Source organism: Rattus norvegicus, chromosome 4 (assembly GCF_036323735.1).
Source record: "Rattus norvegicus strain BN/NHsdMcwi chromosome 4, GRCr8, whole genome shotgun sequence".
In the NCBI taxonomy this organism is placed as follows: domain Eukaryota; kingdom Metazoa; phylum Chordata; class Mammalia; order Rodentia; family Muridae; genus Rattus; species Rattus norvegicus.
Genome location: NC_086022.1, coordinates 7,705,953 through 7,850,131, shown reverse-complemented (window position 1 = coordinate 7,850,131; position 144,179 = coordinate 7,705,953). Strand labels below are relative to the sequence as shown.

The following is a 144,179-nucleotide window of genomic DNA, read 5'->3' as shown; positions in this document are numbered from 1 at the left end:
ATAGAGGGCTAATATCCAAAATATATAAAGAACTCAAGGAAACAAAGAACTCAGTTAAAAAGAGGATACAGATCTAAACAGAGAACTCTCAGAAAAAACTCAAACAACTGAGGAACACTTAAAGAAATGTTCAATATCCATAGTCATCAGAGAAATGCAAATCAAAATTACTTCTGGATTCCATTTTACTCCATTCAGAATGGCTAAGAGCAATAACACAAGGGACAGCTCGTGCCATCGAGGGCGTGGTAAAAGGGGAGCGCTCCTCCGTTGCTGGCAGTAGTAAAAACTTGCACAGCCACTATGGAAATCAGTGTGGTGGCTCCTCAGGAGGAGATCCAGCTATTCCACTCTTTGGGATATACTCAGAGGGCGCTCCACCACACTACAAGGACGCTTGCCCAATGATGTCCATTGCTATCCTATTCTGATAGCCAGAAATTAGAAACAACCTAGATGCCCCTTGACTGAAGAATGGAGTACTACTCAGCTGTCATAAAATGAAATTCTCAGGCAAATGGATGGAACAAAAAAAAATCTGTCTGAGTAAGTAACTCAGACAGGAAAAGACAAATATGGTATGTATTTGTTTATATGAGGATATTAGCTGTTAAGTCATAGAACCACAGAGCTTAGGTAAAGAGTAAGAGGCTGGGGACCAGTGGACAGCAAGATCTCTCTAGGAAGAGAAATAGAATAAATGTAATGGACGGATGGTGTATGTGTTTGGGAGGATAGACTAGAATGACAGGATCAAGTAAAGGGGATAGTACAGGAGGAAATATGGAGAGAGACAGCTAAAATTCAGGGCATTTGAGGGGTAATATGGACACCTAATATGGTAGAAACTTCCTAAAATATAAACATATATGACAGTGATCTAACTGAAATCACCAAAGAATGAGGGAGACATAGTCTCAACAGGCCATATTTGGTCAACAATTGAAGTTTCCAGGATGAGAATTGGAGTGCATCTAATCGAGCTGTTGCTCAAAGAGGTCCCATGGGAATACCAAAACAACTCAGGCTGTTGCCAAGACTGCAGACTGCTTTCCACAAACTGACAGCCAGGCCCTACTGCTGAAGACAACAAGGTCCCTACATAGAGCCTCCACCCCTTTGTCCTACCATCTTGGAGACAGGAAGGTATCCTTCGTGCTGCCAAAAGAGAAACATAAACACCCAGTCAGCCACAAACCCTTTGATCTACAATGTCCTGCCTTCAAGATACATTAATACAATGATGTCACGAAGCTTGTGGGAGTCACCAGCTACCAAAACCCAACACTGGGTGACCAAGAATCAGAGACTAGATAGCCCAGGGACCTAGGATGAGACAAAATACATCTGTTCTAAAAGATAAATGTAGCAGTAAAATGACTCCTAATACCATCCTGCTATGCTCATCTCTAAGTGCCCTGCTCAGCCATCATCAGAGAAGCTTTGTCCTGAAGCAGATGGCAACAGAGACAGAGACCCACATTCAAACTTTATGCGGGAGAAAGAGTCTTTAGAACTGCACTGGCTGGTGTTGTGTGTCAGCTTGACACAAGCTGGAGTTATCACAGAGAAAGAAGCCTCCCCTGAGGAAAGGCCTCCATGAGACCCAGCTGTAAGGCATTTTCTCAACTAGTGATCAAGGGGGGAGGACCCAGCCCATTGTGGGTGGTGCCATCCCTGGGCTGGTGGTCTTGGGTTCTGTAAGAGAGCAAGCTGAGCAAGGCAGGGGAAGCAGCCAGTAAGAAACATCCCTCCATGGCCTCTGCATCAGCTCCTGCTCCCTGACCTGCTTGAGTTCCAGTCTTGACTTCCTTTAGTGATGAACAGCAACATGGAAATGTAAGCCGAATAAAGCTTTTCCTCCACAACTTGCTTCTTGGTCATGGTGTTTGTACAGGAATAGAAACCCTGACTAAGACAAAAACACAATCCGAAATGGAATGTCTCTGTCACATCTTTCCCCTCAGGGCTCAGGGAATACCATGAATAAGGAGTTTCCTTTGCCAATACATTAAGGGAATTCAGTGTTTTTTAAGGTTCCTGATGTGTGAACAAGTGGGCCTGTTTCTTGAGTCTTCTTTTGGGCTGTCTCTATCTATTTGTTGGTTTGGTCCAATTCTGATGTGTTAGCTTTTGTTTTATCTTATTACGTTTGATTATTATCCCAAGGAAGCCTATCTGCTATCTGGTGAGAGAGAAGGGGCTGGATCCAAGTGGTGGGTAGGGAGGAGTGGGAGGAGCAGAGGGAGGAAAACCCTAATCGAGATCTATTATGTGAGAAGAACATTATTTTCAATGAAAGGGGAAAGTTTTATAAATAGATAAATTGATAAATAAATAAAGCAAAGGAAAGGGTTGACCCCCTTCTGTCCTCCAGGGAGGATGTGCTTGGTTCCCAGGGGAGGCTCCGACAGACACAGTGTTTTGTGACCCAGTTGAATGTTCCCATGCGTGAGTGTAAAGAGCCTTCTGAGGAACACTTTCTCCATCATCAATGCAGTGACAAGGGTAAGCATTATTGATTCTGCTACTCATTGATTTGAAACACATAAATCTAACAAGAAAAATTGCTAGTTAGGAACATTTATTTATTCTGTATGTCTTTGGCAGGTAGTTTTGCCGTGGTATGTATGGAAATCAGAATCAATTTATAGGAATCAGTTCTCTCCTTCCAACATGTGGGTTCCAGGTTCAAACTCAGGCTGTCAGGTTTCCCACTCATTGAACCATCCCACTGCCTCCCAAGAAAGGGTTTCAGAGAAACATTGTTTGAAATCCTGAAGGTAAACTTCTCCCGAGAAGCAGTTGTTGAGTAGCCTAAGCCAGTACACTCTAATCTGAAGGCTGTGACATGGGCTCTTTGTCCTAACATGAAAAGAAGAGCCGAAATACATGCTTCAAATGCCTTTAGGTAGAGTGCCATCCCTGTTCCTCAGACAGCACCAGAATTTTGTAGCCCACAGAAACCCTGGGATCTCTGCACCCCCACAGGAGGGTGGCCAGCGAGGGCAAGCAGCAAACTGTTTCAAAATAACTGTTCATTGGGGCTGGGGATTTAGCTCAGTGGTAGAGTGCTTACCTAGGAAGCGCAAGGCCCTGGGTTCGGTCCCCAGCTCCGAAAAAAAGAACCAAAAAAAAAAAAATAACTGTTCACTTTGCACCAGCAGCTAGGTGGATAACTGGACAGTCCTCTAAAATGCCAAGCGAATCATGGGACACGCCTTCCTAACCCCAGCTAACTCCCAGCAAGAAGTCTCTTTTGAATAAGGAAACCAATGATATTAGTTGATGGTCCAGCTACATGACTCGGCCAGTAGGGGCGCTTCTTTCTTTTCTTTTCTTCCTTTCTCCCTTTCTTCCTTTCTTCCTTTCTTCCTTTCTTCCTTTCTTCCTTTCTTCCTTCCTTCCTTCCTTCCTTCCTTCCTTCCTTTCTTTCTTTCCTTCTTTCTTTCTTTCTTCTGTAATTTGAGACAGGATTGTTTTTCTTTGTAACCTCGACTGAGTAGAACCAGATTGGCCCCAAACTCACAGATATATGCCAGCCTTTGCCTGTGATTAAAGGCGTGTGCCACCACTGCCTGTCCTCTGACCGCTGAGGCATGGACACCCACACACTTATACTGTGCATACGTGTGTACGCACACTAGCGAATATAATGAAAACGTAGAAAACAAAGGTACAATATGAGAGAGGAGACGCTGAAAGCATCCGCCCAGCTCCGAGAATTCCATTCGCCCCAGTTTCCCCGGAGTTCACGCACTGACAGACATCTTTCCCTTCCAGGACTGCTATGAGTAGCTGGGGTGTTCAGGAGGTGATTAGTCATGAGGAAAGGACTCCAGAGAGGGCCCTTTTCCCAGCCACCATGTGAAGACAAGGCTAGAAGCAGCAGGAGGTATCTATCCCTATGAAGCAGGAGGTATCTATCCCTGCCAGATGCCACCACGATAGTCTCAGTGATCTTGCCAATCTTGGGTTTCCAGCCTCACTGCTTTCTTCTCCCCTTTTCATGGTTCTGAGATAGAACAGAAGGGCAGGAAAACTGAGGCAGGAAGAGGACATGGGAAGGGAAAGAGTCCCTCGCTGAGCCCACTGATGTCTACTCCTCTGGTCTACTCCTACTTCTTAGTGAGAATTCCAAGACTGAAGAGAACACTCAGTGCTAACAGTGAGTTAAGAGCTGAGCTCTTGCAGAGATCCTGAGTTCAATTCCCTGCAACCACATGGTGACTTACAACCATCTGTAATGGGATCTGATGCTCTCTTCTGGTGTGTAAAATAAAAAACATGTAAAATTTTACTCATGTAAAATAAATAAAAAACATAAAGTAAAATAAATAAATAAAATAAATACTCACATAATAATATGAATAAATAACATAAAACAAAACAAATGACAGAAGCACTGAAATGGTCCATGACTATTGCCAAGACAATTGAGATTCCCCCTTGAGGATCATGGCCCAGTCTTAGGTATGTCTCACTCTCTTTGAGTCTCCCTTGAGAATCTCATACCCACATTTGGATATATATATATATATATATATATATATATATATATATATATATATAGAGAGAGAGAGAGAGAGAGATGTAGATATAGAGATAGATAGATAGATAGATAGATAGATAGATAGATAGATAGATAGACAGACAGATAGATAGATAGATGTCTTATTCTTTCTCTTAACTTTTGGGTTTAAAATCTCTTCCTTAGAACTAGAGAGATGGCTCAGTGGTTAAGAGTATTGTCTGCTCTTCCAGAGGTCCTGAGTTCAATTTCCAGCAACCACATGGTGGCTCACAGCCATCTGTAATGGGATCTGATGCCCTCTTCTGGTGTGTCTGAAGACAGCTACAGTGTACTCATATACATTAAATAAATAAATCTTTTTTTCAAAATCTCTTCTTCAAGAAGCCCTTTACTAACTGGTTCCTTGAGCTACTCACACTCATGTTCCCTCTCGGCACTTTCCTGCTTTTAATAAAAACACCACCTCTGCTTCACATGTGCCAGTCTTCAAATCCTCCCTGTGCCTCATCCAAGAATCCCGAGTAGGCTTCAGTCACAGTGCCTAAAAGATTAAGGAACTACTTGGGGTCCTAATGGTGACAAGGGTGATGTGTGGAGCTGTGCCGGTGTCCCCTCACTGCTTACTGGCCCTCTGTCCCCTGGCTACTGACAATCTGAGTTGTGCTCCAGGTTGTTAGGGGTTGGGGCCCCTGTGCTTGGGTCCTAGGAGGAAGGACACATGCAAATGGTGGTTACTAGCTGGGTCTGATGGTACATCCTGAAATCCTGGCCTCTTGGGTGGCTGGGGATGGAGGGCAGAAAGTTCCAGTTCAAATTGACCTTGGATGATGTACTGAGACTGTGTCCCCAAACAAAACACAACAAAAGTCATGATCATTAAAAGACAAGAAAGAAAACTCAGTCAAAGCCTCAGGCTTAAGATTTGCAAGAGAGAGTTTTCTTCCTCTAGGACCTCTAGTTGCAAACTGAGGCTGTAAAGAGAGCCCGGGCCTGGGACCTCCTGGGATTCCCACACCCGTTCTACCACCAGGCCCACAGCTCTTTTATGTGCTCTAAAGCACTTTATCAGACTTTAAAGGTAGTCCGTTGCCTGCAGAGAAAAGGAATGCCTTTGCAGCATCGTTTTGTGGCTCTGTTCTTTCCTCTGAGCAGATCAATAAGCTACGGGGTGTTTAGGGAAACAGACTCTGTTCATTGTACCAGAGGGGCCTTAGGAAAGCAGTGGAACCACAAAGCTGTTCTGCACACCCTTTTGCATCCAAACACAAGGACACATTCATGACTTCGTGCCCTAGTTTGCTTTCGATTGCTGCGATAAAACACGGACTAAGAACAACATAGGGAAGTAAAGGGTTGTTTGGCATATATGTCCCAGTCATATACATCACTAAGGGAAGTCAGGGAAGGAGGCAGAAGGAGCTGATGCTGAAGAATTCCTTGGAGGAAGGCTGCTGCTCACTGCCTTGCTCCCCATGACTTACTCAGCTTGCTTTTTTATAGAATCCAGGACCACTAGACCAAGGGTAGCGCCACCCGCAGGGAACTGTGCACTTTCACATTAATCATCAATCAGGAAATTTGGACACCTTTTTCTCATTTGCAGTTCCTTCTTCTCAAATGACTCTAACTCGTGTCAAGTTGACATAAAACTAACCAGGATAGCTGAGATTCCTGCAATGAGATGACGCTTCCAAGGTTGGCATGGCTTTCTGTTTCTTCACAAGGCTCCCCTTCTCCAGGAGGTGGGGCACATTCTTTGTGCTGCACAAAGCAGATGAGATGGCACATCTTGAGCATCCTTGAGCGCCAACATGTCTTGTCCAGGCCACTGTGTTTCTTCAGCTTCATTCTCTGCCCCACATAAGCAGTAAGTACCACATGCAGCTGTAGCGTGAAGGGCCATGGAGGATCAAATGGAGAGGCAGAGGCTTTGGGAGACACAACATGTCTTTGCTGGGCCTTAGTAGGCTGCTTAGGTTAGCCGGGGGAGGGGGGAGGACACAGCAGTGCCGTGTGAAAACAGCTCCTTCTGCCATAGAAACTCCTAAACATCAAAAGCAACGTCAAAAGTGAATGCCAATCTCTTGCTGAGTCCATGGTTCTGAAGTTCACTGCAGTATGTATGTGCATATGTATATATGTATGCATGCATGTATGTATATTCATGTGCTTATAATGGAATTGTAGAAACTCTTGCCATCTATTCCCTGCCTCCATAAGAGTTCAAATAAACCAAAGTATGAATCACTAAAGCCCAATTTGAGACCAATTTCTTCATTGGGCTAGCGCATGACACATGAGTAAGGGGCCAGTAACTGCTAGACACTGCACCACCAGAAAGTCTCACCAGCTGCATAGAAAGCACACCCCGTCTCAGTCAACCTTCCCGCCTCTGTATAGTCTGGCAGCTCCTGGGAACAAAAAAGCCACATGCAGTTAGGTCAGAATTGCATGTAAATGGCAGGGAGTTAGAGCTTCGATCTCAGCAGAGGGTCTGGTGGTCCTTCCCTGACCCCTCTGAGAGATTGTCAACAGGGAACAAGCCCAGTCCGGAGGGTCTTCCACCAGTCAGTAAGCTGTCCTACTGACAGCAGTGGCTGTCACGGTCAGAGAATGTCCTGTCCTGAGCTGCTTTCTGTGGATGAAAGTTTCTGAAAAGAACTGCATCTCACACTGAACCTTCTCTACGGAATGAAGTGATTCAAACTTCAATGCTGTGGAGGGGATGTTGCAGGTTGAGATCCTGATTACAATTTACCCTGGGCTATCCTTAGCCCTCCTAATAGACAGTCCTCAACCATCTGTGTGTCTGACCTGACACCTTTGGGATGCAAGTGAAAGCTTTCAGAAAGTACCAAACACCACTGGCTTCTGTAAACCAAAGGCCAAGGATGCAGCTAATAGCATATGAGGCCATGCTGGAGCCTCCTCTGCTGCTTTAACCCGCCCACCTGGCTCACTCTTTCTGTCACTAGAAGAACTTCACTTAGCGGTCACCATGCTGGAACATGGGATTTAGTGTAACCTGAATCTGTTCCTAGACCATAGTCACCTGTAGTTAGCTCCAGAATAAACTGTCTCTTCCTCTTTGAGGTGAGGTGCTGTGTTTGCATTAACATTTCCCTTTAAAACACGCCTTTGATGGACTGAGAACTCGTACTGAGAGCAGTAGTCAGTCTCAGATTCACCATCCGGTTGGGAACACGGATGTCTGCACAGGTGTTCTTTCTCCATTGCAAATCATGGGCTGGTCCACAAACTTCTGCTCTGCCAGGCATGTTGTGGCTTGAATGGATTCGCCCTGCTCTAGGCCTTCCCAGTATAAAATCATTGGGAAATACTCTTCCGACGCAGACCGAAAAAAGAGGAACAGGCGCCTCTTACCACAATTGAAAAGGGGCCGAGACCTGGTCTTCGGCAGAAACAAACAAACCTCCTCTAGCTTGGCTTTCCCCTCATTCAATCCAAGCAAAATCTCCATGTATGAACCAAAGAGGACACAGGACGGCTGAGGTTTTGCATTTCAAAGTAGTTTTAAAATACCTGGAATGCACTGGAAAAATTCAAGTTAGGGAAATCCGGTCACCTGGGTTTCTCTTAAACAAAGAAAAAGCCGAGGAAGTGACCAGGAAACCAAAACACTCTAAAAACAACAACAACAACAACAAAATCCCCAACTTTGTTAAGACTATTAATCAAGGTTGCTGTTGCCGTTATTTTTCTTAAAACCACATTTTATTTATTTACTGTGGAGTTGGGGCACATGCATGTGCAAGCATTTGGAGGTCAGACTTCTTGTGGACTTCTCGACCTCCACTATATGGCAGACAAGCATCTTAACCTGATGAGTTACCTCTTAGGACCCTCTGTCACGTTTTCATCTTCAATTATCCACCTGGTAAGATTGGGTTTTGAAAATCTTGTATTGGGAGGATGATTAGACAGTTCTGCTCATAAAAGCTCTGGCCACCCAAACCTGGAAACTTGAGTTTGACTTCTGAAGGTTGTCTTTAGGAGAATTTATTAAATGGTCAATCCAAAAGGCAAGTATAACATGTTTTAAAAATATAGAACAGGTGGAGTATGGTGGCACATGTCCGTAATCTCAGCATTTGGGATGCTGAGGCAAGTGGATCATAAACTGAAGGACAACTCAAGCTACTAAACAAGATTCATCAGAAACAAGGTAAACCTGGTGAAACAGGCTCATCCCCCAAACCCAATTTCATTTCCATCCATATTCTCAAACTGGTTCTTGCTCCAGAGCATTTCGCATGCAGCGCCAAGGAGGGCCAGCAGGTGGCGCCATGAAGGCTCAAGCAGGCCAGCAACTAGAAGAGAAAGCCAAGTAAGGTGGTCAGTTCCTACCTCAATACTTACATCACGGATACCTATGAAAGGCAAACTGTGTTCTCCTGATCTTTTTCTATTTAAACATGTTTGACATTCCGTTTTTTATTAACATGTTCATATCTGAGACAATTCTTTGTACACCACCACACTGCCTCAGCATAGGGTATCAATCAGAGTAAGAAGACCCCGTAGAAACATTAGGTATGTCTTAATTGTCTTGGAAACTTGGCAGAGTAATTGAAGGACTCAAAGGTCAAAAAAATCTACTTTGTCTTTTTTCGATTTTCAGAAAACAGAAACCCAACAACACAAAGATTGATAGGAATACATTTCCTTGTCTCTCCTGCATGTTGTATTATGCAGTAGGGATGTCAAGCTGACAGGACTCTGTTATATGTCTTCTGTCTGACGAAGAACATGCCTTAGCATGCCTACTAATAGAGATGCTAACTTCTAAAGAAAAGGGATGACGGGAGAAACCACGGAAAAGACAAAGCCGGCACTGAGGACAGCATTTCTCCTGACTGGTAAGAACCAATCCCAAGACAAAGGTGATGCTGAAACAATTGTCCACACTGAGGGTTTGCAAAGACTCATGTGAGAGACCAAGAGAGTGAGGCAAGGTCCTAGAGCATTGCTGTTCATAGCATCGGGCTCACTACACCTTTTTAGACCCCACCTTAGGAACAAGTCTGAAATCCAGAGACAGGGGCAGTTTTTCACCTTGGCAGTGGTATGTAGCCTAGGTTGGCCAAACCCCCTCCCTTTGCCTCCTAAGTGCTGGGATAACATGTGTGAGCAGCAAGCCCAGTCAGCCCAGCTAGCCTAGCTGAGAAATATTTCTTTTAAGACAGGGTCTCACAATGTTCTCTCTCTCTCTCTCTCTCTCTCTCTCTCTCTCTCTCTCTCACACACACACACACACACACACACACACACACACACACACACATGACTGTCTCCTAAATAAGCAGTGGAATTGCTAAGCACATTATAAGATTGTAAACTTGGTGAGATGAAGCCTCTGTCTCTCCTTGGAGGTGAGTATCTAGGAGCACGCAGGCAAGCTGTCTCCAGGTGTGGGCTCAGAAGGGCACCATGCTGTTCTCTTACTTATCTAGGTGGGTTAGCTCTAGGCAATGCATATATTTGTTTCAGTAATAAGGAAAGCCACCAGGAAACTTCATTTAAGACTGGTTTACATAGTAAGGTTAGCCAGGACTACATAGTGAGACCCTGTCTGAAAAGAAAAAATATATATTACATCTGGGCTTGGTCGATTACACGCAATCCCAGCATTCAAGAGGCAGATGAAGGAAGATCTGCAGTTTAGCCAACCTGGGCTGCAGAGTGAGTTCAAGGTCAGTCTGAATTATAATGAGACCTGGCCTATGGGGTGGGTGGTGCTGGAGAGAGGGCTCAGGTTAAGCTCAGTATTTGTGCTTCCAGAGGACCTGACTTCTATTTCTGGCCCACATGGCAGTTCACAACCTTCTACTACTCCAATTCCAGGGGTTCCTGACACCCTCTCTGTCCTACAGGGGCACCAGACACTCACGTGGTACAGAGATATACACGAAGGTAAGACACCCATACACTTGGGATAAAGCATTAAAATTTATGAATGTTTGGCCCATGTGCTCATTGACTTTTGTCAACTCGACATAAGTTTAGACATATCTAGGAATAGGACCTTAATTGAGAAAATATCTCCATTAGACTGGACTGTAGGCAACTCTGTAGGCATTTTCCTGAGTGTTGATTTATGTGGAAGGGCCCAGCTCAATGGGGGTGATGCCACTCCTGGGCATATGGTCCCTGGTGGTACAAGAAAGCAGTCTGAGCAAGCTGTGGGGGAACAATCCTGTACGCAGTATCCGTCCATGGCATCTACTTTAGTCCCGCCTGGAGTTCCTGGCTCCCTCGGTGTCGGAGTAAGCATAACCTGAGAGTTATAAACCAGAAACTCCTTTCCTCCTCACGTTACTTTTGCTTATGGTGATTCATCTCCGCAATACAAACCCCAAGGAAGACAACCATGTAGTTATAACCAAGCAGTAAGAAGCAAGAGCAGAGCTAAATGCATAGAAGGAAGATGTGCACTTTATACGCATTATGAGTAAAATTAAATCGTTAAGGAAGGAGATTAGGGCACAGATTGCTGAGGCTCTGGGCAGTGACCTCTCTAGTTTGATGCGTTCCCTCCTAAATTCAGATGTTCAAATGGAACAGTCAACGTGGACGGATAGAGAGGTGAGCTTAGGTCTCAGGTTCTTCCCCTTGGGAATGGGACGGGGATTCTGATAAGTGCACCTTTGACTACCTCTGCCTTTCTCCCCAGAATGTGAGGGCAGAACACCCTCCCTCTCCCAGGGGTGCAGCCACACAGGACCACCTTGGAAGCAGTGTGGTCTTCATTAGATCCTGAACCTGCTGGTACCTTTATCTCCGACTTGCAGCTTCCAGTGCTATAAGAGATGAACCTCTGTTCTTTATATATTAGCCAGTCAATGGTACTTGGTTACAGTAGCACAGAGGGACCAAGATGAAGGTTAACTTTATTCTTTTCTCCATTTTATGTTTCTACAATGAACCTGCATTACCTTCAGTATCAGGAAACACTGCTTTTAATGAAGAAAAAAAAAACTAGGACTTATGGCATAATCAAAGCTAACTCAAAGTGGACTGGAGACTTAAATGTAAAATCTAAATTACAAAACTTGTAGAAGAAATCTTTGCTTTGCCTTTACCAATGATCTTGGCAGACTGAAAATGCAAGTTAAGTAGACATCATCTGAGCTACAGTCTTAGGCTCTTTTTGAAAGACAGGAGAAGCTGGCTGTGCTGGCACACACCTTTACCCCAGCACTTCAGAGCAAGAGGCAGGGGGATCTGGAGCTCAAGGCCAGCCTGATCTATAGAGAAAATTCCAGGACAGCCAAAGCTACAAAGAAAAACTGTCTTGAAAATACACACACAAAAGCACACACAGACATACACAGACACACAGACACACAGACACACAGACACATGGGAAGGGATGTGTCACTAACTGAAGAAAGTATTTTCAAAAAATAGCCTGAATCCACCATATTAGAAACATTCTCGAAACTTGATAAGAAAAGAAAATCCACCTGAAAAATGGACAAATGGTTTGGACAGATGTCACCAACACAGGTATGTGGAAGGCAGAGCAGAGAAAGACAGTGTCCTTAACTGCCATCAGGGAAAGGCCAGTTCAAGCGGCAGTGCAACACCAACCACTCCACATCTCTTTCGATTGCCTACGTCGGTTGTTGTTACTGGCCAATCTGAAAGTCCCATGTGCTGATAGGGATGGGGGCAATGGTACTTCTCATGAGCTATGGTGCCCGTGTGGGTAGCCTTCACTATGAAGACCAGCAAGCAGCTCCTTGTGGGTGAATCCAGTTTCTCATGTTACCCAGAAATGTCACTTCTAGGTGTCTCTGCTTGTCCGCTGGTCTGCTGGAGAGAAACAAAAACATAGCTATGTCTGAGAATGTTTATAACTCTTTCTCCCTCCCTCCCTCCCTCCCTCCCTTCCTTCTTTTTCCTCCTTCCCCCACTTTGGCCTTCTCTTTTTCAAAGACAGTGTTTCACAGTATATCCCACATTGGCCTTGAGTTCACTTTGTAGCTTGAGCTGTCCTCAAACTCAAGCCAATCCTGATTTAGCCTGCTGAGTGCTGAGGTGGCAGGCACATGCTTCTGTGCCTCTCTGTGTGTTTCCTTATCTTGCACAGCTGGGACCAGCCCCCGCCCACCACCGGGTGAGTAGATGAGGGCGCATAGTCCTCATTGCTGCCATGGAATTCTTCGTGGCAGCGAGAATACAGATCCACACCATAGTAGAGAAGAACCAGATGCACTGGGCTGAAGAAGACCATATCGGGCATGATTCCATTTGTAAGATGTTCTAGAACAGACAACACGAAGACAAAGAGGATCAGAAGGCATGGCCACTGGGGAAAAGGAAGTTATAAACTGGTCCAGGCCAGCTGAGGTGGGGCTGTATCCCTCCATGCTTTAACAGGACTTGGAGTGAAATTTCAATGAGACTGGATTCCTCCTTAATCTGAGCTTCATGGATGTTGTGAAGATGAAAGTATCCTGGAGATAGGGCAGACAGTTGTTCTGGATGCCACTGCACTGCCCTGGAGATGGGGCAGACAGTTGTTCTGGATGCTACTGCACTGCCCTGGAGATGGGGTAGACACTTGTTCTGGATGCTACTGCACTGCCCTGGAGATGGAGTAGACACTTGTTCTGGATGCTACTGCACTGCCCTGGAGATGGGGCAGACAGTTGTTCTGGATGCCACTGCACTGCCCTGGAGATGGGGTGCAGACAGTTGTTCTGGATGCCACTGCACTGCCCTGGAGATGGGGTGCAGACAGTTGTTCTGGATGCTACTGCACTGCCCTGGAGATGGGGTGCAGACAGTTGTTCTGGATGCTACTGCACTGCCCTGGAGATGGGGTAGACACTTGTTCTGGATGCTACTGCACTGCCCTGGAGATGGGGTGCAGACAGTTGTTCTGGATGCCACTGCACTGCCCTGGAGATGGGGTGCAGACAGTTGTTCTGGATGCTACTGCACTGCCCTGGAGATGGGGTGCAGACAGTTGTTCTGGATGCTACTGCACTGCCCTGGAGATGGGGTAGACACTTGTTCTGGATGCTACTGCACTGCCCTGGAGATGGGGTAGACAGTTGTTCTGGATGCTACTGCACTGCCCTGGAGATGGGGTAGACACTTGTTCTGGATGCTACTGCACTGCCCTGGAGATGGGGTGCAGACAGTTGTTCTGGATGCCACTGCACTGCCCTGGAGATGGGGTGCAGACAGTTGTTCTGGATGCTACTGCACTGCCCTGGAGATGGGGTGCAGACAGTTGTTCTGGATGCTACTGCACTGCCCCTGAGATGGGGTGTAGACATTTGTTCTGGATGCTACTGCACTGCCCTGGAGATGGGGTGTAGACATTTGTTCTGGATGCTACTGCACTGCCCTGGAGATGGGGTAGACAGTTGTTCTGGATGCTACTGCACTGCCCTGGAGATGGAGTAGACAGTTGTTCTGGATGCCACTGCACTGCCCTGGAGATGGGGTGCAGACAGTTGTTCTGGATGCTACTGCGCTGCCCCATTAGAACTGGCTGTCCCCCCTCCACAACACAGTTCCTTACCTGCTGTTGTAGGATTTACATGGGTGGAGCAGTTGCTGGCAAAGCCAGTTTGTCTGACACACCATGTGTTCCCTCCCAGCCTGACTCACTTCTTGTCAATCATCAGGAGGCTGGAAGGGAGGCCCTGCCTCATGCCCTTGGCCTGACTCATCTCTTGCTGTTTCTGCTATTGTTGTAAAATGAGGCACCTGGCATAGTTGTAGAAGTTGCATCTTCTTGTTAGAGACACTGGCCCAAATGACTGTGGACACAGTGCTGTGATTAAATGACACCAAGCACAAAGGACACTGGATCGGCTGGCAGGGATTTTCATTAGCCAAATCTATGACACTTTGAGCATAATAAACCCCAAGAAGATAAAAACTATAACCCACAGAATTGAAAAAAAGAAGCCATAGTTCCATGTTGACAAAAGGTAATAACAGGAGACAGGAATTACCGGGCAAGGGAAAACCCCTCACAGTAGCATCACAAGCCATGAACAGGATCACAGCTTTGGGCAGCGCTGTTTGGTGCTTGTTATAGAAACCGCAGTCAGGAATCTCTAAGGATAAGGAGCCTCCTTCAAGCCACCCTGTCAGAAGCAGGACATTCATGCAGTCGCAGTGGTTCACAGGTCTCTTCAGTGGTCCACAGGGTGTGTTACACAGGGAGTGAGAACCTCCAGGTGAGAACTGGGCTCATGTCTCCTCACCATGGAATCCAAGCCACCATCCCTACGATCGTGCACACCCGAACAGTGATCAGTGAGGACACATCCCCATCCTATGGTGGCATTACCAGCCTAAAACTAGACCAAGGCAGATGCATGGGGAAACATTCTGCCAAGTCCTCCTCTGCCAGTGTTCTTTGAAGGAGACAAGGACACAGACCACAGAGCTGAATGCCGGATCCATCTTAGCTTAAGTAAGATGTGTGGGCTTGACTTCAAAAGGCAGCTTGTGACCTTAAGCCAGGAAAACACATGAATTTTCCCATGTTGCTGTGTTCTCATTTTGTGACTCCTCCCCTCTTCCCTCTCCACTCCTCTTCTCCCTCCTCTTCTGGTTCCTCCTCCTCCTCCTCCTCTTCCCCCTTGTAATGTGGTTTTTCTACATGTCTTTGCTAGAAAAGTGTGTTGATGCTGTTTCTGCTACCAATGCTGCGAAAGTAGTGCTTTGTATCGTGTGTGTGTGTGTGTGTGTGTGTGTGTGTGTGTGTGTGTGTGTGTGTGTGTGTGGACACTCTGGGTAACACACTTGTATGGACAATGCTCATTCGATGTAGCCAAGTCACTCTCCATGGTGGCTTCTCTGCAGTGTTTCCAGCACCAGGAGCGTCCTCACTGCACCAGTTCAAGTCTCCTCTCTGACATATGAAACTCGACTGCTTTGACGTCTTCACAGTGTGGCTCAGCAGCTTCTCATATTGCAACCAGCCACTGAGTTTCCTCATCTGTAATCTGGGCATTTCTTTTGCCTATTTTCCTGTTGGCCTATTGGTGCGCTTTTTAATAAGAGGGCATGAGGAGTTGTAATATGCAGGGCACGGATCATTTGTTGAGTGTGCTGCAAATATCTTTTCTTGGCTCATGGCTTGTCTTTTCACATTAAAAAAACATATGTATATGTGTTTGTCTTTGTGTGAATATTAGGTGTCCACAGAAGCCAGAGGTGTCAGACCCCCGAGGGGCTGGAGTCACAGGTAGCTGAGAGCCACACAGCATTGGTTCCTTTGTGAGAACAGTATATGCTCTTGCCACCAGCCATTTCTCCAGCTTCATGCTTTTCTGCTTTAAATGTCTGCAGATACAGAGCAGTTTCTGTGTGTGCTTGTGTAGATTGTACGTGTGCACGTATAAGCCAGAGGGAAACCTTCAGGTTCTCCAGTATCGTTCCCCAGGAGCTATCCACCTCAATTTTTGAGACAGAGTTTCTCCCTGAGACATGAGACCCATTAAGTAGGCTAAACCAGCAAGACCCAGTGTCTGTCTGTGACTTTCTCCTCAGTGCAAGCACATGCTACCTTTTACGTTGGTTCCTTACACTTGCAAAGTAAGCACTTTACTGAGCGAGATGTCTTTCGAGCCCTCTACCTCCCATTAATTTATTCTATTGAGTTGTTGTTCATTTTTTAAAGAATATCATGTTGGCTGGCATCAAACTCACTCTGTAGCCAAGGATTTTCTTGAACTGCTGCTCTTCTCATCTTCAAGTAGAGTGTCAGGATTGCAGCTGTGAGCTATGGTGCCCATTTTATGCAGCACTGAGGGTGGCAACCAGGGCTTCATGCATGGTTCCAGCGCTCTCCAACTGCATGACATCCCTAGCTTCACCTTTGAATGGACACAAACAATTCCTCCATCACCCATCATTCTCTCTGCTGTTTCTGTTTGTTTGATTGGTTAGTTTTCATTGTTATTTTAAGTGTGACTTTCTTTCTGGGCATGGTGATACATACCCTTAATCCCAGCACTTGGGAGGCAGAGGCTGGTGAATCCCTGTGACTTTGAGGCCAGTCTGGTCTACATACTGAGTTTCAGGACACCCAGGGCTATATATATAGAGAGAGACCATTTCAAAAGAGTAAAATAAATAAATTAAAATTTCTTCCTTCCTTCCTTCTTCCTTCCTTCCTTGAAATAGGGCCTCACTGTGTATCATTGGCTCGATGGGAATTTGCTCTGTAGCTCAAGATGACCCCAAGCTTGCAATAGTCCTTTTGTCTTAGTCCCCCAAGTGCTATGCCATTACACTAAGTTATGTTGGTTTTTATTTATTATTTTGTGTGTGATTGGGCCACAGGCCCGGAAAACTTGCTCATGTGTTATCTTCCTCCACTTTGTAGGTCCAGGAGATAGAACTGAGGTTGTCAGTGTCGGTGGCCAATGCCTTTGCAAGCTGAGCCACTTCAATCCCCACACCTTGATTCAGAATAAGCCTTCCCTAGCCACTGAACTGATGCAATTCTACTAATAGGCAACTGTTTATCAAAACATAGATGTTTTCTCCCCGAGCTCCAAAGGTTGACAGTAGGCAGACTTTGATGAGTCCAATAATCCCTGCTCATTGTCTGAAAAGCTGCACTGGCTCTTTGAACAGCAAGGCAATTTCATAATTGTTCTTCAGCTCCTGTCCTGGCAGTTTCTGTTTGTCAGCCATGAGAACTTCAGTCTGAAAATATTCAACAGGAAACTCCATATGTCAGCATTCCTATATTTTAAACTGCACACCATTCTTAAGTGACAGAATCTCTTGGGACAAGACATTCCTTGTCTAACACATCTGAGCACTGTACCTACAGTCTGTCACTCACTTAGCCATGTCAGTTGAAGGTTGGCTGCCACACTGATGCCTGTGTTCAACTCACCCTTATCTTAATAATAGCCTGAGGTGGAAACTTTTATTCAGCATATCCTTATAATTGTCTCATTTTGTCATTAGTTATTGGTGGCCATCTCTTGTTTTGTTGTTTTTGTTTGTTTGTTTTTGAGTGTTGATTTATTACTAAAGGTCTGAGTTTGGAGCTAGAGGAAACATTTTCATCCACATATTTTTGAAAACTCCATCCATGGAAAGGAGCCCAGCATCAGTTTCCAGTGGGCGGGACGTTCTCGTGGAGGCGCTGTAAGGCCAGGTCTGTCCACTTCATCTCCTGTTCTCTCACAGACTCTGTGGTGCCGCCATTGTCTTGCTCAGGCTCAGGAAGCTCACTCAGTGGAATCGCAGCATCCTTGCATGGCAGCTTGTCTTCCCGCCAGGCATCATCAATAAGCTCCAAACTCCTTCCATCTCCCTGGCCTCACTGTCCATCCTCCTGCTTTGATCTTGTCAGGTCCACAGTGCACACATCGGCTTCCTCCCGGCCCCCGGTGGTCATCTCGTACTGTGCCTAGCTTATTAACTAAGCTTTGTCTTAGGCATTTATAGAGAAGAGTGTAAGACACAGAAGGATCGTTGCTCTTGCTTTCCCTTACCAACTGTGTCAGAAAAGGAGAGGACTACTGGATATATTATCTTTAGTCATGAGGGCCAGATCTTCAAATTACAAGTTAAATATTGGCAAAGCAAAAACCCAGCCAGATGTGTTGGTATATACCTGTAATCTCACAACTTGGGTGGTAGAGGCAGGAGAATCAGGAGTTTAAGGTCATCCTCAATTGCAGTCTGAGGCCAGCATTGAGCTTCATAAGATCCTGCCTCAAACAAACAAACAACAACAACAACAGAAAAACAAAAACAAAAATCAAATAAACAACTCCAGTTCTGGTTTAGGCCCTTAGCCCTTTGGTCTGGCTCATTCTATACACACAGCCTTTCTTCTTCAGTCCTCCCATTGTCCATGCTATTTGCTGTTATATCTGTGATGCCCATCTCTCCCACCATGTTCAAACTCCTAGGCAGAGATAACTCAAGCTGTTATTAACATGCTGTGGAGAATTCTATAAATGGCAGCTGGCAAACGGAATGCAAACAGTAGTTGGCAAATGCTGTTTTGCACAGGGACGTTTGAACATCGTGCCATGGACAAATATTTATCCATAGCTAAGAAGCCAGAAGTCCGCCTTCCTTCCATTTCTGGTGGTGAGGGGAAGGCACAGCCAGTGGCACTGCTCAGGCATTGCCTTACCAACTCTACTCTGTGAGAAGATGGAGTCCACAGCTGTGGGGTGGAGGGTCCTCATCAGATCCATGGCACCTCTGAAGACAGGCTCTGCAGACACTGGGGTGGTGAAGACAGGATTCTATCTAGGGCTGTCCTAATCCTGCCCAGCTTCAGCTGAGCTTTTTGGCTCAAGATATAGCCTCCCAGCTGTGCCTGTCAGTCACATATTGGGTGGAGAATTAAGGAGATAGCAATTACCTCAAAGAAGGGACTAATGTCCCTTCACAGAGAGAATGATGTACAAAGTCACCACACAGGATGTGGGGTCCTAGTTCAGATTATGGGGTCTTTTTTTTTTTTTTTGGTTCTTTTTTTTTTTTTTTTTTTTTCGGAGCTGGGGATCGAACCCAGGGCCTTGCGCTTCCTAGGCAAGCGCTCTACCACTGAGCTAAATCCCCAACCCCAGATTATGGGGTCTTGGTCAATCCCTTACTCTTGAAGATGTCAGTTTACTCATAAGCTACAGGGTGATAAAAATCCCATTATTTCAGAACATATGGGGGTCATGTGTTTCTTCCATTCTTAAGACCTTTGCCAGTACATTCATTCTTCCTAAATTTTAGAAGCAACCGGAGCTCACAGCATAATCCCTGCGTAGCTGGGTATGGTTGGGCAGCTTAGGAAACTCTAGCCACTTGCTCTAGACTTGTTAAATGACCTCTGTGAGGTCACTTGGTGATTAAGAGATTCTTGGGTATAAAGGGGACCTCTCTCCATCCAGTTGATCACAGGATCTAGGGTGCCAGGTGCTCATGGTCGTCAAAGATGTAACTGGGTCAGTGGCCCCAGTTCACTGTCTTACCAGATAAATACTAAAGTATTCATGGGACTAAACAAAAGAAATGGAAGCTTCACTATACTAAAAGATATTAAGAAAACCTGTGAGAAACTCTGAAAAGTAAGAGGCGTTCCCAAGAGGGAGCCACTGAGCTTCTCTGCCTAGGGGCTTTGCCATCAGTAAGAAGGGGACAAAGGTTTCCTGGGCTCTCGTGGCCCTCCACTGGGAGGACCACATCCTCTATGCACGCCTCCCCCCACTAACAGGAAATGACCACCATGCTCTCTCTATTCATACTCTGCCTACCCACCCAGTTAGGGATGGTTGAAGTGTGCCTCCTCTGTGCATCTCTAATTTGTGCTTTGTGAACTGTTGACCTTGCAACATCTGACCTGGCAGGTGTCTCAAGTCCTTTGTTCTTACAGCAAGACCAAGCAGCTATAGTTGTTCTTCCTCAGCTTCTTGTCTGTAGGGTAGTCTGGTCTCTTACCTGGGAAGGTGGAAGCCTCTTGTTAGAGGCCATCTTTACTTAGAATTTAATTTGTTACAATTAGCTGCATTAGAAGCAGGGATATATAAAAGAGCAATGGTGCCTAACACATGCTCCCTGAGTGTGGTGATTTCAATGAAAATGGCTCCCATAGGCTCATAGGGAGTAGCACTATTCAGAGGTGTGGCCTTTTTTGGAAGAAGTGTGTCATAGGGGACAAGCTTTTCGTTTTCAAATGCTTAACCTATGCCCAGTGTCTCTCTGTCTTCCTGCTGTCAAAAGATCCAGTTGTCGAACTGTCAGCTACCTATCCAGCACCAGGTGTGCTTGTATGCTGTGATTCTTCCTTCCATGACAATAATGGACAAAACTTCTGAACTGTAAGCCAGCTTCAATTAAATGCTTTCCTTTACAAGAGTTGCCGTGGTCATGGTGTCTTCACGACAATGGAGGGCCTAACAAAAACACTGAGGCTGAAGGACTTTCTCATGGAAGCCAACTAGCAACTGGCTTTGCTCCTTAGAGTTTCTACCTGTTTCTCTTAAGGTTCATACGGTTATCTCACAGTCATCTGCAAGCTTCTTTGCTTTTCTTCTCTAGTGTTCCTGGCCCCCCATTTTAACCTTTTAGTTCCTTTTAAATCTAGGTATCTTTTCTCACTGTAATATGTGAGCAACTTGCGTTTTTTTCACTGTGGGCTCTGTTCTCTGACTGCCTAATGACAACTGACTCCTGCTTCATCAGCACCATAAAACACACCCAAAGAAAGCTCAGGGATGTCTCGGGAGGTGACTTTATTAACAAAAGGTAAATTACACCTTACATTTCTCTCTTGAGACAGGGTCTTACCACATCAAGCCTGGCTCAATCTAACTTTTTAGTTGGACTGTTCAATGGCCCAACAGTGTCTGAGATCTCCAAGTTATGGCTATTAGAAAGATGGTGCCAGTTTTGGAATGGAGCATATTGTTTTTTTTAATCATTAGCTTCTTTCAATAAGAGTTTCAGAACATGACCTTGCAGTTCAACAAGGACCCAGCTTGTTTGGTATCAGCCCAGATCTTCAGACAGATGCAAAGCTGAGATTCCTGTGGAAGGAGGCACTCTCCCCTTCTCCCCTCTTTTCTTCCTGTATGGGTCCACTACACAGCTGCTGGCCTGGGCTGTCTCAGGGTGTCTCAGAAGAGACATTCCATTTGCTTTTACACAATCCCTAATGTTAGTGTTAATTCTGTTCAGTAATTTTATACTGCTTTCTAATATATAAAATCAGATCCAAGACCACAAGGGTAAACTAGTATCCTTCTCCCTGGCACCCCTGTGGAACTTTATCTCTTGAATCTCTCATGTAAATGGCAAAGAGGGAATAGTAAATGCTAAGGAGATATGGCCAGGCTGTCTATGGTGCTCACAACACCTTCTTCAGATAAATGCTCTGCTCTTTCATAATAGAAAACAAAATCTTAGCAGAGTAGCACCAAATAATGTGTCACAGTAAGTCATCACTGCCGGACGAAGCTCCTCTCTGTCTCACGATCAACACTGTTTAATTGGCATACTTTTGTGTGCTTCATCCATATCCTGTCATCTGGATGGAACTCTGGTGAGGAGTGCTGGCTGTGTGCTAGAAGAGCTGGAGCAGGGCTCTGGAGACGCGGTTCTGTGGTTAAGATGGCTGCTTTTGCAGAGGCTCAGTCCCCAGCTTCAACACCGTGGCTCATAACTCTTTGACTCAAGTTCCAGGGGATCCATCTAGTGCTATCTTCTGGCCATTTAGAGAACTGTTCATATGTGCAGATATACAAGCAGGTTAAAAAGCCTATCCCATACAATAGAAATAAATAACTTTAAAAAAAAAGAAGAACTAGAATTGCCATTTCTCTGTAGTTAATTTACCCATTAGCATACTCTTCTCTAGGGGACTGAACTTGGCAGGTGGTTCAGAAGTGAGGGTGTCATTCCTGTGTGGACCTCAGTCTCCATTTCTAAATGCATTATGTAACGAGAGTATTTTAGAAATCATCCAATTCACGTGGAGTCTTTTAGTCTTATCAGTACATATTAGGATGATGTAGTTTAAATAGCTTTATAATGACATGTTCTTAATAATGACAAACCAAGCTAAGAAAAAAGCAGCATAATAAGAGAATTTATTATGATGAAGTAATAACTAAGATGTAAACAGGAAAATCGGCCGTGTATCTCTAAGAACCCATGAGAGTATGTGTGCGCGTGTCCTCCATGTCCTCACACACGTGCTGCCATGCTCAAGTGAAGAGATTGTTATCGGATCAATTTACACAACTGGCTAGGTACTCAATGACGACTGCCTGCATTATGGAGTGGCTCAGAGCCCACTTGCTTCTTTGTGCACAAAGCTGAATTCCTCAGAAATCCAATCCATCTGTGAAGGAGGTTGTCTGGCACGAAGTTCCCATGGTAAGGCTGAAAGAACTGGGGTGTGTCACCAGCAGCTACAGGTGTGCTTTGTGAGAAGGAAGCCAGGCTCCTTAGAGTGCTTGTCCTCGTGCCTCGTGATACCTGGGCTGTCCTTACCCACTCTGAGGGCAGGTCTCTGTCTCACTTAATGCTCTCTGACCTGCCCCAAGGAATGCCTCCTGGTGATTCCAAATCCTGTCAAGTTGTGACAGCAAGATGACTCAAGGTTACCTTTCCTTGAGGCACACAGTGCTCTGATGAGCAGTGTCTCTCAGGGTTAGCACTGTCTGTTTTGCTGTCTGTTCATTTCTGCTGTGGTCTTTGTCATCTCCTCCAGCTGCTTTTTCATGTTAATCCAGTTGTGTTGAGATTATAGGTACACACAGCGCCCTCCATTTATGTAGCGCAATGGCTTTGTGCACATTTTGGCAAGCACTGAATCAAACTGAGCTACATCTCTAGCCCCTGATTACTATTATTTTTGTTCTTTTTGTTAGTTTCTTGTTGTATATCCCTAGCTAGCTTGACACTCATGGCCATTCTCCTCCATTTATATTATGACTACTAATAACCCATTGATAGCCAGTCTCAACCACTATAATATTAATCTAGTCTCTAATCTCTTTGTAGTGTTTTCCTTTTTACTGATTGCATCTTTTTGTGGTTGTCTTCACTTTTTCTGTTGTTCTCATTACCTCACCATCCGGCAATCTCTCACTGGCTTTTCCATTTCTACAGTTTTACCTTTTCTAGAATGTATACAAACATATATGCTCAGCCTTCTGAATGTGTAGCAAAATGCATTTAAAATCCATCCACATTGCAGTGTGAATCAACAGCTCAATCGTTATTTCTGAGTTGTATTCCATGACATGAACCTACCAATTCATCCAGTCACCCACTGAAGGGTGATCATTATTTCTGACACAGATAAGCCTGCTATGAGTACTGACATGAACATTATAAGCACACAGGTTTTTCTGTGAACAGACATCTTTAGTTCACTTGGGTAAATACCTAATGGGTTATATAATAAGTGTACTTCAAAATATTGTGTGTGTGTGCCCTGGCAGTACATGGAGGTCAGAGAATAAGCTGTGTAAGTCAGTTTTTCCTTTTGTTCCCTCTCCTTCCCTCCCTCCCTCCCTCCCTCCCTCCCTCCCTCCCTTCCTCCTCTCTTTTCTTTCTACTCTGTGGGCTCTGGGAATTAAACTCAGGTTGTCAAGTTCAGTGCCCTTACCTGTTGGGCCATCTCCCTGACCAGATACATGTACTTTTACTTTTTACAGAAACTGCCAGGCTTTTTGCATACATTTTGCACACTTATTAGGGTGGTTTATTTTGGATTCAGGTTTCAGGGGGTGCAGTCCAACCTGGTGGGCAAGTGCATCGTGGCAGGGGTGGTTCAACGGAAGCTTGTTGTACATCTTACTCATGCCTTGGCTGATTAGAGAGTGGAGAAGAGTCTGAATAAGGATGGGGCACAATGTTCAAAGGCCTTCCCTAGTGTCCTACTTCTGCCAGCCAGGTTTCAACTTTAAAGGCTCCACAGCCCCGACAGAGCACCTTCAGATGGGATCAACTGTTTAAACACATAGACCTATGGGGCACATTTCGCATGCAAATCACGATACTAATTTCTCTGTGCCCAGATGGTTCCCAGTTCCCCTACTGGTACCTTGTATGTGAAATGTGGCTTGGTAGTTATTCCCTTTGTCCTCTCTTTCTGCTGCATTCTTGAGTCAGCTCTGCATGACTCCCAACTGAATTAAGGCATCAGTTATTTGCAGTTGGCTTTTCCTTTCCTGTTTTCCTTTTCTTTTTTGACGCAGGGTTTAGCTATGAATTCCTGGCTGGCTATGCACTTGAAGGAATCCTTCTGCCTCTGCCTCCCAAATGCTATTACAGGTATGTGTTACCCTGCCCACATGTCTCATCTTCGACACTTGTTTAAAAAATGTCTCCTTTTTGATGGTGGGGATGAAGCCATGACCTCATACATGATAGACCAGTACTTTATCCCTGAGTCCCACCCCTAGCCCTTCCCCACTTGGTACTTGTTACTTCCATGATAGGAAAGTGGGGTCCACTGATGATGGGTCAGGCCTCTGTGTTCGGCAGGCAGTCCTGAATCTTGTGGTGGTTGGGCTTTCTAGTACTCCTGCTTCAGCCATTGTGCTGGACTAGCATGTGCTTCTTTCTGTCTGTATTTTTCTCTGTGCTCTTCCCACAGTGGAACTGGCTTTCCTCATTGCTGTGTGGCTTCAGTTTTTGCTTCTGCCATGAAGATTCAGAATCTCCTCAGAAGGATGAAAAGGGAGATGTGTGGGGATGAAATTTCTTAAATGAAAATCAGCAAGCACAGTGATGGGCTGTCTCAAGATTCTCCCCACCTTTCATGAGTACATGGTACAGCTCATGGAGAAGCCTACAAGGGAGCCAGTGTTTTTACTCTATAGCTAGGGGCTCCATACTCACCTTGTTTCATACATGGCATTTACAAGTTCATTAACCATTTTGGTTGATGCATATTTCCAGTTCATATGGAGCTGGCTGTGTCTACCATAGGCAAGTGAATGCCCTTGACAAAGTCCTAACTCTTTAGAGGTGTCTTATTCCAGATTTTCAGTTAATTGGTTGCTTTAAAATCTTGATCCCTTGGAATTTCTATTCTTTTATACCTTTCCAGTAAATACTTTATTTCAAGCCAAGCTCTGGAAACTTTACTGCATATCATCTATTTCCTTATTTGGACTTTATTTCCCCCATTCCTTTGAAGATATTTATAATTGTTGGAAATCCTTTTGTTAATTCCATTAATTCTGTTTTTCTTCTGGTATCAACTGTATGTTCTGCTCCTCTTTTTAAAAAAAGGTTTCACTTTTTTTTCTTACATGTATATGTGTGTGGGTATGTACAAGTATGTAGGTGCACTCAGATTCCAGAAAAGGGCATCCGGCCCCTGGAGCTGGAGTTATAGGTGGCTGTGCGCTGCCTGACACAGGTACTAGGAACTGAACACTGGTCCTCTGCAAATGCAGTATATGCTTTTAACCACTGAGTCATCTCTCTAACTTCATGTTTTGGCTGAACTCATGACTGTGAATTATGAGTAGTTATCCGTCCCCACTTTTGTGTTTATCATGCAAAAGCATTCTTACTTACCAACCACAACTGTCAATATCGGGCAGTTAACTGTCATATCCCATCTCTCTGATCCTGTGGACTCCTATTTTCACAAGTTGTCCCACTGATACACCTCACTCTGGGAGAGCCATTTCAGTCATGTGCTATACTTGGTGGCCATGACTCTTCTTTAGCTAGGAACTCCACTTGTTTTCCTCAGACTTTCATAAATGTGATGCTTTTTAAGATTACAAACCTGCACAGAATACAGATTTCTCTTTCTCTCTCTTTCTCTCTCTTTCTCTCTCTCTCTCTCTCTCTCTCTCTCTCTTTCTTTCTTTCTTTTCTTTTCTTTCTGATATTTGAAAGGATTTATTTGGGTCTGTGATTCCAGAGGGAGAGTTCATAATGGAGGGAAGGACATGACAGCAGGCACCTGGGGAAGGCAAGTAAATGTAATGTAGGAAGCATCTCTCCTTGAAGAACTGACCGATCACCGAATTCCATCCCTTTCTCTTGTTAGAAAACTTTACTCTCTTAAGGCCGTAGCTATGTTAGAACATGAGATCTGAGTCAAGATAGACATAGAGTTGAAATCCTGATTCATCTGTTGGAAGTGCAGACTCAGTGGCTTTGATTAATCTTCATTTGCCCCACTTTTTTTTCTCCATCTTTATTAACTTGGGTATTTCTTATTTACATTTCTATTGTTATTACCTTTCCCAGTTTCCAGGCAAACATCCCCCTAGGCCCTCCCCTTCCCCTTCTATATGGGTGTTCCCCTCCCCATCCTCCTCCCATTACCACCCTCACCCCAACAATCCCGTTCACTGGGGGTTCAGTCTTGGCAGGAACCAAGGGCTTCCCCTTCCACTGGTGCTCTAACTAGGCTATTCATTGCTACCTATGAGGTTGGAGCCCAGGGTCAGTCCATGTATAGTCTTTGGGTAGTGGCTTAGTCCCTGGAAGCTCTGGTTGCTTGGCATTGTTGTTCATATGGGGTCTCGAGCCCCTTCAAGCTCTTCCAGTTCTTTCTCTGATTCCTTCAACGGGGGTCCCGTTCTCAGTTCAGTGGTTTAATGATGGCATTCGCCTATGTATTTGCTGTATTCTGGCTGTGTCTCTCAGGAGAGATCTACATCCAGTACCTGTCAGCCTGTACTTCTTTGCTTCATCCATCTTATCTAGTGTGGTGGCTGTATATGGCCACATGTGGGGCAGGCTTTGAATGTTCCTTCTGCCTCTGTTCTAAACTTTGCCTCCCTATTCCCTGCCAAGGGTATTCTTGTTCCCCTTTTAAAGAAGGAGTGAAGCGTTCACATTTTGGTCATCCTTCTTGAGTTTCATGTGTTCTGTGCATCTAGGGTAATTCAAGCATTTGGGCTAATAGCCACTTATCAATGAGTGCATACCATGTGTGTTTTTCTATGATTGGGTTACCTCACTCAGGATGATATTTTCCAGTTCCAACCATTTGCCTATGAATTTCATAAAAATCATTGTTTTGATAGCAGAGTAGCATTCCATTGTGTAGATGTACCACATTTTCTGTATCCCTTCCTCTGTTGAAGGGCATCTGGGTTCTTTCCAGTTTCTGGCTATTATAAATAATTGCCCCACTTTTTAATTAGGAAAATGTGCGGCACTTATGGAGGCATAGAGTGAACAGCAAATGATCATTCCATATAACTTATAGACTGTACTTCTTCACTTCTTGTACTTTCATTCACTATTCCATTTTATTTATTTTCTTTAAGCCTATAGAAAGCCTTAATTAGCTGGTCAGTGGCTACATTGGGTGTCAGGTAGACATCTTTGATGAGATCACCACAAAAGACATACTGTTCTACTTCATTCTGTAGATATACATTTTTAGTCACTCATAATTGAAGTGTTAATTAACTCAGGTGAAGTGTTTCAAATAGAAATTACTCTTTTGGAGTATAGGATTCAAAAGCCAAGATTTGGGTGTTAGGTGTCAATAAAGGCATGACGTGTCTCCAAGGCTACCTAGGTACTCACTGAAGGGCCTTCTTAGCTTAAAAGCAACTGACCTGTAGGAGAAAGTGTGTCTCTCAACAGCTCTGAGAGTTCATTTTTAAGCCCTCACATTTAGTTAGTAACCTCAAGTAGGACAGTATAGAGGGATGGGTTCCTGTGAGCTGACTGTACAGTGCTTTCAAGCCAGAACATTGCGTTCACCAGTTAGAGATAATTTTCACCACACACAGTGCAGTTTGGTTTCCCAGTTGACTTTGAGACTTCAACAGGTTTCGAAAGGAAGTTAGAGAGTAGACTGGAAGTGGTATGTAGTGATGAGTAAAAGGGGGTGATTAAATCTGTATTTAAAGAAGTGATCACATCTCTAAATATTAGAGGTGTTCCTATATACAGGTTAAATGTTTTTTTCTTTTTTCTTCTAGTGAATGTTTGAGTACAAAAATGTTTAGAGCTTCCTGTCCTGGAGAATTTCGGTTTTAGGCGAAATTGAGAGAACTTTCTGAAGTCACAGCTACGTTAGAGCATGAGATTTGACTCAAGGCAGACGTAGAGTTGAAATCCTGGTTCAGTTGTGCAGATTCAGTGGTTTTTGAGTAATCTAATCCGCATTTGCTATAATTGAGATACATCTTTCTTTTTTCATATGTGATGTTATAAATATGAAGTAATTTTACCATTGTGCATGTTTTTGAGATGTCTTTCTCAAGACCAGCACTGAAATTATCTTGAAAAAACTGAGCTGGGCTTTCCATTCTGCACAGTCCAAAAATTAGGAAAAGGTGACAAGGGGCTCAAGCAATTTAAATATGAATTAATGTGTTTTCTGACAAATCTAGTTAGTCAGTGAGGTTCCATGCTAGGCTTACTTTTTATTGGGCAATGACTTCATGAGGATAAATTTTTTTTTAAAGGAAATTGTCTTCTTCTGTTTCTTAAATGAACATTACCTAAAAGCAGGAAAAATTTTTCATCTTCTCCAACATTTTATGAGGAAACATTTCAATCACCTAAAAGTTGAATTTCACAGGAGACATTTTTTTTCAGCCTCCAGTGACTTCCTGTGAACGTCGATGCCTGTGTCTGGAAATCTCTAACTGAATGGTGACCAGTCTCGGTGCCAGGCCGCTCCAGGGTCCACCTGCGCTGCTCCTCGGTCTTCCCAGCTCACTATTACCCAAGGGGTTTGCTTTTGGATACTCTGGAGTCGGTCTTTGAGGCTGTGGTACCTAGCTCTCTCCCCGGGCCCTGTCTCATCGCAACACACCTCTCCTTTTCCTAGACCCTACACGCCACGGTTTCCGCCAGCGGGCGCGGACGCGAGTGCGCGTGAGTCAATGCAGCGCTCGCGCGCCTCAAACCTGGTCGCGCGGAAGCCAGACTCGGCCGTTACCGTCTTCGGCTGCGCTTCAGCTCCACAAGCCACGGCGACTCAGCCGTCGTAAAGCGCAACCGTGCCAACTGCTGCAAGGCGATTTATGACAGTCTCCGGTTCGACTTACGGCGTGTGGCCGTCCACACGCCTCCTGTCTGGAGCCTCGGCCTTCTCGCCCAGCCGAATCCGTCTCTGTGCGCGGCTCTTTTTAGCGCGCGCCTCCAGACACTCCCTGGCGGTCAGGCTCCAGGGACCTCGGGCATCCGCCCGCTGCCGGCTGGCTTTTCCGCCCGCCTTCCTCCCGGCGTGCACCGCGGCGCAGCCATGTTGCTGTAGTGTTGTTTTCTTCCTGCGGAGGCGAGGGTCCGCTGCGGGCCGCGACGCGCGGGCCTCGCCTCTGCTCGCTCGCGGGCGCCGGCCCTCGCCGCTCCCCCGCCTCCCCGGCCCGCACCAGAGCAGTCGGCCCGCTAGGGACGGCTGAAGGCCGGGCCCGGGGACCACCATGGCGGCCGCCCTGGGCGCGGGCGGAGGAGCAGGCGCTGGAGGTATGTGGGCCGCGGCGGGGACCGTAGACCGGGCAGCCTTTATGTAGGGCCTTCGTGCCGCTCTCCACAGCCGGAGCCGCCCCGGGCCTGCCGGCGCCGTTCAGGCCCGGAGCTTGGAGCGTTAGGCCCGAGGCGGCACCGCGAGGTAGGCGGCGGGCCCGAGACGGGGTCGGGGATCGGGCGGTCCTGGGACTTCCAGTCTTCCTGGAAGATTCGCCCTGGGCAGCGGCAAGCAGCCCACTCAACGTAAGAAGAATTTCGCGGCTTATTAGACAGTTTTGAATAAACCTATTGTCATCTAAGGCAAACCTGTAAGTGATGGGCAGTATGCTTGAAAGGGATGAAGACCGGGTACAAAGGGTTAGTTACTGAACCATTTGCTTGGGTATTTTCATTTTGCAATCGTAAACGATATGGAAAGACTAACTAGTGATAAGTAAAACCGCGTTTTGTTGAATGAGGGTTTTTTGAAAGATGTGGAACAATACTTAAAAAATGACGTTTCAGGACTTGGATAAAAGGAGACCTGCACATGGTAAAATGTAGACAACAAAAGCACTTGCCAGCTAGTTCTGGCTATGGACACTTGAACTATTGTACATATTCCAGAGGTGTTTTGTCCTGCTTACAGATGTGTGTGTGTGTGTGTGTGTGTGTGTGTGTGTGTGTGTGTGTAGTGGTGGGGGGCATGTTAAACAACCCTGCTTAGGAATTCTGACCCCAGGACTGGAATGTTTATATGACCAAACCAAAATGGCAGTGGCTGCATGCCAGAATGACATTTCTGGCAGGATGTGGTATGGTATGTCACTGCCAGCTTTCATAGATGATTTTTTTAAACACACAAATTCGAGGCTTTCTAGTTAAATTTTTAAAATACATTTTATCTGTCTTACTTAAGTAGAGAAGGTAAAAACTAACATTTTATATGTGAGTCTCAGTGTTATAGGAACTCTTGGGTCAAAGAAAAGATGAAGATGATATTTCCATCTTCCATTTGTTTTTCACTAGTGTGGATTGGGGTTTTCTATAGGCTGTGTGGCATGTGAAGAGTTGATATTGATGGCTTGGGGACTGTGTGCTTTTATGATCTTTTAAGTCTCTCATTTAAAACTTTAAAACACAGTGAAAACTGGTAAATATCTGCACAAACAAACTTTGAGGGCTGCATATTCTTTTCAGCCAGAAAGTTTGAAGGTTATAATTTTAGAGTGCGAGGTTGGTTTTTGAAGTTTGGAGTTTCTGTTCCATCTTACTACTTGCCAGCGTTCTTACTGCGTAGACTCGGTCCAAACTCCTTGCGAAAGTAGGCAAGTCCTTTTGAATATTCACCCTGGTATTCAGCAGCCTTGCAGTCTTGGAACTGCTTGAGTGCCTCACCCCATGTGCAGTGCACTGTTCCTGCCTTGTAGGACTGTGTTCTAAAAGTGTCTTTTATAGTCCTATTGGTAATTGTCATCTCTGAGGCTTACTGCCTCCTCTGCTAACCTAGGCTTAGTCCTGGAAGCTTGTAGCCTCTGCACAGTCTTATCTAGGCTTAGACTGTTTTCAGCCTTGAGACTTACTGCAGAGTAAGTTTATCCATTCTAGTTCTTTCTGAACCCTGGCTGGTTCAACTCAGCTGTTCTGGCTCGAACTCCTCTCCAAGCTGACTGATTCAGTCTGGCTTCTCTGGGCTTCTCCTGAATTGCTGTTTGGCTTCAGACTAACTCAGCAATCTCTTCTAATCTGGCTCCTTCTCATTCTCTAGCTTGTTCTCTCTTCAACCTTTGTAAAACTGTCCCAGTAAAACTGCCTCCTTCCTCTTTTTCTTTCTCTGCCCTGCTTCTTAAATAGCTTCCCTTTTCTCTCTCTTCTCCTGAGAGCTGGGCATAGCCTATTCTGTCAAATCTTTCACTCATTCATCACTTTGTCTGCCACAGAATTAGACATGCCTTTCAAACATTGGTGCTTCTACAAACTAACTTTACTTTTTTTGTTTGGGATTAAAAGCATATATTAAGGACTTGTTTTCCAGTATAGGGATTAAAGATGTATGCTAAGACTGAGATACAACACAACTAGAAACATGTTTTTTTTCAGTTAGTAACAATCTTGGGGTTCACAGTGTGATCAAATATCCTGTAACTGTATCCTGATTCAATACATTCTGACTCTTGAGGGAGGAGGCCTTACTAAAGAAATCATTGGCTTCTATTTATCTGTTTCCTACCTCAGTGCCTCCCTCTCCATCTAGTAACACTCTTGTTTTCTCTTGAACAATTACTTTAATCTGTAAAACTTTAAGACTTCTGAGGACAAGCATGTCTGCCTGCAATGCCATGCACCCCGAGTTCCTGACCTTGTACACGTGTTCAGCAAATATTTGATAAATCAGTTAGAGATTGAAATATTTCCTTTAAAAGAAAACAGGGCCTTTTGTCCATTAGATCTGTAATGTTTGCTAAAGAACCAACAAAACCATTACACTAGAAATATTTACATTCTAGGTAATACCTTCTTTATATCTGTAGATTGCTTACTTGACACCTCAGTTTAGCATATTACCTGGCACAGTGGTTTTCAGAGTTTTACAGTTAGATCTCACACTGACATTGTGATTTAGCACTACACAAATTTCATGGTTAGTTCTATTGTGTACTGTGCCAAACTGTGATTTCTGTTACATTACATTAAAAGACTGCTATGTTCCTGGCATGGGTTTATAATCTCAGCACTTGGGAAATTGAGGTGGAAGGGTTGTGAGTTTGAAGCCACCTCTGCTGCATAGTGAGAGTCTGTCTTTACTCCTTTCCCCAACAAAACCTGGTTATTGCCTAATCTAACTTCATTGTTAAGCTAAATCCACCAAATGTCCCAGAATTGATAGTTTAAAATTATCTCAGTATTGTAAGGGACTGATGTTTGGAGGTGGGGTTGGTGGTGGTGGTAGAAGTGGTATTTTCAGTGTCTAGAATATAACCAGAATGAACGGAATCTCTGGGTGGCCAAAATAGATAATCACAGAGGCACAGTTATGTCGATGTGAGACTCAAGGGCTTATAGGAATGAAGCATGCCCATGACTTTACATACTAGCTGTTACCAAGTAAGGGTGGGAGAAGCATTGGGTCATATTGCACCTGTAACACTGGACATAGAGATTAGCGTAAATGCAAAAGTAGGTCTTTAAGGACACATTGTAGAGCAAACAATAAATTTCAAGGTTTAGTGCTTGCTTTGCAGTATAAAATGAAAAGTTAGAATATAAATTTTGGCAAAAACCCTCCAAGCTGATTTGTATGTTAAGACCTAACAGTTCATAAAGCAGCTCATGAACTGGACTAGAATGAGTGCCTTGTCTCACAATTTAATAGTAATCTTGGACTTTACACTGATTTTATAGGTGAGGCAAATGTACTTGTAAAATTTTGTTTCTTGGGTCTATAGTAAAAAGAATGACCCACTGTCAACAGTTACCAACATTTTGATGTTGCTTAACTCATGAATTAGGTTTTTGGTTTTTCAGGATGTGTTTTGTCAGTTTAATGTTACCTCAGTGGCCAGACAGGTTCAGTTCTACTGTGTCTAGCAAGTTAAAATGAATTTTACAGTGACTATAAGGTGTGTTTGTGACACCCTGCACACCTATTATATATGTGTTAATATGAGTGTGTGTGTAGGTGTGTGTCAGTGAGTGTGAAGGACAGTAGTCCATGCATGTATCACTCTTCACCAGGATTTCATTGAGCATGAAATTCATCCATTTGATTGAGTGAGGCTGTCTGACCATTAAGCCAGCGAGGGATTCCCTGACTCTTCCCCTGTCCTTTTAGCATAGGGGGAATGGATTCAAAGCTTCTGGTCCAGTTTTTCATGTGGGTACTGGGGATCTGGACAAGGTCTTTATGCTTGTGTGGCAGACACTTCATCAACTGAGACATCTTCCTAGTCCTTGAGTGTAGTTTTTCAGATAGGGAAAGATCTGAAAAACCACCTTGGAAGATAACCCTGTGCATGTTTGTACACACAGAGAACAGTGTACTTTAATAGTGTGAATAGAATGTGTATCGCACTGGGTTTGCTTGTTCACTTGAGAACCTTTCTTTTCTGTGAAGGTTAGAGATGTATCCACTTACCATTGGTATTTCTTGAGCATCTTCATTTATTTTTCTTTTTTCACTGTAGGGTGCCTGTGCGAATGTCTGAAGATGGATACCTTTAAGATTGGGCTCACTGAGGCATATGTATGGAAAATTTGGGTAGCTACTTTCTAGTCATCCTCAACACTCAGTACCATTTTGTCATTCCATCAGTCAAATATTCCCTTTCTCTTTTAAGTGAGTCTGAATTTTTGCTAATGTAGATGGCAAAAGTAGTTTCAATGCTGTACTTTATACTACTTATAGTGCTCAAGTGAATATGTGCCTTGTAATTATTTGTTCATGCATTCACTTTTTAAAAATTGGGCAGCAAATGTATTTCTTGTTTCTAAGTTCTTGTTTTGATGATTGGCTCTTTGGTTTCCCCGTGTCCTTGTTTTAACAGCATTGTGTGATAGTTTTAACTTTACCTTGTGACCTGTATCTGCTCTTGGACATTTTCCTCTCTGAGACTTCTCCATGTCACTTCTTCTTTCCTTTCCTTATGCCTTTGTGTATCTATCAACCCAAAAGGCCTTCTTTCCCTTTCGTATGCCTTTGTATATCTATCAACCCAAAAGGCCTTGTTTTGGGTATGGTATGAACTTGGACCTTTTATGGTTCCATGTACTGAACTCCCTATCATTCTGTTATGTAGGTTTTCCTGTCAGTAGCTTTTAAATATTATTAGCATGTTGTATGTTCTTGTAACATAGCATTTGCTTTTCAGAATGCTTTTTGATTAACCTGGTTCAGTAAAAACAATGAACGTTATAATAACCTTCTCGAGTCTGTACAAAATTCTGTTGGTATTGTGACTTGGATTTTGATAGGGTTGTTAAAATAATTTCTGTAGAGTGGGTTTTTGATTGAGGCATTGTACTTGCCTCTTTCTGCCTTAGTCTTCATGATGCTGGAATTACATAAATTTGCTGCCATGCTTGGCTTAAGAGTGGTATTTTTATAGTATTGATTCTTTCGTCCAGTATAAAGAATGTTCCACTGTCAAGTTATTTTTTATCATTTATTACCTATCAAATATTTATTAAGTATGCATCTTATGCAAGGTACTTAGACATAGGATGTTTGAGTGAATAGGCTAGGCCTTTATAACGTAAGTTTTATATCATGTAGTTTTTTTTTTAACACTTGTTTCTGTTTTTTTTAAATATTTAATGTATATCCATCACACACTAGAAGTAGAAGAGGGAATCAAATCCCATCACTGGTTGTGAGCCATCATGTGGGTGCTGGGAATTGAACTCAGGATCTCTTAAAGAGTACCACTTTTAACCAGTGAGCCATCTCTCTGACATCTTGTTTTTCTTTCTAATAGTTGGCAATATATTGTAATTAGGTGGTGTAGTTATTTTTGTTTTTAAACATTTTTAGGGTTTATTTTATGTATATGAGTACGTTGTAGCTGTCTTCAGACATACGCAAGAGGTTATTGGATCCTATTACAGATGGTCGTAAGCCACCATGTGGTTGCTGGGAATTGAACTCAGGGCCTCTGGAAGAGCAGTCAGTGCTCTAAACCACTGAGCCATCTCTCCAGCCCTCTCCAGCCCTGTTTTCTTTTTTGTTTGTTTGTTTTTGTTTTTTAAGATTTATTTATGTATATATAAGAGTTTTCTATTTACATGCATGCCTGCATGACAGAAGAGGATATCAGATCCCATTATAGATGGTTATGAGCCACCATGCGGTTGCTGGGAATTGAGCTCTTAAACCACTGAGCCATCTCTCTAGCCCTAGTTTGTTTGTTTAAACCTTTACGTTCTCAAATTTCTTAGTGCTTTATAATACAAAAGCTCCCCTGTTGCCTTTGTGTGTTACAGGGTTTCTGTTGCTGTGATAAAACATCTCGACAGAAAGAAATTTAGGGAGAAAAGGGTTTATTTTAGCTTTCACATCACTCTCCAGGGCAAGAACTCAAGGTAGGAACTGATGCAGAGGTTATGAAAGAGTGCTGCTTCTCAGCTTGCTCCTCGGGACTAGCTCAGCTTGCTTTCTTGAACCACTACTGCCCCAGTAGACTGGGCCCTCCCACACCAAATATCAATCAAGAAAATGCTCTATATACTTGCCCACAGGTCAGTCTGATGAAGGTATTTTCTCAAATGTGTTCCTTCTTCCCAGATGACTCTTGTCTTGTGTCAGATTGACAGAACGCTAACCAGGACACTTTGGTAATTGTGATAGTTACAACTAGTTGGACTCTGGTTTTAATAATTTGGAGATTGAGATTTTTCTAGTTATGTAATTGTATCTGTTTTATCTTCATCTATGTCTCTCTTTTTTTGAAGTCAGGCACTTGAATAGAAAGTATTTGTCTGTCCCTCCAATACCTAGTCCAGTACAGTGGATGGTGAGAGATGTCCTGATCTCTTTGTCTTGGTTTACAGCTCAGTGGCTGATTTTTAAATGTCTTACCTTGAGTGTGACATTTGCTATATAGGTGGTTGATAGTGTTTGAATCAAATACTTCTCTGGTTGCAGAGGCAATCATAGATCTCCCTTCTCCAGTTTCTTAATATAGTGTTGTGTTAATAGGTTCTCAGTGTTAAACAAACATGCATTCCTGGGTTCAATACCTCCTTCATTTATACATTTGTTCTGTATTTTGTCCACAGTTTTCTTGCTCTGTATGCTTTGTTAAAGAGCGAAAACATCTATAAGCCTGTTACAGAGAGGACCCCCCCCCAACCCCAACCCCAACCCCAAATACCAGGTTTCATTTTGGATTTTAATCTGTGATTACAGAGGTTGTTTCAATTGTCTTTGCATGTGAGCGCACATGTGCTGTGTTAACTGTATGCTGCTCTCTTAGTGGAAGTTCTGGGGAATTTGAAAAGTTTGAAAAATACTAAGTGTTGGAAGAACGCTTGACTGAATTACACATGGGTTTAAAGTTACTTTTAAAAATTGAAATGTCGGGTTGGGGATTTAGCTCAGTGGTAGAGCGCTTGCCTAGCAAGTGCAAGGCCCTGGGTTCGGTTCCCAGCTCCGGAAAAAAAAAATTGAAATGTCAGCTTTTAGTCTACTTTTTGTAGTATTTTTTTATATTCCCAAATTAATACTATTACACTTTTAGTAGCATGCTATTAAATACAATAATAGGTTTTACTATTATGGCATTTTTATACAGTATATAATATATTTTATCATATTTAATCCTCATTAGCCTACAAAGTCTCTTTGCACTCCTACTGATCATCTTCCCAGCTAGCCCACCTTTTTTTATGTCTTTTTTTCTTTTTAGTGACTTGAGTTTAGTTGGGGTTGGTTATATAAACATGGGTGAGCACCTCTTTCTTTTTTTTACATAGAATAGGCAACCTAACAATGGTTGTAGCATTGAAGAAAATCTACCCTTCCAGCAACCATTACCTACCAGTAGATCTTCATGGGGGTGGAGGTTGTCTTCTTGAGTTCTTCCTACTTAACTGCATTAACTGGATATTTAAACACTTGGGAAGGGTTGAGGTCTTGATACAGTGTTGAACAGTCTAGTCTTGCGAGGTAATCACAGCTGCTGTGAGTTTGGGTGAGTGCTGTGCCAAGTCGTGTCTGGAAGACAACTTCTTTCTCCAGCACGTTCTCTTGTGCTCCTTTTCTGAGATATTCCCTAAGCTTTGGATGGGGTGATGACAGATACTTGATTTAGGGCTGAACATGGAACAGCCACGGTCAGTACTTTGATCAGTTTTGAGTTTGCAGTAACCACTGCTTGAGAACCACTACAAAAAGAAGCTTCTTTGATAAAGTTTCTTTGATAAAGTCGAAGAGCAGCTTACATAAGGGTATAAACAAAATATTCAGGAGGCAGTTTGATGAGTATATTTGCCTATTTAAGTAACAATAGTAGCTTCCCCACAATGGCTTGTGACCTTCTCCAGCCATGGACTATTGACTAGAAGTATAGTAGTAGGAAGAAGTCCTTTCTGTGGAGCAGGCCTTAAATCCAGTCAAAACATTTAATTACCCTCATCACAGTCATGGAACTGTTGCACCATTGGGCACATCTGTATTATATGTATAAAACATTCTATATTATAAAACATATTAGAAAGGCAAACAAGTCATTTCCCCCAATTGTACTTGTGCTTTCCACCTTTTGCTTACTATAGTGGCGCTGTTGTGAGCACTGATACACAAATAACTTTAGGCCCTGTATTCTTTCTTTTAGGTGTATAGGAGTGGCTTGTCACATTAGTTATTGGTTTTGGGACCCACTCTAATAGAATGATTTTTATCTGAACTAATTATATGTGCAAGGTCTTTGCTATTTCTAAATAAGGGCACATTCTGGGGTTATAGTGATCAGGATTTTTGATGGGCATTAATTGTATGTAGTATGGTGAAAGAGTGGGCCTTGTTTCTGATCCCTATGCAGAGTTTCTAAAGTTCTTGGAATTTGTTCTCTCTTCTGCTAATGAAATGAGTAGAGAGAGGTTTCCTTAGCTGTGAAATGGGGGTTGGTTGTATGAAAAACCAACCATGTGTGTTAAGGAGTTAGATGTCCGTGTTCAAAGTTACAAGAGATGATTGCTCTAAGGAAGACCCTGTAGGATGAATTTAGGCTTCTCAGCAGCAGGGCCTCATCTTCTCAAGTACTGAACCTTAAACCCATTTTGTATTATTGTTGCACAAAGTGCAGTGTTAGCAAGTCAGTGCTGTGCAAGTCAAGCATAGCAAAACCTCTTATCTAGGAGTTGTCAGAAGGAACCATTACCTAAGCAGTTCTCAGCCATAGGAGGCTTACTGGTTTGCTAGGTATGTCTCAGAACTAAGTTGTGCAAAGGATCTGGGAATCCTTCAGAAGAGCATAAAACCTCAGATGGCAATCACTGACTATTTACAAAAGGCTACCACAAAGCCTTGGTGCCATCATTCCAGAATTCATGCCAGATACAATGGCTCTGCTAAAATTCTGCTACAATTTAGAACTTTGAACTCCTAACCTTCCAGGAATACAATCAGTGTGCCCTTACTGTGCACACATCAGTGAGCTGAAGGGTGGCATATCCTTGTTCTTCACTAACTCCTCTCTCAGTTGTCTTTGTAAAATTGAGTTAGTTTGACTTGTAGATTGGACTAATTAAACAGTCACTCTGTAGCATCAGCATTTCCCTTTATGTTGACAATCCCAGAATTAGGGGTTCATTCAACAGCACTGTTCCCACTCACTGAAGATGACAGATGAGGTCCAGGCTACCCACTGTGATACTTGGGCAGGCTTAAGGTCTTCACATTAGTGGACTAGTTCACTGGGAACGAAAGAGCTGTTTGGCTTGTTTTCATTGCCTGATTGTGCCTTTGGGAGAGTAGATGTAGGTTCTGATGGTACTCAGTCAGATTTTCCATTGGTTTTGGTGATGCTTTATGTAAAAGAACCTTGCTTTGCTTAAGAACAAAGTTTTTCTTTTGTGCTTTTACAGAGTATTGATGCAGATTCACTTTGTTTAATTTTTATCATGGTCATACATTGTGGGTGAATTTTCCCTTACCTTACTGTATTGAGGTATTTAAAGATAATCCTTTTAGGTCACTGGCTGGCTAGGGATTTTAGTAACCTCATTCAAGAAGAGATGGAATAGATAGTATTTGTAGAGATGGTTTGGAAGTCATTTAATGGACAACAACCTGCCTGAGTAAATAAGTGCAGCACCCATGGACATGGTAGAGATAAATTGTTACTCTATCGCGGTATCCAAGATATACATAGTTTTAAATGAAAAAATCAGCTTGTACAAAGAACCCAGGAAAGTATGACCTACCCCCAGGAAGAAAAGAAACAGCAGCCACCTACCAGGAGACCCAGAAATACTTTGAAATAACTGTCTTAAGAAACCCTAGACCCGGGGCTGGGGATTTAGCTCAGTGGTAGAGTGCTTACCTAGGAAGCGCAAGGCCCTGGGTTTGGTCCCCAGCTCCGAAAAAAAGAACCAAAAAAAAAAAAAAAAAAAAAAAAAAGAAACCCTAGACCCCAAAAGAAGAAACCAAAATAAATGACCATTATATATATATATATATATATATATATATATATATATATATATATATATATTTAGAATTTAGGAGAACAGCATGCTCAGAAAGAGACAGCAATAAAGAGGAAGCAAGGGGCATTTCTAGATCTGAAAAGTAAGATCCCTGAAATAGTCTTTTGACAGTTTAGTAGAAGATTGAGCAAGTGTGGAGGTCTATGAGAATATCCATTTAATGGAGAAGAGGGGAAAGCATGTGGGATATCACAGGTGCATGTCTAGGAGAGCACAGGCATGACAGATAAAGGCTAAGAACTTACCCTTAGATGCAGGTAGGAGATAAAAGTGTAAATGTCTAAACACTACAAAGAGGGTAGCTGGATGGAAAGTTGCTGGTAGGAGATTAGACAGTCTCTGGGGATCCCAGTATCACTCTTTTCCAGTTCCGGGTGATACTTGTCTAGAAGCCTCACTGTCTGGTCTGACATGGCCCTTTCTCTGTATTGTCTTGTCTACAAATTTCCTTTTCCTCATAAGGGCACCAGTCATTCATTGATTTAGTGTCTTCTTAATGTCCAGTGTTATCTCAACTTAAAGTCATTTTCACCTTATTTCAGAAAACAGCAACAGGAAGTAATTTTCACACATCACATAATTACATTATTGTAGATCTGTTAATCAGAAGAGCTTGGGTGCAGCTTTTATTTTCATCTCTGTGAAATATAGCTTTGCAGGCTATAAGGCACTCTGAGTTTTCCTTTACTCCCTGAACCCCCCAACTCCTGGTTCTGGGGATGAGCAGCATTTATTCTTGTTACCTTGTAGTGATGAAGCCTTTTCTCTTCTTCGTTAGGTTTTCTGTCTTTGGCTTTGGGGCATTTTAACTGGGGCACATGTTTGTGTGTGTGTGTGTGTGTATGTGTGTGCACACACATACACAAGCACACATGCTTATTGTGTTGTAAGTTAAATTTGTTGAGTTTTTCTAGATATGAAAGCTGATTGTTTTCCAGTAAATTTGGGAAGTTTTCAGCCACATTCTCAGATGTTTGTCCTGCTCCTTTGTACCCTTTATCTGGTATTTCTTTTGGTTTATATTCATGGGATATTGGTAGTCCATAATAGTGCTACAATAGTGGTCATTTGATGTTTTTTCCTATTTTGCCTGTTTGAGTCTGCTTTTATGACCCCTGTGGACTTATTTGGAAAATTGTGAAGGTTGAAAAAATTATTATGAGTCTCTAACTTTTAACAAGTCATTTGTGTAGTAATAAGTTATAATTTAAGAATGCTGTTCTTGCTGTATTTTCATGTCTAGTAGTCAATACATTTTGGATTGCTTTTATTAAGAAAACTAATGTTTCAGCATGGCTGAGGATTTATTATTGCTATATATGGATAATCTGAAGGGTTAGGCTGAACTTCTAAGGAAGCTGTCCTAGCAATTGCCGTGTATCTGTCTTAATTTAACAAAACTGACTTGAGTGGACCCTTATTCACAGATGATGACTTTGACCAGTTTGACAAGCCTGGTGCAGAACGGTCCTGGAGAAGAAGAGCTGCTGACGAGGACTGGGACAGGTACGTCCATACTTGGGCTCCCCTACAGTGCCTTGTGTGATGTCTGTGATCCTGTGCTGGATACAGAGATCTTTACCAAAGACAGTGTGCTGGCCCTTTGGTGCCCTGTCCTACATGGACCTCCTGCTGGACTGATGGGAGGTCTCTTCAGGCTGTACTAGGGCCAGGTCCAAGTTTATCTTGTAAATAGCTCTGTGGAGCATGTAGACCGACACTATGACCATTTGAATGCCACAGTATCTTTTGGTATATATCCTACCCAGTAGTTATCAAGACTTTAAACATTTTGCCATTTAATATCAATTAACTTTTAATTTTGTTTCCCTAACTAGTAGTGCAGGTGGTGCCTGCTTTGTAAACCACAGTTGCACACACAGTGAAGAATAGTTGGTGATGGCTGATGTCATCTCAGTGTGGCGGGTGCCTCTGGAGCAGGGGAGCTCTACTTTTAGAGGAGGCATGCTGGCGGTGCACAGGCTGGCTGTGTTAGGTGCTGAGGCGAGTGAACAAAAAATATGCTATGGTTATGGGCTGATTTCATTTAAGAACAAGTGCCCAGGAGTTTACAGAATGATTTACAATGGAATCTTGAATAATCAACCTAAGATAGAGTAGTTAGCCTTTCCTGACTCATTCATTGCTCAGTCAGGATTCCAGAGAGGAATATTAGGGCGTGAAAGAGATGTATTTTATTTGTGTGGGTGGAGGTGGGGGAGATATTATTGTTTGATTCTGACAAAGTTAATTGTTTTCAACAGAGTACAGTCTACCTGAATTTGATTGCACTGTTTGATACTTAACTTATCTAGACTTTCAGGCATATGTAGAGCACTGCCAATCCACTGTACTGTCAGCCAGCTTGGGTGATTATCAGTTTTTATCTATACAGTCTGCAAGCCCTCAAATCAGATGTAGGTTACTTGGAAACATTTGAGAATATTTCTTAAAATACACAGTACTTACACATACAGCCATATTGCATCTAAGGAAAATCCCTGACTATACATGCCTGATTGTTGTTCATATTTTCCCTATTACCTGTTATGTTTGTATGTGTGCCTATATCCATGCATTTTCACACAGTGCAGTTACATGTCTGCTTTCCTATGGTTTGAGGTTAGATCCAGATAAAGGTCTGTACTTTAAAGTATTGGTTCTTCCCATTGTGTTGTCTGTTGCTACAGTGAAGTGCTTGGACAGTTAACATAGAAAGTTGTGTGCCCCATAGTTTTAGAAGCTCCACTTTGTAATTGAGGGCCCCAATTAGCTTTGGGCCTCTGATGAGGAAGCATGTTATGGGAGAGGCATGTGGCCAAGTAAAACCACTCATGTTATGAGCCAGAAACATACTCATGTCCCACTATTTCCTGGGATCTCTTGCTAGTCCCTGTCTACTCAGAGTCCCATTACCTTTACCAGCACCACCCTGGAGACCATGATTTTAGCTGAATCATGGCCTTTGGAGGTTGGTCATCAGAACTGAAGCTTTTAGTTCTTTGTGAAAGAAACAAAATGATTTTTTCTAGGATTTCTGCTTGGCTTCTTATCTATATAGTCTAACCAACCTTGTATTTTATGTTCATGAATATAGGTATAAAGGTTGTTCACATTGAAGTCTTAGTTTAGTGGGTCAGTATGTGGAAACCTCTCATGTCTATCTTGTACCTCCACTAGGAGCCAAACACTTCTGGAGGACTTAATGTAGTCACAGTGGTTTGATTCCTGTAGTGTGTCTGTTAACTGTGTAAGTTCTTCCAAGGCACAGATCAGACAGGTGTCTTAGTCAGGGTTTCTATTCCTGCACTAACATCATGACCAAGAAGCAAGTTGGGGAGGAAAGGGTTTATTCAGCTTACAGTTCCACATTGCTGTTCATCACTAAAGAAAGTCAGAACTGGAACTCAAGCAGGTCAGGAAGCAGGAGCTGAGGCAGAGGCCATGGAGGGATGTTACTTACCGGCTTGCTTCCCCTCGCTTGCTCAGCTTGCTTTCTTATAGAACCCAAGACTAAAAGCCCAGGGTAGTACCATCCCACAATGGGCTGGGCTCTCCACCTTGATCACTAATTGAGAAAATACCTTACAGCTGAATCTCATGGAGGCATTTCCTCAAGGGAGGTTCCTTTCTCTGTGATAACTCCAGCTCATGTCAAGTTGACACACAAGACCAGCCAGTACAGCAGGAGATTTTCATTTGCTCCTTAGCAAAGTAATTTTGCTTAAGATTTTCCAAAGTAATTATCTATAACATCTTCTACTCCTGAGCATTGGTTTAGAATAATTTTAAAGCATAGACTCTTATCAGTTGTGTTTAATCTGTGGTAGTTATTCTCTTATGGGGGTCAGACTGCTCTAATAGTCCCTTAATTAGAATTTATACCGGTTGGCTTCTGAATCTGTCTATTGTTAGGACTTGTAGTTTTTGGCAGCTTCCTTCCTGCTATGTAGGTTGGTCATGGTGTGAGGAAGCCTGGTTTTATTACTCTCCTCAGTATGGGTAGCAGTTGTCTCTGTAAACCAGCTTCTTTTCCCACATGGTCTGCAGTATGATGTTTGCACATTCAAGATTCTGTGCTTTGCATGTTTTGATACTGTTTAAGTATCAAACATTTTCTGCCTGCTGCATAATGGAGAAGTTTGGAAGAATGGTTATTATGAAAACCTCTTGTCATGTTGTATCAGTGGAGATTTGCAAGAGAATATGGTGATGCTGACTTAGCATCTGAAAGATGTTCAAGGAACATAAGCACACACTGAGATCTTAATTGAGAATCATTTAATGAAATTGATTTAGGGAGCAGGCTTAAGGAGTGAGGGGCACCCACCCAGAACATAGTGGTTCCTGTCTAGGCCTCGGGGAGGACAGGTATGGGACTGAACCAGAAGCCGCAGGTGGGGACAACTATGTGAGCCATTCCTGGAGGACACAGTTCAACTCCAGAATGAGTGAAAGACTAGAGTGGATAGGAGCCAGAAGGCAGTAGACTGAGCTCTCAAGCAACGGCCATGCTGTCATACATAGCCAGGTGACTGACACACAAACACAGTCATTCAAAATCCATTTGTTTTCAATGCTCTTACTTGTTAGCAAAAGTTGCACGTTCTTTGTAGTTTTTCTGGTATAATTATGAAGACCTCTCTTATTACCATCCCAATTAATGTGTCCTGAGAAAGAGATATTACTTTCCATCCTCATTTCTTAAAGCTGCATTTCAAAGAGGTGCTTGCATGCTTTTATCACATAGACTCAGGTTCTCAGATAGGCGTTGGCTGGCAGCTTATTTCCCTACCCTGACGGGAGGAATGTAACACAGAAGATAATCCAATCCTACATTATTGGTTTTAAAATGTTGGCACTATGCAGAAGTCAGAAAGATAATTCCTTGTCTTGCATCTCTCTTTGTCTCAGGTTATTTAAGCTCTTGTCCATATTTCTAGTTATAAAGTGAGGTTATAAGGCTACAGGATGACTTAACAGTAACTTAGGAGCCTTTAGCATATGAAGTGAATGATTTTTCCAGGTTGCTTCTAGCTCTGAAAGGCTTTTTAGGAGTGTGTATTTCACTTAAAACTCCATCTCTACATTCTTAGAGCTTCTACTATTGTGTTCAGCAACATACTAAAATAGTAAATTAGTACTGGTGTTAATCTCAAAACCTACAGAAAATTTAAACTGGAGCCTAAGTAGTCTTAGTAAGAATATTTGTACAGTTAGATTTTCCTGGACCCGCTCTGTATCTTCATGACTTAAATTGTATTTATCTTATGTTGGTCCATAAAGACAATTGCTTCTAAAAAGTCAGTTCCCTGGAATTAAAAACATATCTAGTAGTGACCATTTTCACTTAACAAAAAATAATTGTCTTGACATGTTTTCTTTGCCTTGGGGGCCTAGATGTTGTATTTACATATATGCTATCACATATGTACCGGTGTTAAGAATGTAGAAACAGAACTGCTTTGGGAACAAAAACAACAACAACAAAAAAACCAACCAAACAAACAAAAAAAAACCAAAATGGGAATGGGTAAGAGAGAGAATATGTTATATACCTGAGTGGAAATGGTCTGTGGTCTTTGATAAGGAAGTGGAAAGTATTTCAACCTTCATGATGTGTTATAGACTCCCTCTGGAGCCTTAAGAAAACCTGTTCTAGTGACTTTATTACAAAAGCATGCTGGGAAGCCTGGCAAGTGACCACTGTGATTTCCAGACCACTCTCCTGGGATACTGCATAGAATTTTATAACTTCATCATAATCTTAAAATTTTCTTTAAAATATTAAGATGTGTGTGTGTGTGTGTGTGTGTGTGTGTGTGTGTGTGTGTGTGTATGCCGTGTGAGTGCCGTGCTCTTGGAGGCCAGAATGGAATGTTGAATCCTCAGTGCTATACTTGAAGTTCCCTGACATGGGTGCAGGAAATTGAACTCTTAGTCTTGCGAGAGCAGGAGGTGCGCTTAACTGCTAAGCCACCCACTGCTTCAGCTCAATCATTTTAAGTTTCTTTTGGTTTCTGCTAGTTGGATGAGTATCACATGATTTCTTGTGGGGGTTTTTTTCTTCCCGGTTAATAATATTGAGCACCTTTTTCTTTGCATCTTATGTTTTTAAAGACGGGGAAAGCTTTAGGTATTTCTTTGCATATATCTCATTTTGCTGATTATTCAGGTTCAAAGGGAATACAGTACTTTATACAGTGCCAAGCTTAAGTCTAGCAAACCACCTTCTGTATTGAGCCTGACCTTAGCTGACAGACAGACTTGTTCATGTATCCTTGAGAATATCCTTTTTGTAGAGGAAGGAAAGTATAGCTACCTGGAAGTTCTCATACCCTGGAGCTTTTACTGGATTTTTGAGTGACTACTGTTCATTTTCTAGTCTTAATAGGAGTGACATTTTGCATTTTTCTTTCCCCAGTGAACTTGAAGATGACTTGCTTGGAGAAGATTTACTGTCTGGCAAAAAGGTAAAAAAAAAAAAGAAAAAAGAAAAAAGATTGCTTACAAGAATTACTTAGTTATACCTAGAACAGAGACATACCACAATCACTCGTGTGGGGTAGAGTTTTAGAAAGCTGAGCACGGGACCAGAGGTTTGTAAATGCTTGTTGTTGCTGTACATTGATCCAGAGCTTCAGAGACGCCCAGCATGTATTCTGCCCTGCGCTTATTACTCCACCAGCCCAGCAGAATGGCTGGTTATTAGTAGATGCTTCAGATTACCATGGAGAGCAAGTATTTTTAGTTCCTGCTGTGTCCAACTCTAGCAGGTATCAGAATCAGGATAACAGTAGCATAAAACATGCATTTGCCTTAAAGGAATGAAGTGCTTATAGGTTTGTTACTTTATGTTGTGGTGCTAGAAGGTGCAGTGGGAATATTCACTGACAGCTTAAAGGTAAATTTGCCAAGCTGTATTGTGTAACAGATCTGCATATATAAAAGTTAGAAATTCTCATGGGAACTTTCTAGACCTTTTGATTAAGCACCTTTGACATTATCTTTAACATGTGTACTGTCTATAATATACTTCCAGTTAGTTTTATGAAATCATGTAAAAAGTAGAATTGTGAAGCACGAGATGAAAGTGAGAATTTTTTTTTTTTGTGGGCAGGTGGTATGTGTACTTGAGGTTCATGTGGAGGTCAGGTTGACATTCTGCATCTCTTAGTAACTCTTCTCTTTATTTATTGAAGCAAGGTCTCTAGCTGATTGGCTAGGATTCTGCTTCCATTTGCTGAGTTCTTGGGTCACAGGTGGACCACTATGCCCACCAAGTTTTTGTGTAGGTGCTGGGAATCTTGAATTCCAGTCCTTGATTAGTGAGTGCTTTATTCACTGAGCCACCTCCCTCGTTTCCCTAAAGTGAATTAACATTTTTTGGTTTACTAAATAGTTTAGAAACATTTTCTGTTTTCACTTAGTGTCTTAGTTAGGGATTTACTGCTGTGAACAGACACCATGACCAAGGTAAGTCTTATAAATGACAACATTTAATTGGGGCTGGTTCAGAAGTTCAGCCCATTATCATCAAGGCTGGAGCATGGCAGCATCCAGGCGTGCATGGTGCAGGAGGAGCGGAGAGTTCTACATATGAAGACTCTTATAACAGACTCATATAACAGAACACTTACTGGCTTCCAGGTGGCTACGATGACAGTCTTAAAACCCACATCCACAGTGACACACCCACTCCAACAAGGCCGTACTTACTTCAATAGGGCCACACTTTCTAATAGTGCCACTCTCTGGGCTGAGCATATCCAAGCTTATCAAACTTAGTATTAACATATGCTTAATATTAAGCATTAATGCTATTTGTAAGTGCGTTCAGTGTTTCTGTATGAGAGAGGTTATGTATATGCGTGTGTGTGCTTATGTATGTTCATATGTGCATGTGGAGGCCAAAGGTTGCTGCTACATGTCTTGTTCAATTGCTTGCTGCCTTAATTTTTGAGATTGATTTCCTCACTGAACCTGGAGCTCACCAGTTTTGCTAGACTGGCTAGTCAGTGAGCCCAAGGGATCTTCTGTCTTGACTCTCTTGTGGTAGAATTCTAGGTTCATGGTGCTGGGGATTGAACTCAGGTTCTTATGCTTGTGTGACAAGCACCTCATTGAGTCTTCTCCTGGGTCCTCGGTGTAATTCTTTGTACTTCATTTTCAAGTCTTAAAATTGTTAGGGTTCACATTGTTAAGAACTATACTCATGTTCATTATACATTCAGTTAAGACTTTCAGACAGTTTAGTAGTCTTGGGCTCTGGATTCATCCTGGTCTGCTTTCACTCTCTAATTCTTCTGTAGTGATTGAATGTGATTTAGAATGTGACTGACTCAGTCAGTCCATCTGTCCATTGTGTTTGTCCCATCGTGTGTGTGTGTGTGTGTGTGTGTGTGTGTGTGTGTGTGTGACACTATCTCATCCTTAATGTCCTAGTCCACTGGCTCTTACAGTCTTCTTACCTTCTCTTCCTAGTGTTAATGGCTATTTTATAAATGTTTGTTGAAGTTTTTCTCTTAACCAGCTAGCTCCCAAATGTTTGAGACTGGACTATTATATCTATTTAACAAGCTGGCTGGGAGGAAGTCCAGCTCTGTTCTTTCCCCTGCCCATCTGTAATGGGATCTGATGCCCTCTTCTGGTGTGTCTGAAGACAGCTACAGAGTACTCATATAAATAAATAAATATTTAAAAAAAAAAGATCCCAGTCTTAGCTGCCTGGATACCAGCCTTCTCCTGCTTGCCTTTGAAACAAGATGTAGAACTCTCAGCTCCTCCTGTACCATGCCTGCCTGGATGCTGCCCTGCTCCCACCTTGATGATAATGGACTGAACCTCTGTACCTGTAAGTCAGCCCCAATTAAATGTTGTCCTTTATTAGAGTTGCCTTGGTCATGGTGTCTGTTCACAACAGTAAAACCCTAAGACAGGCTCTGTCATAAGTGCCAGTGTTTGAGAACCCTTTTGTCCCCATTTTTAAAAACCCTGCTGTTCTATTGAAACTCCTCAATTTTAGGTGTTTTGGAGGGGACTTTTTTATGTTTCCTTGGGAAGATGAGGCAAAGGATTTTGTAAGCACTTCCTGCCACTCTGTGGTCTTTGGGACCTTTGAGCCTTCCTGTTTTCTTGACTGTTTGGGTAGCTGGTTATATCACTAAAGCTAATTTGTTTTAGATCTGTTTATTATAGGTCCATCCTGTTGTGTGGAAGCATAGCTTTGAATGGCTTAATTGACTGTTGAGATAGATAAGGTCTTTTGAGCTAATAATATTTTCCTAGAATTATTTTTGACTACTAGAAATACTATTATAAAAAAATACACACTTAATGTATTAACACAGTTAGGGTTAAATTTAACCTTACTCAGACACTTGTTGTTTCATTTAAGAAGTAAAAAATCAAGTCAGTTTTTCTTTCTTCACTTGAAGTTTTGAGTGAGTAGGGGTTGGGGTGGGACATGCATATGCCTTTTGGAAGGATATCCCCCTTTTAGACTTAGGAAAACTTTTAGTAGAGGAAGAAAGTTGAACCACGCCTCTGTCTAGAATATTGAGACATATTTAATCCAGCTTAGAATTTAGAACTCTAGCAGATCACTCTGATGCCTCGACATACTAATGAGATGGGTGACAACATTGGGAGACCTGAGCTATTATTTGTATTTTCATGCTGTCTGTTTTGGGAAAGCTGAAGTTATGTTTCTAATTGGTATAATTTCTGATCCAGTGACCTTAAAAACAGCTTGTATCAGATTTGTATCTCTTGTTTAAAATCTTCAGATTTTTGTTTCTGTCATTGTTGGTCATTTTAAGGCTTCATTCATTTTTGAAGCTGACCTTCAGCTTACAGAGATAGCCTGCCTGTGCCTGTGCTGGGATTAAAGACGTGTCATTGTACCAGGCAAGGCAGCCATTCTTGTTTATTTTGGTTAAGGAAAAATTGTTAACAGATTCCCTTGCAGGGCTGTCTTAACCTCTTTCTTTTGTGCTAGAATTATAATAAATGTGACCATTATGTTTGCTTGATATTTACTTGTCTGTGGCATTAAAAATTTCTCAGGTGTTAGCCAGTATGTGAGCTCTTCAGATTCTCTATGCCAATGCCAGACTGAGCAAACTTGGATGGCAAGAGGTCAAGCAGTAGGTTAGAAGCAACCCTCTCAGGGTCAGCTTGTGCTTGGTAACAAGTCTTCTTATGGAAGTGACACAAATTAATTAATTTCTTTTTTTAATTAGAATCAGTCGGATTTGTCAGATGAAGAGCTGAATGATGATCTTTTACAGAGTGATAATGAAGATGAAGAAAATTTCAGGTATTCAATGTTAACATTAAAACTGGACGATAAAAAAATAAAAAGAAACCAAAAAAAACAAAACTGGATGATATTTAACTAAATTGATGAGAGTTGTTTATATATTTTGTAATTATAATGAGTAATTGAATAATGTGGTATTGGATTTCTAACAGACAGTTACATTCTGAATTGGATATTGTTGTATTCTATGTGGAAGCCATATAGAGTATCCCCATAAATAGGTCCCAGATTGTCCCCATGGCTTAAAGTCATGTATGCCCTTCAGAGCAGGTTGTGAAAGCTCAGTGCTGTCTACTTGGAGTGTGGTGGTCTCTGACTTGATGCAAGTGGCTGCAATTTGATGTTGCTGTTTTTGTTTTCTTTTTCAGACAGTTTTTAATTGATACCACTCTGGAGAAGTATTTAGAAATACTCATTTTTCTGTTTTTAGGAAGACTCAGTCTATCTTTCATTGTGTTTTGTCATTTAGTTCTCAGGGTGTCACCATCAGTCTGAATACCACCTCTGGCATAGTTACATCATTTGAGCTGTCTGACAACACCAATGACCAATCCGGAGAACAGGAATCTGAGTATGAACAAGGAGACGATGAGCTAGCCTACCACAAACCTGAGGAACAAGAACTGTATACTCAAGAGTACCCAGAGGAAGGACAGTATGAAGGCCACGACACAGAGCTGACAGAAGACCAAATAGAATATGGGGATGAGCCGGAGGAGGAGCAGCTGTACAGTGATGAAGTGCTGGACATTGAAATCAATGAACCTTTAGATGAGTTTACAGTGAGTCCTTTTTCTTTTGAATGGCCAGAGATAACATGGCTTCCTGCACATAGGTTTCTAGACTGATTTGAAATCTATTTACCTCCCATGGGAAGGAGAGAAATTAGACCTTATTATCACTGTCTGCCAGTTTCTTTATCAGAGCTATGACAAAGTTTGTGTTGACAGCTTGTTTGGCCACTGGTAATGCTCCTTTGTCATTTGGGAAAGCTGCAAAGAATTGTGACCTTGAGGATTGCACCCTAAGGAAGAAACCAGCTTTGTGTGGTGGAGGCGCACTGTCAGTGTTAGAAGTGCTTAATGCAGAGCTTTTATCCAGGCTTTAGACAAGATCTGATAAAGTCCTTCTGAGGTGAAAAGATTATTGACCTGCTAAAGACATCTTCAAGGTGCTAATATTCCACAGTGATTGATGTCCTGTCTTCATTCATCCCTTTCTTACAGAGAACTGTCTAAACAGAATAAAGAGGTTGAGGTTAGTTTAGAAAATGTCACACATAATTTGTTATCTATCTGTAATCAGCAAGCTAAGATGGTGCTGGTCTTCATTTCAGAAAGATTTTTTTTGGTAGGTAGTGTTTATTTTATTACACTCCAGAAAAGAATTGGTTACTGGTGGCAGATTAGTCATCTGTCATAATGGTATATTATCGGAAGAGGTTTGTGTTTTAAAAAAGCACCTGATGCCATTCGTGCTGGAAAGATGTTATTGCTGCATTGTGTAATGCCTAAGGGTTTCATTTCATTAGGGTTTCACATAGGAGAATGGACAAGAGGTGTGCAGATCCCTTGTCGGTGGTACCATCACTTAGTGTGTGCTTGCATTTGAGGACACTGGTCAACAGCTAAGAAGTCTTCATGTAATATAACAGCTTTCTTTACTAGGGGTTGATGATACAGAGCCTGAAAATACTTAATTCAGTCATGACTGGGGTTTGGAGTCTTGGAAAGTCAAGGCTTGTTCTTCTGAAGGTGTGTGTACTTTGTGGTCAGTGGAGCCTGCTGTCTGTGGTCCTGTAATGAGTGGGTTTTAGTAATCAGTCCTTCAGTAGTATCGTCTGATACTGCATGCTTATGGGACACTGTAATTTAAACTGCTTGTCTAACCCAAGGTTAAAAAATGTGCTATTTTTATTTTCTTCTAGTGTTTGAGCATTACTATTCATTGGTAACATTAGCCGTTCATTTCTTTGGTCCTGTATTCTTTAAATAGCACATCTTTACTAATTGTAATTCATATATTATTGAACCATAAAAACAAGGAATAGAGGAAGTATTCACACAGTGGAAAGTGTGCATAGGGTGAGTTTGCTCAGCCAAATAATTTACTCAGTTCTTAGGGACTTGTAGAGGGAACTTGTGGTCAGTGAGAAAATTTCCTCTTATCTTTGTCCAATTTAGGACCACATAAAGTCCCAGGAATAATACAAAACAATTTAAATAGGCATCTATGGTCTAAGATTCAGGCACTGAAAAGAATAAAATATTCAAATTGAAATGCTTATAGAACTCTTACATGAAAATTAATTACTTTTTTTCAGAATTAAAAAAATCCCTCAGAAATTTTAAAGGTTCATTTATAAATTCTGAGTATGCTAGTATTTCATACCTGCAGCCTACCTTACTATGTCTGGTATTGGAGTCAAAGCTATCATCTTCTTTCTCCATGGGTCCCACAGTGATAGTGTCCAAACTGACTGCCTGCTATCTCTGGGTGGAAAGAGATCAGAATTAAGCTGTGGAGTACCTTGCTCTTGTCCAACAGCTGCGGTCTTGTCTCAGACTATCCTTGATGTGCATATTGCCATTAGACCAATAAACACAGGAATAGATTGTGTCCCCATGTACCCTACAGGTATGTAGTTCATTGAGTGGTTTAAACTGGTTCCTTGTCCTAGTCAGGATTTGTTGACCTGCTCTTCAAAACCAGAATTGACTCTGAAATGTGATCCCATAAGCATCAGCTTTCTGTGAGAACCCCCAAAATCATGCATTTGGTGCAGAACTGGTTATAGAATCCATAAGACCACACTTTGTAACTGGAAGGGATACTGCCACATGGGAAGAATGGGAGATCCCAGGATGTTGAGAGAGACAGCTCTGGAGATCTGTTAAGTGAATTTCGCAAGTACCATTGTTGATGAGTGTGATTGCATTTTACCCTCTGTACTCTGGCATCAGCACAGTGGCTAACAGAATAGTGTTTGCTGATGACATTAAAGTATATTCACTGTGAAGTTAGTATCCAGTGAGATTTCATGAAACATTGTTTTAAAATTATGTTTAAATTTACAATTTGTGTAAAGAGTAGCAGACTGTTCCATTGTGGATTTGGCTGAAACGTTACTTTAATGGGATGGTAACAGTTGTTGTGCTTAGTGGATCTCAGGATCATCTTGAGAAGCAGGAGAGTTAGTTCTCCCTACCTCACTACTTGTAGACAATGCCAGTAGCAGTTTGCTTTCTTTGGCAGTGTGTTGTTCTCCAGTCACCCTGTCTTCTACCTTGCCTGAACTCAGAGGGGACAAGCTTGCCTTCTGATAAGCCCTGTCCATTTCATCCAAAACCTCACCCAAGAGAAAGAAAGGCTTGATGAAGAATCCACTGTAGTGTGACGTGTGAAGAGCACTTTGTCAAACCATCCCACTCCTGCTTTTGCTATTGGCCTCGGGTTGGCAAGGGGCATAGAGACCAGCTCCTGCTGCCGACAAGCTCCTCCATGAGCCCGCAAGCCTGGTTCCTGTAAGGCTTTTTTCCTCTGGGCAGATGTGAGAGCTGCTCAGCCCAGGGTTGGCTCTGAAGCTGAGCCATTCTCACTCTCATGGCTGAAATAGCATGTATGCTTGGGTTGCATGACTGTGCAGAGGACACTCCTTTGCTATGTGCTTGGTGAGAGCATCCCCACAGTAGAATGTGTTAAAATAACTATGAATCGTACATGAAAAGCGGTTGAAAACAACCAAAAGCTTTGTGAGAAAAATGTTTCTTCTCTTTAATGGCCGTTAGGATGAAGAATACTTGCAGGCTTATGGTGGGCAACAAGGGCTGCAAGTGCGGGAAGACTGTGAGGCTGAAGATGACTTAGATGAGATTACTGATTCCCAGGTTGCTTCTGAGACCCACGAGGTACTTGTTCAACTTCTACAGTTTCCTGAGTTTCTTTCCTTCCAGATTTAAAATGAGTACCTATTTAAAAAAAAAAATACTAGTACAAAGTTGATGCATCTCTGAACTGTGTGCACTGTAGTAGAAGCCCAAGTCTGGGCCTAGAGAAGTGCATTCTGGTGCCTGGCACCTGGGAGAAGTATGTGCTCTGGAGTCGTAGTGCTTGTTTATTTGTTTCTTTTTATTATCACGCACATGTGTGTGTGTGTGTGTGTGTGTGTGTGTGTGTGTGTGTGTGTGTGTGTTTGCGAATATCTGCATGGCACACATATGAGGCAGCTTGTTTTGAGGGGTCGATCTCAGTTCATCGGACTGGCACAGGGCTGATTTTTTTTTTAAAGTTCTTTTTTTTTTAAAGATGTATTTATTTATTATATATAAGTACACTGTAGCTGTCTTCGGACACACCAGAAGAGGGCATCCGATCTCATTACAGATGGTTGTGATCCACCATGTGGTTGCTGGGATTTGAACTCAGGACCTCTGGAAGAGCAGTCAGTGCTCTTAACCACTGAGCCATCTCTCCAGCCCCACAGGGCTGATTTTTAAAAGTGTCATGTCACTGCTTTGAAATTAGTCCTATAATTATTTTAATTAGTTAATATTAGCTAGTTTGCACCATTATTCAAGAAACAATGCCAAGTTTTAGGCTTGGTCTTTAAGGGTTAGGGTTACGGTTACGGTTACGGTTAGGGTTAATGTGGGTTTCTGTCCCTAAGGGACTTTTGTAGTTTAATGTAGGAAGGAAGGTACTGAAAATTACTGTTGTGCACAGCGAAAGTGATAGCTCCCAGGAGTCCTGGGTCCTCAGAAGTCCTGTCCGGAAAGGGCCCATGTCTGAGGTTGTATAGAAGAATGACCTCTGAAGTACTCATGAAAGAAGAGTGGCCTTTGATAATTCTGAGCTCCTGTGGTTAGGTCTGTAATAGGCGAGAAAACCTATTCCTGGGATAAAATGTTAAAAACTTAACTTTTTTTCCCTCTATACTTACCTTAATATTCTTTCCTGTTGCCAGAAAATATATCCACCAATGGTACCTAACACTCTGAGGGTGTAAAACAGAAGCCTTTCCCTAAGCTGAATTTGAGTTTTCTTTTTGTACTTTGTGTCTCTCTCTTTGAAATAAATTAAAAGCATAGAGAAAAAATTAAGACTAAGAGACTCTTCACTACCCAGTTGTATAGTTGTAGAAGACGGCATCTAATCCAGGGAACCATGTCAAAGTTGAAGAAGACCCAGAACAGGCAGCCTGGTTGCCTGAAATGTTCAGTATCATTCTACCTAGCACACTGTGACCCAGCTTAGTCGGACCTCCAAGGACACCTGAGAAAGAAATCAAGAAGACCTGAAAGCAGGGAGCAGAGCAGTTGTAAGGCTGCCAAGGAGGTGGTCAAAGGTTGTCAGGGAAATAATTCTGTGTATATATCATATGTCCTCACAGGATGAGCATACGAGCTCATGAAAATATATTCAATAAGGTAAGAATTAAAACCTATTTTAACACTGGCAAAACGAAGACTACTTACTGGAAGATGTAGTCTTATTTTGTTGGGGATCTGTAGTAGAAGTGTTACACCACGATTCCTTTGTTTTCTGCATATCTATGAGCATGTCACTGCTTGTTCTTTGTTCTAGTATCTCTGTCTAGGTATGTTTATGTACCTGATGACCTTCAAGAAAGGGTCTTCCAGGACAGGTCTGTTTTTGTCTGAAGTACTATTCCCTTTGGACGTGATCACAGAGCCCTGAGCAAGCCGGGCCTCAGGGAAATGCCACTGCTGGGGAGGTGACTCATGACTCAGCCCGGTTCGAACAAGTCTTGGACTTTTCACATCTTTAGTATGTGGTAGTCTGCTTTGCCAGTTTTCAGGAGTGTAACCAACCCTCACTGTCCTTGACGGTTTATCAGCCCTGAAGCATGCTGTCCTTTGGTTCAACACTTTGATTAAAATCCCTGGAACATGTATATGTTGACAGGTCAAAATTTTGTTAGGTCACCATAGTGGCCTCATAGGAGGGGAAGGAACCCAAGCCTTTCTTTTATTATAGAGCATGGGAAGAGCTAGATCATATGCTTTCAGCTCCTCCATTGCTTATTTGTAAATTAAAAACAACCAAAGTTTGGATGAAGATAAATGTCCTTAGTGATTGTTTTAGACTGTGGGGTTAGTTAGTCATGACCAGAGTTTTTTGTTAGCCCCAGCATTGGGACATTGTAGACAAATGGATCCTGATGGTCACTGGCCAGATAGCCTAGAAGAAATAGTAATTTTGGGGTTATTCTAAGGAAGTAAAGAAGAAACAGATAGAAGACACCTAGTGACCTCCTCTGGCATGTTTGGATGCACCTCCCCACCAATAGCAACCCCTCCCCCAACTATAATTGCTTATATTTAGTAAATTAGTCATTTACATCTCAAATGATGCATATATCCAGCTTCCCATAAGCCAGCAGCCGTGGGGTGCAAAGCCAGAGACACAGTTCTATACAGCTACCTACAGCAGCCTATGTCTTTTCAGAGACCTCCAGGTAGATGAAGCTGGCGTTCTTGGCTTTACCACAAGAAATAATCTCAGGATGAGTCAGTATGGAGCATGTTTGGAGTTCATGGAGAAAGAGGACAAAGAGAGACAGATTGCACATGGTTAAAAGAAAGATTCCCAGAGAAAAGATAGAAACCCTCCCAGTATGAGTCACACCGTGTGATAAGTCTTTAAAGAAGCTGTATACACTTAAATTGGTGGATTCTTCAGGGTGCTGAGGAATTTAAATGAGATCATAGGGTGCTTCCTGAAGTGCTTTGATAGGATTTCAACTGAGGTCATAGGAGTTGCTGATGTGTTTAGAATGTGTTCATGTAAACTAAAGTTAATTAAATAAAACATTCTCAAAACATCTGGGAAAGGAGTAAAGCCAAACTCAGGACCTTAAAAATAATTCATTGTTTAACAATAGTTTTGAAATGGAAAATTGTGTTTTTTCTGTTGGCAGTCCTCACAATGAATCTTGATAATTGTGTTAGAATCCTTGGTTTTCCACTGGCAAGAGATCTTACCCAAACACCAGAGAGGGGTTCATTTTCTGTTTCATAATTTTTTGTCCCATAATTTCCCCTGTCTTTCTATCTTACCTTATTCTCATTGATAAGGGACAATCCCGTTATCCTTCAGAAAAGCTTAACTTAAAAAAAAGATTTATTTATTTTATGAATATGAATATTCTATCTGCATGCACACTTACATGCCAGAAGAAAAAAAATCACAGTTAGCTTAAGGCTCCTGTTTATACCTAGCACTCACAGAAAACAGATCAGAGTAGTCATTTAAAGTCCTGACATTAACACTCAGTCAGACACCTTACACTTATTTTTTCTTCTTTAATTTATTTCAAAGAGTGAGAGTAAGATGTAAAAAGAAAAGTAAAATTCAGCTTAAGGGAAAGCTTCCTGCTTTACACTCAGCAGTCAGAGAAAAGATTGGAGTAGTTGCTTAAAACCCTGGTATTAACACTCAGTGCAAATAAACAGCTTCTTCCTCTCCCTCAAATCCTGGCTTTGCAGAGGCCAGCACTACTCTTTCTTCTACCTTACTCAGTCTAACTAAACTAGAAGTTCATCTTAATGTCTACCTGCTCTCCGGTTTGTTTGCTTTGGTGTGAACCTTAATCTTAGGCATGTTGAACAAAGGCTGTACCACTGAGCTATACCCATATAACCAAATAGGTATTGGAAGAATAATTGAGGTAGATTAGCATGTGTTGGTTTTTTGTTTGTTTAGGTGATTAACAAATGGTTTTCTAAAGTGATTATGTCGTTTTATACCCTTCCTCTGTTTGAAAATCCTCACTGTTCCCCCTCATTTGTTATCAGTTTCTTCTGTCAACCCTTCTAGAGCTGTATCATTGTGGGTTTTGTTTGCTTCTCTGATGGCTAATGATACTGAGTACTGTTCATATAATCTTTTGGACTTTATGTAGTTTATGGGTTTGGGTTTAGTCCACCTTTTCTTTAAAGTGAGTTGACTTAAGTTTATATAAGCTACAGAATTTATAAGGTCTTCATTGAGATTGTTGTTTATATATCTGTATTCCACATAGTATATTTTATGTATAGATTGTATGCATGTTCTGAGTGTCCGTAATCTAAAGAGAGGTTGCTAGACAAGTGTCTGCATATTCTAGATATCAAATCAATTGGCAGATACCTGGCTTGTGAATTTTTTTTCTGAACCTCCTTTATTTTCTCAAAGTCCTGATATTAACACTCAGTCAGACACCTTACACTTATTTTTTCTTCTTTAATTTATTTCAAAGAGAGAGATATTTAAGTTTTTTTGTTTTACATGAGATCAGTCATATTAAGGGTGGTATGGGTATTAACAAATTTAAGTTTAAAACTTTTTTTTAATGTATGTGGGGGTTTTGATTGCAATACATGCTGCTGTGGCAGTGTGTGCAGTGCCTTTGAGGGCCAGAAGAGGCTCATCAGACCCCCTGGATCCTCTGTTGAGCTATCAAGCCCTCACATTTAACTTTCGTAAGTAGAAAATAATTTGGATGATGTCCAAGTAATTTTGTGACCTAAGAAAAATTTGACTATCCCATGCTTGTAAAATTAACTCTCGCTTTTCTTCTGTAAGCTTTGTATTATAAGCTAGTGTTAGAGTTAGAGGCTCCCTTATCTGATAGCATTTGAGGTCTGAGAGCTATCATTGTTTTAAGTAAAAATGCTTTTCCAACTATTTCACTGGTTTGCTGTGTAGGTTTTCCCATCAGCCCACTGTAGCTTTTGTGTTGTCGGCTGATTTAGTTGCTGTCAGGCTCTTCTGCACCAGTTTGTTTTTATACAGTCTGTATGCCAGCACCATAGCAGCTTCAGTAATGGAACACGAAACCAGGTTGTGTAGTAAGTCCACCAACTTCATTCTTTTCTGAGGTTCTTTCCTGTCATAGATCTGTTAGTATCTACTAGACGTCTGCCTAGGGGTTTGACGGAGATGGCCATGTGTCTCTAGATTAAAGACGGATATGGGGGTTGGGGATTTAGCTCAGTGGTAGAGCGCTTGCCTAGGAAGCGCAAGGCCCTGGGTTCGGTCCCCAGCTCCGAAAAAAAGAACCAAAAAAAAAAAAAAAAAAAAGACGGATATGTTTATTACTTTTAAGATTTAATTTGTAAAGGTTTTATTTTTATACTCGCGCGCGCGTGTGTATGTGTGTGTGTGTGTGTATGTGTGTGTGTGTATTTGTGTATTTGTGTATTTGTGTATTTGGTTCTGTACATGAGTGCAGGTGTTTGAATACCAGTAGAGTGTATTGGATCTGCTAGTGCTGGAGTTACTGGTAGTTATAAATTACCTTATGTGGGCCTTGAAAATTCAGTTTGGATCCTTTGCTAGAATAGTATGTAGTCTTAACCACTTAGCTGTCTCTCCAGCCTTCCCTCCCCCCTCCTGTTAATATGTTAATAATTATCTGTTAATGAAAACATCTTAATTTTTTTCTCTGTAATCAGAATCCTTTTTATTTTTATTTATTTATTTATATTTTTTTTTTCGGAGCTGGGGACCGAACCCAGGGCCTTGCGCTCGCTAGGCAAGCGCTCTACCGCTGAGCTAAATCCCCAACCCCAGAATCCTTTTTATTTATTTTGCCTTACTGACTTCCAGTGCAGGTGCTATGTACAGGAGAAAAGTTGCTTCAGTGCTAATTTTATTGTCATATTTTTAGTGATAGGAAGAAGGCAACTTACTACTTATCGTTAAGTTTTGTTCTCAGATTGAAGATGTTCTCTTTAGTTCTACTTTGCTGGTGGTGATTTTCTAATGGACATCAAATCTTGCATCTGTTGAAGTAATAATATGTTTATTAAAACTGCTACAATAAAGTTTTTGCTTTGGTAGATATGATTTCTTCTCTGTAACCAAAAATTGACTTCCCTGGGAGCTTGTTAGGAATGTGGACTCTCAGGCCCCACTCTGGACCTCCCAGGTCAGAATCTGCTTCTGAAAAGGATTTCCAGTCATTGGTATATGTGTAGTGATATAAATTGGTATATATCATTGGTTTAACACAGAGTAGTCCTGCTGGAGCATGTGGAGGCACATCAGGGACTTTTTGGCAATGGCGTGTTGAGGCCTCATCATAGATGCTACTCATTCTGATGGCTATATTTACACGATTCAGAAATGGTAGTATTCCACTAGCAAGAATGTGAGATTTTGGTGGTGCAGAATTCTCCAGCATGCTGAGCCTCAGAACACTGAAAAGCCATCGGCATTAGCTCAGCATTTGGATTCTCCTTGTAAACGTTTGGATTCCTGGATCTGTTTTCCCGTTTGTACTACTTGTTAGAGTCTGACGTGTAGTTAGCTTTTTGTATTGAGAATATTTAGGAAAGGAAATTAACAGTAATTGTCCATGGGTTTAGCTTCTTATATATTTTCTAACAATACATTTATGATAACGAAGAGGCAAGCTGCATTTTTTTATTATTATTATTATTACAGTGGTAGAAAATGTTTAAATGAGCCTTATGTGTAGTATGTGTCTGTTTTCATCAGCCAGTGGGCTACTGAGACTGACCTAAGAGCGAGATGATAGGGCCATAGGAGCTCAGAAAGAAGAAATGGATGAAAAAAAAACTGTTTTAGTTTGGCTTAGCACTAGAGGAAATTTTTGTAAGAGACTCTGCTAAAATAAAACCTGATTTTAGTATGAAGAAGTGGCAGAAGAAATGGTTTTTGTTTTTTTACTGGTCTCAACACATAAGTCTGTGGTGAGTTAACACTAGACAGGAAGAGTGAAGTAAGTAGGGAAGGGGCAGGGCTAGTGACCACAAAACCCCAAACTGACAGGGACTGCTCTCCTGACAGAAGATCAAAATATGTGGTTAGGGACTGAACTGTTTAGCTTTACGTGGCCGAAGTGACTATTACATCTACTGGGTGAGTCCTGCTCTGTTAACTGTAGTGTTATCTCGTGGATTTACAGGTGCTAGCTTACATCGTAGTCATAGACAATTTAGGTTGTATGGAGCTTTGCTGGTGTCTGCATTAGATGTAAGGCAACAGGGATGGTTAGCAAATGCCTGTACTCAAGCAAGTATGAGTAGCTGTAGTGGGGAGGTCCTCGTATATTAACTACAGGCAGGAGATTGAAGTTTCTCCCCTGCTGGAGTTGGCTTCAGGTTTCACATAGCCTCTACCAAGAACTTTGAAACGTACTCACATTTTAAGTGACTGTGGATGCACTCTCCCTCTTTGCTTCTGTCTGCCTGTAGGGAGGAATGGAAACCCTGGAACTCCAGAAAGACATCAAAGAAGAATCAGATGAAGAAGATGATGATGATGAAGAATCTGGACGATTACGTTTTAAAACTGAAAGGAAAGAAGGAACAATTATTAGGCTTTCAGATGTAACTAGAGAGAGAAGGAACATTCCAGAAACTTTGGGTAATTTTTGGTTTTGGCCTGTGGGTTAATCTCAATCTCCCTCTCCCTCTCCCTCTCCCTCCCTCCCTCCTTTTTTTTGACATTTTCCTCCATCTTCATTTCCACTTCAGATCTCTCTATATCTTATTATGATTGATTGTTGGTGAGGTATATGGGAGGCTGGTGCCCAGCTGTGTTATGCTCAGCATTTTGCCAAACAACATTAATAAGTGTTTGAGTGAAAAAGTATTGTTTGTTTGTTTGTTTGTTTATAGTCGTTTTCTTTGTGAGTGTATGGCCTAAAGCTACTCTCCCTTGTGCCCTGTGTTCTTGACTGTACTGAGGTAGTGTCAGGGGATGCTTGGCAGAGATAGATACTGGCTCTTCTCCACTCTACTATGCCCCTCAGGTAGCCATTTGCACTAGTCATATTGATTTTATTTTGCCCTTGTAATGTCCTTGTAGCCATCCTTTTGGGTTTTCTCTGCTTGTTGTTCCTGGGTGTTCCGTGACTAGTTAATAGAGATCATTAACTGAATGCCAAGCGTCTACCACTGAAGACCTTTCTCAGACTGCTGCTGGCTGAAAGCAGCAGCCCTACCCCTCTGTACAGTCTGTGTCCTTTCTCCCTGATCATTGGGTTCCTATTGGGGTGCTAGAAGGAAGGCAAAGCTCACAGGACATCAGACTCTACCTGCCTTTCTATTTTGGTCTAGATAAAAATAAAGGTCAAGGCCTCATTGCCTTGATGTTGGTCTCTTTCCATCCCTCCCTCTCCTATCTCTGTCCTCTTCCCCTCCCCTCTCCTCCCTCTCCCTCCTTTCCCCCTCTCTTTTATCTCTCTCATCTCTCTGTGTGTGAATGTGTGTTTTTTAAATTATTTTTTAAAAATTTTACACACACTGGTATTCTGCCTGCTTGTATGTCTGTGAAGGTGTCAGATCTCCCAGAACTGGAATTACAGATAGTTATGAGCTGCTGTGTGGGTGTTGGGAATTGAACCCAGGTCCTCTGGAAGAACAGCCAGTGTTCTTAACTGCTGAGCCATCTCTCCAGCCACACTTTATTGTTTTAAAACAATTGTTTTAAAATTATTGTTTGTGGTTTGTATTAGTTATTATTCTATTGCTATGACAAAATGCCATGACCAAAAGGAACTTATAAAAGAAGTATTATTGGGCTTATAGTTTCAGAGGCTTTGAGTTTGTTATGGCAAAGCAAAGGTATTGATAGCAGGAATTGTTACTTGATCCACAAGTACGGTGCAGAGAGAGACACTGGGAATGGTGTGAGTGGTTAGAAAGTGCAAATCCTGCTCCTAGTAACATCTTTTCCAACAAAGACCACACCTACTAATCCTTCCCAAATAGTTCGACCATCTGGGACAAATATCCAAATATATGAGCCTATATACCTTGGTGTTCAAGGCTTGGGGCTTGGCACCCTGGCTCGGAACAGTGAGGGAATGAAGAAAAGACAGACAAACGTAGTGAAACTGGGATCCTAGCTAGTCTTGGTAGGAAGTCTGTGTAAGAGAGCAGTCTCAGGTTATAAACATCTGAGAGGAGGCAGCTACTAGTATTTGCCAACACTGACCAGTTGTTCATAATTGAACTTCGACTCCAAGTCGAAGCCATTTCTCTTGAGCCTGGTCCTATGGGTATAATGATTCATGCCAGTTTCCCATGGGTCAGTTGGCCTTGTAGTGCTCAAAATGGTGGTGTACTTTTCAAAATACACATTCCCTCAGGTCTTCACTCACTTAGGGTTCCCCCGCTCCCTGAACTTTAAGGGCCATTCTCATTCAAACTACAACACGCTCGGTTTTTACTACTAAAGAGAATCAAGCAGCATGCATCTTTCAGGGGCACATACAAAGTCTCCAGGTGAACACCAAGCTGCCCTCATCCACAACACAAATTCAACTCATCACAGTTATTAATATTCATTGTATCTCTCTCTGAGGATGTGAGCATGGCCGTTCTGGAGTGTTCTACTTGCCTGTATTCATATTTTAGTTTTGGTTTTGTCCATTCCTTTTTTTTTAAGGCCTTTTGCTTCCTTCCCTTCTTTTCAGAGTCATTTATACTCTCCGTTTTTCAGAAAGCTGTCAAATCTGCTTTCTTTTCAAGGTACCTGATAGCTATAACCAGTCTTCTCCAGAGACAAAAGACTAGGAGGGTTGTTTTGTTATAGCAGTCCTATAAGGGAAAACAATTTGATAATGTATTTTTCCTCTTAAAAAGGACTAAGTGCATTTTAGTAGAATGTGGTAATTTGGCTAGATAATTGAACAAAAGAAAAATGTTAGAAGTTCCTTTTTATTTAGAGTCCTAATTTAGGGAAGCGCGGTGTTTGAAAGTTTACTAGGAACTTCATTCAAAGTTGGGTCATTTTCAAAGAACAAAGGATGTTACCGCTCCTTAGAAGACTGGTTTCCTGAGAGAAGGAGCTTCCTGATAGGCCTTACACCTTTCTAGACAGTGGACAGGTACAAGACTTGGTGAGAATGATGGTGCCACAGCCTTCGAGAGCTAGAAGTTTGTATGAGTGTTACCTGTCAGCTTGTTTTTGTGTCCCCAGACCCAAGATGAAGTTTATTGGATTGTAAAACAGTTTGCCTGCTTTTACACTGAGACAAAAGTGTGTTTCTTCTAGAGTTCCTATGTTCTCTAGTGATGCATAGTTTTTGAATATTTGAATTTTTTGTTTTCTTTTTGTCATTTTGTTTACAAATAAAAACTTGTAAAAATTAGATTTATTTTAATTGGTGCATTTGGAGTGTTTGCCTGAAATAAATGTCTGTGGAGTTCAGAAAGCCTGGATCCCCTGAAACTGGAATTAGGGGTGTTTATGAATGGCTGTGTGGGTGCTGGGCATTGAACTTGGGTCCCCTGGAAGAGCAACCAGTGCTCTTAACTCCTAAGCCAACTCTACAGCCCACAAATAACAACTTACTCCTTTAGTGATCGATAGCTTTGATTATTTGTGAGAATCCTTTGCTGCTTGAGAATCACTTGCTGCTGTGGTACTTCTCATTTCTGAACAGTTGTGTGTGAAGTGATCTTTTTGAGATCTAGAATGGAGTTTGAGACACATAATGACTCAAATGTGAAGAGCACTATATCACACACATGACCCTCTTCACAGTTAAAGAGCAAAATCTCACTTGTTGATTGGGATATTTACTTCAGGCTGGGTTAGCAGTAGAATTTGGGGCTAAGATATTCTTATTTAATTGGTTAGCCCTTTTTACAGTCAGATTTTTTTCTGCAAGTTAAAACTTACAGAAATATATTTATTTAAGTGATACTTTTCTCCATTTTCCCAAGGATGACATCCAACTGTGAATTCAGAATGTAAACCATTTTGTGCAGAGGAAGCCACAGGGATAGGTGGTAATTCTCTGGTAGAGTCCAGTTGATCTAGACTGTGTATGTAATGATTGGTTTATTGTATATGAAAATGCCAGGGCATGCGCTGTACAAGGTTGACAGGCTTTTCTCTAGACTCAGCCTAGAAGTGAAGAAGTGAGGAGCAATGGCTTCTCTTGCTCTAGGAAGCAGACTTGGACTTGGGGTGGATTTTGAAAACAGCATGGCTGTGAGGGAAAGTGTTTTGTAAAGCTAAGCTTCCTAGTTACTCTCTGAATTTTGTGTTCAGTTTCACTGAGACATGCATCGTATTAAATTACCTTTTATTACTTTGTGTTAACTGCTTGGCAACCCTTACGTCTTGTCTATTGAACTAATATCCTGGCTACTTTGATTGGAAACCAAAGACCTGTGGGAGAACTCTTTCGTCTAGTGACAGTGGGTGGTTGCTAATGCTAGTAGCCACACACTTAGCCCTTTATACTATGGTTCTTGTTTTAAAAATTTGGGGTTCAGTTATTTTTTGACGTTTGCCATTTTTATTTTGCCCAACTATATGCCATAAGTATATATTCATTTCTAACTACTTTATAATTATTTGGATATGTATATATTATTATTATACATTTTTGCTAAGAATACTGTATGGTTGTAGTTACTTTATGATATATCCCTTTAGGATTTAGACATAGTTCAGGAAATACTTACGGGGGGAAATTAACATTTCAGTTGAAGTTACAAATGTAATTTCTATCCTGTCATATTTTGGTGACCTTTTGTGGCAGCTTGTCTCAATTGGATAAGAGCATTTTTTCTTGCTGATTAAAGATGTCATTTAGAACCATTTTATTACTGAGGATAGTAAAATTAATCTTGACACTCAGAACTACTTGAAAAATAATTGCTGATTCACTGCATAAAATGTGTGTGTGAAGCAATAATGTAGTCAAGATTAAAATAAAAGTCTACGCTGGCTAAGAAATTATTGTTTTCTTCCCAAGGGTTCATACTCATTTGAATGAGAGGGGATTCCATATCAATATTTCCAATAAAATGAATCATAGCTTAGAGATTTTTAGTCTGATGTGGCAAAGTAGACTCCAGTGATATTTAACTGGCCTGAGTGGAGAAGGAAGGCTTAATGATATTTAGTGTGTTTAGTGATATCTTGAGAAACTTTTGAGAAAATACACGTTTACTGATATAGGATGTACTACTATGTAGTAGTATTACTAAGTAATACTTTTAGACACTATTGTGAAGTAAAGGGGCCTACATGAATGAAAGGGCTCCCTTAGGTGCCTAGAATAATGCACTGATAGAAGAGTTTTAGGGTCCATGCCATGTTCGTTGCACTGTGAAACAGGAGGAACACAAGTAGACGCACGAAGCTCTCGCAGTGCTTTAAGGAGCCACTTTTGTTTTGCATGGCTTTCTTATTTGAGAAGGTGTCTGTAGCTGGCTGCATGGACATACGATGTCTTTTTACAGCATGACATACATGCTAATGAGTGTAAAAGTTTAAAGCAAAATTCAATTAATGACTGCTCCATTCAGGAGTTATCCTTAATAATTTGGCTTAATGGCTTTGATTTATGTGAGCTTTTTGGTTTTGTTTGCTTCCTCCCGATTCTGTGCCGTTACTCATTAGTGTTATTTTCTTGTTTCTTTGTTTGTTTTTATTGTTGTTTGTTTTTGTTTTTTGAAACAGGGTTTCTCTGTGTAGCCCTGGTTGTCCTGGAACTCACTTTATAGATCAAGCTGACTTTAGAGTCATGTAGATTTACCTGCATCTGCCTCCTGAGTGCTGGGACTAAAGGCACATACTGCCATGCCTGGCTAGTAGCATTTTCTTACTGCCCAGTAAAGGAGCAGTTTCCTCCTCTACTATAGTGGTCTGTGAACATTGGCTACTTTTTAGATTTACTAAATCTACACTGTGAAAATGAAAGCATTTAAGATTGATAGATGGTACTTGTATTAAGAGATTGGTACTTGGCTCTTACTGTCCTCTCCACAGTTGTATGTAGTGTGGGCTGTACTTAACACCTGTGCATCTTTTTACATAGAGCTTTCTGCAGAAGCCAAAGCCGCATTGCTTGAATTTGAAGAAAGAGAGCGACAGCATAAGCAGGGGCGCTACGGTTCCCGGCGGGGAGGAAGGCGAGGAGGCTCTCTGATGTGCCGAGGAATGGGAGACCAGAGACGGGACAACAGTGAGAGGGGAAGGATGAAGGAGCACAGGCCTGCCCTGCTTCCTACACAGCCTCCTGTTGTGGTAATTATGGGGTTATAATGTAGTACCTGACAGTTTTAGTACAAAACACAATTCACACTCACCTTTTCTGAAATGACACTAAAGCAGTAGAAGAAATGGCTAAAGCTTCTGAATTTTGGTCTGTAGTAAGATTTTATTCATAGCCTTAGGATTGGGTGCTTTCACTCTTAGTTAAAAATCCATCTCAGCACTCTGTTGAACAGCTGATGGCCTGTGTGGCTAACTGAGGCCCAATTTTCTCCCTTCTATCAGAGGCCTCTTCAAGTATGCTGCTGAAGTAATGCTGATGGTAACACAGGATTTAGATCATAGTTGATTGTTTTATAAATAGTTTTTCTATAGGTTTGCCCCCTAATAGCAGTTTTTCTTAAATATATATTTTTTAAGACTTTTAAAATTTACTTCATGTATGTGAGTACACTGTTGCTGTCTTCAGACACACCAGAAGAGGGCATCAGATCCCATTACAGATGGTTGTGAGACACTGTGTGGTTGCTGGGATTTGAACTCAGAACCTCTGGAAGAACAGTCAGTGTTCTTAACCACTGAGCCATCTCTCCAGACTAACTATTATTATATCTTTTAAAAATGTTCATAACTTGAGACTGAACTATCCAGTTAAACTTGTATGGATTTCTTCTGGGAGGTCTCAGAAGCAAAGACAGGAGTCATGATATTTTGTCCTTTTCAAGCTAAAGGTAAAGCTTCATGGCTTTCTTCTTTGGAAGACAGTGTTAGGAAGAAACTTAAGGCAGGATATGCCCCTAGCGTATACCACATACCCCTCTAAGGCTTGCAGCCTCCACTTGGCTTCTGTTAACATTCTGTTTCCATTGGTGAAGTGATGAAGTAGAAAGGGTGGTTGTTGGCCTTGTGAGAATCCAGGTTTAATGTACCCCAAGGGAAGAGGGAAAGGTGGGTGATAGTACTTGAAAGTTTGGTGACATCAGTACATTGCTCTTTTGTACACAGTTGGCTGGTTCTCCATTAAGGTTAACAAATTATATCCCAGACTAGTTTTTCATCAACATGAGTGCCTATTTATCAGTGAGAAGGGAAGTGAATAGTGGGTGGGAGATAGCCTTTATAGCTAGTTAAAAAGCAAAGGCAGCCTGCATCCTGACAGTAGCTGTGTTTTTGGTGTGACTGACCACCTGGTGGGTTGCATAGCTACCAAACCCTCTGGCTAGCCATGCTCTTTGGCTGCAGCCTTCTTTTTCTCATTGGGGCTATCATGTCAGTAAGCTTGCCTGTGGTGTCCCTCTCCAAGCCACATAAATGCTTGATCCTGTTCACTTATTTCCTCATGCAGAATGGATCTGTCCCCTTGTCTGTTCACCTGCACATTCTCAGAAGAATGTTCTTGGGTCTTGTTTCTTGATCTGGGTCTATTCTTCTTGAAGTCCTAGCCTGCACTCTTAGTGCACATTCATTTTGGATGCCTGTCTTACAGCCCCAGGGTCCGAGGTGTCACATGACTTCCTTTCTCTTTTGGGCTGCTTTGCTTTAGAGCTAACCCTCTTCTACTCCTGTCTCTCACACTTAAGTGTTGTGCAAAGATTGTACCATGGTTAACTCTTCATCATTTACGTCATGTTACCATGTCTTTGGTGGGAACATTTCCAATAGTTGTGTTTCTTCTGGTCTCTTTCAGGGTTTGCACTCTCCTTTCAGGAGATATCAACTGTGGGGAAGACCCTCTAAAGCATCCAGCTAGAGTCCAGGCCAGTGCAAGATTTTCTGCTCAGCTGAGGCCCTCCAGCTTAATAAATATTGACAGTAGGAGGGTAACATTATTAAATGAGGGGCTCACAGCATCCAGCAGAAATCAGCCAGGGATGTTGAGGTGTTTCTAGTTTAGCCTTTTCTTCATTAATGAGCTTCCCATGGCTGAACTAACAGTTTCTCTTTCAGACTGTAAATATTTTAGGTATTTTTCTATCATGGGATAAACAAGAGTAAGATCTACTATTAAACAGTTTCTCAGTGGTAGCCATTACTCAGTGACATGACTTAGATATTTTCAGTTATTTTTTTATTCTTGGGTAATGTGTTGTTAAAGTTAGGGGTGCATCCCACCCCCAGACAAACATGATAGTGCCTGAAATGGGGAGGACTCCCCTCCACGAATTTCAGTACCAGCTCAAACAACATGCAGCCTTTTCCAATTCTATATATTACACACTTGCATGCATAAAAGTAATGAGCAGTGTGCCCTGGATTCTAGGAATAGGAGTGTTCAGGTTTATTGGTTTCTGAGTCTTTGGAAAAGTTCTTTCTTAGGAAAGACAGCCAGCCAAGGCCATGTACAATTTAACTTTAATTTTATTGTTCCTCTTAAGTCTTTTGTCAGACAGTAGCTGTTCTTCCATTTGCCTTTTGCCATGGCCTGTCCCTGTCCCAGGCCTGTGGTCATCCCGTCCATCTCACACTCTGAGCAGTCAGTCACCTTCCTAGAAAGGGCATCACTAGGACTTCCTCACCATGCATGTTGTACCTTTCACTTGGACTGCAGAGATCCTCTATAATTGGGCATCATCCCAGGGAAAAAGACTAATTAGACAGCTGAATTACAAGTGTTTTGACTGCTAATTGGCAGTAGAGTTGATTAGTGATTAAAAGCAAAACTCGTGGAATCAGATTGTCTGACTGCAACTCACTTTGTGGCTGTCAGGAATAGGCCTGCTGCTTCCTGTACAACCTTTCAATGCGGACTTGCTACTTAGGTATCTTGGCTACTTTAATTTGTGCTTCTATTTGTTTGTTTTGTTTGTTTGTTGACCCTCTTATCATATTCTATGCCCTGCCCCCCCTTGATTAAACAAGAAGTCCTTTTGCCTATTTTTCAACTTTCAGAATCTATTGTTCTCTTTGTGATGCATCTCTTTTCTCCAATGGAGGCTTGGCCCAGATACCACTTTCTCAAAGCATCTTCTTCTTGGAACAGCTCTATGTAGCCCTAACCCTTTCTTAATGGCAAGTTTCTAGTGATTGCTTCTGTCTGCCTTCTATCCCTTTGAAGAGAGGCAGGGCTAGCTATGCTTAGAGGCTATGGGTATCTTCGCTCATTATGGGCAGTTTGTTTTCTGGGCAGAATTTTATTTCTTCAGAATTCATGCTGTGTGGGCTATCATGTCTTCCCTCTTTGCCATGGACTGGCTAAGTTGAGTGACACTTGTGAGTCTATTGTACATCCTGTGTACAAAGTTTGTGTACAAGTTTTTACTGTAAACCTCTTTCTAGGAAGTTAATTGGTGTAAGCTTGTAGCACATCAGTATTACTTTTGTATTCTTCTAAATGTTGATTTCTGTAAATTTGTCTCTGTTGGTGGTTTTCAGGCTCACTCTCCAAGATTAATCCCTCCTCCACAGCAGCAGCCTCCTCCACCACCGCCACCACCTCAGCAGCAGCCAATCAGAAGTCTGTTCCAGCAACAGCAGCTGCAGCCTCTACTCCCCTTACAGCACCCGCATCACCCCTCCCCACCTCAGGGAGTGCACATGCCCCCCCAGATTGAGACTCCAAGGATGATGCTGACCCCTCCCCCAGTGACTCCTCAGCAGCCCAAGAACATCCACATCAACCCACACTTCAAGGGGACAGTGGTAACCCCTGTTCAAGGTGCGTGCTCTTTTCTGGTCTGTATTCATTCAGAAAGCTACCCCAGTAGCAGCTAGATTCATGTTCCGGTCTGTGAGGAGTCACAGACACAGTGTAGCTTGTAGTGTAACTTTGAAGAAGTCACTTTCTTCAAAATGTCTAACTCTTACTTTGTGATTGAATGGAATATACTGTGCCAATCTCAATGTCAGGAACAACCTAAAGGTAGTTGTTGAAGCCTCTGAATTCTTATTACACACGCCTCATGGTAAGGATGTTGGAAGTGACAGTTGTTTTTCTTAGGTCATACATCGTGTGCCTCTTTAGTTTGTGTTACGTGGCAGGGAAGAACCAGGCTATCTTTCCTTTATTGCTATAACAAGAGGTGCTGGAGCTGGGAGCTGTTATGTGTAGCTTCTCTGAACACTTGCTTCTCTCTCTGTTCCACCTGTTCCAGGCACCTTGGCTTTGTTGGAGAGCAGAGCAGACCAGGGTTCTGTTCATGTTCTTACTCCTTCATGGGCAGAGGCAGACTGTCAGCACCCAAGGTCGGTAATAGGCCTTGTGTAGCATGCTAAATGCAGGTGAAGAGGACAAGGAGAGCAGTGTTGGGAGTGTTAAAGTGGAAACTTGAAGGTTCTTTGGAGAGTCAGTTGTGTTGGATAGTATTTTGTTGGGCACACAGGTGAAGGATTCCTGAAGTGAACACAGGTGAAAGACTAAGGTAGACTTGTGAAGAAACGTTTTGCTGAAGTAGACACAGGAGAGAGGATGTTCTGCTAAAATCAAACATGTAAGAGGACACATGATGAAAGATTCTTTGCTAATGGCATGCCTGTATTGGTCTGCCTCACATTGCATTTGTCAGGACGACATAGAAACATACCAAAAACTTCTGGTGGTATGTAGCAGTTTCTTGCTGCTTCCGTAGACTTGGGCTGATTGGCAGAGTGATGTCAGCTGAGACAGATGCACATGCAAGACCCGTGGAGGACACGTGATGTCTGGAGGGTATAAATAGGACTCAATGGACAGTGACGGGGGCTGAACTAGGCTTGCTGATAGAGCTAGCTGTGCAATGCTTGTTGGTGATAGAGCTAGCTGTGCAATGCTTGTTGGTCTTGCTTCTTTGCTGATCTTCACTGTTGCTGAGAGAGGCACAGGCGAGGACTTGTCCTGGTGTGTCTCCAGGTCTTGTCTCTCCTGGTCCCTCCTGCTGATTTGTGCTGAGGCTGAGGCCTGGCTGTTCCTGCTTGGTTGTGCCACTGCTGCTGCTGACCTGACTCTACTGAACTGGACTGCTGATATTTCTGTGAGGTGTGATGAGTGGCTTGAGCTGCCACCGATAACCTGTGAAGTGAATTTACCTATTTACAGACAACACAGACTGGAGTTGCTCCAAAGAACCATTTCTAAACAGGTCCACTTCCCCCATATCCTTTCTTTTCCACTACCTCTCGTAGAGGTGTGCTTTTTTTAAGAACTATCATTAAAAACATTTAAAAATTGAAAAAAACCAAAGTTATAGGAATGCATACAGTTATGGGGGGGGGTTCATTGAGTTGGTTAGTTCTAGGGACATTCAGAATGAGAAAGCATTGAGGATGGTCACAAATCTTGGAGAGGTACACAAGTAAGTGGGGCTGTTGATAGTGAGCAGATCTTGGGTTTGAACTAATTGAGACAAACACCTTGTGAATTACAGAAGGAGGGAAGTGATGCAGTGTCCCTCCTGTGAGGGCCAATGTAAGGACTTTAGTGTTTACTGGGAGGAGTTGCCTGGATTATGGTATATAAAGCTGGGCAAAAAGGAATTTTGGTTCTCACATATCTGAAACTGGTCATTTTTAATAGAATGCATTTTTAGTGTGCTTCTGTTTATCATTTTAATGCTCTATTATTTTTTGCTAATGGCATTTTACTATTTGATCCTTATACTGTGGATATGATGTTAGACCAAACAACTTGTAGTGATTCTCTTACGTGAGTTAAAAATGCTCTACTTTGGAGACAACTGGAAACATCAACAGCATGTTTGGCCCTGAAGCCACAGCTAATGCACAGTGTAGTGGTGGATCAAGAAAGAGCAAGATCTGACGATCGAACACTTGTTAAAATGGGTACCATTAGAGCTTATTGCAGCTGCTTAATAGCATTTGGGGTAAATCGGAAAGGTGAAAAGTCTTGATAGGTGGGTGTCTCATGAGCTAACTGAAAATCAAAAGTGTCATTTTATCTCAAGTCTACTCAGTAACAACAAGCTATTTCTTGAGTAGACTGTGATGTGGTAAAAGGTGATAGCTTGTGAAGACTAGCTCAGTGGATGGACTAGGAAGTATACTTGGAGAGAAGTGTAGGTCTTGCTAATAGATGACTACAAAAGCCAGGAGTCAGAGGATTGTGCAGCAGAGGCAGTGGGAGGCTACGTGTAATGCAGGTGGATTGGATGAATAGGGAAGGGAGGCTGAGTATCTAAGAGGGTGGAGGTGACTAGTTAACAAGTGAGTAAGTCCAAATGATCTGGGCTAACAATTCAAGTTGGGCATTGCTGGTAAATATAGAAGGTCTATAGCAGTGGTTCTCACTTTGTGGATTGCGACCCCTTGGAGGGTTGTCAAAGGACCCATTCACAGGGGTCACCTAAGACCATCAGAAAACATAGATATTTACATTATAATTCATAACAGTAGTAAAATTATGAAGAACCAACAAAAATAATTTTCTGGTTGGAGTAACCAAAACATATTAAAGGGCCGCAGCAGTAGGAAGGCTGAGAAGTACTGCTCTAGAACACTAGCAGAGGTGTGGGTATATAGAGACCTGGGGCTGGGGTGTGAGTGGGAGTAAGAATCTGGCAGAGCCTCTGGGGGAAGGCTGGGAAGCTGAGGAAGCAAGTGACTTCTGGACAGGCTGTTGATTGCCCTGTGCTGAAGGAAGGCCTCATTTCTGCTGGTGGCTTGTGAACTGAAAGTGATAGGAAGGAGCCTGACTAAATTGGGCCTAGAATGGGAAGGTCCTGATGTATATTGAGAGGCTTTCTTTCCATAGTGTTCTCTAACAAAAAGTTGTTGTCAATAGGTGGTCGGGTGGGGGGAGTAGGCTTGAGAAAGATTAAAACAAGTTGAGTCATATCCCATGTTTACAGGGAGTGAAAAATCACAGGCAAGAAGGACAGCTTAAACTGGCAGGACCCTGAGAACTAGGAGTAGGAATGGGGAACTTAACAGACATGGGATTTGGGGCAGTAGTGCAAGTGCAGAAGGTAGCCCTACATGTATAGTGGTAGGAGTCAGAATCTTGGGTAAGTTCTGTGGTGGCCTAAGTAGGGGAATAGAGGATGTGGAAAAGTCCAAGGAGAGGCCTTGAAGCCATGTTCTGGGAGCAGACCAGAAGTGAGCCCCAAATTTGGAGGAAACAACTGGAGCTGAGACCTGGCATGATGTTGTGTCACTGGCTGTGCTTACCTCCTATTGTGGGTTTAGTATAGGCAGCTGTGTTTTCAGAGCAGTGGAGAAGCAGGGCCTGAAATGGATGGGTCCTGTGAAGATACCAGATGGGGAGAAAATTATTGAAATTGGTCCTGGAGGGAGAGAGATGATGGACTGTTGAGAGCTGCATGGACAGGAAGGCAGGCACCCCTTCCAGAGGTGGCAGTGGGACTGGAACAGAGAGTTCTGAAGATGGTGGCAGTGACTCAGGAACTGATTCTGCAAGGTAGAGGAAGTAGCATGAGGTACTTCAAGCTCTAAGTAGTGTAAGCCTTGATCTCAGTTTGGAACAGCAGTGGGATTGGTAAGGAACCCACCTTCAGGAAGAGTGGGAGGGATCCTTGACACTTTGGGGCTCCTGAGAAAGGAGAGAGTTAAAGGATTTTGATGGTGAGCTCAAGAGGTGGAGAGATTTCACAGTTGAGAATGAAAGCAATGTGCCTGTGCTCATCAAGCTGCTTGTTTATTCTAGGTGTTCACCATCTTTGCATTCCCAGTACTGGGATTGCAGCTGGGTTACATACCATGTGACATTTCTGCAGGTCCTAGGATCTGATCATCTCTGAGACATTCTTCCAGCCCCAAACATCTTTTTGTTTCCCCAAATTGAATTTCTCAGTGGTTGCACTACACCAGCATCAGTTAATTAGGTATTTCCTTATAAATTTCAGTGGGAAACTGGTGGTTGGTAAGGTGCATAGATTTCCTTCAGCCTAACAGAAATAATAGTGTTGGAAGCGCAAAATAGTAAAGGTGTAAACAGGTCCTGGAATGTTCTGTAGGCCAACTGGCATTATTTGCTAGAAGTCACCATGCTGGGAAAGTATTAAATGTAGGTCCTGCATCCTGGAACTTGAGTGACCCAGTAAATGCCGAGTTTGTTTGAAGCTCTTTAACGTCACCATGAACCCAGGATCTTTGATACTACTTGTTCTTGCCTTTCATGTACCTAATGCCAGCAAGAGGAAAGCCTTATCCTTACTGGTTTCCTGTGAGGTTCTAGTAGTGTTTGTTCATTTAGTACTTTGTTAATAAGCGTAAATGGAAGAGACTGAGTGCCAAGATATGTTCTATACATGCAAAGTATAGCTCACACTAGCAAGTCTCAAAGTCTTAACAGCTAAGTACACTTAAAAGTCTTTTTAAAATGTACACCTTTAATCCCAGGACATGGGAGGCAAAGGGAGGTAGATCTCTGCATTTGAGGCCAGCCTGTTCTATATAGTTCTGGACAGCCAGAGGTACATTGCAAGACCCTGTCTCAAAGCAAACAAAAAAGATTCATTCTATCTGTCCGACCGTCCGTCCGTCCATCCATCCATCGATCCATCCATCCATCCAGTGTCTTAGTAAGTAGCCTTGGTTGACCTGGAGCTAGGCTAACCTGAAATTCACAGAGATCTGCCTGCTTCTGCTGCTTGGGTGCTAGAATTAAAGGCATGTATCTCCATGCCTAGTTAGACTTATTTTTACTTACGTGAATATTTGTTGATGTGGGTGAATGTGCCTGTATGTGTAGGCCAAAAGGAGTTGGATCCCTAGAGTCAGAATTGCAGGTAGTTGTTAGCTGTCTAGCTGGAGTCCCTGCAAGAGAGAGGCTGCTGTAACAGAGTGCAGGCATGGGCAGGCTTGTTCCCCTGGGCTCAGTTCTTGGGTTGCATATGGTGTTTCTGTCCCCACATGGTTTCTCTGTGAGCATACTATTTGCTCTCCTTTTTTTCTAGAATGCTGGTTAGGTTGGATTAGTGCCTACCATTTGGACCTCTTTAAAGACCTCTCCCAATGTGTCACATTTAAGGTGCTCATATGGGAGTTTCCTAGGTGCATCTGGCACCATATTTGACTGTGAGCTCCCATAACACAAAACAGTGATGAGTGTTTCAAATCCAGGTCAGTGAAATCAGTATAATGTGTAGCACTTTTCAAAGAGGCAGCATATGCTTTAGCCCTATGCTTTAGCCTAGTCCTCCCACTTTTTTTCTACCATAAGATTTCCTCTGCTGGGCGGTGGTGGTGCACACCTTTAATTACAGCACTTGGGAGGCAGAGGCAGAGAGGCAGAGAGGCGGAGGCAGAGGCAGGAGGTTTTCTGTGAGTACAAGGCCAAGTTGGTCCAAAAACCTTGGTCTAGTAGACTGGTGAGAATTTTGCCTCTTTCAAAACAAAACCAAACAGCAAGTATCAGGATAGACATCTCCTATCTTGTCCTTCTTTGTAATCCTACGTGAGCGTTATTCCATCTTTCCTCTGCCTGCCTTTTTCCTTCCTCTTCTCTTCTCTTGTGATTCCATAGGATTCATGTTTTAATTTGTGTATAACTGGCCAGTCTTAAGCTCACTGTCTAACTCAGTCTGGCCTCAAACTTGCAACAGTACTCTTTTTTCAGACTCGTGAATGGTGGGGTTACAAGTGTCCCTACAGTGTCACATTCAACTGAAACTAGATCTTTTTATTTCATAAAAAAATTGTCTTCTTTTGTTGTCAAAATATTTGAATTCTGAATAGTAATTCTCTGTTAGAACTTAAGCTTCAGATTGGTACTGTTTTACTTTGGGGCCAAAATTACCCTCCCCTGTCCCTTAAGAACCAAGTGTTTATAGGAGAAGTCTAAACTTAATGTTACTGTGTGTACAGTGTATGTAATGTATACTTTGTGCCACAGCTCATGGTTACCTTCCTGCCAGCTGGTCTGATGCCAAGTGATTGAAATGTGTTTTCTTACAGTGCCCTTGCTGCCAGTTCCAAGCCAGCCGAGGCCTGCGGTGGGACCCCAGAGGTTTCCAGTAAGTAGCAGCTGTTCTTCTCTCTGGCAGGAGGAAGTGTAGGGTGACTGAGAGGCACTGGTATTGCACTTGCCTGGCCAGAAACAGTGTGGGCATTGGTAAATGGTCACTACAGTCTCTGGTGGAAAATGTTTATTAAAAACCTTAAGGTCACTGGCTCTTTGAGAGCACAATTAATTCTGTAGCTGTAAAATTGCTGAATCAGGACTATTGCAGGAATGCCTTTGTTTTTAAAGAATATGAATTCTGATTTTGTCATGGTCCTGTATTGAGGGTACATCTTACAGGGAGTTGTCAAATTCTAGTAAGAACGAAGTGCTTGGTTATTAAAGAGCTAAGAGTATTAGCCACAAGTTTCCTGTTCTAAAGTGAAAAAAATTAAGTCTGAAACAAAGTACACACTCATATGCTTTTTGTCATTTATCTGTAACTAGAAAAAACAGTCCAGTATTTGCTTAAATATATGCATTTTACCTTCTTTGAATTCTTGGTTTATTAAAGCCCTGAATACATGTTCTTTTTAAGAACCATGGGGAAATTAGTCCAGACAATGAAATGCCAATGCTCTTTGTATGGACAAAAGAGAGTGATTTTGAGTATGTGTTTGTTGCCTCTTGATGATGAATAATAGATGGATGTGTGCGGTAGCTCCAGACGGATTAGATGGAGAGCTTGCCTAACTGACCAAGTCCACTGAAAAGTACAATGTTGGACTGAAAAGTCCAGCGTTGAATTCAGGGTGTAGAGTAATTTTTAGATATTCTTGCTCTGTAGCAGTTATTTGTGGTACCATCTGAAGCTGGTTCTTTCTTGCCTTGTTCCCATATTTAGCAAAGTTTTTTTTTTTTTCTTAGATTGCTGTTCAAGTTGTATAAATTTAGCTTTTAGTTAGTTGTTTTTAGTTTCCAGTTCCCATTCAGAGCATCTTTGTAAATGGCTTTATCCCCAGGTGACATGGAGTCATTCTGTGCACACGTGAGGAGGAAGCACTTGTTTTCTTGCTTTAATTTGTAATGCTGCTTCTCTTTCCTCAGGCCTGTGTGAAATCTCTTATTGGTTTGTTTTCATGTTTAATTTACATTATGGTACTAGAATTTGATGTAAAAAAGCAATTCTGGTTTTCAGAAATTTATGTAATTTAATATTTTTATGAAACAAATTGCTTGTCAATATGAAATTAGAGTAATTTGCAATTTTCACTTAACTTTTATTTTCCACTTGTATATTACCCTTCTTGATAATAGAAGAAAAAAAAAAACAAATGCTGTTTTAAGAATATTACTAGAGGAAAATGAAAACTAAGCACTTGGAGGTTAGAGGGCAACTTGGAAGGAAGTGGTCCTCTTCTACCGTTGGGTTCCAGGGATGGAACTCAGGTTGTAAGGCTTTGCGGCTGGAATCTCAGTAACTGCTCTGTTGCTGTGAAGAGACATGACCAAGGCAACTCTTCCAAAGGAAAACGTTTATCTGTGGGCTTCCCTACAGTTTAGAGGATGTGTCCCTGGTCTTCATGGTGGGAAGCACACAGGCACGACGCTGGAGCAGTAGCTGAGAGATTAATATCCTAACGTGGGGGCAGGCGGTATTCAGTGAGGCCCAAGTTGTGTCTTTACTTAAAACCTAAGTAAAGTTATAAAGATAACCAAAACAATGTTATGGTCTAGTTAAATCTTTGACCATTTACTACTGTTGGTCATATGTACTGCAGTCCTTATCCCAGCCCTTTCCAAATATTGAGAGAGAATTAGTATTACTTACACCGACTCTTGCTTTATAAAATGGCTCACAGTCCTTACACATGCCTGTAATCCTAGTATATGGGAGGCTGAGGTAGTTGCCAGCCTGATAGTGAGACCTTGCCTCAAAGAAAATGAAAGGCTGGAGATTATGGCTCAGCAGCACAGTGTTTGCTTGACAAGCATGTTCACATTTCCGTCTCCAGTATCATGTCACACGCATTCATACAGAGACTACACAAAAAACGATTAATGTTCAGTTAAGAAACCCAACTTTTCCCTGGGCTTGAATCACAGTGCACGTCATGTTCTCTGTAAACAAGTTACTAAAATGGTGGAGAAAACATAAGATCTCATCATTCAAACTATGAAGGACTGCTTGCTTTAATTTAGTGAGGGATCCATTTTAAGAAAAAGCATAAAATTATTATATAAAAAGTTTATTAAAAAAAGGAAACCCAACTTTAGAATTTCTAAGTCTACTGGATTCATTGAATTTCTTTGGTGCATAAAATTAAATTTGAACTTAGAAGTCTTTGTACCAATTTAAAAAAAATTAGAAATTGAGAAGAATAAAGTTTGTTCTGCTCAGCATTCTCAAGTGGAGTATTCTCATTGCTCTGAGAATAGACATTATCCTGGAGAATGCTGCACATACTAGTACACAGCTGGTTTTCCAGTTAGAAGTAATTGTATGACAAAATGGTTCATTAGGAGATGTAATACACACACCTGTTTACCCTAAATAGGAAAACAACAGCAGACTAAGGTATGAATACCACTGGAGTCCAACTTGAGTGAACCAATGAGTTTTTATTGGGCTTACTTACAGGAGCAGAAATAACTCAAAGGTTACCCTACCATGGGAGATAGCTCACAAAGCAGGAAACCTGCACAGCCTACAGGCAACTTCAACAGGTTTGGAGAGAGTCTTTTCCAGGTAGTCTCACTGGGTATAAATCTCTTTCAGGCAGCTGTTCTGAGAGTTTTCTTTGCCGCTTCAGCTTCCTTGTGAAGGGCACTCTCAGTTTTTATTGCTACTCTGGCAAGGAGAGCCTACTGAATCCCATCAGTTTCAGGAACTTCCTGATGCTGTTTCAAGTGGTTTACCTTTGACTGAAGGAGCTACCTCCAGGATAGAATGTTAGTTTCTGAGGAAACTGTTACACAATATTAGAGTTGACAGTTTACTGGTACTTGTGAAAGTGAGTAGTGTAGAGAGGGGAGACTGTTTAAAATTTCCTTTTGCTTTGTCTTTGAGGATGCATTGAATTGATAAAGAAATATATATATATATATATATACATATATATATACACACAGATATATATATATATATACACAGATATATATATATAGTCAGTACTTACTGAACTGGGAGGTATACAGGACAGACAAGGTTGCCAACTCTAGGTCTAAAAAGGATCATGGTACATTTGCCACTTAGCCCGAGTGTGGTTTTTCTTCCTCACTAGAGGTAACTGCACTAGTTTAAAGGTCCCTTTTCTTTGGCAGTTTTATGAAAGCTTCAAAAATAACTCAGAAGTAGTATGTATAGAGTTTTTCCTAGTGGCAGTTTCCTCTAGATTTGTTGGTTGATTGTGGTTTTTGTACTTACGTTTTGAATGGTAGTGGGGAGTGAGCCCAGATCATTCCCAGCCTTGCCTCCATCTTACCACCATTAAATTAATACAGAGATAGCCTAACTACAAACACTTGCATGTGACTTCTTAGCATTACTTAGATTTTCACGCTTAAAACCAAAATGTATTATATTGTAGACTGTTGTAAGATGAACAGTGACTTTGGTACTTGAATATGATGTTTTATGTCAAAGGTTTAAATGTCAAGGTGAGAAATTCTCTAAGAAAATTCTGGGGTTTTTTTTGAATTTACATTTTTTTTATTAACTTGAGTATTTCTTATTTATATTTCGAGTGTTATTCCCTTTCCTGGTTTCTGGGCCAACATCCCCCTAATCCCTCCCCCTCCCCTTCTTTGTGGGTGTTCCCCTCCCAACCCTCCCCCCATTGCCACCCTCCCCCCATAGACTAGTTCACTGGGGGTTCAGTCTTAGCAGGACCCAGGGCTTCCTCTTCCACTGGTGCTCTTACTAGGATATTCATTGCTACCTATGAGGTCAGAGTCCAGGGTCAGTCCATGTATAGTCTTTAGGTAGTGGCTTAGTCCCTGGACGCTCTGGTTGCTTGGCATTGTTGTTCATAAGAAAATTCTGTTTTAAGTACTCAGTTTTGGAAGAAACTTCTCTGGAGGCCCCTTGGTCATAGTTTTTGGGTCATGTTAGTGTTCACATGGATGTAGTCTCTAACCCTTTCCACCCATGTTTGGTAAGCCTCAGTACTTTGGCTAGAAATTAGGTCTATGCAGTAGATTTCTTCTTTTAAAATTAATTAAATGGTTATTTTATATTTTCAGCCCAGACTTAAATTTCTTGCAAATAAACATTCTATCTCAGTTGATACTGATCAGAGAATGGCTGTTTCACATGTGTCGTGAGTCAGTGTTAAACTCTTCTGAATGTCAAGTGCACCTGCTATTGAAATGACAGAGGCCCGCAGGAGCTAGTGTTAGCCAAGGCAGGGGTCAGAGGCTGTTCTTTCTGGCTCCTTGCTGGTTAGCACCAACCACTGCACTCACTGCACGGCTAGAGCTTGCCAGTATCAGTTCAGAGCACGTGTGTGTCTTGGTTTTGTAATAGGAGGCACGAGTGTATAGCCAGGTCCTCTCTCTTTTTTTTTTTTTTTTTTTTGAGTTCTACTTTCAGTTCAAGTGTTCCTGTTTTCATGTTAAAAAAATCTTGTTGATTTCACTGCATAGAGACAGTCCCTCCTTTGTATGTCATTACCATGGAAAGTGGTTGAGTTATTTTCTTCATGTATATTTTTTTAGTTGTTTATCCTAGAAAAGATATTGTTTGCTCACAGCAATGCCAAAATATTAGTTATTGCAATAAATGTTACTTTGGAGTTTTTTCAAGATAGTGTCCATTTTCATTCCCACTGCTGTTTTATATATAAATTTCCATTTAAAGCAATTGAGACTGTGTGAGACTTTGGGGAGCTCGATTGATCCCTTCACGGGAATCAGCTAAGACCATTGAAAACATATTTACAATTCATAACAGCAAATTTACAGTTATGAAGTGTAATAGAATTTCTGGCTGAAGGGTCACCAAAACATGAAGAACTGTGTTAAAAGGTTTGTAGCATAAGGAAGGTTGGGAATCATTGATTAAAGCTTCCTGACCTAGGTTATCAAAGCTATTTCAGTTCTGTGATTTTGCACCGTTGTATTAGACTAGTGATGTTTCTGGTAACAAGTAACATACAGATAAGCTGTAGAACCCCAACCCCTTTTTTAGTTAAAACTTTCTGCATATATTTTGATCGTATTTTTCCCTTCCCTAGATCCTCCCCACCTCCCTACTCATACAATTTCTCTGTCCCTCTCCTCTCCCCTCTCCCCACCTCTCTACATACACACACACACACACACACACACACACACACACCAAAACAAAATCAAATGTCAAACAAAAACCCAGTCACACACACAAAACAATAAAACCACACTAACAGCCCCCTCTCAAAAAAAAAAAAAAAAAAAGGCACAGGTCCTACCCTGGAGTGTGGTTGATATACCCAGTTACACTCCCATTAGAGAAAGTTGATTTTTCTCTTTCCCAGAAGATATCAATTGCGAATGGTTTCTTGTTTAAGGGCAGGACTGTGTGTCCACTTTCCTTTTTCTCCATACTGGTGTTGAGTAATTGTTGCTCTTTATTTAAATCAAGGATGAAAATGTTTATAGTTTTTAGTTGGAATTAGTCTTTAGTGGTGTCTGTGTTGTTTGGCTTGACCTGCTAAATGAGGCTGGTGTAGCAGAGGTCTGGGCCAGGCTATGGTGTGTGGTATCAGGTGCTGGTGATTGGGGCTTGCTGTCCTGACTGCTATTTCATGCAAATCATGTCTGAAAGACTGCTGCAGCAAATCCCATTTCTTTTCTGATTACAGTCTCACTGATGAGAATCAAGACTATGCTGTCTAGGAAGGAAAGTCTTGCTTTTGAGTGCTCACAGTTTTTACAACATGGCTGCAATGCCTTATAATTATTAGCACTTAAGATAGTGAAGGGATGATGGACATTTTCTCTTATCAGATCTTTGAGGAGTAGCAGGAGAATGTGCTAGGAGATCCTTCCAGCTGTCAGATATTGTCAGTCTTACAAGCAGAGAATGCAGTTTAAAATGCAGGTGACATAATACCCAGCATCCTCCACTTGCTTCTGGGTTTCTGATTAATCATGATTACCATACATTATCATACCATCAAATTTAATCATATCAATGAATGGCCATCTGCAGCAGTAACACAAGCAGCTAAACACAGTGGGAAGAGCCATTAAAGGTAGAGGTGACTTATCAGATTTATAACCCATAACTTGACTCTGTTGTGTTAGCATTCCATATGCATAGCGCTGAGGTGAGGCTGGGTTAAAGGCCACACTGACAATCCAGAGACCATGAAATAGCCATTGAAACTTTTCACACAGATTTCTTATACAGTAACAGAATCATCCATGTACAAATTGTATGTGCACACCCATTCGTGCCTGGGCATTCCCTGGTGTTGAGAGCATAACTTTTGAGAGCTGGTTCTCTTCCTCTACCATCGGGGTTCTCAGGTACCATGGAGCCACTTTCCTGTCCCTAGATGATATAGTAATGTAGCCTGCCACTAATGTTGCAGTTTAATCATGCAAAGTGTTAAACACTGTTAGCCAGTGTTAACTGTTTAGTAATGCAGCCACCAGTGAGAGAAAGTTAAAATCATAGAATTGCTCTCTATATTAAGACAATCTGGGGGCTGGAGAGATGGCTCAGTGGTTAAGAGCACTGACCGCTCTTCCAGAGGTCCTGAGTTCAAATCCCAGCAACCACATGGTAGCTCACAACCACCTGTAATGAAATCTGATGCCCTCTTCTGGTGTGTCTAAAGACAGCGACAGTGTACTCACATACATGAAATAAATAAATCTTAAAAAAAAAAAAAAAAAAGACAATCTCCTTTGGGGGGTGGGGGAAGGCATGTATTCTACAAAAAAATACACCAGTTATTTTATTTTATTATAATTGAAAGGGAGAGTGCATGCACACATGCCTAGGGCTTAGAGATTATTCCTTGGGATCTGTGCACTTTATTTATTTTGAGTCAGGATCAGTCTGTCACTGGGACGGTGCCATTACACAGGTTCTGTGTTGGTTGCCAGTCACTAAGCATCTTGTGTTCTTATGAACTCTTGCATGGATCTGGAGTCTGGCTCCTCTCCTGGAGCGTAACCGCGACGCCCAAGATTCACTGGCTTTGTTGTACCTGCTGGTAACTTGTCCTTTCTTGTTGCTACGTAGTGTTCCAGTACTACAGTGTTGCTAGAAACAAGTGCTCATCCTTAGGTTGTCAGTGGGTCATGTGAAAAGTGTGTTCAAATTTGGGAATTTACAGGCCATGTGCTTTTTCTCCATGTAATTAGACCATGGCTTTTGTAGTTGATTTGAGACAGGATCTCTCTGTATCGCCCTTGCTGTCTTGGAACTCACGCTGTAGACTTGATTATGCCTTCTGAGTGCTAGAATTAAAGGCATGTGCCACCATCTGTCTGGCTATGGCTTTATTTTTTAATTGCTTCTGTTTTCTTTTTTTAAAAAAAAGTCTATGTCTTAGAACTAATTCAACGTGACTCTAATAGTCCTCGGGAGGATTTGCTGGTAAGGCCTGGTAATAGGCACAGTAGTGGCAGTACACTGCTCTATTTTGTGACAGAATGTAAGATTTCTTGGAAGGTTGCAAGAGCAATACAACAGAGAGGTTTTTAGTGTACAGTCACTGTTCTAGTTTATTGCTTGAGCCAACAACAGTGCCTTGCATAAATTCATTCAATGTTCCTGAACGTGAAACTAAAACTTCCTTCTTCGGAGTATTTAACTTGTATTTGTAAATTTAAAAATGCTTTCTAGGAAAATCAGTGTATTTAAACAAGATACAACCTGAAAGGAAAAAAAAAAAAACATGGAAAATGCTCAGATAAGAGGATTAACTACATTGTGATAGAAGGCTGTAATTTTAATTATGTCAGGGGTCATTGGTGGTCTTTATTCTTTGCTTTTAACCCATTTAATCAGAATTAACTGAGAGGTGTTCTTAAGTGTCAATTCATTTCTTAAAGAGTTCTTTGCATTTTAAGTGAGATTAATAAGTGAAAACATGTTATAGGAAGGTAGTAATTTATTGAAAGACTCAGGAAATTTCAATGACATTGTTAAAGTATTTAATTAGTCTTATTAAAACATACCAACTGACCCTTTTAGAGAAGCTGATAAGTGGCATAATAGCAGTTGAAGCCTTTTTAATTCTCCTCTTTATGCGATTAAGTTTTTGCTAAGCAATTTATGCAAAGTTTCCATCTATATTTTTTGTAACCAAAGTTATCAGTTCTTTCTGAGTAGGATTAATGTAGATAATGTCATATAATTAAGAAGAGATGCAAAAAAGTAAAAGTGCAATCTGTACAGGAATTAAGAGGGAATAATAATCTCTTATCTTGGATTTTTAAAGAGATATAAAAATGCAAAACAGTTTGAATGGATTAAACTAGTCTTTTCTTTCCAATGGTTGAAGCACTTTAATACATGACAACACAGTTGTAAAAGAATTCTGCATTTGGTGAGAGAATTAGTCTTTCTTTAAGCTTGATACCCATGCAGTGGTCGGAGTCGCTGCAGGAATGACATGGCCTTCTGTGGCTTAAGCATTGAACAGCGATGGAAATCTCAAGTGTGGCTGCCGCTCATCTGCTGTGGAATTCTTAACCCCGGGTTTCATTTTTTTTTTTATATATATTTTATTTTTTTCTTTTGAAGATTTATTTATTTAATGTGAGTGAGTGCACTATAGCTGTCTTCAGACACACCAGAAGAGGACATCGGATCCCATTACAGATGGTTGTGAGCCACCATGTGGTTGCTGGGAATTGAACTCAGGATCTCTGGAAGAGCAGCCAGTGCTCTTTACTACTGAGCCATCTCTCCAGCCCCCGGGTTTCTTCCTATTAAGGAATAATAGCTTGTTACACCTTCTGAGTACAATATTGTCTGTATGACTTGTGTGGGCCAGAGTATGTCCAAGGGTCATACACCAGATTTCAGTGATTGTAAGGGGGAGAAGTGAGAATGGGAGAACATGTTGGGTTGATGGTAGTTCTATAATGTTTTGGAGACCTAAATTACTTACCTGTCCAGTTGCTTCCTGAGTACCTGAGTAAGGCTTGCTCAATGGTGCATGCCAGCTGAAGCGCCCCAGGATTGAAGGAATTAGCTAGCGTTGTAGTTCTGGCTTTGTGAGATCCTGGGCTGGAGTGGTGGTAACTGGGCTGAATCTGAGAGTAGCAGAAGCATAACCTGGCTAGGCAGAGAGAATCAGAAAAGAGAGGTTATGAACCAAGGCTGAGATGTAGTTCTAGCTAAGAGTCCTGAGCCCCAGACCCTTACCCCTACTTAAGGCCGAGCCCCGAACATAAGTCCTAGTTTGAGTCAGCATGTGTATATAAGGGTCTCCTCTTAGGTAGACCTCAGAAAAGCAGTGAATATGAGTCTGGGTGGCATTTGAAACATCTGCAGATGTAGTTATGATACCTAGATGGCATCAGAGTGCCCATTTCATGAGTACTCAGAGTTGGCTGACCTCACAGGTGGAACTGCAAAATGTTCTTACTACATGGTTCTTTTGTCAAGTTTCATGTATATTGACTCCCTGCCTCTGGCCCTGATGAGCTCTCCATATTTGTAGGCACCTGGAAAAAGAATGAGGCTAATTGATGGAGGTTATAGCTTTCTAGGTTAGAGATTCCACTCACTGTATATGCTTTCCTAGCTACAAGAAAGACCTTCAGGGAAGGGTTCATGCCAGAGCCTTGCTAGTTCTCAGAACATGAAAGACACCTGAGGACCTTTAGCAACTAGCTGTCCTTGCGGGAGTGGGGCTCAGGTTGGTGTAGAACAAATGGCACTGGTATGTATTAATATTAAATTAGTATCCATGTTCTTGCAGTAACAATGGGATTCTTTTCCTCCTCCTCCTTGTCCTCTTCCTCCTCCTCCATTAACTGCCATCTACAGACGTAAGGCTTTGGCTAACACTTGGACAAATTCAGGAAATTACTTACATAGATGTTGTAATAGATGGGTTATTGTTACATGGAGCACATTTTCTCCTGCTATCTTCTTCTTTGAGAAGTTACTGCCATAATGAAGATTATTTCTAGTTTATTGACCTCTTTTTATATTTGGATTTAACCCCAGAAAGTACTTGTTGATATGTATAGGGCAAATGATTAGAGCTAGACTTTATCTTGTAGGCATTTAAGCCTCAGTTCAGTCTGTGGCAGAGCAGTGGAAGTTGACCTTCTTAGAAGTAGAAAACAGACTGTCCAAATAATGTTGACTCTTCAAAAAGAAAAAAAAGTGGTTGCCTCTAAGAATAGGCAAGACAGCATCCATGTTTCTTTTTCCTTTCTTCAATAATGTTACAAAGCTAAAGAATCTGAGAGTGCTAAAACCTGTGGTCTCCTCTGACCTTGGCTCCTGTGTACTTTGTGAGTTTCAGATACAATTAGCTCAGGAAACTTCAGGCTAAGACCCCAAACCAACTTCTCTCCCTCCCTTCTTTCCTCCTTCTGCCTTATGTCATGCTATAAATACCAGTGTGCTTTGTGGAAGCCAGGTTTTAGTGTGCTGTATACTTCTAAGTTTACAATGTGAGGCTTGGTATTAGCTTGCTATTAGAAGTGGGAAGGTATCAGAAATGGAATTTATTTATTTACTAACTGTAACATTTCATGACAGCCTGTGTGCCATTTTGTGCCAAGCAAGGAAGACATACTAGCGTCTACAGTAGATATGGTATAGATATGGTATAGATATGGTATAGATAGTAGATAAGGCCTTAAGGCCTTCAGTCAGAGGCAGAGAAGTGGATACGGACGGTAGAGATTGAGGGGCTTTAAGTTTTTAGCTCCTTTGTTTATTACACAGCAAGGAAACGTGGAAATTATTAGTAGCCCTATGTTTTATTTGGCAGTCTAGATGAGCATCTACAAATACTATCTGCAAATACATCATGCAAGAATGGTTATGACATGTTTGATAGAGTTAGGTTGGTTGTTGGGTACTGTGCAGAGTACTTTTCTGTTCCATGACTTTTAGGTACTGTTGTTATTTCCATTACAAGTGAATAGACATGGGCCAAGACAATAAGTCACCTGCTCTGGGCTGCAGCTGGGAAGTGACTGGGTAGAATGACAGGACTGAGGCAGCTCTTAGTAAGCCCTGGGTTCTTCTGCTCTATACCCTGGAGCAAGTGCTGCAGTCAGTGTTATTGTGAGCATCCACTCTCAGCTGGGCCCTTAAAGGTTATTCTGGAAGGCAGAATAATGCTCTGCTAAATGCTTAAGAATTACCATGAGTCTTAAGCTTTTATGTTCCAATGAACCATAGAATTATACCCCACACATTATAATGCTTGTGCATATGCATTTAAGCAGCATATGGGTACTAGAAAAGAAAACTTAGCAGTATTAAGAATCTAGAGGGTCAAGATTTGGGATCCCATTATAATTTCAGTTTAATTTAAAAGGGTACCTTCAGGAGTTATAAGGATTTAGATATTTTTCTGTGGACTCTTGATAGTGTGTGTAGAGACCCAAGAAGTAATGAACCTGGGGCCACAAGGATAGCCCAGTTGGCAAATTGCTTGCCATCCAAAGATGAAGATCTGAGTTAATACCAAGCACACATAACAAATGTGGGTGTAGTGGTGCATGCTTGTAACCCCAACTTTGGTGAGACAGAGACAGGAGGATTCCCTGGGACTTGCTGAGTAGCCAGGCTGGCCTGCTGGTGCGTTGAGACCTGTGAGAGAACAGGTGTGTAGCTCTGAGAAGGAATGACAGTTGGGTTTTGGCTACAGCCACCCTACACAGAGAAGCAGTACACTTAGTCCGCCATAGCTTGAAGTCGTTGCGTTTGTTGTTGTTTTGTTTGTAAAGACAGGGTTTCACAGTGCAATTCTGGCAGTCCTAACCTTGCTCTGTAGACTGGGTTGCCTTGGACTAAGAGGGATCTGTCTGCCTCCCAAGTGTTGGGATTATATGTGTGCACCACCACCACTCAAGGCTTGAAATTCTTACTAAAAACTGTGCAGTGGTCTCCCTGGAGTCTTTTTGGCTCTGACCACTAATTTGGGCAAAGATGAAGGGTTAAGCGGGGAGTGATACCCTGGTCTCTCCATGACAATAGAACCCAGCCAAACTTCACTCCTCACAGTGTGGAAACCAGCCTGCTTTTCCAGTTACACCGGCCTCATCTCCTTGGAGGATTCAAAATTAACTGTCTGGAGAGGTGGAGGGGGTCGGGGAAGGATTAGGAAAGGTCCTGTGTGCCATATGACTCATCCTATTGATCCCCGACTCTGTTCACGGGACGAACACACATTGTACTTCTGTGAGCCCAGTAACAAAACCAGACAGGAATGCTGGGCTTAATTACACGCAGTTATGAAGTCTGCATGAGGACGTCAGAGGGAAAGGAAACGAGCTGGCTGATTGGTCTTTCTGAGAGCTGAACAGAAAGGCCAGCTGCAGTGTCTTGCCTTGAGTTTCATGATAATGTAGGAGGTATGTATAGAAACCAGGGGCACAATGCAGGAAGTCACTCTGGTTCTGGAAGGACATAGATTAATTCCCGATAACATAGGTTATTTAGAAAGCCAGGAACACTGCAATAAATCACTCTGGTTTTGGAAAGGAACTAGGCGGGTCAGTTGGGTGGGTAGAGCAGCTGCGTAGTGGTGGCAGTGACAGTAAGTGATGTTGAATTGTGAATAAATTAGGCTTGCTGCACTCTTTTATGAAATTGGTGAAAGTTAAAATGATAAAATTTTCACACTGAGGGTTGCTGATTTCCAGCTATCAGTATAAGTTTTGTGTAAGTTGTATTAAAATTCTTCCCTCTTCAATTCCTCCTGCGTCTGCTCTTTGTCATCTTGTTAACTGAGCTAAAATGTTAAGAGCCTGAGGCATGCTCCTGATAAACACATCAGTAGCATGCTTTCAGTTCTTGCTGTAATTCAGTACACTGTTTGTTTCTATAAAAATTGACTAAATGAAGTAATAGAATGAAAACTGAGATTATCTTAAATAGGCTGGTGCTAAACATTGGCACTCACATTACTAAGGATTCTATGTGACACTTGGATACAGTAAGGCTGCTCAGGCTGTTGCAGGCATAGATGCAGCTGTACTGCAGATCAGAACTAGAAGACGATCATATGGAAAGTGACTAGGGATAGGGAAAGACTTCCCAGTGTTGATCAATTAAAATCACTTGGTGATACTAATCTGCTGTAATGAGGCTTTTCATTGTATAGTCCCTCAGCAGGCTGGGAAGTGGTAATGTGGGTCATCTGTGGTCTACACCAGGGTGGGTCTGTGAAACAAACCTCAAGGAGCAGTCTGGGCCTGTCTGGAATGAGGAGGGGTGGCAGAAAGAACCGTTTCTACCAGAGAAGCTGTTCCCAGGGGGAATTTTGTATTTTTATTTAAAATAAAAACATGAATAAAGTTTTTAAGGAATAGATACATTGTAGAAATCTAGTATGATTTCCAGAGTTCGTATGCCACAGAGGATACAGACATTGATGTTCTGTGTCTAAGGGGAAAGTTGACCTCTGTTGGAAATCTCCAACTCTGCAGACTTTGTCCTGACAGCGATGACCTGTGGGAGCTCACACTGAGTTTCTTCAGTGAAACCTTTTGATATGATTGACTGTGGTATGGCTTAAAGTTACCAAAGTAGAGGTATGACTTTGACTTTAGGCAGTAATTTGACACCATAAAGTTTTTTTGTTTCCTGGTCGTGTTCGATGAGGTAATGGGCCTTGTATGGGCAGTGATGATGGCACAGTCTTTGAACCAAAACACCTTTGGTCCTCTGTAGATGATTGTGAAGTACATTATTATGTTCTTGGAGTCATATGGTAGTTATTAGAATTCTGTGAGGGCTGGAGAGATGGTTCAGTAGTTAAGAGTACTGACTGCTCTTCTAAGGTGGTGAGTGTAGTTTCCAGCAACTACATCGTGGCTCAAAACCATCTGTACTGGGATCTGATGCCCTCTTCTGGTATGTCTGAAGACAGCTACAGTGTACTCACATATATAAAATAAATAAATCTTTTAAAAAATTATGTTAAAAATCACTGTAAGGTAGGAGTATGTGACCGTTCATTTAGGCCAGTTCTTTCTCCCAGCTCCCCTGACATCAAGATTAACCGTATAACCAAAGACAGTCAACACTGGATTCAAGTAACCTCTTGTAAGCATGCTAGACGCCTGACTCTAGAGTTGGGGTCACACCTTCACACATGCTGAGATTTATATGAACTGTTACAAGAGGTGGGCCTACTGTTTCTGAGTACTAATAGCCTCTGTGTTCCATTTCATACTGCCCCTGAGGTGGTGATTGTACACAGCATTGGAGGACAGTTGTCTAATTGGAAAGTGTCAGGATTGCTGATTTACTTGGTATGCTGGTTAGTTTTATATCAACTTAGCACATGCTAGAGTCATTTTGTTAGAGTGAGTCCTAACTTGAAAAGAGTTCCTACCAGAATGGCTGTGAATAAGCCTCCAGGGCATTTTCTTGATTGGCAATTGTTGTGGAGGACCCAGAACACAGTGAATTGGTGCTACTCCAAGCGTATTCTCCTGGAAGAAAGCAGGCTGAGATTAAATAAATCCATTCTTTCCCCAAGTTTCTTTTTTGTTATGGTGTTGCAATAGAAACCCTAACTAAGGCACTTAGATCAGAAGCCACAGGATCAATTAGACCTCTTCACATATCAGAGGTATATAAACTGATTCCCATTCATTCATTGATTCATTCATTCATATCTTCTTTCTTTCCATTCTCCCTTTCCTCTCCCTACCCCATCAGATGTTACATAACCATGATTTCTAGTTTATAATCCAGGACATTTTGAAGATCACTTAAAACATGTGTAGATGTACTTGTAGGTGTTGCATCATCTTTATCTGAAATATTTGGGACCAAAGTATTTCAGGTTTCAGGGTTCTTTAGTTTGGGGAATGCATAACCTGGGCTTTACCCATTGAGTAACCGTAAGCCAAAATTTGAAGTCTACAATGTGAAACGTTGAGTGTGGCTTAGAAAGTTACTGATTTTTCAGACTAAGGATGCTCAAGTTGTATGTGCCAGAATATGCTGGTGCGTGAAACTGAAACCAGAGTGCTCACGTTGCTCTTGTGCATAAAGAATGCTACATACAGTGGACATGATGTGTTTCATTGACTTCATGACAGAATGGGCATGTCTGTTAGAATTCCTTATTCAGGCTTGTAAGTACCAGCAAGGTGATTGATATTGGTAGAAAAAGCTTTTCTGCATTTTATCGAAGTGGAGATGTTAAAGAATCCTCTCAGAGCATCAGAGTAGTGATGTGTCCAGCTAGTACCACTATTGCGTGTGTGTTCTGAGGATGGGCAGGTATGTTTTACATCTTCACAGCTGCCTCATTATTGGCTGTGTTTTGAGGAGAAGATATCTTGACAACTTTTTGGTAGCAAGAAACTTCTTTAGACTTTGATGTAGTGAGGGTTGCCTCGTCTCACTTGACCTAGCTAACATTCTTTTTAGTAACAGCTAAAAAGAATGTGCTCTGTGGGGATTTCTCGTCTATATCTTTCAATAAATCCTAATGCTTTATTTTGAGAAAGTATAATGTTTACATTTCAAACCTCATTTTATTGCCATTTTTAGCTAATATGCTTAGAGGTTTGTGGTTAATGGGAATGTTTGTTTTGCACTATTCTTATTGTGCCCCCAGGTTCAGGCTTGCTCTCTGCCTCCCTCTTTCCCTCCCTCCCTCCTTCCCCACCCTCTGTGTATGTCTTGTATGTGGGTGCACATGTATTGACTAGAGGTTGATGCTGGACGTCTTCCTCGGTCACATTTCTCTTACTTTCTGAGAGTTTATAACTGGATCTGGAGCCATCTTAGCTAGTCTGAGCCCTAGGAATCCTGCTTCATTTCCCCAGCACTGGGTTTCCAGGTCTGTGCTACCACAACCTGGGTTTATATGCATACAGAGGATTGGAACTCAGGTCTTGGTGCTTATGAAGCAAGTTGAGACACCTCCTCAACTCTGTAGTAGACTTTTACATTTGTTTGTTGTTTCTGTGTGCTTGTGTGTAAGGTGCATGTGAGGAGGTCAGAGGACAATTTGCAGGAGTCAAGTTCTTTTTTTTTTCTCTACCATGTAGGTTCTGGGAGTCAAACTCAGGTCATCAGATTTGATGTGAGACACTTTGCACCCACTGCCATATTGCTGGCCTTAGAGCAGCCATTTAAAGGCAACAGAATTTGCCTTTAAAAGCCAAGCAGTATTTTTGGTGCTATAAAATGGGGTCACATTTAGGGAGAATAGCTAAAATTAGTAATGAAAAATAAACAAGGTATTAAGAATTTTGAGTTTATGAGGAAGATTGTTTTTCTAAATTTTATTTATTTATTTATTTATTTATTTATTTATTATTTTTGGTTCTTTTTTTCGGAGCTGGGGACCGAACCCAGGGCCTTGCACTTCCTAGGCAAGCGCTCTACCACTGAGCTAAATCCCCAACCCCCTAAATTTTATTTTTAATTATATATTTACATGGGAATATACATGGGAGTACAGTACTAACGGAGGTCAGAAGAGGGCATTGAGCTCCTATAGCTGGAGTTACGAGTGATTGTGAGCTGCTTACAGTCGTGCTGGAAACCAAACTCAGGTCCTCTGCAAACAGCAAACATTCTTTTTTTTTTTTCTCCATCTTTATTAAATTGAGTATTTATTATTTATATTTCAATTGTTATTACCTTTCCCAGTTTCCAGTCCAACATCCCCCAACCCTTCCCCCTCCCCTTCTATACGGGTGTTTCCCTCCCCATCCTCCCCCCATTTCTGCCCTCCCCCCAACAATCATGTTCACTGGGGGTTCAGTCTTGGCAGGAACAAGGGCTTCCCCTTCCACTGGTGCTCTTACTAGGCTATTCATTGCTACCTATGAGGTTGGAGCCCAGGGTCAGTCCATGTTTAGTCCTTGGGTAATGGCTTAGTCCCTGGAAGCCCTGGTTGGTTGGCATTGTTGTTCATATGGGGTCTCAAGCCCCTTCAAGCTCTTCCAGTCCTTTCTCTGATTCCTTCAACGGGGGTCCCGTTCTCAGTTCAGTAGTTTGCTGCTGGCATTCGCCTATGTATTTGCTGTATTCTGGCTGTGTCTCTCAGGAGAGATCTACATCCGGTTCCTGTCGACCTGCACTTCTTTGCTTCATCCATCTTATCTAATTGGGTGGCTGTATATGTATGGGCCACATGTGGGGCAGGCTCTGAATGGGTGTTCCTTCTACCTCTGTTCTACACTTTGCCTCCCTATTCCCTGCCAAGGGTATTCTTGTTCTCCTTTTAAAGAAGGAGTGAAGCGTTCGCATTTTGGTCATCCTTCTTGAGTTTCATGAGTTCTGTGCATCTAGGGTAATTCAAGCATTTGGGCTAATAGCCACTTATCAATGAGTGCATACCATGTGTGTTTTTCTGTGATTGGGTTAAGCTCACTCAGGATGATATTTTCCAGTTCCATCCATTTGCCTATGAATTTCATAAAGTCATTGTTTTTGATAGTAGAGTAATTTTCCATTGTGTAGATAGATGTACCACACTTTCTGTATCCATTCCTCTGTTGAAGGGCATCTGGGTTCTTTCCAGCTTCTGGCTATTATAAATAAGGCTGCGATGAACATAGTGGAGCATGTGTCTTTGTTATATGTTGGGGCATCTTTTGGGTATATGCCCAAGGGAGGTATAGCTGGATCCTCAGGTAGTTTCCAATTTTCTGAGGAACCTCCAGACTGATTTCCAGAATGGTTGTACCAGTCTGCAATCCCACCAACAATGGAGGAGTGTTCCTCTTTCTTCACATCCTCGCCAGCATCTGTTGTCGCTGGAGTTTTTGATCTTAGCCATTCTGACTAGTGTGAGGTGGAATCTCAGGGTTGTTTTGATTTGCATTTCCCTTACGGCTAAAGATGTTGAACATTTCTTTAGGTGTTTCTCAGCCATTCGGCATTCCTCAGCTGTGAATTCTTTGTTTAGCTCTGAACCCCATTTTTTAATAGGGTTATTTGTCTCCCTGCGGTCTAACTTCTTGAGTTCTTGTATATTTTGGATATAAGCCATCTATCTGTTGTAGGATTAGTAAAGATCTTTTCCCAATCTGTTGGTTGTCGTTTTTTTCCTAACAACAATGTCCTTTGCCTTACAGATGCTTTGCAGTTTTATGAGATCCCATTTGTTGATTTTTGATCTTAGACCATAAGCCATTGGTGTTTTGTTCAGGAAATTTTCTTCAGTGCCCATGTGTTTGAGATCCTTCTCCACTTTTTCTTCTATTAGTTTGAGTGTATCTGGTTTGATGTGGAGGTCCTTGATCCACTTGGACTTAAGCTTTGTACAGGGTGATAAGCATGGCTCGATCTGCATTCTTCTACATGTTGACCTCCAGTTGAGCCAGCACCATTTGCTATTTTTTTCCATTGGATGGTTTTGGCTCCTTTGTCAAAAATCAAGTGACGATAGGTGTGTGGGTTCATTTCTGGGTCTTCAATTCTATTCCACTGGTCTATCTGCCTGTCTCTGTACCAATACCATACAGTTTTTATCACTATTGCTCTGTAATACTGCTTGAGTTCAGGGATGGCGATTTCCCCAGAAGTCTTTTTATTGTTGAGGATAGTTTTAGCTATCCTGGGTTTTTTGTTATTCCAGATGAATTTGCAAATTGTTCTTTCTAACTCTCTGAAGAATTGGATTGGAATTTTGATGGGGATTGCATTGAATCTGTAGATCACTTTTGGTAAAATGGCCATTTTTACTATATTAATCCTGCCAATCCATGAGCATTGGTGGGAAGGTGTCTTTCCATCTTCTGAGATCTTCAATTTCTTTCTCCAGAGGCTTGAAGTTCTTATCATACAGATCTTTCACTTGCTTGGTTAAAGTCACACTGAGGTATTTTCTATTATTTGGTACTATTATGAAGGGTGTCGTTTCCCTTATTTCTTTCTCGGCTTGTTTCTCTTTTGTGTAGAGGAAGGCTACTGATTTATTTGAGTTAATTTTATACCCAGAAGCAAACATTCTTTTTTTTTTTTTAAAGATTTATTCATTTATTATATATAAGTCCACTGTAACTGTCTTCAGATACACACGAGGTACAGACAAGGGCATCAGATCTCTTTACAGATGGTTATGAGCCACCATGTGGTTGCTGGGAATTGAACTCAGGACCTCTGGAAGAGCAGACAGTGCTCTTAACCACTGAGCCATCTCTCCAGCCCGAGAAGCAAACATTCTTAACCGCTGAGTTAAGAGTTTAAAAGTTGAGAAATTTCCCATTGGATGAGGTAATAAATACTACATCAAAAGAATTTGATATTTATTGTTTTGTTTTAGAGCACTTTGTGTCCTTCTTTGAATAGCAGTCAGTTCCTTTGATACTAGCACAGTTTTTAACTATATCAGTGACTACATTAAAGGATCATGAGATGAGGCTGTTTTCCTTTGCCTCTCTCTGTTCTAGTAAAATACCGTTACTGAGGATGCTTGAGTTTGTTAGTTTGGTTTTCTTTGGGTGCTTGGTATAGAACGTAGGGCCTTGCATTGGTGGCAGAGGAACACTCTTAACATTGAGCTAAATAACCTATCCTGAATGTAAGTTGTTTTTATACAAGAGAATCAGCTATATTTTTTTTAAATTTTTGATTTCTTAAAATTATTCTGTTATCTCAGGTTGCTAATTTTTGTTAAAGTACAAATTGAAAATTTTTTCTTTGAACTAAATTGCTACATAGCTGCAGCTTAGAGTTGTGTGAAGTAGATAACAAAGAATAGCATCTTTGACGAAACAAATGCCATGGATGTCCAAAATAGACATTTGGAAGTGAAGTTAACAATTGTGTAGGTTTTAGTAAGCCTTGGGGTTACATGTAGATACTTATCTTCATACATGTGCACACTTTGAGAGGGAACAGAAAACAGTAGGCTGATCATAGGAAATAATGAAATATTGTGAAGTCTGGGGTTGTGTGTGTATATTCTGAAGCCTACATGTGGTTTTCATCTTGTTTTCCACTGTTCTTTAGGGCCCTCCAGAATTTCCACAGCACACACCTGGACCTGTTCCCAACAGTTTTAACCAGCCACCTCGACTTCCTCTCCAGGACCAGTGGAGAGCCCCACCCCCACCTCAGGAACGGGACCCTTTCTTCTTAGGAGGTACATGAAGGGATATAATGGGCACAAGATGAAGTGACAGAAGCTGCACTGAATGGTGTACCTGTGCAGTTACTGCTAAAACAGGATTTGCTTCCCACTAGGAGATGTGTTACAATGATTCTATCAGTTATCTCATTGGCTAAAACCAAACAGTAATTGGATCTGAAATATGACAGTCTTGTACAAAGAAGGAAAGGCTTATAGAAAAGAACCTACAGAATCATGCCGGGATAGCTAAAATCTAGAATTCTTTCTAAAATACGATGCTAACACTTGAAAATAGTGAGGCATTCCCTGAAAATACTCATTGTCACTTATTTCTTTGGATAGAAGGATGAGATGAGAGCCTAATCTAAGCTGTATGAATACAGGGCTTGAGCTGAGCTCAGAGCATTCTTTTCTCTGTTCTAACTCTCCCTAGGCCCGAGCCTGATTGTGTCTAGTCTCTGTATAGTATAATCTTCCAAGCTGACTGTTTAGATCTGCCTTCTTTGTGCTTCTGCCTGAATTGCGCTGCTTGGCCTCATGCTAACTTTGGCAATGTGTTCTAATCTTCTGGCTCCTTTTCATACCTTGTTCTGTCTTTACCTATTCTAGCTTGTTCTCTGCAACCTGCTCCTCAAAAAACTGCCATTCACACCCACCACCTACATGCTTCCTTTCAGTACTCTTAAGTAAGCTATCTTTCCTGTCTGTTCTTTGTGAGTTGGGTGTATCCTATCTCTCACTCATTCTGTCAATCTTTCTCTGATCCATCACTTTGTCTGCCCCTCAATTAGATATCACTTTCAAATATGGCTGCTTCATTCTACAAACTAACCTTACCTTGATTGTTAGGGATTAAAGGTGTGTCCGTATTCTAGCCAGATCATACTGTAATCCAGTGGGTGTCTGCATTCTAGCAAGATCTTTGGATGTGATTCTTTACCAAAGCAGCCAGGTTACTGTATTAAAATTCCTCTATAGCTTATCTAAGAAGTGTGTGGTTTTTTTGTTTTTTTGTTTGTTTGTTTTTGTTTTTTTTTTTTAATTGAAGGTGTAATGAATTACTGTTCAGTTTCAGGTGAACCAAGGTTCCCCAGTCATCTTTTTTTGGAACAGCGAAGTCCTCCTCCACCACCGCCTCCTCCCACGCTCCTGAACAGCAGCCATCCTGTCCCCACTCAGAGCCCCTTACCGTTCACTCAGCCTGGACCAGCATTTAATCAGCAAGGACAGCAGCCAGTGTTCCCTCGAGAGAGGCCTGTAAGACCAGCCCTGCAGCCCCCAGGCCCAGTGGGGATCCTGCACTTTAGCCAGCCAGGGTCAGCAACTGCCAGGCCTTTCATTCCTCCTAGACAGCCGTTTCTACCCAGCCCGGGACAGCCATTCCTGCCTACACATGCACAGCCTAACCTTCAGGTATGACATGAACCAGCCGTGAGGGAAACTATCCCTGGATGGTGCCCAGCCTTTGTATTTCATGAAAGGGATGTTTCTGGTTTTATTTCTGCTAACTTATGGTTATGTAAAGGATACATGAGTCTTTTTTTTTTTTTTTTATAAATACCAACACATTTTAATCAAAATTTGGTAGAGAAATGACACTGTGGGAAAAAATTGAAGCTCTGGATGACAGAAATTATGGTGGCTAGAAAGAAATGGTCAAAATTTTAAGGATACATGAGTCTTAAGTATACTGTTCACTATAGCCAGCTCTTCTTGACAGTATTGTTTACCTCCTTAATATACTAGGGAATGTGGAAAAAGTAATTCTTGTTTTCCAAGAACCGAACTTGGGTCACTCTTGGAATTTTTCTCAGCATCCTATTCCTGCTAGGGAGAAAAAAAGGAAGACCTTCTTGGTGGGGAGGAAAAGTGTTCTTTCTCACTCTTTGTGTGACAGGCTTGTGCGCCCTCTGCTGGTAGGTGTTTACTGGCCAGTACAAGTATTTGTGCCTTTTTTCTTATCAAGTATATTTTCTTTATATTTTAATCTTAATTATAAAGATATATAGTGTTCGAGTGAGGTACAGTGGTATTCCTAAGTTCCAGAACTTGGAAAGTACTGTGTACCAAAGAAGGAGTGGGGGGAGTACAGTTCTCTCAACTATTTGGATACACAGGGAATATAAGAATGTGTATTTAGAGACTAGAGAGATGGCTAAGTCATTAAGAGCATTTGCTGCCTTCCCAGAGAATAAGGTCCAATCCCCAGCACATATGTGGTGGCTCAATCATTTGTAACTCCAGTTCCAAGGGACCCGAAGTCTTCTTCTGGCCTTGGTGGGCATCAGACGTGCCCAAGGTACATAGATGTTTGTTCACCTAAAGCATCCATACACATAAATAAACAATTTAAAAGAGTATCTAAGCTGGTAAAGATAGCAGAGCAGTTAAAAGCACTTGCACTCAAGCCTGATCACCTGAGCTTCATCCCTGGAACTCACATAGTGGAAAGAAAGAACTGACTCTAGCAAGTTCTCTAACCTCTGATCTCCTCAGACACGTGTTCACGTTCTTAACTATATACTCACATGTATAGCTGGTCGAGCAATAATTAAATGACAAGTTAATAAGAATGTATATTTAAGCTAAAAAGAAAACTATTTACAGTGTTCAAAACGGGTTAAATATTTTGATTTTTTTAAAATAAAAATAGAAATAATTTCTCCTTTGTTACAGAAATAATAGAATATAGGTGAATCTAAAGAAAATAATAATTCCATTACCAAGCAGCAGTTGCCGTGAACATGTAGGTTTATCTTCTTTAGTTAGAAAGCAGTGTGTCCTGTGTCTGTACTTTTTTCCTCATTTATGGTCATCGTAGACCCTTTGAGCGTGCTGTGGGAGGTTGCCTTTTATGATGGAGCATATGTTTAGGCAAACAAAGGTAGTGTCACCAGCCAATTGCTGTATTTGTAGTGGTGTTAAGTTCTCCACATAAGCTTCTTCTCATGCTGGCTTTTTAAAGGAAACCATTGCATTGAAATCTCCCTAACACATTTATTAATAAACTGTTGTTTGTTTCTTTTGAAATGGAAGGGACCCTTGCATCCTCCGTTGCCACCACCTCATCAACCACAGCCCCAGCCGCAGCAGCCCCAGCAGCAGCCCCAGCATCACCAGCATCAGCCACCCCTTCAACCTCCCCTTCAGCCTCCACACCAGCCTCCCCCACAGCATCAGCCTCCCCCTCAGCATCAGCCACAGCAACACCAGCATCACCACCACCTTTCTGCTCCTCCCCCTCCTCTGATGCCCATGTCTCAGCCACAGTTCAGGCCTCATGTACAGACTGCCCAGCCTCAGTCCAACAGCAGTCGGATGCAGTGTACTCCACGTCAGGGGCTCCGGCATGTGAGTAACAGATGTGGGTTAACTTACAGGCTTTATGGGACATAACTTTTGAGCTAGATCATTTTCCAGTTTTTAAAAATTAATAATCAGTATATTTTCAAAAGCAAAAGTAAATTTTTTAAGAATACTTTGCAAAAAATGTTTTAACTATAGATATTAACTTACCCTTTTGAGCCTTGAGTTTTCTGAAGTGATTAGACAGTAGTGATGAGTCATTCCTCCAGTGCAAGGGGCTTAGTTTTTGATATAGATTATCTACTTCTGTAGTCCTGAATAAGAGCTTACATTCAGTTTTAGGAAATTATATTTGTTTGTGGTGTTACATTTTACATATGGTTAGCAAACATAGGTCTTGTCATCCATTGAAAGAAATTGGGAAATAGAAGGTTGGTGTGAGAGTAATATGTAGCTTCCATTGTCTTGTCCTCCCCTAGTGACTGCCATTACTGTCTCTTTCAGGACAAATCACAGTATCCTAACACAATTCCTTTCTATAAGTCTACCTCTTAATCCTGTCCTTTTTAATCCTTATAGTTTGAGGAAGTCAGTGAGTTGCTTTGAACCTGTTTTCCTTAAACCTGCCTCTTTATATTGTAATATGACTTGGATGGAAGCTTTAAAGAGGATTGCTAGATAGAGGAGAGGCATGTGTAGTCCTGCTTCCTTGTTAAGGTAATGGCAGAAGCTCAGTTCCTCCTTGTCTCAGCTACCTCTGATCCTTGACATGTGGGTTCTCTCTCAGGCATGTCTCTTCTTGTAATAGAACTTTGTGGCACCTTTCTCCTGCAGAAAGCTTTCTGTAAGATTGAAACAATAGCATTGGGTTCTCCTGTTCCATTTTAAGCTTAGAAACAGTGTACTATTGATCAGTTGGGTCCTTGAGGCAGGCAGAGTGAGGTGTTGTTGTTATTGTTTAGCCCAGAATGCTGTTAAAAATATTAGTCTACATTTACTGATAAATCAGTGGGTTTGACTTTTATAAATGGAAGCTGTATCTTTATGGAACTGAGTCCTAAGCATCAGAGCATACAGCAACACTAAGGATAAAAAGTGTTTGCCAGAGAGTAAGGGGTTTACCTCTCAGAAAGGAAGGCAGTTATTGATTACAGTGATGCCTTGTGTTTCTACTCACTAATAAACTTGTGTTTCTTTTTGTGACAGAACACAGCATCTCAGAATATAAGCAAACGGCCCATGCAGCAGATGCAACCCACTGCTCCCAGAAACAGTAATCTTCGTGAACTCCCCATAGCACCTTCACATGTTTTGGAAATGAGTGGTAATCGCTGCTCCTCCACACCTGCAGCTCAGGTGAAGTCCATTGCCAACACATCCCCACCTTGTAGGGCTGTGGTGGCTTCCAGGAGCTCACAGGGAAAGACTGATGCAAAAGCCAAACCACTTAGTCCTGGGGCTCAACCTAAGGAAGAAGCAAAAGCAGAAGCAGAGGTATGACATCTTCCTGGGGTGTGTTTGTTCTGGAATAGGGTCCTGAGTGCCAGTGTATTCTGCCTAGTTCACTCATGCAACTGTATCTGTACAGTTATTGTTGTATTATATAAAGTCAATGTATATCCAGGTTTAGCAGATGTTTTCTGTAAAGGACCCTGGAGTTCTATAACATTCTAGACAATCATAGTTACTTCTGCCATTGTAGTACAAGGCAGGTTATTAACAGTCCTTACAGGAGCAGATGTGTTGAATACCAGTAAAACCTTACTCAGAAAGCCATGTGGTTCTGTGACCTTACTTATATTTGGTAATTTAGAGTAGGTGTGGAGTAATAAATGTGGATCAGTATTTTACATGATCTCTACCTCTTACAAACCTCAGCTTTGTTGCCTGTTAAATGAGGATGAAATAAGGTAGGGTATATCTGAGAGCTGGGCATAGATGAGAACATGAGTTATGTGAGCACCTGTAAATCCGTGTTGCGGGCTGATTATTGTTCAGTAGCAAGAATTGAGGGATTCATTTTCTAAAAAACCAGTTAACAGTGTTTTAACCTTTAATTAGGTTTTCATTATTCAAGTTTTCTTCTGATAAGTGATTATAATGGTATTAATTGTATCACATCAAAATTAGGAAGTCAGAATGTTTTGGATGTCATTTAATAGACATTAAAAGTTTGATATGTGGGTTTCATAATCAGTGCATGAAAGAAAATGGCTCTACTGGACTGGAATGACATGGTTTATAAAGAGCCTTTGTGATCTGGGTCTTGGGTTGCACCCTTGTAATCTTAGCTACTCTGAAGGTTAAGTGAGACAGGAAAATCAATAGTTCAAGGCCAATCTGGGCAACTCAGCTTCTTATCATCATCATCATCATCATCATAATGTAATTTTATATATATTTTCCCCCTCCCCCCCAGTGTTGTGAATTTGGCCATTTGGCCAACATTCACAAGGCCCCATGTTCAATTTCAGCAACCCTCCCCCCTAAAAAATCCTAAATAAAAAAAATGATTTTCTTTTTGCCAATAATTTGATAGTGCCTTTGCGTTATATAGCTAGCTTAGAGAATGTGTATGTGTATATGTATGTATGCATGTATGATGTTCATGTTCAGTCTGGTTCACATAACATATTTCTTATATAATAACACTGACTAAATAATAGAGGGAGAGGAACAGTCAGCCATGTGTACTCATTTTATTTGTAAATTTACTACAAGCAGGCAGATAATTTATGAAAGTAAAATAGAAAGTGGACACATTGCAATGGTATAGGTTGAATGCCTTAATTCGTTTTTGTTTAGTTTTTTATATACACACACACAAATGGAACTAGGCTTATATTTTCTTTTCAAAGAAATATATTTATTTTGCTTAGCTACAGTTAACGTACTGACTTGACTTAGGTTTATTTAGTTGGTATTGGTACAGTGAGGGGTAAATCTAAAGTATTTTGATCTGTATCTCTGAACCTTCTTTAACCCTTTCCTGACTGCTTGGGAAACACATGCTGAGGAATCACGTCTGTGTTAGGAAATGGTGCGTCTGGGTCTTGGTGCTGCTGGCTGCATCCCTGGCTGTTATTGCACTGTGGGCGTCTTGCTCATCATGCCTGCTGCAGTAACAACCCCTCACCCCCCTACCTACCTATAATTGTTGGAAATGTACCCAAGACTTTGACATTCAACAACAAGTCCACAGGGTAACCCACTCGACTCTCCGCTTCTGATTGTCTTATGTTTCTAATTATTGAGATTTATGCAAATAGGCAGGATTTGTAACTAGGTGAATTGTAGATAGGTTGAATCTTCAATGAAGATTTTATGGATAGGTGATTTTATAAAAACATTTTAAAATAATAAGCTTTCTTCATTAGATTCTTTGGTTAAAAAAAAATGGCTAAACTTTTGAAAGGAATTCTCTATATAGACTTTGAGTATAGTTTATATAGACTTTGAGTATAGTTTGGGTCCGAGATATTCAGGGCATTCACTTAACATTAATATTCCAATACTGCGATTGGCAGCATTTTGATTCTGAGGAGGGTGTGTGAGTTCAAGGTCAGAAAGATTGACTTGTGCTATTCATTATAACCAATTATCCTGTGACAAATGAGTTTGAGATCAGCCTGAAAATTCTGTACGAAAAATCAATAGTTGTAATCAGGGCCTTTCAGGTCATTCACACCCTACCTTTTGTTGGTTTGTCAGGGAAGAGGCAGATAAAACCCCTGTGACAGCGGCGACTCATAGCTGTTTCTATTTCCATTCGAAACATATTTTGATATCTTAAATGAATAGTTTAATTGGTTTCAAACTTGTAAATGAGTGGAAATTTACATTATTTCATTTTTAATACTCTGATAAGATTTTCCAAATTAGGTTTAGCTGTATAATTTTCCCCCCTCCCTAGAGGAGGAAAGAGTTATACTTCTTGCTAAGCAGATTTTTGAATGCCTTCTTTCAGATACTGAATTGGAAGGTTTGGGGAGAAATACATTTGTTTGAAATGGCTACCCTACCACATAAAGCAAAGTGAACTGTGTTTTCCATTTTAGTTTCCTGATGAAGATGAAGAGACAAGGTTATATCGCTTAAAGATAGAGGAGCAGAAGCGACTGAGAGAAGAAATCCTAAAGCAGAAGGAGCTACGAAGGCAGCAGCAGGCTGGTGCCAGAAAGAAGGAGTTACTGGAAAGACTTGCACAGCAGCAACAGCAGCAGCAACAACAACAGCAGCAGCAGCAGCAGCAAATCTATGGCTCTCAGACCCCCATGGAGCAAGAGGAACTGGCAGCTACACCATCCCCCACCAATGGTAACCCACTGTTGCCCTTTCCAGGGACACAATGCAGGCAGAATGTGAAAACCAGACTTCTTGTCAAAAACCAAGATGTCACCGCTGCTAATGTTCAGCCCAAAGCGGTAAACTTTGTCCCGCCTGGTGCTAATATGCAGCATCAAGGGCAACACTTGAGACCATTGAAGCATCTGCGACAGCTGCCACACAAAGTCCTCCATGTCAAACCTATGGATATGGAGGAGACCCCCCACTCCCCACAGGCAGCCAGAGTGACATCCCTCCAGGGCCGGCCTCAGGACACCAAGCCAGGGGTGAAGAGGACTGTCATGCACAGGGCCAACAGTGGAGGTGGTGGAGATGGGCCACATGTCAGCTCCAAGGTCAGGGTGATTAAGTTGTCTGGAGGGGTAAGTCGACAAATTTTATGCACTTCTTTGTAAATTTTTTTGCCTTAGAGAATATGAGTCTCCATAAGAAAGAATTAAACATGAACTCTGGTAGAGTCACAGATTAACCAAACCTTAAGATTCAAGTTCTACTTTTGTCTTAACCCATATGGTCTCAGCTGTCTTGAGTAGTGAAAAACCATTATGACATCCTGCAGCTATACCCTTCTCAATTTTAGCTTCTTTTGTAACAGTTTTCTCATAATCCAACAAACAAACGATGTATCGTTTGTTGTAGGTGTGTTTGCACCTTTAATGCCAGCACACAGGAGGCAGAGGCAGACAGATCTCTGTGAGTTGAAGGCCATTCTCTTCTACAGAGTGAGTTCCAGGACAGCCATGGCTACACAAAGAAACCCTGTCTCAAAAAGAATTGTTATGCACATAGTAGTTGTTTACAGCATTGCGCATGTATGGTCAGAGGGGAGTGGACCCACTTTCGAGCTACACATTTGACGAGTATTTGCTGTGCTCTTTAGCAGTGATACCTGTTGTATGCGTTTTGCCATGTAAAGTGGGGAAGTAGGAACCTGGGAACACAGATATTTGTACAGCAAAAGGGAAAAGGTGGACCCATGAAGGACAGGAGTGAAGTGCCATGTATGTGATTTGCTAGCTGAGTATGTGGAGACAGAAAACAGATTTCTCTCATGGGATATAAGGACATGTATATGGAATAATGTCAAGTCAGTTACATATGTAGAATACTCAGTGAGCAACTACAGGACTATAGAGTCCTGTTTTAGCTGAATGTTTTCCTTCTGTCCCATTCAGCATCTGAAACTGCTATGTTCAGTGGCACAGTAAAGTTTGTACAGTGGCTTTTTAGCTTTGGGTCTTTATTTTAAATGTGAGGTTTTAGTCTGTTTCATTGATTCAAAGCTCAAGAGCAGATGGCTAGTGTGGACATAGACGTCCCCATTGGTGGGAAGAGCGGTATAGGTGCTCTGCAGTAGGAGTGTGTGCCTATAGGGAGCAGCATTTAAACTAGAAAGTACTTCCTTTCAAAAACAAACCTGCATTTACCTAAAATGATCTCTCTGCTCCAGTGTAAAAACAAAACTAAGTCATTTAATATGAAACTTATTTGTCATTTTTACTTCATTGCTGCCTAATTTTACAACAAATAGGAAAAACAGTGTTTGGAATTTTCTACTTAAGGAGCCACCAGCCAAGTGCTTTGGAACACGTTCTGACCTTTCTTTTTTTGACTTAAGTACTGATGTGCATTTCTAGCAACTCTTTTCCTGCTGTGTTGGCAACTTTGATCAACCTGATGGGTTCAGTGGTGTTCACTTTTATTTTGAGTAAATAGTATTTCTCTAATGCTACCTCCACCAAGTGGATAGGAACTGTTATTAAGAGAACATATAATTGTGAGGTATTTGCAAGGTGCACCTAGTTAGGACAATTCAGAAAGTAAGTAGCTATGCGTTCCAGCATCTAGTACTGTCACCTTTATTTGACTTTTATCATTGCCCTTACTTGCTACTAGGTATCAATCATAGCTGTCTTCTTCCTGGCACTGGCATCATGCTAGGGCTCAGGCCTGTGCACTGCCTCTAAAAATCTAGCTATGAGTCTGCACTGAGCCAGCTACCTGATATGAGAGGAGGTCAAGCGTGTAACGTGGCATCTATGTGAAAGGTTTTAGTTTGCCAGTTTACTGTTTGAATTAGGACATTTGTTGTTGGCTGAATTCTATTTTGCTAAGAGCTCTTGACTTCTATTAAAGTAAAAACATAATATATAGCTTATAAAATTTCTTAAGGAAAACTTAATTTTTTTTTTTTTATTCCTGGTTTTTAGAAATTTTTTACTGTTTCCAGAGTGGCCTCAAGCTTGTTATCCTCCTCCCTTATCCTCTTGAATGCTTGGATTGCAGGCATGCACCATACATCATACACACACACACACACACACACACACACACACACACACACACACACAATTGTGTGTGAGCGAGCGAGTGTGTGCACTTATGTATAATCTATTTTCCAGTTGTCTTATGGGACCTTACTGAAAGGGTTGCTAGACACCCCTCCACAGGTTAAAACTACTGCTTTAGTTAGAGAGAGGTGAGAGAGAGAGAGAGAGAGAGAGACAGAGAGAGACAGAGAGAGACAGAGAGAGACAGAGAGAGAGAGAGAGTGTGTTAGTTTTTCTAAATAAATGAATTCAGCCTATTCATTCTGTATAACATTACTTGTATTTTTTAGGGCTGACCATTGGAGAACGTTTTATTATAGGGCAGAGGTTAGCGCATGCTTCCTAAGAGAGCTGCCTTCTTTACTGCTGTCTGATAGAAAAATCTATATAACTAAATCGAAAGTGTTGAGTAGTCTCTTCTTTCTGGAAGTCATGCTCTAGTGAGCTTCTCTGACCACTACTGCCTAAGGACACGAGTCTCTGTGCTTGGCTCTGGCCAGCTGCTCTTATACCTCATACCAGTTTCCAACTCCAACTTCTTCAGGCTTGTGTGTGACTTACAACCTGTGAGCCTGCTGTGACTCACAGTGGGTGTTTCTTGTCTTCCATAACTAATTTAAAAATTAAATCATTCATCTTCGCCTATTTCGTTTTAATTTTTTGAGATAGGGTCTCATGTAGTTCTGAACTTGGTTGTAGTCTGAATTCTTAATGTTTTTGCCTACACTGCCAGATGCAAGAATTAAAGTGGGTTGCCTCCACATCTGGCTTCCTTAGAATTTTTATAAAAAACTGGATTTTGTGATAGATGGAGAGCCTGAGTTTAAGATTTTAGGTTTATCATTTCTTTAATAATGTTACCTTTAAGGATATTTTCATTTGTCTTCTAGTTGTATATTAGTTTTCTTTATTGAAATTATTTGGGTCCTCTTTATTAAAACAATTTCATTGTGGTAGTAGGAAACAATCCTAAAGACTTTCGTAAGAATGACTTCTTGTGTGCTGGAGAGACGGCTCAGCAGTCAAGAGCACTGACTGCACTTCCAGAGGTCCCAAGTTGAATTCCCAGCAACCACATGGTGGCTCACAACCATCTGTAATGGGATCCAATGCCCTCTTCTGGCATGCATGTGTCCGTACAGATAGAGTACTCATTTACATGAAATAAATAAATTTTTTTTTTTAAGAATGACATCTTGATAGTATTTCTGTGTTCTTGTGGTGGCTGGGTCACTGTTGGGTTATGCCTGGAGGAAGATGCTATGTTTTGTATAGGGCTTGTTGTTGGCATCATGTCTGCATTGGCTGCTCTGAAACTCAATTTCATAGCACACAGAACTTGAAGCTCTCCCTCTTCAGAGTCACAAGCTAAGCTGTGTGATCATCTGACACAGAAGCTTCCCAGCTTTTGCTATAGAAAAAAACCCATGTTTGGGTAGTTGTTTGTCTTGGCTGCTTCTGGGATGCTGCCGCCGCCGCCTCTGCTGCTGCCGCCTCTGCCACCTCTGCTTCTGCCTTCTCTTCCTCTTTGCCATTATCTCAATTTCCTGCCTATAAATGGGCTTAATCTGGTTGTGGGGGGAGTTCTGGAAGAAAATTGCTGGCAGATGAAGGTGTTCCTGAGGCTCTAGTGAGGTCTTGTTGGCATTTGCAATGACTATTGTTTGTCCAGGGTTGAGCATGTGTGATTCGTGAGGCACACAGATGGCAGGTAGAGTCACATTCTCATTTCACAGTGCAGCAAACTTGAGTCTCCACATAACAGAGCAGTAGGCCTGGCGTCTGTGCTGGGTTCAATTCTGAGTCTTGGCCCTATTTAATGATAAAAGCAAAGGTAGGAGACATAAATAATTTATTTACTGTGAACTACTGGGGCCATCAACCATTTTCTGGTTAACCACAACAACAGTCAAAACAAGCGTGTGCCAGGGTAAGCCCTGCAGCCTCTTCTGGCTCAGGAGAGATGAAACCCAGTTCACCTTTGAGTGGCCTTGGTTACTTGGATTGGTGGAACGTCTTATCAATAAAATGAAGGCCCATTCCTTTGGTCGAAGGGAGAAAGTGTCAGGAAAGTAGGCAGATACTTTATCCTGACCCAGGTTATGAAAGATTTAGAAATATGGCCGCAAATAAAGTAATCAGTTTTTCATCTGTGAGCATATGGAGAATTGGGAGAGACTCAGGACCCCTACCCAGCAAGAGAGCCAGCTGTTTGGCTGTGACTCTTTGTATTTACTTTTAAAGGCTGTCCTACTACCCTGGGGAAGGCCTCAGTTGATCTGTGGAAGCTTGCTTTGGAAAGTGGGGTGATTTTGTTCATCTCTTTCCCTATCTTAGAGAGGCAGTGAGGGTGTCTTCATCCTTCTCATCAGGCTTCCTTTAGAGCCAGTGTGTGGGTCCCTCTTTCTGTGGGCCACACGATAAACTTCCTTTTGTTACATCTTCAATGAAAGAGAAAATGTGAGGCCTTGCCCCTTTACCACATTCACCAGGTTTTATATCTTGTGCTGCATTTGCTCCTCTTCCTCCACCTCCTCTTTCTCTGTCTTTTAGTGTCCGTTTATGATTGAGTACTTTCTCTTCCTCAGATAGTTTAGAAGGTACAGGGGTACTGCCTTAGTCCAGAGGCACTAAAAACTGTAGCTGTATGCTACAGTAGATCAGCCTATCCTGGGGGCTCACTCAGAGCCATATGTTTGATTTCTGGTCTCCTTTTCGTCTGGAGCAGTCTGTTGGTCTTTGTTACTTGCCCCTGATATTTTAAAAGACTAAAGGCAGTGATTTTGTGGCCTGTGATGTAATTTACATTTATTTTTTTGCTCCCAGTAAGTTTGAGGTTGTTTGTGTTTGGCAGGCTGGCTACAGAAGGGAACCTGTCCTTGTTGTGACTGTGCAGACTTGCCCTATATTGCTGAGCTTAGCTTTAATTAGCTTCTGAATTAGCCTTCCTCTATGCTCTGTAAACGCATTGGTTTACCGAGTTGGTTTTGGGTAGAATTCTATATTGGCCTGCCATTGGGATCCATGGACAAATATTTTTTCATGTCTCCCCAGGACAGACTTTGATGATTTAGATGAGGCAGTGTCTGCCAAGTCTTTCCTACAGCTAGCTTTATCCACTGTCTGTTAAGTTGTGGTTGGGAAGGAGCTCTGTGTGAGTGTCCCACTTACTACACTAGCTTCTTACCATTCAGCACTGATATGTCCAGTTACATTGTGCCTTGTGTATCTGTCGGCTCTTTCCTGTTTATTTACTTAACATTAGTCAGCTTTGTGAGGTTTTTCAATGAACTGTCATTCCCATTATTTAGTTTGATGTTAGATCGCATCACGATTGGTCAGAGAGGGCCTTCCTTTTGGCTTCTGTGTCCATTGAGAGCTCTCCAGTGTTCTTTGAATGTATGCTTATTTCCCTATACTCAAACTTTGTTTGATGTGACTTGGCCTTTTCTTGTGTAGCTCTTGGGTGGGTCTTCTCTGGAGAAGTCTTTAGTCCCTTGGAGCACAGGTGCAGGGCCTGCTCTCCCATTGCTGTGAAAAGGTTTGAAAGAAGAAAAGGCTTACCTTGTCTCACCAAGTCAGGATTTGAGCCACAGTTTCTATGCCTCACCTCTTCAGTATTCTGTCAGCAGTGTTATCAGGGCAGAGAAGGCCTACTTGTCTCCTGGCAGCTGGGCAGAGAGGAAGAGCAAGGAGCTGAGGTCCCCAAAATTACTCCAATCATTAGCTTTTCCTGGGGAGACATGAAAAAATATTTTCCCATGGATCCCAATGGCAGACTAATATAGAATTCTACCCAAATCCAACTTGGTAAACCAATGCGTTTACAGAGCATAGAGGAAGGGTAACTCAGAAGGATGTGAGTGGCCTCCAAGTTGTATCACTACTGTGCCCCACTCCATGTATCAGTGCACCTTCCATGTCTTATATATACTAGTATTTCCTAAGATCATTTGTAGCTGCAGAAAGGCAGGAAGGAGCCTTGGCAAGAATTCCAGATGAGACTCTGACCATCCCTTCCATTATAATTGCAATGACCTGGCTACCAATGTTCTGCTTTTAGTGGCCCTGGCTACTGAATGACCATATTCTCTATCTCAAGTTGGCCACATGCTATGCTTGGGAGGAAAAGTGCTATATAACTTGGGGTACTTTCCAATGACCTGTTCAGTCTTCCAGGAACACCAGAGATTGGAAACCAACCACATCTTTAACCATGGCCTTTGAAGGATATGTAAGATTATGGTGGTCAGTAATTGGTTTGAAAGAAAAGGTTTACCTTGTTTCGCCAAGTCAGGATTTGAGCCACAGTTTCTATGCCTCACCTCTTCAGTGTTCTGTCAGCAGTGTTATCACGGCAGAGAAGGCCTACTTGTGGTCAGGACACCATTGTCCTTAATGCAGATCTGTGCCTTCTTCTGGGAATTGCAAAAAAACAATCAAGGCACTACTGAGCCTGCTGGGTTTTACTAAGGGTTCCTATTAAAAGATTTTTGGAAGGCAATATATACATATTATATCTTTTTTTCTTTTACTACATTCTATTAGAGTTATATGGTAGTCAAAAGAGAAATTGAATATATATGAATGTTTGAAGTGATTTCTTCTGTAACTCGGGCTAGCCGAGACCTGCTCCTGTAATACTACTAGCCAGGACATAGGACACTTAATGGGAGGGGAGGCTATCTGGGGACTTGCCATTCAGGGCAAGGTCTCTGGATTCTAATGTTCATTCATTTTGATGAGGCCTTCTGGCTGCCTCAGTTACTCAGAGAGGAAGAACATGATATTAATATCAGCAGTGAGGTCTAATCAGAGCCTGCAGAGCAGCCATGGTCCCAGTTGTCACAGCAGATGTGACATGAACTGAGGCACTAGGCATTAATGGTGATTGAGCTGCATACAAATGCAGACCTGCCTTTGTGGAGCTCTGTGGTGACCAGAGTACTCCGTGGCCTCTGAGTGTGTAATAGCAGGTATAAGCAGAAGTAAAGTGGGATGGGCAACATAGCAGTGAGACCTGGAGAAATAAATGGCTTCTGAGTGGAGTAGAAAGGGAGTAAAGTAGTGGGTCTTCCAGGTATGTGTGTGGTGAGAATGGGGTATGTGTAACTAACTGTAGCAATTCCTAACTGAAGGAAAGGAATTGGATTGAGTACAGAGAGTCTGGGGCTGGATTTAGGTCTCAATTCTTAGAGCAGTGGGAGCCACTCGAAAGTTCTGATGAGGGCTGGAGAGACTGATCAGTAATTAAGAGCACTGACTGCTCTTCCAGAGGTCCTGAGTTCAAATACCAGCAACTACATGGTGGCTCTCAACCATCTGTAATGAGATCTGATGCCATCTTGTAGTGTGTCTAAAGACAGGTACAGTGTACTTATATATAATAAATAAACCTTTTTTTAAATTTTTTTATTTACATTTCAAATGCTATTCCCTTTCCCGGCTTCCCAGACATAAGCCCCCTATCCCATCCCCATCCCCTTTTTCTATAAGGGTGTTACCCTCCCCACCACTCCTCCCCCGATATTCCTCTACACTGGGGGAGTCCAGCCTTGGCAAGACCAAGGGCTTCTCCTTCCATTGGTGCCCAACAAGGCCATCCTTTGCTACTTATGCAGCTGGAGCCGTGGGTCAGTCCATGTATAGTCTTTGGGTAGTGGTTTAGTCCCTGGGAACTCTGATTGGTTGGCATTGTTGTTCATATGGGAATCTCAAGTCCCCTCAGCTCTTTTAATCTTTTCTCTAATTCCTCCAAGAGAGATCCCGTTCTCAGTTCAGTGGTTCACTGCTGGCATTCACCTCTGAATTTTTTTTTTCCCCCGCCTCTGAATTTGACATACATGCTCTGGCTGTGTCTCTCAGGAGACATCTATATCCGGTTCCTGTCAGCATGCCCTTCTTAGCTTTATTAATCTTATCTACTCTTGGTGACTGTATATATATGGCCTCCATATCCCGTCTTATGGATATTTTTATTCCCCCTTTTAAGAAGGGGTGAAGCATCCATATTTTGGTCATCCTTTTTCTTGAGCTTCATTTGGTCTGTGGATTGCATCTTGGGTAATTCAAGCATTTGGGCTAATACCCACTTATGAGTGAGTGCATACCATGTGTGTTTTTCTGGAATTGGGTTACCTCACTCAGGATGATATTTTCTAGTTCCATCCATTTGCCTATGAATTTCATGAAGTCATTGTTTTTGATAGCTGAGTAATATTCCATTGTGTAGATGTACCACATTTTCTGTATCCATTCCTCTGTTGAAGTGCATCTGGGTTCTTTCCAGCTTCTGGCTACTATAAATAAGGCTGCTATGAACATAGTGGAGCATGTGTCTTTGTTGTATGTTGGAGCATCTTTTGGGTATATGCCCCGGAGAGGTATAACTGGGTCCTCAGGTAGTAGTGCAATGTCCCAGTTTTCTGATAAACCTCCAGACTGACACCCAGAGTGGTTGTACCAGTTTGCAATCCCACCAACAATGGAGGTGTGTTCTTCTTTCTCCACATCCTCACATCTGTTGTCACCTGAGTTTTTGATCCTAGCCATTGTGACTGGTGTGAGGTGGAATCTCAGGGTTGTTTTGATTTGCATTTTCTGTTGACTAAGGATGTTGAGCATTTCTTTAGGTACTTCTCAGCCATTCGATGTTCCTCAGCTGAGAATTATTTGTTTTGCTCTGTACCCCATTTTTAATAGGGTTATTTGGCTCTCTGGAGTCTAACTTCTTGAGTTCTGTGTATATCTTTGGATATTAGCCCTCTATCAGATATAGGATTGGTAAAGATCTTTTCCTAATCTGCTGATTGCCGTTTTATCCTAATAACAGTGTCCTTTGCCTTACAGAAGAAGCTTTGCAGTTTTATGAGATCCCATTTGTCAATTCTTGATCTTACAGCATAAGCCATTGGTGTTTTGTTCAGGAAATTTTCCCCGGTTCCCATGTGATCGAGACTCTTCCCCACTTTTTCTTCTATTAGTTTGAGTGCAACTGGTTTGATGTGGAGGTCCTTGATCCACTTGGACTTAGAAGCTTTGTACAGGATGCTAAGAATGGGTCTATTTGCATTCTTCTCTATGCTGACCTCCAGATGAACCAGTACCATTTGTTGAAAATGCTTTTTTCCATTGGACGGTTTTAGCTCCTTTGACCATACGTGTGCGTGGGTTCATTTCTGGGTTTTCAGTTCTATTCCAACTGATCTACCTGCCTGTCTCTGTGCCAATACCATACAGTTTTTATTACTATTGTTCTGTAATACTGCTTGAGGTCAGGGATGGTGATTCCTCCAGAAGTTTTTTATTGTTGAGTATAGTTTTCGCTATCCTGGGTTTATTTATTTTTTATTCCAAATGAATTTGCAAATTGCTCTTTCTAAGTCTATGAAGAATTGAGTTGGAATTTTGATGGGGATTACATTGAATCTGTAGATTGCTTTTGGCAAAGTGACCACTTTTACTATATTAATCCTGCCAATCCATGAGCATGGTGGGGGGGGGTGCCTTTCCACTTTCAGAGATCTTCAATTTCTTTCTTCAGAGACTTGAAGTTCTTGTTATATAGATCTTTCACTTGCTTGGTTAAAGTTACATTGAGGTATTTTATATTATTTGGGACTATTGTGAAGGGTGTAATTTCCCTAATTTCTTTCTCAGCCTGTTTATCCTTTGAGTAGAGGAAGGCTACTGATTTGTTTGAGTTACTTTTATACCCAGCAATTTTGCCGAAGTTGTTTATCAGGTTTAGTAGTTCTCTGGTGGAACTTTTGGGGTCACTTAATTATACTAACATATCATCTGCAAATAGTGATATTTTGACTTCTTCCTTTCCAATTTGTATCCCCTTGACCTCATTTTGTTGTCTGATTACTCTGGCCAAGACTTTTGTTTTAGGATGAAATGTTCTATAAATATCTGTTCATTCACTTGGTTCATAACTTCTGTTAGCTTCTCTATGTCTCTGTTTAATATTATTCTGTTTCCATGATCTGTCCATTGATGAGAGTGGGATGTTGAAATCTCCTACTATTATTGTGTGAGGTGCATTGTGTGATTTGCTTTAGTAAGTTTTTTTGTTTGTTTGTTTTTGGTTTTTTGTTTTTTTTTTTGTTTTTGTTTTTTTTTTTTTTTAATGAATGTAGGTGTCCTTGTATTTGGAGCATAGATATTTAGGATTGAGAGTTCACCTTGGTGAATTTTTCCTTTGATGAATATGAAGTGTCCTTCCTTATCTTTTTTGATGACTTTTGGTTGAAAGTTGATTTTATTTGATATTAGAATGGATACTCCAGCTTGCTTCTTCCGACCATTTGCTTGGATAATTGTTTTCCAACCTTTTACTCTGAGGTAGTGTCTGTCTTTGTCTCTGAGGTGTGTTTCCTGCATGCAGCAAATTGATGGGTCCTCTTTATGTATCCAGTCTGTTACTCTTGTCTTTTTATTGGAGAATTGAGTCCATTGATGTTAAGAGATATTTAGGAATAGTGATTGTTGCTTCCTGCTATTTTTGTTGTTAGAGGTGGAGTTACGTTTGTGTGGCTCTCTTCTTTTGGGCTTGTTGAAAGAAGATTACTTTCTTGCTTTTTCTAGGGTATAGTTTCCATCTTTGTGTTGGAGTTTCCCATCTGTTATCCTTTGTGGGGCAGGATTTGTAGAAAGATACTGTGTAAATTTGGTTTTGTCATGGAATAACTTGGTTTCTCCATCTATGTTGAGTGTTTTGCTGGCCTTAGTAGCCTGGGCTGGCATTCGTGTTCCCTTAGGGTCTGTATGACATCTGCCCAGGGTCTTCTGGCTTTCATAGTCTCTGGCGAGAAGTCTGGTGTAATTCTTACAGGTCTGCCTTTATATGTTACTTGACCTTTTTCCCTTACTGCTTTTAATATTCTTTCTTTATTTTGTGCGTTTGGTGTTTTGACAATTATGTGACGGGAGGTGTTTCTTTTCTGGTCCAATCTATTTGGAGTTCTGTAGGCTTCTTGTATGCCTATGGGCATCTCTTTCTTTAGGTTAGGGAAATTTTCTTCTATAATTTTGTTGAAGATATTTACTGGTCCTTTGAGCTGGGAGTCTTCACTTTCTTCTATACCTATTATCCTTAGGTTTGATCTTCTCATTGAGTCCTGGGTTTCCTGGATGTTTTGGGTTTCGATCTTTTTGCTTTTTGCATTTTCTTTGACTGTTGTGTCAATGTTTTTCTATGGTATCTTTTGCCCCTGAGATTCTTTCTGCTATCTCTTGTGTTCTGTTGGTAATGCTTGTATCTATGACTCCTGATCTCTTCCCTGGGTTTTCTATCTCCAGGTTTGTCTTCCTTTGTGCTTTCTTTATTGTTTCTATTTCCATTCTTAAATCCTGGATGGTTTTGTTCAATTCCTTCACCTGTTTGGTTGTGTTGTCCTGTAATTCTTTAAGAGATTTTTGTGTTTCCTCTTTAAGGTCTTCTACGTGTTTACTTGTATTGTCCTGTATTTCTTGAAGGGAGTTATTTATGTCTTTCTTAAAGTCCTTCATTATCATCATAAAATGTGATTTTATATCTAAATCTTACTTTCCTGGTATGTTGAGATATCCAGTATTTGCTTTGGTGTGAGAGCTGGGCTCTGACAATGCCAAGTAGTCATGGTTTTTGTTACTTACGTTCCTGTGCTTGCCTCTTGCCATCATGTTGTCCCTGGTGTTAACTTGTCTTGTTGTTTCTGACAGTGGCTTGACCCTCCTGTAGTGTTAGCACTCCTGTAGACCTGTCTTCTTTCAGCCGGATTTGGGAACAGAGTTCTGCCGTTAGGTAGGTAGGTGCTCCTGGTGACTGGCTTTCAGCTCTTGGTGCAGGCAGAAACCTGAAGGGTCCTGCCCCTGACTGCTCCTAGGTCCCTATGCCCAGGGGACACAGATGGCATTAGGTGATTTCCTCTTGTGTTGGGAATGTGGGCAGAGAGTAGTCTCCTCTGAGTTCTCAGAGTGTCCACACTTCTTAGGATCCAGCTCTCTCTTCTACCAGATTTGGGTACAGGGAGCTGTGTGACCAGTTCAGTTTAGTTCACAGCGGAACCCAGTAGGTTCCTGCTGCTGACTACTCCTATGTTCCTGTATCCAGAGACACTATGCAGTTTCCTCTTGGGCCAGGGATGTGGGCAGAGGTGTGCAGAAGTGGCAGACTGTCCTGTGGTCTCAGCGTTGTCCGAACTTCTGGGTCTAATAAATCTTTTTAAAAAAAAGAGTTCTGTTGAGTCAATGGTCTCACTTTGTTTTGCAGGCTTAAGAAAAAAAAAAACACACTAGGAAAATAGAAAACTGGCAGTTATTTTGTTTGTTTGTTTTCCAGATTCTGGAAAACCCCGAATCTGGAAAAGGTTGAGTTCTACTTTAAGCATAATAGGACATAAGACATAACCTTAGTGTTGAGGTTGTGCTAAATAGAAACATAACATTGTATCTGTCTCCAATCTTCTGTTACTTTGGGAAGTACCAGCCTGACAGAGAGTAGCATACCTGCCGTTAGTCCCAGGCTGATGTAGAATGTTCCACATTCCCTTCTTGTTCTCTGGAGGTGCCTATTCTTGACCCTCTGTTTTCTATTGCTCAGGATGCTCCTGTTCTGGGAGCCCTGCTGGTGTTTCTGCACATCTCTGTTCTGCCTGTTGACTAACTCGAGCTTCCCATGCTTTAGAGTGCCAGCTCCTGCCTGGTCCGCTCTTTGAGGAGCTTTCTGCCTTCTCACCATTTTTATCACTAGAACCTAGGACAGTTTCAAGGGCATTAGAAATACTTCAGAAACTTAAGAGATACAGCTGAAAATGTCTGAATAGTTGGCATTCTTGTATCAAAGCAGAGGTTCAGCGGACATGGAATCTCTCCAGAATGTGTGAGAGTGAACAGGATAGTTGTCCCTTTGCCTTGTCAGTGATACTAGGAAGTGAGCAATATAGAAGCAGGGCCTGGAATAACATTGATCTGTACCATTAATCTTTGTAGTCACCTTCTCCTGCTTTTCCCTTCAAACTCCTTTTCATTGGTTTGCTGAACAGGATATTCTCCCCCCCACCCCCCAAGAGCTGAGGACTGAACCCAGGGCCTTGTGCTTGCTAGGCAAGCGCTCTGCCACTGAGCTAAATCCCCAACTTGAACAGGATTCTTTTGTAAGCTCTGTTTGCTGCTTTTGAACTTTAAAATGCTCACATTTGTTCTGGGGAGAGACATGCCACCGTTGACCTGTGGAGATGAGAAGATCTGTGGGCGTTGCCTCTCCTCTCCATCATGTGGGTCTCAGGATAGAACCTAGGTCATCAGGCTTGCCATCAAAACCCCCTGCCCACAGAACCTTCTTGTGTGCCTGCTGTTTTCAACTTTGAAGTACTAGATCTATCACATTTGCTAGTTTGAAACCGTTACTTAGAGGACACAGCTCTGCCCTGCTTGGTTGGTTCTGGCAGAAGCTGGGTTTGTAGGACAGTCTGGCAGCACCTAGGCATAGCGTGGGTGGCTCAGATGGAGGTAGAGCTGTGGTCTTTGCAGGTATATAGGACAGAGTTCTGGGGGAGACTTGGTCACATGGGTGGGGCAGTGGGTAATAGGCTTGCACTGGGCAGGCCTGCAGGAGCAGAACTGCTCCTGAAGCCTCAGCTCTAAGTTGGAAGAACCAGTTCACAGCCCCACTGCTTAGGAAGCCTCCGTATTCAAAGTGCCCAGTATCTCACTTCTAATACATCTTCATTTTCTCCTGGTAGATTTGTGCCATCTGCCCTGGACAATGTTGTTTCTTCTCATAGGCTTAGGTTTTAGTGGTTTGTTTTTTATAATTTTTTTTTAAAGACTAGCTAATTCTTCTCTCATCTAACTAATCTCAGAACGGAGGAGTATTATAAGATAAGCATCTGAATAACTGCCACATTTTCATATGGTAAAGTAGAACATGTGCTAAGTGAATCCCCCATGAAGTGAAGCCCAGTAGTTAGGTCTGGCTACTCAAGTAGCTTTGTCTTTTGGATTTGGTTGCTCTCTGTACCCATTATCTGAAATAGTGTTGCAGTTTTCTGTCCCCAGTGTACTTGCTGGCATGTAAACATGCCTGATGAATGTTAGGTGTTCTCACATTCCACAGCAGCACCTGGGGCAAGGAGGTTAGGGCTGACCCATTTCTACCCTGTCTCTCATGTAGTTCAGCAGTGTGCAGAGAGAAAACAGAGTTCTACACATATGTGTACTTAGGAACTTTACATAGCTTGCATATTTTTTATTGTGCCAATCCCAAACGAGCCTCCTAGAGATTGCTGGGATAGGCTGTATTGTTGTCCTTAATAGAAACCCGTGCAGCAAGGGCTGTGGCCTCACTGTCATCTACACTGCTGGTGACAGCAAAGTGTGGACTTATCAGAAGGAGAATTCATAAGAGACTGCCCTGGGACACCACGCCACTGTCCTTCTGTGTGTCCTGACAATGTTATCTGTCCTTTCAGTACTGAGTATCAAATGTCTGTCATGAGTACAGAAATTAATTTAATGTCACCTGAAGACATGCAATTAATCTTTTAGAGGTTTTCATAATACCTTTACAGAAAGAGTTGCCAGTTTGGCGGATTTGGATTTTGGGGTTTAGAAGAAGATAAGGAAAATTAATTTTTCATCAGGGTTAATACAAGCTAGCAGGGCCACAAAGGCTGAGGAAAATGATTGGGGAATTTGTCAAGTGTTGTCACTCCAGAATAATGCTGCTTAACGCCTGATAGGTATAATCAAGGGCTGAGGTTCTATGGAGAGGATTAATCAATTTGCCTGCTAGTGAATGCAACTCAGCGATACCACTTCTTCATGGGCTTTAAGGAATGAAAATAAGATTTGATCTGTCAAATTGCAAGAAGCCGTGACAGTGTCAATGGGTATTTTTATCTGTACATTTAAACCATTTGTTACAAGTAAATTTGTCCTGCTAATGTTGATGGCCACAAACCTCATTTTTTGTAAGATTAAGCTGATAAAAAGTATTCCCTGAGCTTACTTAATTCAGATAGGAATTTTAAAACCAAACATTATAGTCTAAAAGGACATTTTTATTTTATTCATTAAAAGACAATCATTTTAGAGCAATTTAACAATATGTCTCTACCTGGTGGTTATGATGGCTACAACTTCTTCCCCTCATCTGCTTTGGATGAACTGCTGTGCCAGAAGTTACAGCATGCACCATGCTGCCTGGGAGACTGTTCTTCCTGCACACTTGCTTTTTCATGGGAACATCATCTGCCATCTACTCGGGGACACTAGTTTGCTTACATCTCAAAAACAGATTTCTAAGATGCCTAATTTGAAGCAACAATATTTTAAAACTTGTGTGACATAGAGACTAATAATTATACAGGTCCTTTTTCAGTGCTAGAACTGGGTGTACAGGTCACAGCAAGCAAGATATAGGGTAGATTTAGTTTGTCTTGAATCTCACTCAGGTCTGTTTATGTGCATGACTATAGATATAAAAATGGGTTCCTGGCAATGGCTCATTATCCTATCCATTGACCATTTTCTACTAGTGTTAATCCAGAGAGCCTGAAGTTAGCTTTCATTGTGCCAAAGTCCAGAGTTGACCTTTCACCTAGTGGAAGCTTGTGGAAAGGCAGACTCCTCATAGGCCCGTGGTTCTCAGAAAGGGCTGTCCCTCTGCCTGTCAAGAACTTTCAGAAGTTTTTGTTCTTGAGGGACAGGAGATGCATCCAGGTAGGCAAGGCCTGTTCTAAGTGCCTACATTTTTTCAAAATATAGGTGATTCAAAAATAAAAAGTGAATCCACGTGGTGGTGGTGTGCGCCTTTGAGCCCATCACTGGGGAGGCGGAGACATGCAGATCTCTGAGTTTGAGGCCACCCAGGGATACAAAGAGACCCTGTCTCAAAAAACATAACATAAATAAGTAAAGGAATAAATAAATATAATTTGGTTATCTCTTTTTGTACATACTAGAGAATTTCCATGGTAAAATGTTTTTAAATGTAAGTACATAGCCACAGATTGTAGGAGCCAGTGCCTCTCAGGCTGAGGCCTGGCTGTCTACAGCTGTATCATGTTATGGTTAATTAAGAGTTGAATTGCCTTGGTGTGAGATGCTTTTTCTGTCTTCCTGGAGTGAACTGCCTAACATCTTGATGGTTTTGGGGTGTTTCTGAGGGTGTAGGTGCCTTTTACATCTGATGTTGGTGGCTTTGTGGTCAGCATAACATGGACCTCCCATTCCCATTTTTTCCTGAAGGAGACTGGACTAGGGAACATTTTTACCTTAACACTATGGTAGAATCCCCTGGGAGAATGGAGTTTTTAATATGAGAAATGTCTCTTTGTCAGTTCTTTGTCCTTGCTCCTTGGAGCTCTAGTCTTTGCTCCTTGGGTTTTGAACCAGTTTGGGTATGTTTTTGTGGAATTGGTCCATTTCATGTAAGTTGACTGATAATGCTGGCATAATGTTCATAACATCCTTTTCACTGCTTTGAGCTACAGTGTTACGGTCCCTCTGTTTTCCAATTTGAAACACTTGCCCTCTGCTCATTATTTTTCTAAGTCAGGATAGTTAAAGGAGTGTAGTGTTTGCTGTTTTATAGTAGCCTGTGGGTCTGATAGAGAAGTGGCTTCTCTGAATTTGTTCTTGATTGTAACCTTCATTGTACCCTTCCTCCTTTGTTTAGAAGTGGGGCTGGTTCCTCTTAAGATCTCAACTTGTTCTTGGGTCTTTCCCACTCCTTTTTTGAATAACTGTGATATAGTTTAGTTCACTTTAAGTGTTTTCTTTTTTAAATCATTTCTTACCATGTCTTCCTTAGTTCTGGGCTGGGAGTGCATAGCTTAGCATAGCCTTTCAGGTCACATTTCCTCCCCCCCCCAGCCTCCAGGCACCCTGAGGAAAGCACCTGGGCTCTTGGTGCTCTTTTAATCTTCTAATAGGTTCACAGCCCCAGAAGCTTGTAGGTTCTATGGGTCCATCCATACAGCTTTGTCCTGGGACAATTGCTGGGTCCTTTGGGGGAAGGCAACACTTGGTCCTGGCAAACAGTGCTCTGCCCCAAAATGCTTGTTAGGCAAGTCTGTGAAGTTCTAGGGAGACCAGACTTGCCAGTTTCTACATGCTGCAAAGGGATCAAAGCTCTGCACCCTTGTAACTAACAGCTTATCTTTCCTTGGGTCACAGGTCATACTACTGGCTGCTTTCCTTAAAGGCCCCTTTCTTCCATTAAGTGGTCTCTAAAAGATAACTTAGGAGAGCCTTAGTCTTTTTTCTGTGGTTATAACAAACTACTAAAGGCTGGATGTGAAGAGAGGTTAATTTTGGTTCTTGATTCCCCAGGCTGGGAAATTTTAGAGCACGGTAGCCAGGGGCCCAGTTGTGGTGAGGTCTTCATGGAGGACAGTCAGACATATGCTTGCAGAAGAGAGGTGGGGAGGGGAGAGATGTAAGAGCCCGGGTGCCTTTTGACAGCTTTTGGCATAACTAACCCATCCTCACAGAACCATGTTAATCACTTCATAAAGGTAGAGTTCCTGTGACCAAAACACCTTCTAAAGGCCTTAAGACCTTTCATACTACTGCACTGACAGTTAAACTTCAGAATGGCTTTGGTGGGGACAAACTATAATCCACCTCTATAGCTGGATGGGAATGGGAGACTGATACAGACATGTACCTCTTTTGAAATAATTTGCTAAGTCACCACCCATTACCCTCATGACTGTGTAGCCTGTGTGGGAAGGTTACCAGCCATCACCTGGTCTGTGCCTCTTCACATCAAGAGGAGTACAAGTACACTTACCACTTCTCAAGAGCCTGCATAATGCATAAGATTGCATAATGTAGCATCTGTTCTTTCAGTCCCGCTCAGCAGGAAACACTGTTGAAGACTGCAGATTGCCCATAGGCCCCACCTACAGACCGTCTTTATGCTATTGCTTGATAGTGCAGTAGACCCAGGGGCCAACCTGACATGGGCATACCTTACAGTCCTTGTGATCAGGAGCAATGGCTCCAGAAAGATGACCAGAAACAGGTTGTGGATGTTTCCAAAGATCTTAGCTAAGCACATGTGTTACTTCTCTGGCATTCACTGGCTGTGAAACCTGCTGGTGGTGTAGCTCCTCAGTGTAGCCTGGAGCCAGGCAACTTCTCAGTTCCGGTGGGTTTGAGCAACAATTACAAAGTTAAGACTGGTTGTCAATTTTCAACAAGAGTGTTCTTGGCAATAAAAAAATGAAGTAGTTTTGCAGTGTAACCAGTATGAATTAAATAGTACTTGTGTTTATTGCAGTCTCTTTAAGTGGATACATTCGTTAAAAGAAAACTTAAATGTTTTAAATTTCAAAAATACTGTATTTAAAACCTTGACCACTGCCCAATGAGAAGTTTCCCTACTGGCTCCAGGGAAGAGGCAGATTTGGTATTATGTCTGAAAGGTTCTTCTGCCTCAGGCTCAACATTAGCAGTGATGCCAGTGCCTGACCAGAACAGTGGGCAGACACTGATCTGCCTGGTGCCTTGTTGATTTCAGCAGGGAGGAGAGAGCGATGGTTTTTCTCACACAGAAGGCCAGCCCCAGCGGCTTCCACAGCCTCCGGACATGAGACAGCAGCCTACCCGCAAGGTGACACTGACCAAGGGAGTTCCTCAGCAGCCCCAGCACCTTCCTGTGGGGCCCCACATGTACCCGGCTATTCCTCCAGGGATCAAAAGCATCCAGGGGATTCACCCAGCCAAGAAGGTACTAAAGTGGGAAGACCCCAACCTCTATAACTCTACTGGTTGAGAGAACTTGGCACTAGGTGGTTCGTTCTTTCTTCTCTTTTCTTTTTCTTTTTCTTTTTCTTTTTCTTTTTTTTTTTTTGTGCTTGCTAATATTCATATTAGTAAGTGAGCCATCATCTTAGTCCTAGTTTAGAAAGTCTGTCCCTCTACTCATTTACTATGGTGGTACAGCTGGAGTGTATGGCCGTCCTGTACCATGGAACAACCACTGCCCAGTACCGACAGCACTGCACCTCTATTCCTCTCACCCGTAGTAGGAATGTTCCTAACGGTGTGAGTCCCAGAGGTGTGCTTGTCCTGTCTAGTCACCCCTCAGCTCAAGGAACAGAGAGAGACAAGGCCCTGTGGAGGTAAAGATGTAGGTGAAGGGTATCTCCTGGGAGCCCAGCCTGCCAAGTGGGAGGCCTGGAGCCTAGAGGCTCCCTGTCCCTTCTTGAGGAAGCCAATCTAGTCATGTTGCAGACAGAGAGTGTATGCTCCTCAGCTCCTGGGTCGGGGAGAGGCAGCTTTCTAACTGTCAGAAGTGGGTGAACAGAAAGAGACTGTTGCGGGTCCTGCCCCTCTTCAGACGTGGGGTCTGCTGGTACAGTGTCTGTTTTGCCTTGTGTGTGCTGTCTCGCTCTGCTAATGAGGTAGGAGCCCATAGATACTCTACTGTTACAGCAGGCAGATGTACACATTAGTGTTAGGTCCAGCAATAAAATGGTGGAGCTCACAGACTGCTCTAGGCTACATTTCCTTTCAGACCCAGCCTCTGGCTATATGAAGAACATGACTTTAGAGAATTAAATGGGAGCTTGCTAGAGGAGCTTTACCTTCAACTCCTTAGCTCTCCATTAAGGGACCAACGATGGTCTCTCACTTGCTAGAACTATTGTGAGGCTTTTTAAAAGAATTTATATTTAAACCTAGTATCTGACTGAGATCTATACCAGAGTATACACAATATGACTTTCTGTGAGTCCTTGAACCCCTCATTTCTCCAGACTATGCCTTACTGGAATGGTAGTGAGTTTATGTAGATGGATCTCTAATTGTGTTCTTCTAGGTTTCCATTCCTGTAGCCCACACGTATTCTGAGCATCAACTCTGGCTGTGTGCCTTTCCTCGTGAGGTGGTGGGGCATGGTGGATTGCTCCTTTAAACCAAGCACTGGGACAGAGTTAGGGTAGGACATGGGTGAGGTCCAGTGCACTTTGGTTCCGCTGTCTGCGCTTCCACTTCTAGCTAGACAACTGTGGAATTAGGTATTCTTTTTTTAGTTACCTCACCAGTTGAAAATGCTAGAAATGCCAGCCATCTAGTCTTTCTACAGTGAAGCTCTTCACTATGGTTCTGAAATGTGGGTAGCTTTAAAAGACGGTGCTTTTACTGGCAGATTGGTGTATCACTTTGTGAAAGCTCTGGAGGTGATTGTCACATTGGCTAGATGGGCTCTTGTTTCGAGGCTTGAGGATGATAAATTTAAACCTCACCACTTTGTGTCGAATCCCAAATGACACGTTGTCACAGTTGGAGATTGGCCTGGGCCATCGTGGGAGAAGTGTGTGTTTGTAGCAGTTAGGATGGGATACGGCCCTTCCCTGTGCTAATTGCTGTCAGTGCCGTATCCTGAATGGAAGTGATGCCAGAATCCCTTCCAAACACCTGCAGAACTCTGGGGCTGCCATTTCGTCCTCATTCTACTTGCTGGGGTTGCCCTATTAGGCCACCCTCTAGGAAGATTCAGTGACTCACAGCATGTCCTGAGGGACCCTGAGCCCATTCTTGCTTTTGTACTTTATTAGCCACTACAGGAAGAATCTACGCAGATGTCAGAATGCATCTTCTTTGTCATTGCCAGGCCATCATGCATGGACGAGGCCGAGGAGTGGCAGGTCCCATGGGCCGGGGACGACTAATGCCAAATAAGCAGAACCTTCGTGTGGTGGAATGCAAGCCACAGCCCTGTGTGGTATCCGTGGAAGGCCTGTCCTCATCCACCACTGATGTCCAGCTGAAGAGCCTGCTGATGTCCGTGGGGCCCATCCAGGTGGGTCGCCTGTATCTGGTGATAGTGCCAGTGGGTCGTCTTTACAGAACAGTGGCCATCGTGTGTTACATTTGTAGTAAGATGCTACTCAAGAGGAAGGATGCTAGTGCTTGCCTCACAACGTTTAGAAAGTAAATACTCTAGTAGAGCAAATTGTCCTTTGAAGTCTATCCTAAAGTTCACAGGTGTACACATACCTATATGGTTTTGTATCGAATCACATTTTATTTATGATAATTTCTCTAACTTTCAAGTAATTAGCCTTCTTGTCTTATATTCTGAAGCTGTGTCACACACAGTTCTGGTGCTCTTCTTAGCATTTGCCATCAGATGTAGCAGTAACTTACACTTTGTGGTCATGTCCTTTAAAAGTGACAAGTCTGAGCTTGTTAGCAGTCATGTGAAGGATGGAGACAGACGGCATTCCATGTGTGCTGTGAGCAAGTGCTCTGACCCTATAGGTGGTCTTCAGAGTTGTACATGACTGGTAGAAAACGCAGGCTCTACAGGGAACGCTAGATTTCTGAGCAGAACAAAGGGTTTTCTTTGTATCATAGTGCTTCAGATTCCCATTTTCAACTGGATGTGGAAGCTCACGCCTTTAGGGAGGCTGAGGCAGGAGGACCTGTGAGAACGGTGCCAACCTAGTCACAAAGTAGGTTATAGGCCAGCCAGGGTGATCTAGGAAGGACAGACATACGTCTACTTTTAAGTGTCTGTAAGTGAGGAGAGGAGAAAGACTTCCAAGACTGGGCCTGGTGTTTGAGGTATTTTGAGTTTAATTACAGCCACCTTTATCTTAGAGGTCGCTGGACTTACTTTAGTCTTTTACAATTACATAGATTTTTTTTTTCTTTTCTTTTTTTTTTTTTCCCCCCCGGACCTGGGGACCGAACCCAGGGCCTTGCGCTTCCTAGGCAAGCGCTCTTACCACTGAGCTAAATCCCCAACCCCACACTTTAGTCTTTTATATTGAGAGATTAATCTTCAGGCTTTAACTACTACTCTGTTAGCTGTTTGGAAACACTTTCTCTTTCTCTTTGGCTTTAGCTGCCCCATCGGTGTACACCCGTAATCCCTCACAAAGAGAGCACAACTGAGCTAGCTGCGGTGTGTATTGAGACTGTCTAAAAAGGTGCTTTCTGAGTATTGATTGTAGTGTGGGTTATTTGTTGGACAAAATTAATAATAGAGGATTATAGATGTGTTGACATATAGTTATTGCAACCAGAGAGTCAAAATAAGTACTAGTTGAAGATTCCGAGTTGCACAATGGCCCAGACTGTCCAGATTTTAACGCCATTAACGCACTGTGGCCCCAGGTGCTTGCCGAAAGCTGGCGTTTCTAGTCAGGTCTTGTGAGGATTCTCACTTTCTACGCTTTCTGCACTGAGTGTGAGGACAGCTCTAGCACTGTTGCCGTGTTGCTCTAGCTTCAGCCTAAGTAGTCCTGGGTGTTCTCTTGACTTTGGTGACCCCCAGCAGACATCTTGAATGGGACTTTGGGATTACTGTAGATCTCTTAAGCTGCTTATCCTTGTCTTCCGTTTATTTGCTGTGTGCGTGTGTTCTAAAAACAAAGAATAATTGTATTTTAAATAAAGTTTGTTGTGGTCACTTAAAATCCCCAGGGTAAGGAATGCTGCTATTGATAAATGGCATATATATGTTATGCTAGTAACATGCCTACCCTTTCAATGAAATAGAAGCTTCAGTGCTGTGTGCCACCCTGGTAGTCCCTTAGGGTCTGCTGGGCCAAGGCCTGTTCTCCCTGGAAGCAGATCACTTAGTTCCTACTGCTACTGGTCTTAGGTCAGGGTAATGGTTTTGAGTAGGATTATGTGAATATTTATTTGTTTATTTATTTCTTTGGCTGGTTGGTTGGTTGCCCCCCCCCCCCCCCAAGACAGGGTTTTTCTGGGTAGCCCTGGCTGTCCTGGAACTGACTCTGTAAACAAGGTTGGTCTCAAACTCGGGCTCAGTGCTGGAGAGACGGCTGAGCAGTTGGAGCATGTACCACTCTTCAAAAAGACTAGAGCTTAACTCCCAGCCTCAAAACGTAACCCAAAGCTGCCTGTCACATCTGGGCTTCTTAGGCACCCTTACAATACACACACAGGATTTTCAATAATTTTTTAAGTGATAGAAATGTGGTTCAAGAGTGTTTGATTTCTTTGGCTTAAATACAGTAGTCTAAGAAATGGTGTTAAGTAGGGGAACTAGGGTTCCAGCACTGTTAATCCTACTTTGAGAAGAAAGTGTGTTATTTCTGTTTGAAACACCTTGGTGTTTCAGAGTGAAATATAAGGTCAATGTACGGGGGTATCTAGCGCTCACTGGCTTAGTACCGAGTGTTGGCCAAGGGGATACCTGGTCCTGTAAGCCCTTTAGTCAGACAGAGTGATGCTGAACATATTTTAGTACCCATCAGACCTGAGAATTGTATGTGGGGCAGTGATCCCACAGACACCTGGTCTCAGTTAACGTGCTTCTTCCTAACACTCTGCAAGTTCCCCAGACCAAAGGAGACTGATGAACGATGGAGCAAAAGACACATGTGCCATTGAGTGTCCTGGTGTTTCAGTCAGATAGAGAGGGAGCAGCGAGTTTAGACCTGTGAGTCAGGAAATCACTGAGAAGGCCCTTGTTCTGAGAGCAGAGCCAGGTTAAAGCTTAGAGCCGAGGAAATGAGTTCCTAATAATTTTGAGGCTCCTCTGTTAGAACAGATCTATTTGCTAGACTCTACCTGAAATTATGTTCAGAAGAAAATTTTTACCCCATGAACCTCCAGTATCCAAGAACAAAATGTGACTCCTCCTCATGTGGCTCAGTAACCATGACTTCTAGCCAGTGCGGGTGTTGAGCCATGATGGTATATCTGGTATCTAAGAGCTGCCTCTAGCTAGATTCTGCTTTTTCATTTTCTGTGTTAGCTTACTCATTTGTTCTAACGACTAAGTCTAGTAGTTCTGTGGACTAGATTGAAATGCCTAGCAATTGTGAGTTTGTTTCTCAGTGCCACACTCACCCTCAAAAAGGCAGCTGGCCAGAGCTGTGAGATAATAGGCTCTGGGACCTGCCTTGAGTTAAGATCCCTACTTTGCCATTTCTCAGCGTGCATCTTTTGTCAGAGTTCTTACTTGGAAGCCAGTTCTGCTATGTCTGTGGAACCGAGAAAGAGCCAAAGCTCTGGAGCTCCATATGCCATTCTTATACAGGGCTCCCCTAGCACACCACAGTGCATGCCCAGAACTCATTTACGCTGTAGTAAACCAGGGTGGAGTGCCATTCTTTAGATGGATGAGGGCACTATTAAAGAGTTGCCTTCCGGAAAGGCACAGGGAAAGAAATTGTTTCCACCTGTGGTTACTTGTGTTAGTCTCTGAGTATCATACTAGAGGGTAGACATATTGCTCCCCAGCTGATTGAGGAGCACTGCTCTGTACAGGTGCCCAGGGAGACCAAGGAGAACTGGTGACCTGGTTTCATGTTTGAGTCAACAGCCTAAACTCCTATTCTATATAGAAACTTATGACGTGTTTTATTTTATGTCATAGTTGGCATTAGTTAATTTTCTTTGTTTTCTTCCCCTAGAGTTTACAGATGCTTCCCCAGCAACGGAAAGCCATAGCAAAGTTCAAGGAGCCAGCCCATGCACTAGCATTTCAGCAGAAATTCCACAGGTATCCTCTGCATTCTGTCGTTGGTAACTGGGGAAGAGAAGGGCGCTGGGCTGGGCTGGGCTGGGCTGGGCTGGGCTGGGCTGGGCTGGGCTGGGCTGGGCAGGGCAGTGGTGCAGAACAAGATCAGGTCCCACATCCTTTCTATAAACTTTGTGTTGTTTGGAGAGGCCCCTCCTACTTCCATACACCTTAGGGTTTTTGAGCATCTGGCTCACTTCCACCCACCTCGGTGAATTGCTATCGTAAGAGCTTGTGTTAACTGTCTCTTCAAATTTCCACAGGCACATGATTGATCTGTCCCACATAAATGTGGCCCTGATTGTGGAGTGATCTTGAATGGGAGAAATTGACCTCATGCTGCACACACTGTGGAATTTCTTCAAGGAAGCTGTAGGTCGGTGCAGGATCCCCAGAAGTGCAGGTCTCTCCGGTCTGCAGTTTGCCAACTTGTCTGCGCACCAGCCAGCCACAGGGTGATTCCAAAAGAGAGCTGTTTAAACTGGTGGACATGGGATTGGAGTCTGGTGTTAGATTGTTTTGAATTCTGTTGTCCACAAGAACTCTGTTCTCGTGTTCTTTTGTTTCCAAGTGCTTATAATGCATGTAGACCTTGTTCTTCGTGATCCTGCTGTGCGATTGATTGGTCACAGAGTTTTAAATTCAGGAAAGAATGTTACCAGCTCAAATTCCAAGGATTTTTTTCCACAGCAAAGAATATTTGATAATGGTTGCACTTATCTTCAATACAGGCTAGGAAAGAGTTCTCAACCAGGCTTAACTGGAGTGGTCTCAGAAAGCCCTCACAGGCTCTGGTAAAACATAGGTAAAAATGGGTGATTATGATGGACATTCACCTGCCCTGGAAAGCCAGGGTGTGAGATGGGTGTCTGGGAATGGTGCCATGGAAGTGGCAATTCTGCTTCTTGTAAATACCTCCAAAGTGCCACCTGTCTCAGCAGAAACTCTCAGATGGGCACAGTGCTAGCTAGGTAAGCACAGGGCACTCCCGAGCCAGTGGCTCTGCCACCCTGCAGGAAGCCCTCTTGGCCTAGTTTCCTGGCATAGGTTGAGGCACAGCTTGGAGGGTGGTCAGACCTGCTTGGGCTTCTCTGCTTTTTAAATGGCCTAGCTCTGTGGCCTGTGCTGTCATTGCTTTGATTGCCTCACTTTCCTTCGGGGCTCTGAGTTTCCTTCGGGTTGCCCTTCTATCACATGTGCGAGGGATGGATTTCTCAGCCGGACTAATGCTGCCCAAGACAAGTGTATCTGTCCACATTAGCCATTTTGGTTGATTCCAACAGGTGAGACTTGCTTTCTACAAAGCATCCCTTGGAAGTCCATGCTGGGCAGACATTGAACACAGTGCCTTATTATGTTTCCCCCATGAACAACGCTTCAGTGTTTGGGTCATACTCTAGAATGGACTGACACTAGGACACACTCAGGACTTTTTAGTTGTATTTTATACCTGTAATTTTATCTCACATATCTTAGTAGGATGGAGGGAAACAGAAGTCTGTTGTCATCTACTGTCGCTGGTTAATAAAGAAGGAGTTAGCGCAGGACTCGAAGCAGCTGGCTTCCACAGCTGAAGTTTTTCCTTTACGTTTTCAATTAAGTTGCCAATGTTAACAACTGGAGAATGATATTTCCAGGCCCCAAGAAACTTTGCATAGGATTGATTCTAAGATGACACCATGTGCTGGCAAGGAGTACTGGGGGACGACACAGTTGTTGTTTGAGTTTCAGGCAGTTGAGCTGAGGCATTCATAGGCCGTCTTAGAAGACCTTGTGGTATGGTGCCACCTCTGACCACAAAGCATCTGCCTCATCCCTGCTTGGTGCACGAAGGGCCAGCCCTGCAGGGGCTGTATCCAGCTCGGCCCTAGCCCATCCTAGTGCTTTGCCCACTGTCAGTCCCACTCATTTCACTTGGACACAGGAAATGTTGATAGATATTTCGTTAAATTGGTGAGTTTGGTAATATGTTAGCTCTTGTTGGACAAGATAGACGCCATGTAAGGGGTTGAGGGTTAGGACACAGTAAAATGAATTACAATAATTTCACTGCTTTTTCAAATAGTTTTGAGTGCTGGGCCTTTAAAACCCAATTATGCATTTTTGTCGGAAAAGTAGGCACTGAAGCATTGAAGTCAGGTAAGGAAACATCCTCATCGATACCACTGTTCACCGAGGGTCTCAGGGCCACTTTGAGTGTGATGAGATACCCAGGAGCTTGTGTGTCCTTAACTGTCTGCACACATGAGCTAGTTCTTTCTTATTGCAGTGTCCTGTGAGACCGGCTCCAAGCACTGTTTAGAACAACTGCTCACTCTGACCTTGCTATACATCCACTTAAAGTGGATCGTCAGACCTGGCAAGCCAGTCCTTAAGGCTTAGCTTCTGTGAAGGAAAGCACAGAAAGTGAAAGAAGCAGAATTAGAAAGAGCGCTCCCCACTTGCAGTGCCCTTCTCACAGTGAATTCAGACGAGGAAGATCTGCTGCAACCATTATCTCTGTTCTTTGTGTATCATGCATTTAAAATGAGGTGGAGACGCATTAGCATACTGTGTAAATACGGACCTTTTCAGAGTAAAACGTTAATGGAAATGCTTTCAGCTCAAACAGCAACATCTTAGCTATTTGTTAGTTCTTGTTTGTTGTCTTATCAAAGTTTAATGGAGACACTTTCATAATTGTTGTTGTGTGTACATTTGATTTTCATAAAGATGGTAGTAAGTCAATGCATTAACCCTCATCTGTGTATTATTTGTTCACAAGTTCCAGCAGGTTGAAGGAACGACTCTCACATCTGTCCTGAGGTAGAGAGTAGGGGGAGGGGACAAGGTACTTCCCCTCTCTTCGCCTTGTTTATTTTGTGCTGTAATGACTGTGAGTTCACTTAGCTGCTTACCTGAACATAATCTTATGTTGCCCTTGGCTTGGCCACATTTGTTAAATCCTTATATTGATACTCTTCTTGAGGGGGAAATCTCACCTTTTCTTTTTCAAAAGAGATTCTGAGGCAACCCCCCACCCCACCCTGGCCCCCGCCCAATCCAAATAGGCAGCTTCTTGTGCAGGTCCTGTGCCCATGGCTTGCTGTGGAGGAGTGTGGCTGGATGGGGTGGGAGGTGGGTTTTCCATAACCATTTTCATCTGGGTAGTTCTCATGTGATATGCAACAGTCCAAGATGATTGTCTGAATCAGGATGGAGCTTAGGTCCTGCACCCATTGGTCGTTCCCCACAAACCCCCACCAAGCAGCATTCTGCCTGAAGCAGGTAGAAGGCTCTGCTGCTCATGGAAGCTGGTAGGGAACTTAAAAGGCATGGGAGGGAGGACTGGACAGTGATCCAGTGGGCAAGGAGAGTTTATAGGCTAAAAGGTCAGTGATGTACACTTCTGTTGCGACCCCAATGGGTGGTCCTTCACTTAGGTGTAGAGCCCCACAGATGGGTATGCGAGGGAATTCTCAGGGTAACATAAGCTAGGTGAAGGGTCTTTTGTGGAGAACTAGGCTTAAGGACTGTCCCTGTCTTCTGTCTTGGTTTTTGTTTGTTCGTCTTCTATTTCCTTGTGGCATTATTAGGAAGGTGAGCTTGATGTAGACCATTGACTGACGCTAGTCAAAGTGTAGGTCCTTGTGACATAAGAACACTAGCCCAAGAGGTCCATGCAGTAGTTAAATATTGGTTTTGGTCATCATTGGGTGCTCTGAGGGTCTTCTCTGTATCCTCTAACCCAAGACAAAATGCACGAGTCAGGAAGCACTTCCTTGTGCCAGAGCTGTGGGCCACACTGGGGGGCTCTGTTGCTTGCTGTTCCCCTTCCTGAGAATCGGCTTTAATTCCTACATCTGCTGTTGGACCCAGCTCTGGCTTTGCATCCTTACTCTCATGCCCAGGTGCTTCATTACTCAGAGAGGGAGATGAGGTCTAGGGCGTTATACCTTGATGTGCTCTGCAAAGAGGTAACTTACAGGACACAGGGTAGCCAAGAGCAAAACCCCTCCCCACTAGAAGCCACTAGAAGTTTAGCTCAGTTATGGGAGAGCCTTAGACACTTGACCAAGTTTAAGGATTCTGCAATGACAGCTGGGGTATTTTAAAGTTTACAATGAAGTGTTCCTTTTATAGTCATATTTAAATATAAACTTAGAAAGGCATTTAGCCTCGATTTATTGAATCCTAAGGATTTCATGTAAGGTTTTTTGCAACCTGTTTAGTTTTTGTCATTTAAAATGCTTAACTTCTTAGGTACACAAACCCATGGCTTTGTGTACTAGAACCAGAGCAATCCACTGATTCATATTGGATCCCAGGTATACCTCCTGCTGGTGCCAGGTGTCATAGGGACACTTGTTAGGGACCTCGCCTGACTTTCCTGGAAACTGCTGGTCGGTCAGCTGCCTCTTTCTGTCATGTGTAGGTAGAGCGGGCTGGAAGAACAGGTACTTGCACGGAAACAGCTCTTCCTTTCTCTTTAGATGTACAGTGGGGGAGGTTGTTAAGTGTTCTCCTCGGTTCCGTTTACTGACTTTTCAAAGGTTTGTGGGAAATGCAGGTGATTTAGAGAGAAACTTGTCTAGTTTTTCCTACGAGTCAACAGGCGGGATGGACAGGTGCATGTTGCTGTGTTTTGTGTGGGAGAGTGTAGTATGCTCTAGGCCGCAGGACTTTTGGCTTTCTTACATGACTTTCTGCTAAACTGCTTTTCATTTTAAGGACACGTGCAGCGGAGGCTGGTTTGGGGACTAACACATTTTGCATTTGCATTGTTGTCTTAGAGCGCACACATTGTAGACTGATGGTTGCACCCAGCCCACACTGACTGACCGCTGAGGAGCAGATAACACTTGTTCTTCCCTTTTTACAGGTGTGGGATCCTGACCTGAGCTGTGTCCTCTGTGAGGACTTCCTTCCTTGGCTTTAATTCCCATGTTTAATTTTCAGGTGCAGCAGCGGTGCCACGTGCTTTCCTTTCACTGTTCTCTTCTCCCGTATGCGGCCCACTCCCCTGCCCTGGCTGGGATTCTGGTTCCCTCCTCGTGTTCTGCTTCTCTTCCGTCTTGTTGACACCTGAGGAGTTGTCACTGTTCCCCCATCCAGCGAGTCTCTGTTTGCATGTTCTTTCCCTTCACTTCTGTGGCTTCCATACCTGCAGTGGCCACTGATACTCACTTGAGTCAGGCTCCCTCTGGCAGGAGGGAGCATTGTGGATGTCTGCACCAGGGCCACATGTGCAGTCTCTCTAACCCTTTTGCCTTGACAGGTCCTTTCCTTGGGATTTGCTCCTCCAGAACCTGAATGGGAGAGCTTGACCTTTTGCTTGTTATTTTGCAGTTTGATTCTGGGCCTAGAGATGCTGCCAGTGCCTTTCAGCTGTGGTCTGCATGTCATTAACCACCCCTCTCTGTTTTTACCCCTCTACCTTTGCAGGACCCGGGGCATGGGTCAGTGTTAGTGGTAGCGTGCTCTCATTCGCTTGGAAGTGGTGGCCGTGTGGCCGTTATACTGCCCTTGCTGATATGGCCCTCGTCGTCGTGTAATGTGTGTGCGCCTCCCTGCTGTGCAGGCAGTTTGGAGTGCAGGCTATGTTGCTGGGAGTGCGATGGCTGCTTAGAAACCACGAGACACCGCCTTGCTTTCCTCTGGCCTCACTGTTTCTGCCAGTCACGTGCTTTCCCGTGTGAGTGACACTGCCGTGCTTTACCCCCGTCACCCTTTGCGTTACTGCGTGGGAACTCTTGCAGGCTATCTATGTGAAGAATAACTGTGATGTAGATGAAAAGAAAGAAAATGTATTGTTGTGTGTATCATTTATGTGCTTTCAGAGCAAAAAAAAAAATGTGTTTCAGCTGTACTGTAACCAAGAATTCTGTCAATAAAATATTAGAGGTGTTCCTGGCTCTCAAGAGTTCACTTCATTTTTGCGTCTGTCCACCCCACACAATACTCTGGGCTGTGCTTGGCCCTGGATGGGATTGGGGAGAGCAGCACTCATCACGTCCCAAAGCTGTGACACAGTGTCTCCTTAATGGAGCCATAAAATCAGGAAACTTCACAGCACTATCTGTAGGTTCCAGGACCTGGGACTGACCAGATGATGATGGGTGTTGCTGTGGTCAGAGAGTCTGTCTCTCCTTAGAACTATTAGTCTGATACAGGTAATGGTTGCCGCTGCTCCTCAGAGCTCTACACGGAGGCACTGTCTGTAACACCTTCTTGCAGCTGCTCACTGTCTCATGCAGATCATAAAGTTGTCCTGCTTATGGGTACTGTTCAAAGAGGGAAGCCAGACTGTTGTGCCTGATAGGCCAGGGGCTGCATCTTCTCCCTTCTCCCTCCCTGTGTATCTCTCCCTGTGCCTGGCTCAACTACTGGTCTATACAGTAGTGCTCTTGCCTGCTCTTCGCCTCTGAGAAGGGAGTGCGTGTCACGCCTGATGCCGGCCTTCAGCTGTGGCTGTGAACGAGTCAGGTGTACAGGGGCCCTGCCCTGTTGGCCCTGTGCCTTCTCCATCAGGCTGAGGCTATGTGTTGACAGCAGGAAGAAGACCACATCCAGCCTCAAATTCTAAGATGCCCAGTTGTGGGTCTTTTTTACATTTTGACCTTCAGCCCAGTCTGGGGTACATAAAGGGCTGTGTGTCCAAGTATAGGCTAGGGGACAAAAGCCCAGTGAGCCTTTCCAAATGTGTTCCTGGAGTGTGGCCATTCCAGTCCTGCAGGCTAGATACACAGGAGGCACTGTGAGTGGAGACCCAACTTGCTCTGATGAGGGCCAGTATGTCCTCAGCATGGAGTGGTGGCTAAGGAATGGGAGCTTGGCATGTTACCATGATTTATTCTACTGACAAGTGCAGAAGCCTGGGTGCTTAGTCAAGAAGAGAATACTTCAATAAAATAAATTCCTGGTTCTCAACAGACCCTGAGCTGTGGAAGCACATAGTAGGAGGTTACTGATGGACCGTGAAGGGTATCATTAGGTCTGTGTGTGCTGACCCCCTGTTTTGTCCCCTGGGCCCCTACATGGTACAGAACCCTTATCATCCTGTGCGACTTGGGCTCTGTCTCCACTACACACCAGACTCCCTGAGCTGCCCTTCTACCCAGAATGGATTTCATGGGTAAGGAGTCATACAGGATATGTGTCCTGTTGTGGCTTTTCTGTCCTCAAGTTCCATTCATGCAGCTTGTTTCAGAAATTGCTTTTTCATCTACTGGTGGGCTGCACTTTGCTTCTCTGCCCATGTGTTGAACTCTGAGTAGCTTACACCTTGTTACTGTGAAGATGCAAACATGAGGTGTCTTTAAATCCTGGACTCAGCGGCGTTGGCTGTATATTAAGTAGACGCTGGGTCGCTGTTCAGTCTGTGAGGAAGCACCATCTCAGTCTCTGCAGTGACTGCGCCATTTTGCAGTCTCACCTGTGGAGCCCAGCTTTCCCACGTTGTACTTCCAACTGGTTCATCAGCTATGCCTCCATGTCAGTAGTTTCGATTTTCATTCAATGAAGCCGAATCCCTTTTGTGTTCACAGCTATTTGTGTTATGTTAGGAATTAAGTCATCAAAGCCAGCATTGCAGATCTGTGCAAATAAACTTAAAAATATGGTTGATACAGACAAGTGTGTTAAGAGACCGCAGTGGACATCAAGCTTAACCTGTTCTTCGGATAAACAGCAACACGGTCAACTTATCGTAGATGTGATGCAGCCATGCTGCATTCTTGGACCTTGCAAAGCAACTTCAATATTAATATTCTATCAGTGCAACAGAACTGTAAAGACAATGCCTGCGACCAAATACTCCAGTGAGTAATATGACACTGGACAGGAGAGAGGGCTGAGCTCGTAAAGTCTCTCTGTACAAGCACGGGGACCTGAGTCTGGGCGCCCCGCATGGCATAAAAAGTTGAGTGTGGAGGCATGTGTCTACAGCCAGTGCGGGCTCGTGCAGAGAGGTGGATCATGCAGCTCTGGCTGGCCAGTCTGAGACACTCTCAAAACATTGATCGAGAAAGACAGCTGACATTAACCTCTCAGAGGCCTCCAAATGCACCATAAGCACCTGTACATATTGGCGCTACAGGACAAAAACATGACATTAAAAGAACAACAGAACATAACATTAAAGCTTTACACCATGAATGCCAGGTGGTTGTATAGAAATCTATTAAATACTCAAACATTGGAAAGCGACTCTGCCAGCTTTCAGTGCCTCTCCTCATTACACTCAGAGAGACGGGAATGGGGAGTTCTTTCTTAACAGTAAAACGTGTGTCTTCAGTCCTAAAGGTCAGGCCATCTTGTCCCTGAGTGGATGTAATCCAGGAACGGCTAAGACAGTTGAGGTCTCTGCTACTTAATGGTCCTGTAGACACTCAGTGTGGTGCACAAGGAGAAATCTTCCAAAGCTCAAGGCTTCTGTTTGCAATCACACGATAATGGGCATCGACCCCCAAGGAACCAACAATGAATTTGTTATAAAAAAAAAAATCCAAAGGAGCTACAGATCAAATTAATATGAAGAAAATATAGCCCTCACCTGTATAAATTGCAAGCTGATAATAGTCGCACAAAAGAGAAAATTGCCACTTAAGTAACAAAAGAATAAAATTAATATGAAATTATCAAAACCTGAAAGTGGTGAGGGTAAATGAGTAGGTGGGTGCTTCATGTTCCCGATTAGTGTTCTTAAGAAAAAACAATAAAAATAGTTCTCAAGTCAGCATATGATAAATGATAAGATGGGTGCCAGGCAGGTGTATGTATTCTCTCCTGTATACATGTAATCACAATACGTGACAAGCAACTGAAAAACAGGAATTGTGTCTCTTGCCCTGTGATTTCCTGGGTTCCTTCATCATGGCAAGCGGGAGGGAGTCAAAGTATCTTAGCTCAGCTCATGGCAGTCAAGAGGCAGAAAAAGATTACAGGGAGGAACCAGGATAAGACAGCTTCATGGGCATGCTTCCAGTGCCCTGCTTCCTGCAAGGTTGTTCCCTACTTGTTACCCCCTCACAGTTGTGCCATCATGTGAAACCAGCAGGAATCTATAAATCAGGTCAGTGTTAAAACAAAGCAATGATCTGAAACATGGACACACTCCTCAAGTGTGCCCTGCCAACTAGATACTCAAATATGTATTAACTATAACCTTCCACCTCTGGACCTTGAGAGGTGAACCAAATGTGTTCAGTCCATCGATTTGAGTCCCCACCATGTTTATTGATAGCCCAAATTCAAAGTCTCTTCCGAGACCCAAGACAAAAATCATCTGTGTACCCTTATATAGTAAGAAAAGAAATCTATACTCCCAACATACAAGAATAGAAGCCATAGCAAAGGAGAATTAGACTTGAGCAAACCTGAATGAACCAAACATTCAAGCATTAATGCTCTTGTGTTGAACATCCAGGGCAGACGGTGGTATGACGTGAGCTCTACAGCATAGGGCTGCCCACTGGTCAGCTCCCACCTGCAGTCAGGAAGCAAAGAGAAGTTTCCTGTCTAGGGTTGGTGCCCCGGGGACAATGCTGCCCACCTCTAAGGTGGGTCTTCTCAGGTTTGTCTGGAGACATTCTCACAGACACGACTCTAGATGTGTCTCCAGTCAAGTCAATAATACACATGTATCACCATAGCATCCTAGAGTTGTTATAAAAAAGCACTGTAGCCTGCGCTTAACGAGAAACTTATTGTCATTTAATCCTGAAGCCAGGACATCTGAGATCACAATGTCAGTGGACTTAGCTCTTAGGACTGTGAGAGGATGATGTGTGACATTATTCCAGGGAGACAAGAACGAGCATCTACTCATCCCAGATAGGTTACTGAAAACAGATTCTACCTGTCCAGTCAAGTTGTCAATCTGACTCAATCAAGCTAGAGTCATCTGGGAAGAGGAAACTCAATTGAGAAAAATGCCTTTATCAGATTGCCTGTAGGCAAGTCTGTGGGGGCATTTTCCTGATGAATGGTTGATGGGGGAGAGTCCAACCATTGAGGGTGGTGCTACCTGTGGGCAGTTGGTCATGGGTTGTATAAGAAACCAAGCTCAGCAAGCTACCCTTCCATGATTTCTGCTTCAATTCCTGCCTCTAGGTTGCAGCCCTGGCCTTCCCTAAAGGACTGTAATTTGTAAGTCAAATAACCTTTTTTTTTTTCAAGTTGCTTTTGGTTATGGTGCTTTATCAGAACAATGGAAAGTGAACTAGACACTGCCAAAATGCAGTTAGTTGATAAACTAGTGAGTTTTACTGGGGTGACTTACTGGACTGCAGGTTAGTGAGGGGTTACATAATGGGACAGAAATGTCTCAAACTCAGCTGCATCACCAAAAGCCCACCCTAGCCTGGGTGAAGGTAGGAACATGGTGCTTACTGCGCAGCCTGCAGGAAGGTCCGTAGTCTGGACGGTGTCTGAGTCAGCCACCTCACTGCTTCTAGATACTTGGGGAGAGACAGAGAAAGAAGAGCTGGGCAAAAAAATATCTTTCTAGGGCACTTCCTCAGTGACACCCTTTCTGAAACAGGTCCCACCTCCGTTCAGTGTGCTTGGCTAGTGTCTGTACCTTCTGCTGTGATGAATTTCTGAAAGAAGCCATTTAAAAGAGGTAAGATTTACTTTGACTCAAGGTTTCAGGGTTTTGGTCCATGGCTGGCAGCCAGGAAGCAGAGAGGCAGAGAGGAGCTCTGGATAACATGTGGCTCCAAGGACAGCACCCAATAACATGTTGCCTTCGCCCAGGCCCCGTGTCTTCATCTCTACCGCTCCCCAGTCCTGCTATCAGATTATGGATCCAGCATGGATGATCCACCGTGGAAGGCAGCTCCCACTGGAGGTATCAGGTGGCAGCTGTGCACTTGACGTATGGGCCTTAGATGGGTGGGGTGGGACTTGCAAACTCCAAGCATAGTGGCCCCTGATCCAATCACCTCCTAACATCAGCTCCGCTGACCGACATGCCTTCAACACTCCGGGGAGACTCGTCATACTCAGAGCACGATGCTCTAACTGCGCTCTCAACCCAGCGGCTCTCAACCTTCTTAGTGCTCAGCCCTTTAGTACAGTTCCTTGTGCTTTTAACCTTCACACCAGAACATTATTTTTGTTGCTACTTCGTAGCTGTAATTTTGCAGCTGTTATGAATCGTACTGTAAACATCTGTGTTTTCTATTGCTCTTAGACAACCCCTGTTAAAGGGTTGTTTGCTTTTTTTTTTTTAACCCTCCCAAAGGGTAAAACCTCACAGGTTGAGAACTGCTGCTCTAGAACTTACGCATCCAGGATCCTTTCTGCCTGTGCCCATTACTGGTTGCACTCTGGCCAAAGGCTCTGGAGATGGAGCAGTCGTTATAGGAAAAAGCAGCTAGGGAAGAAAGGACCAAAGTAGAAATGGCCTCTTTCTTGCTCACTGCATGACCATCTGCTGGAGGGGAGAGTGAAGTATCAAGGGGTCCTGGGAGTGGAGTGGGGGACACTCACTGCAGCTGATCTTGAGTGTTACTGACCCACAAGGCTGACCCTGGTGCTCACAGTGCTACTTGGGGAAGAGGCCCTCTACGGCCAGCACCACTCAGAGCCATGCCCCAGTGTGAATGAAATATCATTAATATAAATGTAGCAGTAAATTAATCCAAAGGCTGTATTTCTTTGCCTTGTACTATTAACCAATAATCACACAGAAAACTCAATATTTATTTAAAAAGGCAATCGACCTCTGTGAATTTGGCTGCCTTCCAGCCCCATCCTACGATGCTTGCGTATTACTATTGGTCTGGCTCTTTGAACTTCAAGTCTGTTTCTGTAATCTCTTCCAGACCACTTCCCCATGGCTCCAAATCCTCCATCCTCCATGCTATCTGGATCTTCTTCTCTCCTTCTCTCCTTCCTCTGATTGGTGGGTGTCCTGCCTAATTCTCTATTCTGGCCAGCCATTGGATGATCAACATTTATTGACAAGGCAGAGAATAATAACTTGTAAGAACTGTTTATACAAAGTTGAGACAGGAGATTCTTGGTATAAGCACTATAATGTGTTGGATTAAAACAAGATACAGGGGCTGGGGATTTAGCTCAGTGGTAGAGCACTTACCTAGGAAGCGCAAGGCCCTGGGTTCGGTCCCCAGCTCCGAAAAAAAAGAACCAAAAAAAAAAAAAAAAAACAAAAAACAAAACAAGATACAAAGGCAGAGGAATCATCATTTAAATAACACAAGGGTAAACTCCACACAGCATATAAAAACATTATGCCTATACCCAGGAAGGATGTGGTAGTCAGTGGTGGCTTCTGCTGGCACCCCCACCCCTTGCTCCACCTCTGTCTCCTATGTGGACATGAATTCACAGTACCACATGGTACATAAACATATACAAATAGCATATACTGAGAGCCACACACAGAGTCACATTTAAACACACATGTCCATATGCAATCACTTTCACACACCATGTGATAGATGTGTACATAAACAGAGCCCTCCTCTCTCTCCCCACCCAGAGTCCATGTCTGTGATAGGGAGAAAGCTGCTTAGCTGAGCTCAGTACTAAAGAACCTCCCAGGGATCTGCTGTCCCTTATGAGTGTACAGGTCATAGGTCACAGAACCAAAAGACTTCTGGGGGAAGTCTGCCAGGGCCCATAGGAGCTGTAGTGTTTGTGACAACAGTGGCCAGCTGGTGGATACATTGTAATAGGGAAGAAAGCTCTGGGTTGACTGCTGGGGCCAGGGACTGGCTCTGGCAAGCCTACTCTAGAGGAAGCCTCCAGAGCTCCTCCTGACAGAAAGCCTCCCAACCCCAATCTAACACATTTGTAGATAAAGTTTTTAAAACTCATTTTCCTCACCTGAAAAGGATCTTTTTTGTTTGAATACTTTGTCTTGGAGGACTGACTAGGGAGGATTGTGTGTGTGTGTGTGTGTGTGTGTGTGTGTGTGTGTGTGTGTGGTCTGTGATCATCAGTCTTTGTTATTCTTGTGATTTAATTCTTTTAAAATTGAGTCTCTCTGTGTCTCTGTCTTTGTCTCTCTGTCTGTCTCTGTCTGTGTCTGTTTCTCTGTCTCTTTCTAGGGGGTGGCAGGCATGCCCGTGGCATGGCATGGTTGTAGAAGTCAGAGGACAACTTTAGGGTAGTTGGTTCTCTCTTACTATTTGGTTCCTGGAGGTTGAACCCAGGTCACAAGGTTTGGTGTAAATCACTTTTACTCTCTGAGCCTTGAGACCTTGCTATTTTCTGAGGCAAGAATATAGAAACTTGGCCAACTGTGTGGTTATTAGCTTCTAAATGTCCTAAGTGAAAGGATGAGTCTTTCAGGTTAAGGTCAGGCTAAAGTGAGGCCTCTTGCGCTGAGGGGCTAGCCAAGTTTTGAATGCTGAGGAAAACTTCTAGAAGGAAATTGAAAGTGCTGCTCCACTGAGCACACTATCGATAAGAATGTGAATCAGCCATGTTGCCAATTGTGGAGTCACATTGGAGAGATCAAACCAACCTCAGCTTCCCCTCCAGCCACTGCCTGACCTGTCAGAGAGGGGATGAACTGAAGAAGCTGACAGGGTAGTCGAAAAGTGACACTCAGTGGTATGCCTTTGGTGTAAACCATCTTTCGTTGGATAAGGACTCTTCCTGGGAACTCACATAGCTGAAGAGAAGCCAATACCTGGCTTCAAAGAAGGAGAGGCAGACACATGGCGGTCAGGGACCACCATGGTCCTTAGGAGTCCTGGGAGATCAACAACCTGTGCTCTGCCAGGTTGGCAGAAAGCCTGGAGGACACACGCCCTCTGCTTACCATGTGACCAATGTGGCTACTGCTCACACAAAACTTCCCTTGGAGAGCAGAGTCCCTCCACACGTGGCTGGGGCACATTGACACATTGCAGCAGCACTCACAATAGCTAAGCCACAAAAGGAAACTAAGTGTCCAACAACAAAGGGACGGAACTGTGTTACAGGGATCAGCTGGATGGCTCGGCTTGTTCACAAAGCTGATGGTCTGAGTTCAATCCCTGGTTTCCATGTGGTGAAAGGAGAACATCACCTCTCACAAAGTGACCACTGACCATCACAGGGAACCCTGGCAAGATTGCCACCCCAAACACACGGAACAGAGAAGCAAATAAAGTTTAAAATATATAAAAGGTTGTTCCATACACACACTCATGAGGTGTTTTTTTCTCCACAAAGAATAAAACCAGGCCATTTGCATGGAAAATGGAAGCAACTCAATCAGATTGAGTGAGTTAAGCCAGTCACAGAAAGACAAATACCATGTTGTACTCCTAGGTTATATGTGCATAAACATCATGTATGTATTTATGGCAGGAAATTAGAAGTGAAACTGTCTGGGAGGCCGAGGGGAGAGGCCAGGAGAGGATAGAAGAGCAAGGGAATCTTTTAAAAATCCATCAATAATAAAATCCTGACAATGCCATGGGTGCAGGCACACAAGGCCCATGTGCTCAAGTCTGACCACAGTGCAGGCTACAGAGCAAGGAGGAGTCTCGACTATTTGGTCTATCAAGAAGTCAATTTGTAGGGCTGTAGTGTGGAGGACAAATTGAGCTGAGCAAAGTGAATTGACACCTAGAAAGACTGCCATTCTTACATCAT

General features: G+C 42.5%; 1 protein-coding gene and 1 long non-coding RNA gene across 9 annotated transcripts; one reads left to right on the top strand and one right to left on the bottom strand.

Moving 5' to 3' along the window:
• The first annotated feature begins 24,662 nt into the window (after positions 1–24,662).
• Rbm33 (RNA binding motif protein 33) lies at positions 24,663–135,472 on the top strand. Of its 8 annotated transcripts, none has more exons than XM_017592678.3 (20): positions 24,663–29,491; positions 33,658–33,809; positions 41,107–41,185; positions 46,104–46,152; positions 49,924–50,000; positions 50,473–50,785; positions 53,792–53,911; positions 61,229–61,400; positions 66,823–67,031; positions 70,371–70,653; positions 76,845–76,903; positions 96,968–97,100; positions 98,158–98,501; positions 100,125–100,439; positions 101,601–101,888; positions 104,453–105,103; positions 123,594–123,800; positions 125,688–125,876; positions 129,472–129,560; positions 129,842–135,472. In XM_017592678.3, the coding sequence occupies exons 2-20, from the start codon at positions 33,719–33,721 to the stop codon at positions 129,888–129,890; spliced, it is 3,717 nt and encodes a 1,238-aa protein (XP_017448167.1). In that variant the 5' UTR covers positions 24,663–29,491; positions 33,658–33,718; the 3' UTR covers positions 129,891–135,472. The 8 variants fall into 8 exon arrangements, with proteins under 8 accessions (XP_017448167.1, XP_017448166.1, XP_063142293.1 ...); XM_017592677.3 differs by having other exon boundaries at positions 123,591–123,800; XM_063286223.1 differs by lacking the exon at positions 33,658–33,809.
• On the bottom strand, positions 126,641–129,922 carry LOC134486706 (uncharacterized). The gene is made up of 2 exons (XR_010066045.1): positions 129,786–129,922; positions 126,641–127,446 (listed from the first exon to the last, which is right to left on the bottom strand). It is a non-coding gene; the product is annotated as an uncharacterized LOC134486706 (long non-coding RNA).
• Positions 135,473–144,179: the final 8,707 nt, after the last annotated feature.

What these genes read in the sequence shown, in the direction of transcription:
- Rbm33 (XM_017592677.3), top strand. Translation starts at nt 33,719, where the DNA reads ATGGAAAATTTGGGTAGCTACTTTCTAGTCATCCTCAACACTCAGTAC. An exon ending in GAAGATGAAGAAAATTTCAG is followed by an intron (nt 50,001 to 50,472) that starts GTATTCAATGTT and finishes TTTGTCATTTAG; the next exon opens with TTCTCAGGGTGTCACCATCA. An exon ending in TGATTAAGTTGTCTGGAGGG is followed by an intron (nt 105,104 to 123,590) that starts GTAAGTCGACAA and finishes TGTTGATTTCAG; the next exon opens with CAGGGAGGAGAGAGCGATGG.